Source organism: Hoplias malabaricus, chromosome Y, assembly GCF_029633855.1.
Source record: "Hoplias malabaricus isolate fHopMal1 chromosome Y, fHopMal1.hap1, whole genome shotgun sequence".
NCBI classification, from domain to species: Eukaryota; Metazoa; Chordata; class Actinopteri; order Characiformes; family Erythrinidae; genus Hoplias; species Hoplias malabaricus.
Genome location: NC_089820.1, coordinates 51,960,170 through 52,104,348, shown reverse-complemented (window position 1 = coordinate 52,104,348; position 144,179 = coordinate 51,960,170). Strand labels below are relative to the sequence as shown.

Here is a 144,179-nt window from a genome sequence, read left to right as displayed (position 1 = left end):
TGACTGCAGCACCATTTTCCCCATTGTAATTCATAATTGATATTTTGCATAGGTGAACATTAAAAGCCGTCCGCCTGGATTGAGCGCCATTGTGCCGACAAACATCTCCGTATTCTTTAAGATAAATAAAGGGATGCCTCATTGACTTGTCTAAAGATTTTTTCTCCCTTTTCTCTTTCTCTTGCACTGAAGGATAAATTCGCCATTACCTCCCTTTAGCCATGGTGGGATTGCACAGGAAGCCAGACGGCAAAAGAAAAGGACTGAGAATTATTTACAACTGAAGGAAAAACTTACATGTTTACAGCCAAGCAGCTCTCTCACCGTGAATCATTACTGAGTGATAAGAACGAAACAAGTGATCAAAAAATAAAAAAAAGTATAATATTTCAGCTGAGACATCGACGGTGGAGATACCAGAGATTCTAAATGTCTTTGCCCCATATAGTGCTCTTTTTATACACACACACATGCTAGCAGGCTCCCCAAAATGAAGGATTCCTTAATGTATTCTAGTATATTACTCTAAATGGTTTCATCAGTCTTTGAAAAGTGAGAATATGTGCCATTTTATCATGTCTCCATAATGGAGGCTGGGTCTTTGCCAAAGGCCTCCAAAGCCATACAGGGGAAAGGGGTGGGTGGGTGAGTGGTTGTGGGGTGAGGTGGGGAGTAGGGGATGGGGGGGTTGGCTCATTGGAGGGAGTCAATCAGTGCCAATGAAGGAGAGAGGGAAAACGGAGGGGAGAGAGATAGAGAGAGAGAGAGGGAGAGAGGGAAGAGAGTGAGCAACCTTTCCCCCCCAACCAGCCTGCCATTTTCCCCAAGTTATTTGTTCGAATGCACTGCATCACTCTTTAAAACTCCTCATTAATCAATCCAGTCTTCTTATTATTTCTGTAAATGCAGCTGAGATTGCTAAATAAAAAGAGATTTCTCGTTCAGGGGGAGAAAAAAAGAAAAAGGAAAAAAAAACGAACACTGAAATGAAACCGCATTCATTGGACCTTAAAATGTTTTGATGGCTTTTCAGAGGCACATTATATTTACATAGGAATGTGTCATTAACGTCAACGGCGAACCAGAAACTATTAAACTAATACAATGCTAAACTGAACAACCTTGAGAATTTGATTAGAGCCATTGTGAGTTTTAAAAATGCTCCATTCTTGGGTTAAAACAAAAGACTGATGCTTTCAGCTATGCTAATAATTCAGCTGTCAACTTTCATTGATGTATCTGACTGCTGCAGCTAGCATTTACATACTTTATATATAGCAAAGGGGAGGAGGGAGGGAGGGAAAATGTGTGGGGGGGTGCGATCTATGCACAGAATCATAATAGAGGTTTGAAACAAACACGCAACTGTTTGTGTTTCATTTCAAATTAGCCGCTGTAATTTTCAAGAAGACTGCAGGCATTGTTTGCTTGGCAAAGTCATGTGTTTTGGAGCATTTTTAATTCTCCTATTATTGCGCTTCCTGGAGACGCAGCATTTCTCTGTGCCGTTTTTTCAGCCATGCCAAGTGCTCTTAAACGACAGCGAATAATCTTTGCTCTGAGCTCATCTCTGAATATCAAACTCTCAATGATCTTCTTACACTGTTTATAAACCATGTGTGTGTGTGTGTGTGTGTGTGTTTGTGTGAATAAGCCTGTGCTAGAACACGGAATCTTAGCAGTATATCATTACTGTCAGATCAGACACACTTTGCCTACCCTTTTGGAGATACGTTTTTATAGTGCATGTGGTTGTCTAGGACAGTTTTAGTTGAGGAAATCTGTTTATTAAAATATTTGAGAAGATGGGGATATTCCCTTTTTGCTTGTTTTGCTTCTTTTATGTTTCTGGAGCTAAACTGGTATTTTTACTTAATGTTTCAACATAATATGTTTTCCTAGGAGTCAGTTTTCTGTGGTTAATCAACAATAAAAGAACTTATTATTTTGACACTGCCAAAGATGCAGAATAATGCAGTGTAAACAGCACATAGCAAAGGTGGACTTTTATTCTATGGTGTGTATGTGAAATCAAATTGGAAGTTATGTCATACTTAAAATTCGAATATTACTTTCTTCATTTAGCATTTTGCCTCATAGCGTCATGTAATGCAATGCAGAGCTTTAGACTAGCAAAGCAAAATGCTAGAGGTATGTAAACAAAACAATACATGAATAATATAAATAATGTGAAAAATCTGAATAAATGCATATATGTAAACATTTATATTCAAAGCAAAAAGAAAATATCTCATAGTTAGCATTTTAATATGTTCTCCCAAGATGCACTTATAAAAACGGCTGTGGAATCCAATAAGTACAAAGAGCGACGATTCAGGGGAAGAAAAAAGTCAATGATGAAATAAAAATCTATTTGTGTCATTATCTGTTTGAACATATATTACATCCATTGTGAAATATTTAACATTGTTTTATCATACCCTGGAGATATTTTACAGAGTGATCTAATTAAAGTCATCATTTTGCCTACTATCCTAGTTAAAGAAAAAAAATCTATATATTCTATATAATTACGAAACGCTGCATTATTCAATATATAAACCCCAAAGCCCCACGCGAGTGGCTATAATTTTAATCAAAAAGAAAATGAATAGACTTCCATTTCTTTGGTCCTGTTTAGAGGCTTAATTGTAGAAAGAAGTAAATCTCGATTGTTCTCCAAGTGCATGCATCTAAAATGGAAAAAAATGAGAATGAATTAGTATGAAAGCATGCATGAAATCTAGTTTTAAATCATTTACGAACCGTGTAACAAAGTGACTGTGATTATGCCAACTAAGGCCATCACTTAACAACAAACTGAAGGATGTGTGTTGTGTGTGTGCATGACTGTTTGGGAGTGTGTTTATGTGTATAAAAGAAGCAAAAATAGCTATGAGGAGCTGCTACTCTGAGCATGCTGGCCTGCAAAAGATTCTGGATCATCATTTTGCACAGAATATTACACGGGATCATATTGTTGTCTGCCGCATTGTTGCTAAAGTAGCCCATTAAAATGCAAGCATGTATATTAAAAAGCAGCGCTGCTTTTTGATAGATAGTCGTCAGTTTATGAATAAGCGTGCATATTGATTGGCAAAAGGTGAAAAGCAGTTTGACACAATTATTTCTGAAAGGGGCCCCACTCTCCGGCGTGATTTAAAAGCCATTTTAAATGCCCATCACTTACATTTCCTTATACAAGACCCCAGTGACTCTCCTGGAAATAATAATTATGAAAATGTGAAAATGGTTATAGTGTATATTGCATCCCAAACAGACGCTATATGAGGTGTCGCTGTAGATACTGATAGGCATCGGAGAGGATAGTGATGGAAGTGAAGCAGAATACTGGTCAACAGGCCTAGTGCTCTTTTTTCTACTTCTATCTAGTTTTTTCTCTTTTTTACACACTACTCTTCTTCACTCGATCCATCTTTTTTCCCCTTCTCTTAGAGAATCTAATAGCTGTCCAGAGACTTTCTCTAGATGCAGATATGAATGCGGAATTTGATTAACCTGAGGCTGCTCTTTGTTGTTCTCACCAAAGAGAAAGTGGAGAACAAGTCAATGTATTGTGCCCTGGACGACATATGGCAGATATGTGTGTTCAGGACTATTGACCCGGGGAGTTATTGCAATACCTGGACCAAATATATATTGGACATTAACTGTATGTGTGGCCACACTCTTCAGAGAGTGGGTGGACTTGTTTAGCTGCCATGTTAAACTGTTTTCTGAAACCTCCACTTAAAGGGCAGTGTCTTTCTCCTAAACACATTCATCGAAAATTAAATGCACAATATTTTCTGATTTATTCACAATGCCCTAATCTGTATCTGCCTCTGTACCTGCATCTTTTGTGTGCTCAATACATCTGCTTACTAAGTTAGATTAGATTTTTTTAAAAGAAGAGTGGGCATGATTATAGCAGGGGGTAGGTGTGGCCAATATTAAGCTGTAGTCAATAAATAAATAAATAAATAAATAAATATAAAGCCCTTTTCCAGAACTATTGGGATATTTTGAAAAAATAATAAAACTAATAATACAAGAATTTTTTAATGTTTAACTGATCCCTTATTTAACTGCCAAACATAAAAAGAAAAGACCACAGGTTTTCAGTGACCAACTTCCTGGTTTTATAAATATACTTATACTCTTTTTTTTGCCTAAAACCCATTCAAACAAATGCAGGGAAATGACAAAAAATATGAGTGAAAAATGTATTTAAAATTTTAAAAATTCACATCACATTGTACGGCGGCACGGTGGGGCAGCAGGTAGTGTCGCAGTCACGCAGCTCCAGGGGCATGGAGGTTGTAGGTTCGACTCCCACAGTCCAAAAACACACGTTGGTAGGTGGATTGGCGACTCAAAAGTGTCCGTAGGTGTGTGTGTGTATGTGTCTGTGTTGCCCTGTGAAGGACTGGCGCCCCCTCCAGGGTGTATTCCCGCCTTGCGCCCAATGATTCCAGGTAGGCTCTGGACTCACCGTGACCCTGAACTGGATAAGCGCTTACAGATAATGAATGAACATCACATTGTTTTATAGGCATTACACTATAAGCAGGTGAATATATAATAAGCGTACAATGTACATTGCTTAGTACAAATAATTTTGACTTTTTATCACTTACTGTACTTGAAATCGTGAAATGATTCAGGACGTCTGGAGAAATACCGGTCCATGTAGGGTACGGCTGGACACCGATGTTAAAAGAGGTGGACCCTTGAGCCCTCAGACGCGTTTCATAAGAAATATAACCAAGTCCATGTGATAAATACAGGAAGTGCTGAGTCTGCCACTGAATTAAAAAAAATGCAATGTGCAACTCAATTATGTGAGGAGAAAGCCATAATCAAGTCTATGCAGAACAGGTAACAAGCGACGTGTGCCAATTCCAAACTCTTCAACATCTCTCGTGGTATGGGGGCTGCGTATGTGAGATGTTTTTATAAACGTGGAGGCAAACATTGAATTTTTAGAAAGACAAATGTTTCCTCTATAAAAGAATGGACTAGCCACACAGAAACCCAGAATTCAACATCACAACATGGGTTTGGAAGTAACTATGATCTCTGGGTGTCTGAAAATACTTCCTGTGTATCTTTAAAAAACTGAGCCATATGAAGAAAGGACAACATAAATACTACACATTTTGTAATATATCTAGACTTCAGTTAAGACTTAAGTGTTGTAAGGAGGCTGGAGCTGAAAATGTTGACTGTAAATCATATGATATATATTTCAGCCTATCTTTTCAAGTGTAGAGGATGCTTCCAGTGTCTGTGTGTGTGTGTGTGTACAGATGTGTCCTCATTTCATCAACTAATTCACTTTTGCGTGCACTGTGTGCCATGCATACAGTGCAGCTTATTAGATCCTCTATTGTGCATGGATGTGTGGTTTTATTCTTATGATCATCTCACACCTTTCACTACGCTCTGTGCTCTCAACTACAGAGACGGACATTCACCCCTGCCTGCACCTGTCAGTCAGACCATCAAAAAGTAACACACACACACACACACCAACACCATCCCCGCCGCCCCAAAACTCACAGCTGGGTGCTCTTCCTGACATGGTTGAAGCATTTACCTGTTATTATTTAAAGGCAGAGGGCCATGGTGGGCTGGAGCGCCCTCCTGCACTCTCACACATAGTAAAAAGCACTGACTCTTTTCTTCTGGGGAGTAAATTTGTTCCGAGAATAGCGTGCATGGCTAACAGGAAGTGCATTTTGTGTTTTTAATGTGGTTTCCACTGGCATCAATCATTCCGTACAATTAGGCCAATTTCTGCTCAATTTTCTGCTTTCTGAGGAGCACAGCCATGCTGACTGCACAGGCGGCTGTCCTGGACACACGCAAAAACTTGCGTACACACACACACATATTCAAAACACACAAATGAATGTACACTCTCACAGGGGAAAGACAGGGCAGGTGTCTTCAAGTCATAAGTGAACATGCAGTGCAGCTTGTTCCTTTCCTTTTTTCATCAAGTCAGGTTTTTTTAAAGCGCGGGGGCACACCCACGGCACGCTCCTGTATTTTTTTTCTCCCACCTACTCTTTAGACCTCAAGTGGCATTTGTTTTCCATGGCAACCAGATTAAATTAGGTGAGTGATTATAGCTTATTAACACCAAATGCTGTTAGTGTATTCTTACCATTTTGTATGTAAACACTTTCCCCTTGTAGCGCTCTTTACTGGAAATTGCTTTGTACAGAGTAAGAAGGCCTGGAGCTTGGTTATAATAAAAATATAATTATGAATTAGACAATAGCCACTCAGCTCCCCTCCCTCCTTCTCTCCTTCCTTGGCTTCCTGCAACAGAAAAAAAAATCCTGCAAGTCACCAGGTACGGCCAACCCCGGTAATGAACAATGAAAATGCGCGTTCTATATTTCCCTCCCTACTCTCTCTTCCTCTCTCTAATTCTAACTAATAAACCCACTAGAATTAACATTCACAATTGGCGTAATGAGGTGTGGGGGTTTGGACTCTGGTACTTCATATTGACTGCTCTTGCCCTTAGCTCCACTTCGCATTTAATACAGTACTCCAGGCCAAAGTGATTGTCACATTATTTGCGTGTTGCATTGAGCTACATGTAATTAGTATTAAAATGAAGCTTTTCGTTGATGCTTAGTGGCTTATTATTACAAGCATTGCTTTCAGATTACAGGACCCTGCACACACTGGCAGTTCACACATGCCTTACACATAGCATCTCTCACAACCTCTCTTCTTCTTTTCTCTTTTACTCTCGCTCTCTGTCTCTCCCTTTCTTTCTCTCTCTCCCTTTCCAAATCCAAATCCCTCCTATTCCTTTTAGACTCAGAGAGAATGAAAGAGAGACAGAGAGAGAGAGAGAGAGAGAGAGAGAGAGAGAGAGATTATATAATATATATTTATAGAGAAATGCAGGCATTACTTCAATTACATATTATTTATTAATTTATATGTTTATTTTCAAGTCTAGTTCACACCTCTGCCTCTTGTCATTTCAGGTTCGACATCGGTGGCCAGAAAACATCGAACGGAGTGATGCAAGGGAAAGAATGCAAAGGAAGAGAGAAAAGGAGTGTCAGCTTCAGGCCAGGAGGAAGCGAGCAGGTGCGGAGGGGGAAAATTACTGCTATAAACAAGACCCGTCCTCATAATTTATCATTAATCTGCCTGCCTGCACTCCCCGTTTTCAGCTTATCCTGCATGCTGATATCCATGTCATATTTCTTATCAGAGATTTGTTTATGCTTTTATCCTTGTCCTCAGTGTATGCACTTATAGCAATGGCATCTGAGAGACAGTGTGTGTTCGTGTGTGTGTGTGAGAGAGTGAGAGAGAGGTCCAAACACATCAGAAAACACATACCTGATTAAAGAGAGGGAAGCAGAAAGAGGGAGGCAGATAGAGAGAAAAAAAGACAAAATCAGAAACTCAGTGAGAGTAAGGACACAGAGAGAGAGAGAGAGAGAGAGAGAGAGAGAGAGAGAGAGAGTCAGTCTATTAACACATCATACTCATACATGATTATGGGTTTTATTTCTAAATAAATCTGTACAACCCACATCAAAGCTCAGGAGACTACACTGTTTAACTCCCAGAATTCCACTGCATTCACACTGAGAGTGAACTTTGAGCCCCACCACACACACACACACACACACACACAGAAAGAAAAAAACACCTCTATATGACCATGTTGATGTCATATCTGCATGTATGGTGTACTAACACTTGGCATAATAAAGAGGACTGTATTTGTGTGGCTAGAAAACATTTGGGAAGTTTCATTCAGAAGAAAACTTTCTTTTTTAACAGCACTGTAATTGCTATTACATGTAACCAGATGCAGTATGACCGCAAAAACGAAACTTCAAACTGATGTTTACAAACAAGCACAAACAGAAATACTCCAAACATTATAGACTGTGGTCTACTTCTAGCTAATTGAAGAGAAATATAACTTTTTGAAAGAGCATTTTTAATGCTTTTCATATTTTAGAAATAAATTAAATGGATATGGTTTCTTTTTTCCCCCTCTTTTCAAATTAGACTTGGTAATTCTCTGTCCTTGTTTATTTGCTGCAAGTTACAAATGAAAAAATATGTGCGGAAGTTATTGATTCATGACCGTAATTGTTTAATTATTAATCAGTTTAGTGTTATATTAGCATTTGTAATATTGCAGATGAGCACACGCAGAGGTTCAGCTGCAATAATGCAGGTTGTGGTTAGCTGCTCTGTGACATTTGAGATCACCACAGCATCTATGATTCTCTCTCTCTCTCTCTCTCTCATTCTCTTATACATGCACACATACATACTCTCTTTCCACACAGTAATTTATTACCCTTTTCACACCCTTCAATCAATATAGCAGTGGGCAGGCACTGGGACTGGTTCAATACTCAGATTCTCTGATTATCTGATAAAATTCACACACTGCTGATTTAGGGTTTAGCCCCCAACGCAGGAGAATGACCAAAGCCATGGTCATGCACATCCATCACTTCAGGTGCATACCTCAGATATGTGTGAATTTCTCTGTGTGTGAATCCATTGCTCCTAATAATACAACACACCAGCTTTTAAGTAAAAATCTCAACACTAATTATATTCATTCATTCATTATCTGTAACCCTTATCCAGTTCAGGGTCACGGTGGGACCAGAGCCTACCTGGAATCATGGGCACAAGGCGGGAACACACCCTGGAGGGGGCGCCAGTCCTTCACAGGGCGACACAGACACACACACACATTCACTCACACACTCACACCTATGGACACTTTTGTGTCGCCAATCCACCTACCAACGTGTGTTTTTGGACTGTGGGAGGAAACCCACGCAGACACGGGGAGAACACACCAACCCCTTACAGACAGTCACCCAGAGGAAACCCACACGGACACAGGGAGAACACACCAACTCCTCACAGACAGTCACCCGGAGTGGGAATCGAACCCACAACCTCCAGGTCCCTGGAGCTGTGTGACAACACTAATTATAATATTCAAATATTCAGTATTTACTACGGTTTGTGTTTTTACAGCTTTTTCTTATGATCAGATGCACAGTTTTTTGTTGTTGTTGCACAGGGTCAAACATGGGCACGCAAAACACTCAGTAAACAAACAGGAAAGGATAAGGGTAAAAGTGAATACAAAATACAGAAAGAAAGGTCAGATCAAAGAATCGCTCAGTAGGCTCACACATGTCAAGGGTGATACTCGCAATAAAACAAACTAACAAATTTTAAAAAACGGTTAAATAAACATGGGCACAGGTGGCTCTGAGTCAATAATAAGGAGAGCCAGTACTCTGAAGTGTGTTCTGATTGGTTCACTATGGACTGGGCACTGCAGAAGCATTCTGGGAACTGTAGTTCTGAGCATTCTGTCTTTTAGAGGACAGACAGGAACAGGAAGTGAGACAGGTAAAATTTGTCACTTTTAAAATATAGCTATAATATTAACATTAAATAAACCGGGATACATCCTCAAAGGGTGAGTCAGCCATATGTACATGTGTTGTTGGATTTTGTGACATTACAAAATGCAAAACATGCCATATTTTCTTCTTAGTTTTCCCTATGTGGACTGTATGGAATTATATGAAACAAGTGTTTACATAAAAAAAGAGAAACTGTAAATAATCTTGGCCCCTGAAACCATTGTGCACTGATATAAGGGGACCCCTACTGGTCCGAACATAAAACCTCACACACCTTCCCTGTCCATGCGTCTGCAGTGTCCAATAGCATGAAATGCTAAGATTTAGTCTCAAATTGCATAGAGTAACTTACCACCTACAGCAATATCATTCTTTATGTCTCTCTCTCTCTCTCTCTCATTCTCTCTCCCTTTTTGACAGTGGCCAAAAATAAGAGGCCCTGCTAAGTTTCCCTGTCCCAGTTTCTCTATTTTTCCCTTTCCCTCTGTCTCACACAGCCCTCCTCCCTTTCCTTCAATCTGTGTGAAGGACAGGATTGATTAGCATGCTGCATATTCATTTGCATACTTTTGCACGCAGATCACTCTGAATGAACAGCAGTGAGTTTTCCCCCCCTACCTTTTTTTCATAAAGGTGGGGGAGGAAAGGGTAGAGGGTGGCATGATGATGGTGCCGGTGGTGGAGGGGTTGGAAGGGGGTGGGGGGGTTTTGTCTTTTCAAGGAACACCCCCAGAATTAATGTTCCACACCTGTGCACAGTGCTGCAGTCTTTATCAAGCATCACAGGTGTGCCACATTAATTGTGGGAGAGACCATTTTGCTTTCCACAGGGGTGTCCCACTTGGCAGTCAGCATACACTCACCAAGCTAACACACTTTAAGTGGTTTACCAAGTGCTTTTTTTTAACTCACCGTTCATTTTTCTCTCGTCTTTTCTCTGAGGATCTGCACATAGCGCACAAAGCATAATATATAAATAGCCTCCCTATTTGAAAGTAGTGATTAGAGTAATGCTTGTTTGGCACATTTACCTCTCTCTCTCTCTCTCTCTCTCTCTCTGTGTGTGTGTGTGTGTATGTGTACATGTGTATACATGTGTTGGTGTCATTAGATTTGTAGTCTTCCCAGTATGCTTGTGTACATGTATGTGTGTCTGTGTTTGTACATTTTGAAAACAAATATTCGCCAACCTTTAAGAAACACTGGTGAAAAACTGTAAATATACATTTTTAAATTAAAGAAGTAAACCCATTTTTATTTGGTTACAGAGGTTGATATTAAGGTAAGCTTTAAATTATTAATTCATTTATTGTCTGTAACCGCTTATCCAGTTCGGGGTCACTGTGGATCCGGAGCCTACCTGGAATCACTGGGTGCAAGAGGGGAACACAGCCTAAAGGTGGCGCCGATCCTTTGCAGTGTGACACACACTCCCACATTCATTCACACACTCAAACCTATAGACACACTTGAGTAGCCAATCCACCTACCAATGAGTGACCGTGAGAGGAAACCTGAGAACCTGAAGAGTCTCACAGAGAGTCACCTCACAAAGAGTCACCTTCAGTGGGGTTTGAACCCACAACTCCAGGTCCCGGGTATGTGACAGTGACACTACCTGTCGGCCACCGTGCCACACAGCTTTAAATTGGGAATAAAAAAAGAATAAACCAGTCTAACAAGAACAATTTAAATCTCAACACAACTAATATAACATGTATTTTCTTCAAATTCAACACAAAATACCACTGTAATTACTACTACCATCTCAGAATTATTGGTATCACTTTCTATGAAGCCCTATAGGTGCAGTTATAACTCTTTGTAATTTGGTACTAATGTTTTGTAAGCATACTTATAAACTCCAATAATGCCTTTTAAATAGATAATGACTTGTGCATAATTATAAACCACCTATGATACATATTAAATATTTTAAACATATTATAAATGCTTAAAATGCCATCAATGAGTGCTTCAAGTGAAGTTATTCTTCATTATTATTTATAATAATTAATAATGTAAACCATCAATCACTTAAAGCACCTTGTACATTAAAAATATTTTATTAAAGATTCTTATGAGTCATTATTTCAGTTTATAAGGATGCTCACAAAGCATTATTACCAAGTTATAACTACATATATAAAGACTTATATAGATTCTTAGAAAGTGTTGCCGAATTGTTTAACCCCATGAATAAATTTGGTGGCAGCAGACTTGGTTCCTGGAAGATTCTTGAGTGGCCGACATAGTTGCCTGACTTGAACCCCATAGAAAATCTTTGGTTGGATTTGAAGAAGGACATTGCAGCACAGTGGCAAACCCAAGAATATTAGTGAACTGGAGGCCATTGCTCATGAGGAGTGGGCTATGATTCATCAGGAACTCTGCCAGAAGCTGGTGTCTGGCTATGCATCATGTTTGCAGCAGGTCATAACAGCAAAATGAGCTCTACTAAATACTAAAGAGGCTTGGCATAAAGAGGTTGAATAATTCTGAGACTGCAGTAGTCATTATAGGTGGCATTTCTGTGTTGAATTTACAGAAACCACTTGTTATGTTATTTCTGTTGAGCTTGTTTGATTGGTTTATTGCATATAGTTGAAAATTTGTAAATTTTCTTAATAAATCTAATTTGCAAAGGGGTTGAATAAGTTTGACTTCAGCTGTTGCTAAGTAAATTAATGTGTGCTGGTAGTGAATTTAACAAAAACTAAGCAATTGCTTAGGGGTTAGAGAAGTCCAGAATCATACCTCTGGCCATCTAACAAGCTTACAAAGCTTTAACTTTATACAAAATCTATTACAATTGTTTTTATTCCTAACTGGGACATACATGGCAGGTACACATAAGGTACAACAGAAACTCTGTGTTTGTGTGCTTGTGTGTGTGCACACTGAGGCTGACAGTTTACTAGCTAAAATGTAGCCAAGTGGACAGTACTGCACACCTGCAGGCCAAAGGGACAAATGCAGCAAAAGGCCCCCCTGTGACTACGCTGACCACCACTGGACCCCAAAGAAATGGCCACACACCCACTGGCCATCCTTATCTATAGCACATATCAAATTCAACCATACTGTTTTTTTCTCAGAGCCACGAAGAACAATGCTCACAGAAATCAAAAAAAGCTTACGGTCACTGAGCACACTGACTCAAGATTCCCTAAAGATTTGGGAGGCTTTTTTTCCCTTTTTTCTGGATGTCCAATAATGAGCAGGAAAAGGTCAGTGGAGCATTTCTTGCTCATTCACTCGTGCTTTATTCACACTCCTCATGCATGATTACTTCCCAAATGGTTAAAGGTAAAGCATGTTAAAAAATGACTTGGCAAGGAGTGGAAAAAAGCAAGACGTGGAGATTTATTTTGACTCTGCCAGTCAAAATGACAAGCACTGACGGGATTTGTTTCTAAATAAACACTGCGGTGAGTCTGAACAAGGGAAGCGCGAGGCATTACTTCTGCGACCCCCCACCCCCTCCATTAACAGCCATTTTGAACTCTGCAATTGACCTTCTGTGGCATCATTTACAATGACTCATATCATAGCCCCGAAGTGTTAAAGCTATAGCATCCCCTCAGACACACACACAGACAGCCACACAGGCTCACACACTCATGGGATAATAGCTTTAACTACACTAAATTGTCTCCTTCATTTGTATGACTATGGCGACCTGCGGTCTCCTCAACTCACCCTTTGACAAAGGAGGTCATTGCTGAGCGGGGGGAAAATGAAGCCCACTAGATATTGTTTGATTGGATTTGCCTTTGCAAGGTTTTTGGAATCATTGCAGAAATTCATTTGAAGTGTGGCAGAAAATGAAACTCGCCCATTTAATTATTTTCTTTTGCCCTTTTTCTCCTAGTTGCTTTCAAATCAGTCATATATTGAACCCCCCCTCAACACACACACACACACACAAACACACACTATACTTAAAATATATCTTTCCACGTGCCAATATACCCCCTGTTGTCAGAGGGGAATAAAAAATCTATTCATCACTCTCATTATTTTCAGTCTTAAATACATACACACACACATACATATATATATATATATATATATATATATAAAATTTCACCCCTCTCTGTAGCTTCTTTCCATCCATTCTCTACCCCTCCTTTCTCTCACTTTTCCAGTCTGTCTATCTCTCTTGTCCTCCCCCTCTCTCTGTGAAAGAGAAGCGGTCTTTGGTTCCGAACCAAATGCGCTCATTCCAACATTTCAATAAATTGAGAGGGAAAAGCATTAAAGTTAATCAGACCAACCACATTGTGGTTAAGACACGTTGGCTGGATTATGGATTACTATTAGCTGGATGAAAACCGATTCTTTCATTTAAATTCCGGGTTCCTCAGCCTGCTAAAATTAAAAAGGAACTAATACTTCTTGGAAGTAGTTCTTTATTCTTCTTGCAAACACTTCCTTCCTCTTTAATCTCACATGGAGACAGACCACATGACGAACACACAGTGACAGCCGGAAGATTGAGCTCAGAGTTAAAAGATGACATTAAATAAAGTTACACTCGATTACATGGAGAAACGCCTCTCTACAACTGAAATAAAGGAAATGGCAAGGTCATCCTATAGAGAACTGCTAAGGTCATCCTCCAAGAAAATGGTAAAGTCATCATATAAGGACAAACTACTCTTCGTAACACATTTTATTTTAAACTACTAATAGGCCTAATGCATAGTTTTAAATAGTATACTGTACTTCTTTTAAAACTATTCATGCAAACATTTTTTACTGCAGTGTCTGCTTATGTTATATATTGGCAGGGGCTGAGCTATCACTGTCTATTTGCTCAGGGACAATTGCTACTACTCTGAAGCTTCTAATACATCACCGTCCATGCGACACAGCCCTTGAAGGCATGAATGTTGTCACTATTATAAGATTCAATGGCTGTATCCATGGACAGCAACAGAATATTGGGCCTTCAACCACTTGTAACCAGACTTCAAGTTATCAAAGGTAATTATAGTGGAGTGCTTATATGTTTCCAATAAAGTTTTAGCTCCCCTTAGGCTGCATTTTGTTCAGGACAAAGATTTTTTAAAGGGGACATATTATATCCCTTTTAGACAAATTAACACAGTTCCCTGGGGTCTTACTGAAACGTCTGTGGTCAAAATACCACAATGATTAAACAACAAAGCTCCTTGCTCACCTGGTCCCACCAGCCTGGGTCAGCATCTGCTCCTTTAAACGAGAATGAGCCTCAGCTCACTGGTACGTGAGCACCCAGGAGTGAGAAGCAGAGGATCTGATGTTTTTAGCTATTTGTTTGGAGATACTAGGGGGATGGACAACTCTATATTCTCTGCACTATAAGTAAGAAGCAGCATTAATTAGAATAACTCACTTATGAGGTCTACAAAAAACTGACTGGTCATCTAATTTCACAGTGTGTGAGTTGATAGGCTCCAAAATTACAAAATATTAAATTATTTCAAAATACACCCCCTTTAAATTCGATGCTCACTACAGTAAGCATAAAACACTTTTTATAAAATTCAGATTGTCCCTCACTATTTGCTAGCTCTCCTTTCGGTCTGCATGCTGGAAACCGGCCTAACGTCTTTACAAAGCCCCAGTGTCAGACATGCTAGGCTTCCTCTTTCTCTGCTCACAACAGAAAAACAGCAAAGTACCCTCCAAACATGGAAAATCTTGAAAAGAGATGAGGATATTGTTTTATTTCTGCTCCACAGGTTGGTAATATTGACATATTTTTGCTGTTTTAATTTATTTAAATGGTCGGCACAGTGGCGCAGCAGGTAGTGTCGCAGTCACACAGCTCCAGGGTCCTGGAGGTTGTGGGTTCGATTCCCGCTCCAGGTGACTGTCTGTGAGGAGTTGGTGTGTTCTCCCTGTGTCCGTGTGGGTTTCCTCCGGGTGCTCTGGTTTCCTCCCACAGTCCAAAAACACATGTTGGTAGGTGGATTGGCGACTCAAAAGTGTCTATAGGTGTGAGTAAATGTGTGTCTGTGTTGCCCTGTGAAGGACTGGAGCCCCCTCCAGGGTGTATTCCTGCCTTGCGCCCAATGATTCCAGGTAGGCTCTGGACCCACCGCGACCCTGAATTGGATAAGGGTTACAGATAATGAACGAACGAATAAATGAATGTATTTAGGTAGGAACTCACTCTAAATGCACTAGACTGCTAACAGTATGAAAGAAAACACGTACAAAATTGCTACAAATCTCGAGTTAGAAACAAGTTTCTGTTGTAATTCAAACAGAGAATAAAAACTTAGAGAAGTTCAACAGACATTTTTCTCTTCTCAAAAATACAGCCCCACCTTAAAAGACGTGGAGCTTCAGAACGTAAATAAACCAGAGAGAACTTAAGTTCCCCATAATTATAAACATTCACTTTAATTATTGGTGGATAGATATGATATATGTATTTAATACACTGAATGTTCTTTTGCTCATTATGCATCTGATGAGATGAGGAATTTGATTTGTTAAAAACTGTGTGCATATGTGTTTTAAGCGTGGCATTTTGATCGGCCTGAGTGTGTATGTATGTGTATGTGTGTGTGTGGCTGCTGCTGTCAGCGCTGGATGGTATATGTCAGCCTTGACTAGGCTCTGGCTCCAGTATATCACCAGCAGCAGGCAGCTTGCTGCAGATGCAACTAAACTGTTTCACTCCCAATAAACCAGTGTCTCCATTAGAGCATCTGTCTCTTAGACCCCACTGTAGACATACATCCAAACACCCATGTACATTTGTATGGTCATATATATGTCATTATGTATGATTTCTGTGTGCACAAGATAAGCATAATGCTATGTTTGAAGATTAAACAATTTTGACTAGGAAAAACGAAGAAACTGTCAAGAAATTAACAGTGCTGTACATTCAAATGACACCAGTATTCATAAATCCACTGCCTAAACCATACAGTTCAGTTGATGAAAAACAAGAATGCTAGTTCACTGTAAAAAATGTCTGTGAATTTTACGGTGGAAAACTGTAAAACCATGACAGTAAATGACTGTAAACTCTAAAACGATTGAAAACAGTTTCTGTAACAGTGAAATACCGTAAATACTTTTATCAGCCAAAATACATTTTTTTACATCTCTTTACTGTAAAATATACATTATTCCACTGTTAAACACACAAACCATTAGGGACGGTAGAAGTGTCCAAGTACTGGGAGGAGCTGAGACTCATTAGGGAGCTCCCAGCATGCTTTGCTTCTCCATATTTTCTGTGATTTTCAAAGTTTCTTTTTTCAAAGTTTTTTCTGTCTTTGAGACTTACTGATTTTGGGTTGCATTGGGGTGATCACTGTGTGTGTTTGTGTTTGTGTGCATATTATGTCGAGACGTGTGTTGGTCAGGAAAGATCACCATCAGCCTGTGTTCCGCGTGTGGCACCCAGATACCGAACATTTCTTTAGTCCTTTCAGCAATATCTCCTTTAAGGGCTGAATACAGGATGCAGTTTGGCTATATCTAAATATGGCTATATCTCAGTCTCCTTTCTCTAGTTTGCCACACAATTTACATGTTAATTTTAGAGCAAAACAAAGTTTCTTTGTTATTTTTAAGTAAATACCATGTTTTTTACAGTGTATATCTGTTTTTTTTAACAGAAATGTACTGTAAACAAAACAGTACTTAAATGTAAAATTTATGATTGCCAAAAACGTGACAGAATTTTACGGATTTTTTTTACCGTGTAGGTTTCGCTCTATGCTCATGGCAGAGTAAAGATAACTGGAGTTTCTTAAACAATGAAGAGAACTCCAAATGATTAAGCGCATTAACTGAGATGAGGATATTGCTCTATTCCTGCTCCAAAGGTGGTTAATATCGACTTATTTTAGCTGTTTTGAGTAAATAAAGGTGGAATTATCTCCAAACTCATGACTGCATGAAAGTAAACACAAATGAGGTTCTGTTAAACTAGCAACGGACGTATTCTTTCCTCAAACATATCATTCCACCTTAAAGCTTCTGAATATAAACCAACAAGAGAGAACAGCGTTTCCCCACAGATGAGTTAAAAAATTCCAATTTCTACTGTCTAATTCAAGTCCAGACATATTACTAAGAATTACTCAGGAACTAATTTAAAACAAATGTAAGTTTTTAACACGGATGTCTGGATTGCTGATGCGGATTAAGCCACTATACCCTGTATAGCTAAGGCAGGTCTGGACCTTTAGGCAACTGAGACTCAGGACTCCAGCTTTCCATCTCTTTCTACTCCCTCTCTCTCACTCGCTCTCTATTGCTATCTCTCTCTCTCTTGCTCTCTCTCTGGGCAAGGTCAGACCTCTGTAATGTGTTCACCTCCACGCCTTGCTCATTATCCTCAGTAGCAAGTGATGGATCTGCTGAAGGAGCCAGAGAGAGAAGCGAGAGAGAGAGCATCACTGACATTTATCTCTACTTGTAGCCACCCAAGCTTAAATCAACCTATCACTCCAACCCAGAACACTTAGTGCAGGGGCACAAACCTCAGACTGCTGCCTCTGCTAGCAGCCCAATCTGTCCGGCTGGATTTTTATTGATCATTGTATTAAGGGGGAGCTGGATAGATGCCTCAGCGTTCACAAACACACACCGGCATGGACATAAACGATACTTAAACATTTCACTTCACTGCTTTGCTGGCATCCTTGCTAACTCCCTCATACACACACAGTCTCACACACATATTCACACAAACGTCATGGTCTCCACTAAATTATTCAGATGGCACAGTATTTGATTTAGCATGCTGCCTGTCTGCTGAGCCCCTCATCCCCACCCCCTCTCTTTTTTAGACATTTCATTATGTTGTATGACTTTAGGCCCACTGGCTGGAAAATGACAATTATTTTGCTCCAGCAGCTTGCTATTAAGAGACCCAAAGAATACGTCGAGTGGCGTGCGGAGGGGCCACTTTGGTGCACGGTGAGGACTGCACACACACACACACACACAGAAACACACACACACACACACACAAGCCAGAACAACAAATGCGCTGGACTGTGGCCGGGGCACGTGACAAATGGTCCTTTGGAAAGAGCTCAGAAAAATATCAGTCAGAGCAAACTAATGCCTTTTAAATGTACCCAGCTACCTTTAGCAGTCGGGCTTAGTGAATTAAGGCAATATCTAATGGTGGTTTGTTTGGCCTTTCCATAAATTCCACATAAATATATATGAGAAAAAAAAGAGAAACATACAACAGGCTAATAGAAACGAATGAACTACTCAACCATAAATTTGCTGTGAGAGATATGCTTTTTCTGATTGGAAAGGGCATCCGCTATCTGCAATATTGATAATAGTTTTCAAATTTCATCTGCTTTTGTTTGCATTCTGGGCTGCCTGTTTAAACACACAGGGAATTATAATGAGACCAAATATTATCTCCCAGTTGTTCAAGGCTGAACATATAACTTTATCAGAGGAACGATTCCCGCTCTTTGGCTGGGTTGTATCTTTTCCATTAAAGCCTGGCTATCAGCCGGTGACAATGAGGCAGCCAATCGGCACTGGGCTGTCCACATCCACTGGCCAAGCGGTGCAGAGGGTTCCATTTTTTGTTTTACTGAGTAGTTTTGTGTATGAGAATGTTCATGTGAGAGACAGAGGGAGAGAAAGAGAGAAAGATGAATGAAGGACATTGATAACTGCAGCTATGTCTTTTTGACATTTTTAATTCTTCACAAAGCGACACATGATCAGAATCAAAATCAAGAATCAGTATCTCAGTCTGCTCACAAAATCTGATGTGAAGAATGTACAAATGTCGGAATCCAACATGATCACCTGTGCACACACAATATATGGACATGGTATAAGAACCAAGATTTATATCAGATACTGAGTATGGTATTACTTATGGTATTTCAAATGTGCAGACATACACCCCAGCCACATCACTGGCACTTTAAGGAAGAGAGCCATGAGCAGGAACACATGCTCGTTCTCTACACTACACACGTCACAGTGCACAAAGAAATCAAGAAAAAAGAAAAGTACAAATGCACTCATATACCAACACAATAAGAAGGCTGTCCATTCAAGATTAGCCCCAGTGCAGTGCCTCTCAGTCTCCAACAGACTCTCAGATCTCTATTTTCCTCCAGAAATAAGGAACAGGTTCATGCAGAGAATGTGTGTGGAGTGCCCTATGATGTACTGGCACCCTCTCCAGGGTGTGTTCCTGCCTTGTGCCCAGTGATTCCGGGTAGGCTCCGGACACATCACGATCCTGAACTGGATAAGCGGTTAAATGAAGTTCATGCAGAGCAGCATGAGTAGAGCTACTGTATCCTCCGTTCCACACATTCATTCATTGTCTGCAACTATTTATACCGTTCTGGGTCGCAGTGGGTCCGGAGCCTACCGGGAATTATTGGGCGCATGGCAGGAACACACCCTGGAGGGGGCATCAGTCCTTCAAAGTGCAACACACGCACACATACACATTCACTCCCACACTTATGCATATGGACACTTTTTTGAGTCGGCAATCCACTTACCAACGTGTGTTTTTGGACCGTGGGAGGAAAATGGAGCACCTGGAGGAAACCCACGTGGTTGAGCTTGACGTACATGGTAAATTCATTCATTCATTCATTATCTGTAAACGCTTATCCAGTTCAAATTTCCTATCTTTAAGGAAACTGTAGTGCTTTTGTTTGGTCGGTTGGTTTTCACCATTAGTCATAGATCCATGTGATCACACAAAATTAGTGAAGCTGAGTTCTTTACTTAAGAGAAATTGATTTTTAGACCTGAAGCAAGTGTAAAAAGGCATGTTTCAGTGATACAACAACTCCCATAGACCACCAAAACTCTGGATTAGATATAGATAATAAATACTTAGACCAGTCCCATTTTCCCTATATATTTCATTAGCTTTAAACTTCAGCTTTGGAAACTCCAGATTTTTCCACTTATTTTCCCTTGAGTTTTTAACTTCAATTTTTTAGGTAATATTTTTGATAAATGAAAAACTCACACTAAATTGTAGTTATGACTGAACTTTTAAATGAAAGGTGGTCTCTGATATTTGCACAGTACCATATCAGCCAGCCTGCTTCGAAACAGCCTAATAAAGGAAACAGATAACAGTCACATTAAAATGAATTACAACTGTGGTACTGCACAAATGTTATAAGTGAAGTTCAGGGAGAAAATACAAGAAAATTCAGAGCATTGGCCTTTTAAGTAAAGCCAGAGAGACTGTGGCACACTCAGACGCTGAGTCTCCAGCCCAGCCCTGCCGTAGGCCCATTAGATCAGGCCCACGGCGGAGCCCCTGGAGGTCGGGTTATCTTCAGCTGTCGGCGCCTAAGTGGATGCCACACAGCCCGGGGCGATAGCAGCTCCTCTCAGGCTAAACTGTACATGTAGCAGGCTCTTAAGAAAGCAAAAGGATCAGTCGTGCCTCAGTGGCTTTCCCAGTGGCGGGGCTGGATGAGTTAGTATAGCAGGGTTAAAGTGCGCAGAAATCACACAGCTGATATCACTGCAAAAGGCTCGCCATGCGTATCCGCAATGACAGCAGTATCATGAGGCTCCACCGAGACAGAGGCTTCACTGCCTTTAATGTTCATACGCTTACTGTTACAGAGTTGGCCTACTCCAGGGGCTGTACTTCACAAACAAAAGCCACTATTCTTACAATAAATAAAAGCCACTTTTATTACATTTAACCTTTCAAATGTGCAGTTGTTACAAATTAAAACAACATTGTGGTAAAATTATCATAATTCAAATGGAACTTTTCTCACTCAGCTAAGTGAAAAAGGGAAAGTGGGAGGAAACCAGTGCATGCGACATTAACTGTTGTGCCACTTTGGGTAATAACTATCAAAATTTTAGAAACTCATATAATACTAATTTCTACTACTGGAATTTCTAAATTCATTCATTCATTCATTCATTCATTCATTCATTCATCATCTGTAACCGCTTATCCAATTCAGGGTCACGGTGGGTCCAGAGCCTACCTGGAATAATTGGGCGCAAGGCGGGAATACACCCTGGAGGGGGCGCCAGTCCTTCACAGGGCAACACAGACACACACACACATTCACTCACACACTCACACCTACGGACACTTTTGAGTCGCCAATCCACCTACCAACGTGTGTTTTTGGACTGTGGGAGGAAACCGGAGCACCCGGAGGAAACCAACGCAGACACGGGGAGAACACACCAACTCCTCACAGACAGTCACCCGGAGTGGGAATCGAACATCTGTTTCAGCACAGTTTGTGTTGGTCAGTTTCTAGGCCTTCTCAAGTGGTCACACAAATTTTGCCCACATGAGGCTGTTGGCTCATTTTCATATGCCCAATTTAATCTCCACAACATATGTTCTTTATTTTACACAGTTCTGTAATTCATTCATTAATTCATTCATTCATTATCTGTAACCTTTATCCAGTGCAGGGTCGCGGTGGGTCCAGAGCCTAGCGGGAATCATTGGGCGCAAGGTGGGACTACACCCTACGGACACTTTTGAGTAGCCAATCCACTTACCAACGTGTGTTTTGGGACTGTGGGAGGAAACCTGTGCTCACGGAGGAAACCCATGCGGACACAGGGAGAACACACCAACTCCTCACAGACAGTTACCCGGAGCGGGAATCGAACCCACAACCTCCAGGCCCCTGGAGCTGTGAGACTGCAACCAGTTCTGTAATGAAATATTACAAATACTGACCTCTGCTTCTGAAGAAAGTAATGTAATGTAACTTAAGAGAACACAACTGGACTTTAACACCACCTTTTTTACCTTTAGTGATCTATAATGCACCTCTAATGTACCAAAAGGTAACACCACAGTTACAGTTTTGTGACAGTGTACATTAGCAACAGATAAAACAAAGTCATTTTATTAAAATGCATTTTCTAAAATGTACACAAACTTATCTTGGTGGCACTGACAAAACTATGGTTTGCACTCTTCGAAATGGAATAAAAAACCCGATGCAAAACAACAAAAGAATTGCAAACAGCAAAGATTTTTTTTTTTCAATTCACATAACCACTTTTTTTTTTTTTTAACTGAGCATTACTCTATTCTGGCCACAGACTTTGATGCGGGAGATTCGGAGGCAAACTTTGCTGAGCTTAGTGCAAACACACGTGGCTACAGCTCTGGATACGTAGCAGCAGCTTCTTTTGATTCCAGCAGCTTTATCCCAGCTCTGGCAAACAGGGCAATGCCCACGGCCAGAAGAACCCAGCCAGGATCTTCTCTGTTTACCCATGACTCTCACAAGAGTCCTCCTGCCGTAGCCATCACCATCTCAACCAGCTGGGGCTTCAGATGATAGACCGTAACACCACTGTGTGTGTGTGTGAGTGTGTGCGCATGTGTGTGTGTGCGCGCATATTCAAAGTTGATTTCAACAGTAAATTGGTTAATGATTTCTGGGAAAACTATAAATTGGGGTCCCAAATAAAGGCCATTATAGCGATATGATTACGGCTCAATTGAATTAGGGTGTAATCACTGTTCCTATATATCATTATACTGAAATATTATCCTGAAGTAGTTCATGCTCTTGGCTATAAGCATAAAATGACACTGCCTGAAAAAGGTATAACAGGAAATCTTTAGTTTCCCAACCTTTAGTTCCTTATCAATGTGTAGGAACTAAGGCAAAGCTTTAATGAGGCTGGTAAAAAAATAACTTTCAACATGAAAAACTCTTCATTGCTTTTTAACAATTGAGGAGTTACCCAAATCTCACCCTTCATTTGAGGAAGTAAATTATCTGAAACCTGTTCTAAGACATTTTGTTAAAATGTGGTGATTTCAACATAATAATACTGCATCATTTAAGTCTGCAATCAAAGTGATTACATCTGAAGTCTGTTCTTGCTGCATAGGTCTGATACCAAGAACCAGCAACTGCATTTTCATTGGGAAATTTATAGGGGCAATAAGGCCTATAACTCGTTGGCCATTTATTTAGCCATACAACATATTCTGAAGTGCATGACAAAATGGTTTCTGAAATAACCACTGAGCTATAAGTTTATATTAGATTTTTTCAGGACACCGGATATACATTTTTACCCTTTCAGCCAGGGAAAAAAGTAAAACTTAGGTACATCACTATGTTGCTTACTCTAGCTTTGAGAGACATGTCTTACATTTGTCTATTTCTCTCAGTTTTAATAATGATTTGAATGTACCACAGTTATATGGCTGCTTTAAGGTATGTAGCATCCTTAAAGATACACAATCTACCCTCATTCTTCAGCCACCAAATAGAAAAAGTCTTGACAAGGCACTTCAGTACAGCCCACCCTCAAAAATTCATCACAGAATTTTGCAAATGTTCTCCCAAACTTCAACATTTGTCAGTGGAAAAAAGCTTTTTCTAGTATTTAAGTAGAAAAACCTTACTCCAAGCCTACTGCTTCACTGCTTATGCACACTTACGTACAATGGATGTAACCACCCATTTTACATTTGGCTTAATAAGTGTGTCTTATTAAGACAAGGGGAAGCAGCAGAAGAATCAGATACCTACTGAAAGTTTAAAACTTAAGGATCAGGTATAAGGATTTGTTATTTTGGAAAATGTGCTACTATTTCACTCTTGTAACATTACTGACCAATGAAAGTTATCCATAGTGCCAAGTGAAGGAACCCAAACATTGCATTCTCTATGATAAGACAGCAAAGATTAAAACATTCAAAGCAGCATGATTTACAGCATGACTGTTGGTAAGGATACTTCCATTTCACTATTAACCTGAAGTGATGCTGCTACTTCATGCACATCGATGCTTACCTAACATTGAAGCTCACGCAAGAGTGACTTCCCTTTCCCTTCCTGCTGATGCCCCATGGGATATGTCAGCTATCACCGACCGTGACGTCCATGACAATCGTCCAGATGTCTTTGTCGTGTGACGATGGGAGATGAAGTCTAGAGTGTCCATCCCTAGTGATGTGTGTCATGTGGGATTGTGAAGTAAGTATTCTGACAAGTGGTGCTTGAATGAGGGGTTGAGAGTCGGTTTGGTGGGTAGAGAGGTGGACTTGGGTCTTCTGTTAGTATCATAACAGGGAATAGTATAACAACCGGGACAAAAAATGCAGATTTACCCAAGCAAAGGCAATTCAATTGAAGATTATTGAATGGCATAAACAAAGGAAGTGTACCACATGTGTTGTAGCTGAAGACACCAAATATGAATACTGAAGTTCAGTAATTATAATTATACACAAGATAAGATGTAAAATATCATATGCCAATCCATTAGAGCTTCACATAGGGCCCACCCCACTCTCTTCCTATAGGCAGCCACATAATTTCTATTGTTCCAATCCTACAGCTACACCCTAAGGTTGCTGTGGCCGTTTATGATCCGATCAGCAACCAACTACCCTTAACATCTAGGGTTACTCATTGAGCCCATCACATGAGTACCCAAACCACCCACCACATCACTAGCTCTTCACAGGGGTCATCAGGTAGGCACCTCCCCTCGTCAGTGTTTCACTGAATTAAGCCAACGACACCTCCAGAAGGCTCAGCAGTGAAGTCTGGCATCCCAGACCCACCCCCTACAAGCTGGCTTTACAGTCCTACCTTACCCTTAAGTATCACAATCGTAAATCCACATTGGCCTCCCTAGTGACTAAGGCTGTACCAACCCCACTGGCACCATTAATGCATGTTAGTGCCACCAGTTCCATGTGATCTTTCTGTGTTACATCACCAACCACCCCAACAGCACCTCTACAGTGCATTTCCCCAACTAGTCTGTGTTCTCCTTATCCACAACCTCTGACTAGACCTTTCAGCTGTTTCTGATAACTCCTTCAGTGCTGCTCTTAGTTTCCGGTCCCTGATACCGAACTGCACAATCAGGGATGTGGCAGACTTGGCTACAAATTTCCTATCACCTATTTCCACCAGTCTAACATGCGCCTGCCACCCACGTTCCCTCACCTCTGCCGCCAAGTCAGCATACTTCAGCTTCTTCCTTTTGAATTCTTCATCTACTGCATCCACAAATGGAACTGTTAACTCTATGAAATAAACTATCTGTTTACTTTAAGAGTACAGCACCATATCAAGCCTCAGTGTAGTTAAGGCAATGCACTCTGGGACCTGCACTTTTTTACCTACGTCCACCAGCAATTTCCAATCTCAAGCTTCACCCCATCTACCAATATTTATAGCCTGTGCACACTCTCGAATACATTCACCCTCACGCACAAACCTAATCATTTTATTACTGCAACCATTAGTTAATGCATTTACCTCTAAGCGTTTGCTGTCCAACAAACATGCTAAAACCCTTGCCACCTGATTATGTCTCCATGTATACCTCCCCCTGTGACAAACTAACCTTACAAGCTGATAGAATATGCTTCAGTGTGCCAACCCCTGTACATAGTCTACAACTAGGGTCTTCACCTACCCACTGTCCAAGATATGAATTGCCTTCATCACCCACAATTCTTGCCAAGTGATCTTCCACTTCTCCACATTCTCCCAGCCACTGGCCTTGTTTTGCCTGTGACGCTGCTGTTGCATACCATGCCTCCTCTTCCTTATCGCTAATAAATTTAGTCATCAGTTGCCTTCTCTTGTGTGAGGTGGCCTTTCTAAAAGCTTTCCAGAAATCACCTGACCCATGGCCCACTCTTCTGCATTGCACTTGGTCAATCACATCCCTTAGCTGTAATGAGCTCCTGGCTACTTGTACTGCCACTAATGGGATCCACTTCCATCCTGCTTTTGTGACTGGTGCTGCTGCTTTATCCACTGCATACTTCGATCCTGACAAAATCATCTTGAGACTCACCTTTGCACATTTAAATTCCTCAACTAAACTTGTGAGTGGTAGCTCCAATACCTTCTCTACCATACCATGCCACACTACTTAAACACTGTGGCACCCCTAGCCACTTCCTTATAGCCTTGTTCATAAGGCTTGTCCCTTTCCATCCTCTCTACTTCTGTGATCGCAATGTCATATACTGTCAACAGCCATCATAAATACTAATGGTGAAATCACACACCTAGCTATTAAACCAATTTCAAACCACTGCCATAACGTAATATCTTCCCCTGTACAAAAGCAAAACTAAATTTAACAAGCCTAGTAACCTTATCTGGCACCTGGAAAAATTAAAAGGCTTTCCACATAAATTTATGTGGCGCTGAGCCAAATGCATTCACTAAATCTAGGAAAACGACATGTAGATATCTACCCTCTTCCTTTGCTGTCTGAATCTGATGCCAGATCATGCTGCTATGTTCCAAACATCCTGCAAAGCCAGAAACCCCTGCCTTTTGTACTGATGTATCAATTAATTTGTTTGCTTTCAAATAAGCAGCAGGTCTCCACACTATCACACTAAAGAAAATCTTACCCTCCACATTAAGAAAACTTATAGGCCGAAACTGTTCTCTACCCACAGCATCTCCTTAGGGATAAGGACACCTTCTTCTCCACTCTTTTGGAATGATCCCTTTCTTCCAAACTATGACCATCAACCTCCACTTCAAGACCTCAGGTGCTTACTTGTACACCTGATACAGCACACCATTAGGCTCTGGAGCAGAACCTGCCTTTGCATGATGCACCACATCTTGGTGGGCTAACCTTCTTTTGCCGCTCTATTTCACCTATTGGTGGAATATCTTGTGGCAACACTAGCTCCTTTGCTCTGTCCTTATCCAAGTATACATGTCACTGAAAATTTATTGCTAAATTTTAGGGACCTAATGATGGGTTCAGATATTAATTTCAAAAGAGATTAATGCATATATAAACTGAAGATCTGAATTTTCAATTTCATCCATTACAAACAACCAACCAGAATTAGAATCACTTTATTGGCCACTGTGCTTGCGCACAGAGGAATTTGTTCTCCACATTTAACCCAATCCGTGCAATGAAACACACACACTAGTGAACATACACTAGGGAACAATGAACACACATGCCGAGGGTGGTGGGCAGCCATGGCACAGTTTAGCTGGGGAACAGTTTGGGGTTAGGTGCCACTTCAGTCTGGCCATCGAACTGGCAACCTTCCGGTTACAAGTCCTGTTCCCTAACTGATTGTGGAGCTAGACTGTACCAGTGGAGAAGTAACTCACTCTCCGTAAATCCACTGGTCCTTAAAAAAAAAAAATGAGCATAACAACACCCTTAAAAAAACTAAAAAAAAAACTATGGGAAGTACGACTGTTCCAATATCATTGCTATCTCATTTCTCTCTCAATACTTTAAAAAGAATTCATATTTGTAGCAGTAATTCATAGGAATTATGAGATAATAAACCTTAAAGGTAATAACTGAACTATAAAACAAATGTTTAAAGATTTAAAATAAAATCAGGCATTACACTCAGCATGCCTACCACGTAAATAACACCTGTAGGAAATGCCATTGTTAAGATGTTTCCCGAACTAAATCAAGGCACCACTTTGACCTTATTTCCATTAATCTACACTATATTCAGTGTAGGGCACCGATCTTGAAACGCCCCAATCCTGCTAGTGCTCTAAGTATGTGGTGGTTTGCTTAAGCACACAGGTCCAATCAAGCCTCTGATTACCTCAATGGGCTAATTAAGGCTCATTAGGCCCTAAGCCCCAACACCTGCATGCCCTCCACAACCTAAACACAAGGCCAGTGCCTCCCTTTCTCCTTCTCTCTCGTGCACTTCCAGGCTCCTGGAGTCAGCTCTGGCTCCAGCCTTAAAGGAAAAAACAGACAAAACCATCCATCTGCTTTTGTTTCCTGCCCTTCACACTCCAACATAAGAATCTCTTCAATTACACACAAGACTAAGGACTGTTGGAGTGGCCGGCAAAAATGGATGTGTAAAACTAAACAGGCTTTATGAGGGCTTAAGATTGTAGAAACGGTGCTGCTGATGCCACCAGCAGCACAGAGAGCAAAGACTTTAGAAACATAACTGACTTGCTACTCATGAATCCATCTGTACTTTATAAGTGAAAGCCATAGCTTCCAGAGATTATTTATTTATTTATTTTATATATATATATATATATATATATATATATATATATATTTTTTTTTTTTTTTTTTTTTGGAAGCAGGATCCAAGTGTAAGTTTGAAATATATATTTACCTCACTGCATAAGCAACTCGTGCACATGTGTATCAGAAAAAGTACAACATTTTACTGTACTACTTAAATACAGCAGATTGTTGTAAATGATGACACATTGTGGTAGATACAGATCAAGATACTTGTCAAAGAATTAAAATGTTGGATTACAGCAATTAGCTGTTATTTGCAAAGCATACTTGGAAAGTGACTAGCAGTTTAAGCAGCCTGTCACAGTGGTGACACCTCCCAGAATTCCTTTCAGATTTGTTTGTTATTGTTAATTAGCTTTTACAACCATCTATAGCTCACTTCACTGAAGTTTTTGTAATAGTGTGTTTTACCATAAAAATGTAATCCGTTTAATTTTATAATTAATATATTTTTGGTGTATGATGATAGTTTTAATAAATGGTGATTTTCAAATTGTGGTGTGATCAATAAACATTACTATGCTGTTGGGGAAATATACCATGATTATTCCATTGAATGCTTAACAATATGAATAAAAATTCAAGAATTTGCTACTGGAAGGCAGAGAGACAGATCTGTTATGTTTGCTTGAGTCTTTACATGCTGGTCATATAATAACAAAACTGAGAACCAAATCTGAAACTACAATGATGCACATGAATACTAAGTACTGTAAACAAACCAGTGAAATTCATTCATTCATTCGTTGTCTGTAACTGCTATATATATATATATATATATACATTTAAAATGTTGAAATTTAAAAAATATATATTTTTATTTTATTATTATTATTTTTATATTTGTCCATGGCGGCACGGTGGCGCAGCAGGTAGTGTCGCAGTCACACAGCTCCAGGGGCCTGGAGGTTGTGGGTTCGATTCCAGCTCCGGGTGACTGTCTGTGAGGAGTTGGTGTGTTCTCCCCGTGTCCGCGTGGGTTTCCTCCGGGTGCTCCGGTTTCCTCCCACAGTCCAAAAACACACGTTGCAGGTGGACTGGCGACTCAAAAGTGTCCGTAGGTGTGAGTGTGTGAGTGAATGTGTCTGTGTTGCCCTGTGAAGGACTGGCGTCCCCTCCAGGGTGTATTCCCGCCTTGCGCCCGATGATTCCACATAGGCTCTGGACCCCCCGTGACCCTAAATTGGATAAGTGGTTACAGATAATGGATGGATATTTGTCCATTTTAAATTTGATGCCAGCAACACAAATTTGGGACAGTTAAAAAAAAATGCAAGAAAAAGTTAACTGTTTTCTTGCTTTTTATAGAATTTCAGCTGCTCAGCTCTTCAGTTCTCTGTTGTTTGTATTATTATATTTATTTATTATATAGTTTTTTTGTTTCACAATTCACCAGTTATTTTCAGTGAGTGACAGGTCTTGACTAGCTAAACACCTGGCCTCTTTTACTAAACAGCCATGCTGTTGTAATCCATGCAGACTTTGGAATGGCCTTGTCTTACTGAAATAAACAAAGCCTTCACTGAAAAAGAAACATGTTGCTCTAAAACCTGTAAATATCATTCAGTATTAATGATACAGATGTGAATGTCACCCATGCCATGTGTACAATTATTTGTCATTGTACAACATACAACGAAAGGTGTCTTTTCCACATGTGGTGTGAACGGAGTGTTTGGGGGTTCAGTGCCTTGCTCAAGGGCACTTCAGCTATGAATGTTCCTGCCGGGAATTGAACCGACAACCTTCTGGTACCTTCTGGTCCTCTAACCATTAGGCCAAGGCTGCCCCCAATAATAGCCCAGAGGATGCAGCATCCACAATTTCCAAAAAGAATTTCCAATATGGATTTGTTAGACCACAGGACACTATTCTAGCAGCATTTCTGAACCCTGTTTGTATGTAGTTTCTTTTTTGCATTAGGGTTATAACTTGCGTTTGTGGATGCAGCCACAAACTGTGTTCACAAACAGTGGATTTGGGAAGTGTTTCTGAGCCCATGAAGCAATTTCCACAATTTCAATGCAAGCTAATCCTGATTCGGGGCCTTGTCCCCTGCATATAGAGATTTCTCCGGATTCTCTGAGATTTTTATTAATATTATATGCCACATATGATGATCCCCAAGTTCTTTACTATTTTAAGTTGAGACACACTATCATTTAAATATTTCACTGTTTGCTGTTTTTTACAGTGTAATGAAACATTCCTCATATTTACTTCTGAAAGACTCTCTTTTTTAAAACCCAATCATGTTACTGACCTATTTAATTTAATTTAATTAATTCATGCTTTTGTTAGTTCATCAGTTTGTTCATTCATTTTTGTAGCCTTACATAACTTTACACAATGTCTTTTGTCCACATTCCCAATTTGTTTGGAACGTGTTGTACCCATTAAATTAAAATGGGCATATATTCAAACAACAATGACTTGTTTCAATATCTGAAATATTGTCTTACATTTATTTTCCATTAACAATAGGGTTTAAATGATTGATTACATCACTGCATTCTGTCATTCTGTTTGTTTACATGGGGTTTTACATGTGTCAGTCATCAAATAGTGATACTGCAATATTATACTCTATATTATGTATATAACTACAGTTCATGTTACAGTGTCTGAAACAGCACTGACAGTGAAACACATTTTAGTCAGTCTACAAGCAGAGAAATGCCTACAGTCGTTAAATCTGAAATAAGAGGACCTCATTTGAGTCTGCCACAAAAAATGACCGGCCCCTCATAAATCTATTCCATTCCACCCCGCAGCCACTGGCATACCATCCACACAGGGCTGCTTTTCTAAAAATATTTTTCAACAGGGGGAAAACAAATAAAATATGAAATCTAAACCTCCTGCAATGAGGATAAGGCCCCCAAAAATGTTTATGAAAAATAATCACCAGGACAACACATGCATGCAGTGTTTACACTGACGCCAATGTCGGCGCTAGCCCTCTCTCTGACAAACACACAGAAGGGAGGGGGAGGGGGGGCAGCATAAACAGGAAATATCTTTTGCATATTATTTTAAGTAACTGTTCAAATTTCATTTCAGAATGGTAATCCACAAAACAAATATGTAGCGGCACATTTTAAAAAAAGAGAGAGAGAGAGGCTCTGCTTCAATTTCCTATTGTGGGGTGCGACGTGTGTTTATTCTTTGTGTCTGTTTGAATTGATTTGCACAGCTCGGCAGACAGGGGCTGAATGCTGCAACCAAGAATCCATCATCTCATATGATCTGATAGTTCTGCAGTATTAGATTGATTTTTCTCTCTCCTCTCCTCTTTCTTTCTCTGCCCCCCTTCCTCCAATTGTTAACAAACAAGGCTAGTTACCTGCTTCCATGTCTCTTGAAAAAGACTATAACCCGAATCTGTTAGCAATTAACATGATTGTAATACTTTTTTCTAAAGGAGAGGTCATATATTTGGCCCCATTGGTTCTTTTTTTGGTCCAGCCTCATGGTCCCAAAGCTGCTCTTAGTAATAGAATTGCATGCACAATGAATCCCACAGTGTGTGGCCACTCTCAACATGTCTTTTACATTTCTGATCATGTGAATTTTATCATCACTTTACATCTTTACAAGGTTACATCAAAACCTTGTGATATTTGTCAGGTTTAATTACCGTGTGAATTTTACATGAGAAATGGATCAACAGAAATAAGAAACGACCCAAAATGATTTGGGGACAAAAACAGAATTAATGCTATTAATGTAATGTAATGACATTACAGCATTAATGTCAGGCGCCACATGATTCATTGTGAATCTAATTAACAATGCAGTAAAGAATGAAATTATACTTTATAGGTTTTGATTTTTGATGCATCTTCAGTGGACAGCATTATGACTTTATCGCAAATTTGTTTAACTTCAAATTTGTTGGCATTAATTTAGCTGAATCTGAATGGAACAAAAAGCTAAAAAAAAATTAATTGATTGTTTAGGATAGAAAACACTGGCTTACAATTCATCCATAAACGTATGTAGAAAATATATGTGCTTTAGTATGTACATATATTTAGATGTATACAATAGGACAAATTCTTCTCTAAGTGTTATGTAATATTCTCTCATAGGTTTGTAATAAAACCAGAAAATAATTTACTTTCAATATAGATTTACAAAAAAAAATTCATTGTTTAGAATTAATTCATTCATTATCTGTAACCCTTATCCAGTTCAGGGTTGCGGTGGGTCCAGAGCCTACCTGGAATCATTGGGCACAAGGCAGGAATACACCCTGGAGGGGGCGCCAGTCCTTCACAGGGCAACACACACCTACGGACACTTTTGAGTCGCCAATCCAGCTACCAACATGTTTTTTTTTGGACTGTGGGAGGAAACCGGAGCACCCGGAGGAAACCCACGAAGGGAGAACACACCAACTCCTCACAGACAGTCACCGGAAATCGAACCCACAACCTCCAGGCCCCTGGAGCTGTGTGACTGCTATACTATCTGCTGCACCACCGTGCAGCACCCTTCTTTAGAATTGTACTTTGTAAAAGAATTTCCCACAACATTTATTTGTAAATATTAGGTATCAGCTATAATTATTCTGTCTTTCTGGATTTAACTAAAATCAGAACACTTTGAACTTACCAAATTGGCCAAGAATACGCTGCAGCCTTTTTTTTTTTTTTTTTTTTTTTTGAGAGGAAAATTCATGGAGCACCGATGGAGTTTAGTTACTCTTGTGCCAGTGTGCCAAATAAACGTGCTTGCTCAGATTTGCACTGTATACACTCAAACCTTTACTGCTCACACTCACTGGAATTGTAATGCTCCTGCTCAGATCTGCGCTGTCCATGCTCAGATTTTTGATGTTCATGCTTAAGTTTATCCTATGTACTCAAGAATCATTTGTACGTATGCTCAGATACTCAGCACAGTGAATATTTATCTCTACTTCCACACCTCCTAACCTGAGGGTGCTGAAGCTGTCAATGCTTAAACAGGCTGGAGACAGGTGTATGCCAGTCAAAATGCCTGGTAGCGTTGTCTGGTCTCTCAACCTCAAGAAAAAAAGGCTTTCAAAACCATTGTGTGCTAAATTGTATTAGATGCTTCTTTGATTATTCAGCAAACATTTATAATACGAGCTAGAATTTTAACTCTTTTATTCTCTTTGAAATGTTTTGCTATTAAAAAGAGTTCTATAAAACATATCATTCAGGAATTAATTGAGATATCAGTATTGTAATTGGCACTGAAAATTTATGAAAGACACTTATATCCTTAAGTACAACGGTAGCAATATGGATTTATATCACTGAATCCATCACCTAAGATAAGTCCAATGGTGGCATCTGGTGTGCAAACAGAAAGGGAAAGCACTGAGCAATCGTTAAAGTTTCTTTGCTAATTAGAAATGTCTTCTACTTAACGGGAAGCAAATGGCCCGCTTGGAATGACTGCACTTAATACATCCAGTTCATCTGCATATTCCTGCTGGATTTGGTGTGATGAGAGTTTGAACTGCAGAGAGAATGGAGATGAGAGGAGGCTTAAGTTTACAGAGAGTCATCCTAAGACTCTTCATCACCTCCTCAGAGCAAGAGTGCGATCTCCATCTCTCTCTCTCTCTGTCTCTGTCTCTCTCTCGCTCTCTCTCTCTCTCTCTCTTTCTCTCCAAAGCAAACTTTAAAAACACCTGTCATGGATTCAAAGCAGATACTTAGTCAGTAGCCAGGCAGACGATCGCTCCTTTGGCAGGACTATAGGGAGAGGAACGAGAAAAGAGGAGATTTTTTAAAGCTCAAAAAGATCCTCTCATCGTTCTTCCTTAACCGTCTGTGAGAAGGCGGCAGAGTCGAAACGCAGGTATAAGCCCCATTCCCACGTACCTGGGGCTTCTATTTTAAGCCCTCCCTTCCACGCGGCGTGTCAGACAAGCCTGAAATCCCTGCTAATACTAGTTACCTCTGAAACATAGATCTTACTGTTTGGCTTTTAGCTCAGACAAGTTATTTCCTACTCCCTTTGAAATAAAAAAGTGGAGTGTTCTGACACCGACTTTACGTTTTGAGCTCATTAAAGCCGGGGATCTGTCTCAATGCTACCTGGATTTTTTATTTTTTTTTCTTATACCAGCGATAAGCCAAATTAATATGAACTCGCTAGGGCCAGTTTAAATGCTTCTTGTTATCCAAAGCCCTGAGCTCTCACAACTTATCAAGCAGCCACTGATAGCCTTTAAACTACCAAGGTGCAGTCCTTTAATTAAAACTAGTAACATTCCCTTGGAAGAATGAAGGAAGGAAGCAGAGAGGGACGGACTACATAATTTATCATACGCGCATTAGATGGAGAAGGAGTTGAGGAGGCGGAGGGGGGCTTTACTAACTAAAGCAGTGGCTGATAAACTTTAATGTTCTGATATGTGAGTATTTTGAGAACAGTTCTTTCATACAATTTTCCTGACAAATAATATTTCACAAAAAGTCGTTAAATTGGGCAAAAGTTCATGCATTATGCTACATTATTTTTACAGTGGGACTGATATGGTACACTGCACTGGCTCAGTGTTTAAATAGTATGTTTCTGTAATCCATGCTAGATGTCTTAAGAGAACGGTAACAGCCAAAAACACAAAAATGATTAAAAAAAATAATAAAAAATCATCAGCTCTGTCAGAACAAGAAGGCTGAAGAAGTAATGCTATTACAGTGTATTTAATGACATATTAAATGCAGATTTTGGGCCAAAATATTTCACCCTGACGTTTCTCAGCTAAATAAAATGGTTCTGTTGGAAAGCTCCTTTGGGCGTCAAAAATAGTTCTCCAATGGCATCACTCCAAAGGACACTTTTTGGCACCTTAGTTTTTAAGACTGTATATCCTGTATTTTATTTATCAAAGTTTATTTTCCAATGCATCCGAGCTTCCTCTTAAAATGCGACACCAAATTAAAATGGATGTGTACACTTCTTTTGTGCTATTGAAAGGAGAGATATATCTTTATAATATCCTCCATATTTTATTGATAATAAAAAGCAGAGCCCACATTCGCACTGGAACACTTAGCTAACACGCCAAACAGGCTGCCCCAGCAAGCCAAGTAAATCAATCTGAGTTATATTGCTTTAAACTTAATGCAATGTACTCGCTGCCTCCATAGCTATTCTAATGTTCATTTGCATACTGGGGACACAGACACACACTTGCAAATGCATAAGTACATATCCCTAGACGTACACACATCTATAAACCCACAGCCGCACTTAAACACGCAGACATAAAGACACACACCCACCCACGCCCCCCCTCCCCCCCCCCCCCCACACACACACACATATGTGTATATATATATATATATATATATATATATATACAAACACACAGCAAAGTCTATTGAGTATTTTTCCTTGCCAAGGCACTTTTTTTCTTCAGTCGGAGGATAATACAATTCCTTTTTTTTCTTATTTCCTTACAATACATCATTCAGTTCTGCCTTTTGCCTGCATGAAATTCATTTTCTAATGGAAATATTTGTTTTGTAAATCAAATATGTATTATGCACAGAATGCAAAGCACAAATTAAATTATGTTAATGAAATGAAAGAGATATGAAATGCATATTTCATGGACAAAACATAACCCCAGCGAACAGCCATTTCTTGATAAAATCTTTAAACACAATCTCATTCGGAGAAAGACATATTGCTAAGGCAGATAGCACCTCATTAAAATGGTCTCCTTTAATATCAGTGCTTAGTATATATAGGATTGTAAATAACCACTGGGGACGAGGAACCAATAATGAAATACTGTCTTTAATAGCTTGCCATTGATGTCAGCATAAAAAGTGTGGTAGAGGAATATTGAAAATTGGGTGCGCACACACATATAGTCAAAAGCTGTAAATGATTGCATATTTAAATAGAGCTGACTAAGCCAAAGATGATATAGATATTAGTAATAGGCAGAAAATTATGCTGACCTTACATAATTTGACCAAAAAAAAAACACAGTTTTAAATTTTATATTGGTTACACTTAATGAATAATAGATTCCGTGGCTGTTGTTGTGCAGACCATGATGTTAATAAAAGCGTAAGAGAAGCCGGCCTTTCTGCCCAGCTGACTAGCAAATGAACTAGACTGGCTTTTCAGCAGAAATAAATATAGCAATAAATACAAAAGCAGCGAGACAGAGAGAGGGAATGAGAGAGAGAGAAATGGCAGCCAGGCTGATTTGATGGCAATGGAAGAGAGGGCAAGAGTGCTTGACCTGGCTTATTCTCGTTGATGCTAAATATCTTAATTGTTCCATAATACGCAATTACCAGCTGCTCCAAATAAAGCATGGATTTAAACCCAAATAGTATCCAGCTGAGGTCTGGGATTTTTTTTTTTCCTCTCTACCCTCAGTGAAAATGACTGACAGTGTGTGAATGGGCACCAGCTTGCTGGTTTGACAATAAAAATCAGTTGGGTCTTTTACTATGTAACTTATGAAGGTAACAATTGAGAGCAAAATCAGAGAACCCTGACGGCCCAATAACAAGGCGTATTATTACTGATAATAATTAAAAAATAAACATAGTCAAAGAGTGTTCAGGGTGGTACTACAGTAAGCTGACTACTGCCAATTAGACGAGGTCCCTGAAGGTCCAATGCTAAGTACTTTTAGACATTCTTTCCTAAGTGAACTGTGTTTTCCTTAAAAAAACAAACAACAAAATCTCTTGATTCATACTGGAACGTAAAGCATTAGCATAACCATATATCATATTCAACATATTTTTAATCTTTGCAGAGACAAGGGCATGGGGGAAAAAGCTTTCAATGTCATCCTAAAGGCTTTATCCAGTCCAAATAATCTGATTAACAGATTTTAATTGTGTTTTCAATAATTGTCATTCTGCATCTCTTTAGCCAGAGGGGCAGGCAGGCTTGTGGGGAGCTGAGACAGATTGAGATTGGAACAATGTGTGCATGTGTGTGGACGAGTGTGTGTGTTGTGTGTGTGTGCGAGAGAGAGAGAGAGAGAGAGAGAGAGAGAGAGAGAGAGAGAGAGAGAGAGAGAGAGAGAAAGAGAGCAATAATGGCTGGATAAACCAACTTCACAGGTTTGGGTCACTGGAAAAAGAGAGACCTGTATAAGGGGTTCATCACATAATCTCATCACATCAACCCTACACTACACACCTAATTTCCCCCAGTAGTCTCCTACCTTCACCTCAAGCCAATTTCCCAATCCCTATGCCTGCTGGAATGTCCAAGAGACAGGTCAGAGTAGGCATCTGGAAACAACATGGCTGAAGTCTGGACAACAACAATCAATAGTGCTATTAGACCCCAGATCCATCTCACTATAGCATTAGGTATATTGCTTTTCAATCTAGATATCTGACATGGGCTGATGCCTTAAAAAAGCACAACCTTTCTGATGCAAATCAAATCATCTCGGAAATTGTGCATAAAGTCAAATGCATGTCCCCAAGCATAGAGATGTGGCTCTCAGTAGGTCAATGGAAAGGTCATGTTTATCAGGGCCATACAGTGAATTCTGGTAGACTTTACAAAGGGATTACAGAAACCTCATGTTACATCTTGCAACATAATGAAACATCATGCAACATAACAAGGCTTCCAAAGCCTGTCAGTGTAGTTAATAATTTAATAATAATATAAAGTCAACTTTTGAAAATTATTGTTTCTGCTAAAATTACAGGAAAACTTAACACTTTTCACGCTTCGAACATGTCTTTTACTACTCAGAGCTGGTAATTACCTAGCTGTTAAGAACGTGTTGCTAAATGTAACATTTTATGTGAAAGTAAATGTAACTGGTTAGATAGTTAACTTATGGATAACACCTGTCGTTAAGACAGACACACCTCAGATTATAACTGGAAAAATAACATCACACAGTCCACCCACATGTATACAGAATGTCACCCATTTACCCTTACTGACCACAACTTTTAACATACTTTTACAGTGGAACCTCTATCTACGAACTTGATCCATTCCGTGACCCAATTCATGCGTTCCAGCCCACCCTGAAAGTCCCCCTTTTTGAACTGATATATGTTTACAAAACTCTCAAATTAGTAAAAAAAAATACATGTAACATTACTCCATCCATCCATTATCTATAACCACTTATCCAATTCAGGGTCACGGTGGGTCCAGAGCCTACCTGGAATCATTGGGCGCAAGGGACACAGCGAGAACATACCACACTCCTCACAGACACTCACCCTGAGCGGGAATCAAACCAACAACCTCCAGGTCCCAGGAGGTGTGTGACTGCGACACTACCTGCTGTGCCACCATGCCGCCTGTAGCATTGCTAAAAATAAAAAAAAGAAATACAGTGGAAACAGTAATAAAAAAGAAATAAAAAAGTTTTAAGTGGTTACATATCGCTACCTTGAAGACGTGGCGACTGGCTGGAGCAGTAACACAGGCACTGGCTGTATGACGGGAGGTGGGGGGTGGGTGGAATAACGGAGAGTAGGTGGTGAATGTGGGGAGACGAAGCGTAGATACGGTTTAACTTAGCAGGAATTTTGATGTCTGCTATTTACACTAATGCTAAATTGCTAAAACTACAATTTGCTAATCTTAAAAGCTCACTCAAGTCTGGGCGCGCTGGGAGACTCGCATATTGGGGTCAGTGGCCATTTCCAGCCGCCGGCTCAGCTGAGCCTCGTGTTAGTTTCTAGAGTAGTGGTTCGTTGGTGAAAGCAAAAAATGTTCAAATGCCATTTTCGTATCTTGGAAAGTTTGTTAGTATAGGTGTTCGTCAGTAGAGGTTCCACTATATTTTGATTGGCAGTATAGGCTTTTATTGTCACAATTAATATAAGAAAAACCCTTTTTCAAACAGTTTCTAGTTTCAGTCATTGGTCTGAAGTTATCTTTGAAGCATTTTCTAGCTGTAAAACCCAGCTTTCATTCTGAAAGTTTGAGCAGCCGTGTTAATTAGACATCATACAATGAACCTGGAGTTGACAAGTCTTTGTTTTGTTTTTCTAGTCAGTGTTTGGAAATTCAGTTACGAGCTTCCGTCAAATGTGGTAGAAAGCAAACTTTTATGGTTTTGTGACCAACAACATGCTAACATTTAAATTTACCATATTTACCTTATGTGATATTTGATAGCAGGAAAAGCTTAATTACTACTCTTCACTGCTTTTCTCCAGCAAGCAAATGTGGTCCTGATGTGTAAACACTGTTGTTATGACATCTCCGCGTTTCTTTTAATTACAGTGCCTTCAGTAATGTTAGCGTGTCAGCTGCTATATAGTTCCCTTCCCTGTCAAAAAGGTACCATCACTATAGACTTCCTTACAATCTCCCTCCCTCTCACTCTCTCTTCACAAAGGCCATTTTGTGATGACTGGACATGTGTGAGACAGAAGAGTTGAGAATAGCAAAACGGCACACTAATCTCTCTTTATAACAGTTAAATATAGAACTTGAAGAATAAGACGCTAAAGTTAAAATGGGACAGTGGATAGGCAATTAACACTGCTCTTCAACTTTGATTTAGAGTGTGAAAACGAGGGGAGAAAACAGTACAGGAAAGCAATAGTAAATTTGGTGATAGAAAGAGGTGACCTTGTTAGGTAATTAACATTTTTCTTCCAAGTTTAATTAGAAAAGTTACATCAATTCAAAATAAGCATAAAAGGAGGATGGCGATCAAAAAGGGAGAAGGCAAAACGTCTCTGTGTGAAGGTAAAAATCTGCTGTAATTGTATGAAAGCATTAAAAAATGCACCTGTTCATGAGTAAATTGCCTCGCTCGCAGATAGTCCTCAGGGAACAACCGCTTTTCAAAATAGCATCAAGTGTTAAGATAGCTATTTATGTACTTAGTTACATAGAATTCAAAAAAGAAGGGGGAAAAAAACAAGCTAAATTATTTTCCATGTCTCAGTCCCCTTGTTAAGCTTCAAAACAATGCTTCAGAAACTTTTCTTATTTGGAGCTGCATGTCTCTGTTGGCCTCTTCTTTCTCTGCCAATCCCTGCTTTAAACCCCTTCGGTGCCGAGCAAACATCTTCTTCCAGCTCATAATCACTGCAAAGGAAGATGTTTTGCTTTAAGTCCCAGAGCCGTCATTTGCATCCAGTCCAAAAATAAAAGCGGTTTCTTGTCAGAAATTGACTGACGTCTGGGTGGCATTCGGTACCTCAGAATAATACACACATCAGAGATTTGAAAAGGGGTGCAGAGGTCACAGAGGTAACTTAGCTTTTAGGCCATTTAAATGTAGAAATATACTGTATAATATAATAAAAATATATGATTACAAATTATAATGTACATTTCACAATACAGTAAAAAAACTTCATGTAAATATATATTTTTTAATTTAGTTGTACTACCAGAATCTGTCGTACACATATCTGCTGATTGCTGTCTGACCTTTAAGATGTAATTTCACTGCTAAAACGGTATATTGAAAACCTGTTTAGCTCAAATGTGGCTTAAAGTTCTGATAGGACCTAAATTTCACAACAAGGCATACAAATATGTGTATTTTTCCACTGTGGTAAATGTCAGCGGTCCCTTTGATTCTGCAATATTCAACAGTTTTTAAAATGTTTTGAAAAGCTCAGTTCTACCAAATTATTTGTGTGTAACATGTAGAGTACCCTGGGAGAGAATTCAAATTTAAACATCCACACCAACATGGAAAAGAGAAGGTAAATGTGAGGTTTTAGGTACAATATTTTCACTTTCACGTTTATTCAAAATATTTGGAAAAGTTTGGTGCCCCCAAACTACTGATGGTGGCACAAAGAGTAAGGCAAATCGAAAAATTCAAGCTTTCTAATGGTGGTTAGTAAGAAATATATAGAAAATTGACCTGAAGTAAAGTAGATTCATTGTAGTGGTTTCAGATACATGCAGCAACATGCTGAAAATGAACTAACCACACAGTGTTCATGACCATGGCAGAACTGTACATGTCTTTGTAGAAATCAAGACAACTGGAATTAAAACTGATGTATCAGGGAGCCAGCAGGATTTATAATGATGATTGATGACAGTGTGTGACGTGGTGACAGTGGCAGTCTGGTGATGGGTCCAGCAGAGCGGTCCGACAAGGCAAACACCCACAATAATGTCCAAGGTCGCTCCTGTCCACCCATCGCTCCATTTCTAGTGCCTGACAGGAGAGGTTTAACCTCTGAATCAGCTCTGACATACAACCGTCCATGTTTCATCAGAGCCAGGAAACACGCGAGGCCACAAAGGCTGGGCTGCCTGGAGAGAGATCTCATGGAGAACTGTGACGTTTCACAAGTCCTACACAATCATTTATGAGTGGCGCTAGTGTAAATACCTGGAGTGTGATGATGATGATGATGATGTTGATGAGGAGGAGATGAAGAAGTAAGAGAACTCAGAGAGGGCCACAAGGGGGAGGGTTTTGATGAAACTAAACAAACAAACAAATTCAAAATGTCAAAAAAAAAATAAAAACCACACCAAATCACAGTGGCGGAGAAAAAAGGCTCAGTCATGCCGGCACTTGTCCCTCATAAAGTGAAGCATGCAGCAGGTAGAGGGACATGGAGGGGTTTGTAATTGTCTACAAGTGATGCTCTAATAACGCGCAAGTAACCTCCAGACCTCTCGAGAGGACCCTTTTCTCTGGATCTCAAAAAAACGGAGGAAAAAAATGAAAGACTGAAAGGGCGGGAATGAGACACACTGAGAGGACGGAAAAGATGAGGTGGAACGAGACACGGAGGAGAAAACACTGAGGCTGTCGATGAAAAGAGGGGGAGAGAACAAAACCACTCCACCTTGCATGAGCTCGGGTCCGATTGGCGGCGCTTCATCCTGCGGCAATTATATCGACTAATTAGAGTTGGACAATTTCTTGTTTGAAGTATAAAGAAATGACAATGGAGGGCATGTGAAAAGCTATAATTCAGAGTGAAGCAGCGTTAAAAATCCAGGCTAATCCCACACTAGCATGTGCTCCTATGATAACATACAGCACAGGCTATGTCCTCGATTCTTTCCCTCTCTCTCTCTCTCTTTTTTTTTGCCTTTTTTTTTTATTTTATACCATCTGGCCCTCTCATCTCCTACATAAAAAAAGAAAACTAATTCATGTTCCGAGTCATCCGCATGATGAATAGTGTAGGTCCAGGTGCTATGAGTGTGAAAAAGGAGAGAGAGAGGGAGAGAGAGAGCCAAAGTGTGTGTGAAACAGGGAGAGAGAGAGAGAGAGGGAGTGAGAGAGAGAGAGAGAATAATATATGTATATCATCTCCCATTGTAAACAAGCTGCTTTTAAACTCTGGTTGGTGATTAATGCAGGGGCTTATTCAACAATTCTTCCCTCTCTGTTCAGTGTTAATAATTAGAGATTTAATTCGTTATTCAAAAAGCGCCTGTGATGCAAAAATTGACAAAAAAAAGGGTTGGAGATGAAGGGGAGGGTCAGGAAATGATGGAGGGAGAGTGGGAGGGAAGGAGGGAAGGTGAAAAAAGGAAAAAGACAGGGTCTTTTTTTTATATACAGCCTCCTCTTTTTTGTATCATATGAAGGTCACAATGTGATGCGATTGTTTGCCTCAGTGGCTGTGAATTATGTCACCCAGACAAGCTTTTAACCCATACTGCCTTCAGTCTCAAACAAACAGGGCTCTCTGTCTCTCTCTCTCTCTCTCTCTCTCTCTCTCTTTAAACAGTTTTCTATTGAAGAGGATTCAATCACCATAATGAATCTGAGGCCAGGCAGCAATCTTCTCCAAAGAAAGAAATTCTAAAAGGTTATAGAATTTGTAAAATGAACAGCTCAGAGAAAGTAAATGGTATTGCATTCCCATGTGTGCATGTATATGTGTTTATATATATATATATATATATATATATATATATATATATATATATATGTGTGTGTGTGTGTGTGTGTGTGTGTGTGTGTAAGGGGAATCAATTATCCCAGGACACAGGTAAGTCATAATATTTAGTGCACATCAGTTACTGTCCTCCTCAGGTAGGCTCCTACTGAGTGGCAGTTAGTGAGAAGGTGCTGTTTATTTTTAGGAGATATGTGTGTGAGTGTGTGTGTGTATGTGTGTGTGTGTGTGTGTGTGTGTGTGTGTGTGTGTGTGTGCCACGCCCGGCAGGCAGAGAGAGGCTAGCGCTGAGGCGTGTGAGGGAGGCGCCCCTGACTGAGTCTCATAATCATATGCTAGATTAGGTTAAGTGGTGCACAAACGCGTCAGTAATGCAGCCTACTATCTCCTAGGGAAACTGATTCACTCCTCCCCCAACTCCATCAGCCATGAGACCCACAACACAAACACACACACACACACACACACACACACACACACACATAAACACAAAATATATACCAAGCACTCAAATACACAGCTGGAACACTTAAGACTGATATCCTAAAATGCATGCAGGGGCTTAACGATGTCAAATGTTTACGGTCGATATCAATACCAATTAGGGCCCAGAAGGAAATGGTCAGTTCATTTTCAAAGTTCACTGATTTTCTGAGTTAAAAAGTGTTTTACTGACTGATATGATATGCCAACCCTCAGTCACATATAACCTCAACCAAACAACACTGTAAGCCTGGGGGCAGAACTAACACAAATGCTTAGCACCTAGGGTTTGTGTTAATCATGTCACGCCATTTTTCTTATTTTCCATTGGTTGTCTTTATGAAAAAAGTCAACTTTGCCAGCTCATATTGACAATACCCTGGGTCGCTAATATCGGCTGATATATTAGTCATACTCACATAAACATACAGATACACACACACATGCATGCATGTCCCCATATGGGATCAATGTGTCTGCCGCTCTTCAGTCTGACATATTCACATCAGACCTGCTCATGTGTGAAATCCTTCCATCTTAGCGTTCCACACACACACAGTTTTGATTGATTTTTGTGATCCTGAGTGGCATGTTAGAGTCGTACCATTTTCACCCAACAGCACAATACATCCATTCAGCCTCTCAAGACCTCCAAGTCCCCCGACATACACACGTAAGCACATCCTCATCCTCCAATGACATACTGCCATCTGTCAAAATCACACCCATATGAAAGCAACGAGACCAATAGCAACCCAATGTCAATCACAAATATCAGATCAAGGCTTCATCAGATTCTGACTGATATTCATTAAAACACTAACGATGGGCCAATATTTGTTCACTGTATACAAATGTAATGTCACAAACACAAGATCAACATTACACCACTGCCAGACTCCAGGATCTGATTAAGGTCAAGGACATAGGCCAGTGTCAGCAACATCAAGTAGTTTTTGTTGTCATACTGCGATATAATTTACACTGGAACGTAATGTCATTCTTCATACCTATGCTGCAACACAAGAGACTACAATCAGCACGAAACCACAATCAGAACAACTCTGCTTTAGCATCAGGCCAATGATAAATCCCTGTAAAAAAGCCCATCACATTAAAATCAGCCCAACGACAGGCCAACATTATGTCAGTATCTTCAGATCTCGGCTGATTTTGCTGTCAATGCTAATGGCATAGAAATGGAACAGCAAATAGCCATTTAACTCATCGTGCGGGGATATTCCTCTACAAAGGGCAAGGGGTCTCTCCATGCCATAAGATACCCAGAACGTGGCCCTTACTGGTGGGGGATACTCTACACCTATCCTCCATTTTTCCCATAATGAACTCTTAAAAGCAGTGCTGAGTGCTCAGAGCGCCCGAGGAGCCTGTAGCTCATCAGTGCCAGTCCTGAAAAGGTTCCTGGATGAATGAGTGCGAGGAATCAAAGGGAGATTACACGTCTGACCATGTATCATCCTCGATATATTGAACGGCGCCTTTGTGCAGATAGAGCGCTTATAAAAAGTGGTATTGTGCGGCGCTGAAAGACCGTGTGGGCTCTCTGCATGACTAATCTGTCTCCTCGCATTATTTTATTCAATCTTCGCCGACTTTATGCCTTTGACATTTTTGCTACACTCAGTAAGTTTGAGTTGAATGGACAATTTTAAAGATTTTTAAAGGCGTTCCACAGCGGCCCGTGTGCAAGGAGAACAAAAAAAGAGACTATCTCTTTGTTTCAATGCATAATTTATTACTAAAAATGGTCTTTTGACTAATTCCAGCAGGCAGGGTGAGAGTTTGAACATGGCCCTTTCTCCACTCCATATTGAAAAGAGTGTTGGATTTGTGGAAGAGAAACATTTGATAATGCCTGGAAAAGAACTGTTTCTTCCCATTTCCTCTTTCACCCATGGCCACACACACACAGGCATACATTCTTGCAGCCCAAATGAATAGCAATTGGGCCCTGCTATGGATGTGGCAGTATTTATATTGCTTACCAGACTGCTATGAAAACAATTCAGGGGCAGAGATCTTTACTGTATTTGCATTTATAAGCATAACTGGCCTTCTATAAGAGAATAATATCAAGTATATAATTTACGCATGCACATACATTACTGTGCAAAAGCAAGAGACACATCGTTTGTATCCTTTCCAAACATTCAAAACAACCATTAACTACCAATTATGCATTTTTCTGTAGGGGATATTTTTTTAGGACAATTTATGTAAGGAAATCTGAAATGAAAACAACTAAATTTGACTTTTAACCGCTGGAATTCAAACATAAAAATGACACCTAACAATCATGCAAGACCTACTTTACCACAGAATCTGTCAGACGGTTCACCTAACACCTCAGTGGCTGACCAATGCTGAAAAATGAATTAATTTATATCTGTTTTCATTGCAGTTGTGGTCTCTGAATTTTACATTGTACCTTGCACACTCGATGAAGAAAAGGTACAATTAGTAAATGAAATCAACATGTCCACCACTGCCAATGCAATCGTGCACACAGCAGCCCCACAGAAGAGCTGCTAAAATATGATTACCCCAACAGCATGAGGAGGTCACTGGCATTAAGAGATTAGCTTAAATCCATAAGCAATCATCATTTGAATATTTGATTATTAATCTATCCTGTTAAATTGATTATGGTAGTGCTGGGAACAGGTGGGGTCAGGAACAGCACCTGGCCACATATGGAGAGGTGTAAGCTCTCGCACACACACACACACACATACACAACACGCACACACCTGTTCTTACCATCTTCCCAATCAAATCAAATCAAATCAAATTTATTTATATAGCGCTTTTCACAACTGATGTTGTCACAAAGCAGCTTCACAGAATTCCAGTAAGACAAGATTTGACATGAAATGTAAAGACAAATGTAAAACCCTCAAGTGAGCAAGCCAGGGGCGACAGTGGCAAGGAAAAACTCCCCCAGCTGAGGAAGAAACCTTGGGAGGAACCAAGGCTCACAAGGGGTGACCCATCCTCCTCTGGTCAATCTACTGGTGATGATAGTTAGTAGTCCATGAGAACTTCAGTGTAGGGACAGCTTCAAGGCACTTGGTGGTTGCTGGAGCGTGGGCAGCTGGTCTGAAGCGTGGAGGAGGATCTCGACAGTCATCCATCAGTGTCCAGACAGACAGGTGGGCAGTCGTTTACTCGGAAAGATGTAAAGGGATGGAATTAGTTTTGAACTGTTTTGTGTTTGTAAAGTAGAAAATATGAAAATTTCCAGAGTGTGGCTAATGACTCCGGCAGATCTGACTATGACAGCATTAACTAAAAGGAGAGAACCAGGAGGACACACAGACACGGGAGCATCCTGAAACACTGGCATCCCTCCGCTCCACCGTCAACAAACCTGAGTGATCGCGAGAAACGGCGGGACGACAGCACCAGCATCTCAGTTTACTATAATTCCCTGTGTCCATGGACCCCCCGGATCTGCCGCCTTTATCTATGGGGGAGCATTAGCTACCAAATGATAAACTAAACAAATGAGTTTTTAGCCTACATTTGAAGATTGCGACTGTGTCTGAGTCCCGAACATTTTCTGGAAGATCATTCCAGAGTTGGGGGGCTTTATAAGAAAAGGCTCTTCCCCCAGCTGAGGCCTTCTGAATTCTGGGAACATTTAAAAATCCAGTATTCTGTGATCTGAGTGAACGTGGGGGCTCATAATAGGAAATTGTATCTTGAAGATATTCAGGAGCAAGCCCATGTAGAGCTTTATATGTTAATAACAAAATTTTGTAGTCAATGCGGAATTTAACAGGCAGCCAATGAAGTGATGATAAAACTGGGCTGATATGTTCAAATTTTCTAGTTTTAGTGAGGACCCTAGCTGCAGCATTTTGAACTAGTTGAAGTTTTCTTAAATTGCTGCTGGTGCATCCTGACAGTAGTGCGTTACAGTAGTCAAGCCTTGAAGTAATAAAGGCATGTACTAATGTTTCTGCGTCCTGGAGGGATAAGGCATTTCTAATCTTAGCAATATTGCGAAGATGTAAAAAAGCTGTCCTAGTGATACTACCTATGTGTTGATCAAATGATAAATCCGGGTCAATTATGACACCAAGATTTTTTGCTGCTGAACCAGGTTTAACTGGAAAGTTAGCTAGATTTAAAATTAAGTCTGATAATTTATTTCTTGTCACTTTTGGACCCAAAAGCAGGACCTCTGTTTTGTTGCTGTTTAGGAGGAGGAAATTACGCAACATCCAGCCTTTCACGTCTTTTACACAGTCCTCTATTTTCTTTAATCTGTGTTTGTCATCGGGCTTGGCTGAAATATACAATTGTGTGTCGTCTGCGTAACAGTGAAAGTTAATGTCATGGTTTCTTATAACTGTGCCTAGCGGTAACATGTATAATGTAAATAATAATGGTCCTAAAATAGAGCCTTGTGGAATTCCAAATCTTACTTTAGAATAATTTGAATTTAGATTGTTTACTTTTACGAATTGATAACGTTCCGTTAAGTAAGATTTAAACCATAATAGGGCTGTCCCTGTGATTCCAACCATGTTTTCTAACCTTTCTATGAGAATATTGTGGTCTATTGTATCGAAGGCTGCGCTTAGGTCAAGAAGCACCAACAGGGATACGTGGCCTTGATCAGAGGCAAGAAGAAGATCATTTGTTATCTTGACTAGAGCTGTCTCTGTACTATGATGTTGCCTGAATCCAGATTGGAATTTTTCATATATATGATTCTTATGTAGATATGAACTAAGTTGTTGGGCCACAGCTTTTTCTAAGATCTTAGACAGAAATGGCAAATTAGAAATAGGCCTGTAATTAGACAGTGTACTAGCATCAAGATTTGGTTTCTTGATCATAGGTTTAATAACTGCTAGTTTAAAAGCTTTGGGTACATGGCCCAGACTAAGCGATGAGTTTACTATAGTTAAAAGAGGATCAATAATAGCTGGTAGTACTTCTTTGAGCAACTTTGTGGGAATTGCATCAAGTGTGCAAGTTGTACAGTTTGCGGAGGTGATAATCTTCTCTAGTTCTAATTGTGGGAGTGGGCAAAAGGTTTCAAGTCTTTCTTTTACAGTTATATTATGTTTTATTTCATTCACATCAGGTGGCAGCCAGGATGGATTTGATCCTGTGGCTAGAGTTTGTTGTCTAATATTCTCAATTTTATTATTAAAAAAGTCCATAAAATCTTTACTGGTGAGAGTTGCTGGAATTAGTTGTTCAGAACCTGCTTGATTTTTTGTAATTCTAGAAAACACACTAAACAGTGCTCTCGGATTATTTTTATTATGGGAGATCAGCGAGGCCAGATATGCTGAGCGAGCTTTAGTGAGGGCATTTCTATACTCTATAAGGCTGTCCTTCCAGGCAGAATGGAACACTTCAAGCTTGGTTGATCGCCATTTCCGCTCTAGTTTTCGTAATGTTTGTTTTAAAGTACGGGTCTTATCGTTATACCATGGTGCGAGCTTTTTCTGTGTTATACTTTTATGTTTAAGTGGTGCTACCTTTTCTAAAGTAGATCGACAGGTATTTTCTAGGTAATCAGTTAGTACATCTAGGTCCATTTGGTCTGATGGAGTTGGAACTGGGGTCGATAGTTCTGGTAGGTTTTCTATAAATTGTAGGGCGGTAGATGGTTTTATTATACGCCTTGTAGAATAGCGAGGGTTCTTACATATATTATGGATAAAACGTAGCTCATATGAAATTAAGTAATGATCGGAGATTGCTGAGGATTGCGGTAAGATATTAATTTTGTCAATGTTAAGACCTAGTGTCAGAACTAAGTCTAAAGTGTGGCTGCAGTAGTGTGTAGGCCCTGTTACATTTTGAGTAATACCAATAGAGTCTAAGATTGAGGTAAATGCCTTTTTTAGTGGGTCACTTTCCTTCTCAAAATGGATATTGAAATCTCCTACAATTATAACTTTATGATTGCACACCGCTAGGTTTGTAGCAAAATCGCTGAATTCTTTCAGAAATTCTAAGTAAGGCCCTGGTGGTCTGTAAATGTTGCATAATAAAAATGCGTCCTTTTTTGTGACCGGATTTGTAATAATAGTGGAGAGAACCTCAAAAGAAGAGAAGGTGTCACATTGTTTAAGACTAATTTCTAGGGTATTTTGGTAAATTACACATACTCCACCTCCTTTGCCTGATATTCTTGGGCTATGTGCATAATTATAGCCTAGGGGGGTGGCTTCATTTAGTGCTAAATATTCATTTGGTTTAACCCACGTTTCCGTGAGACAGAAAACATTGAATTTATGATCACTTATAATATCATTTACGATGAGTGCTTTTGAGTTTAGTGATCTTATGTTGAGTAACCCAAATTTTAGTTCTGAGGTGTTGCTGCTAGGTGTTGTGTATGATTTAATATTGATTAGGTTGCTGAAACAGGCTGATTTTGTTTTTCTACTTTTACATTTAGTTCGGGGGAAAGACACAGTCTCAATACAGTTGAACCTGGGTGACGCCTCAAGACAGTTCGCAGACGGTCGGTTTAGCCTGTCTGTCTGCGGCCTGGTCCCGGCTCTGGATTGTCAGCAGCTATCTACACTACTCTGCCGACTAACTAAAAGACTATGTGCTATACTGCAAGAAAGTAAGGCAGCACCCTCCCGCGTGGGGTGGATACCATCCCTACCTATAAGACCAGGCTTGCCCTCAAAACGTAACCAATTGTCTATAAAGCCCACTTGATTTTCGGAACACCACTTGGACATCCAGCAGTTTAACGCCCAAAGTCTGCTGTAAGCTTCGTCGCCACGCCGCATTGGTATGGGACCAGAGCAGATTACGGCATCGGACATAGTCTGGGCCAGTTTAATCACCTCTGTAATATTACCCTTAGTTACCTCAGACTGCCGCAGACGAATATCATTGGCCCCTACATGAATGACTACCCTCGAATATCTCCTATTAGCTAACAGTCTAAGGTTGCCACTAATATCCGGCGCTCTGGCTCCCGATAAACAGCTAACTGTTACTGCCGGCGCCCCTAAAGGAGTAGCTAATTTCACATGCCGAACAATAGAGTCTCCTATAACCAGAACACTCTTAACAGGCTCCTCAGCGGGTGCTTCGCTGAGCGGGGCAAACCTGTTTGACACGCGAATCGGAGGAGCGTGGTGTCCCGGTGGGCTAGCTTTGGCCTCAGCGTTAGCATCAACCTTAGCTTTCCGGCTATGACGCCGAGACGTCACCCATTCACCCCGCTGTGAGGGCTCTAACGCCGGAGTCGTGGGGGTGCTAACTCTCCCTAAGGCACCCGGAGTTGCTAACACTGAATCTCGCTGTTTATCCCTCAACAATAATAAGCTCCGGATGCGCACTTCTAGCTGGTCCACTTTATCCACCAGAGAGCTAACTAGCTGACACTTACTACAAATACAACCACTATATTTATCGCTAGAGGTGGAAAAGGGCGTTAAACTAAACATGCCACACTCTGAGCAGGCAAAACAGCCAGTAGTAGCCATGGAATTGCAGGTACTTACCGCTTTTAGTGAATTTTAGTAACTTACACCAAGAACGTTACTCCAGGGTCCGGTGGCAGTTTTAGTGCCTCTGTAATGAATATTCCTGCGGAGACAATCTAAAAGATAGATCTATGGATGGTTAGTAGGTTATAAAAACAGATATAAATATAGAAATAACAATGGAAACGAGTAAACAGGAAAACCCGAGCGATCAAAACAGCTTCCAAACGGGTACAGAAACAGCCAAACGGGTTGCCAGATCTCCACTCCGATTCACCAGTCACAGACTGGTCACAGACAATCAATATGTAGGCTCACTATCTCTTTTTCTCTCTCTGTCTCTTGCTCTTTTTCCTCTCTCTCCATGTGTTAGCTCCCTCCAGGCCTCAGCGTCCAGTACCCGCAGCCGTGAAATCAAGTTACAGACAGTGAATGAGCAATATGCGTAACCATCAAACAAGTTCAAACATACACTAATACATAAACTCTTATGAATAGCGCATAGAGCTGATGTTGAATAGAGTGAACAGAGTTGAAGGTGAAAAGACAAATCATGGCAGTCTTGAAAACACTACTTTGACAGACTTTTTTTTTTTTTTTGCTCAAATCACAAATAACTTTTCATTTCCTATATTCTCACATATAATGGTGTTGTCTCTCAAAAAGACCTAGTCTCGCTACCATACACATTCGTTTTCTCAAGGACGTCTGGTGACAAGAAATTTGAACTATGGAGCTGAACAGAGTCAATCTGACTGGGTCAGATGGGTCCCACCGCTTCCAATAATCACACCACTTTGAAGAGTAGCTGTAGACTTATACAAACCTCCAGACAATCTATCCCACAATCAGTTTCTCAAATTCAACCGGATGACTTGTTGAGACAGAACCAACACTTTCGGTTAAACTTTACTGATCTTACATTTCGTTTGGTTAAAAATCATATCACATGGATAATATATGTCCTGGAATTTGAAGCTAGCAGGGCTGCAGGTCCACATGTACAAATCATCCACCAAAGGAATCCTACTGGACCCAACATGAAATCATTCTTTTCACTTATTTAGCCAAAGAGACAAAATCATATTTTAATAGATGTTTTTCTTTACATTTTGTTCTGAGTTTTCTTGTTACTCAATCAGTCATTCTCTCCCACATTTAGCAATTGGAAGATTTTCCACATGGGAGGCACAGTGGTGCAGCAGGTAGTGTTGCAGTCACACAGCTCCAGGGGCCTGGAGGTTGTGGGTTCGATTCACGTTCCGGGTGACTGTCTGCGAGGAGTGTGGTGTGTTCTCCCAAAAGTCCAAAAACACACGTTAGTAGGTGGATTGGTGACTCAGAAGTGTCTGTGTGTGTGTGTGTGTTGCCCTGTGAAGGACTGGTGCCCCCTCCAGGGTGCATTCCCGCCTTGCGCCCAATGATTCCAGGTAGGCTCTGGACCCAACGCGACCCTGAATCTTCCACATGAGGTGCTACCAGAACTATTACATTTTAGTGCTTAACCATAATGAGGGTGTGACTGTTTTTTAAGGTTGCATTTCGGAATCCTTTCAGTAACAGAAAATAGTGCCATTTTAATCAGTCAAAGCCTGGACAAATATTTCAGGTGAGAATATCACATAACCTTTAACTTTTAGTGTGTACAAATCCACAGCTGAGGTGAGTTTAAAAGAAGTGCCTAGGCCTATATATCTGAAATGGCAGAAATACAGCCAGGGAATCCAGCCCACAAATCAAGCCATCTTTCTTATTTTCTTTTTTTTTTTTTTTTAATTTGTTGTCTGCTGCTATAAGTTAAAAAATCCAGATGTCAGCAGCAGAAGTGTCTGGAGGTGATTTAATGAAGTTCCTGACATCTGTGTACTCACAAACTCAACTCCTCTTCGAAGCTCTCTGTGTAATCTGTATATAATCTATATCTCCACCCCTCACATGTGGAGACTGATGGCCTATCCACGTGCACCTTTGTGTGTATTTGTATGTGTATGTGTGCTCGCGCGCCTGAGTGTGTGTGTGTGTGTGGGTGTGTGTGTGAGTGTGTGTGTGAGCGGCAGGTGGAACACAGAGTTGATGAGCTTGTCATACCTGATTATGTCACTGCAGAGCTAGCCTTCAAACTGGACAAGGGAAGTAAAGGAGCCCATAAAATTCTGTCAATACAATGGGAAAACACACAGACACACACACACACACACACACACACACAAACACACACAAACACTGGGTATATTTGTAAGTGTGGTAATAAACCCAAACTTAACATTAACATTTCTGCCCCTTTCCTTTTTTTCCCCCAGTAAGTGAATTTCTCCAAAATAAAATATAATTTGTGCAATAAATGTACATATTTACAATATTTAACACTCAGAAAAGTTGACAAATTTATGTTCTTAACTTTCACTAAACAAATAAACAAAACAGCCATATTTTACAAAATTATAATTTTGTTGAACCTGTTATTAGCCTGTTTTTATTGAGATGGAAATCCTAGAAAATTTGCTCTGAACACACACACACACACACACTCACACACAGACACACACACACACACACACACAGCTGTAGCTCAGGGGAGAAGGCAGTGTCTCCCTGGGAGGCTGTAGGTAGTGGTCCGCTCTACTGCAGGATTTGAGGGATGAACACAGGGGCTGCTTAAACGGACCGAGTGAGTGCGGCGCAGAAGCTAATCGTCCTGTGATCTCTTAACCACGCTACGCTATGTTCAACGGCAGCTTGAGAACTCATTTAAGGCCTCTGAGGAGAGTACAGGGGGGTGGGGGGGTTAGGGGGGTGCAGAAATTAGCCTGCCGCTAAACTGCTAAAGTCAGGCTAAAGCACTGATTTATTCAACAGAGACAAAAGACCAGAGGAAGCTTTTAAGAGATTCATATCACTGCTCAAGTCTTCTCTAAGGAGCTGTGTGCGCAAAGTATGTGTGTATGTGTGTGTGTGTGTGTGTGTGTTAAAGCTGATATGTGTGAGGTTAGTTTCAAATCTGTGCGTGTGTGTTTTTCTGTGTCTATTGGTCATAAGGGAAGTACATTTAGCATATGTATTACTAAATGTATTGTGTATATTACTGTTCGAAGACCATCTTTCAATTATTTAAAAAGAAATAAATTAATTACATACAAAATCTTTTTTAAAATGTGTTCAGGAGACTTGCAGAAACTTTGCAAGAACATGTTTCCCTCCTACATATAGCCATAAGTTTGTTCTATGTTCTGCTACAAACAAAGTGAGGTTTAGGTCAGCGGCCAGTCTTTTGTTCTAAAAAACACCAAAAACTCTTCTTTTTCCTTCCTTTTCTCACAGATTCTATAAAGCTTTACATCCTCTCCGACCCAACAGCATTCATCTGTTTACTGCACAGTGTAAGGACAGACTTTCAGACCTCCTTTAAAAATATCTCCTGAAAAATGAACAAACCTTTTTTACTGGAAATTACATAAAGGAGGGTGGTCGCTGGCTTCTGCACAGAACTGTACATACAGTATTTTTGTGTTATTAAGTTTTATAGCCACTCATATTTTTCAACTGATATAAACATGCATTGTTATTTTAAGCATCCTCTCGGAGGGCCTGTTCCTTCACTAAACACAGCATTATCCACCCACACACAATCTCCCTATCTCCCTCCACTCAAGCTACTTTTCCCTCAGCCCTGTGTGCCCCCAACCTCTCTGAGGCCTCTCCTCAACATTATTATTATTATTATTATTATATTTTATTATTATTATTATTATTATTATTATTATTATTATTTAGGAAAAGCAGCACTGAGAGCACAGTGCGTCTGGGCCCCCGTAAACAAATCTATTATTGGTGATGAATTGCATAATAACACCGGCATAATGCGTTTTCTCGCACTGCAGTGTTTTGAGGTGCTGAACTGGAAAAAGTCCCCCGTCTGTAAAATTTGAATAAACACGAGCAGAAGACAGGAGAATAGCATCAGCTTCAGTCAGGTTTGTTGTGGCAGAAATGCAGAGATGGTGGCTTTTTTTCCTTTGCCGGTTGTTAATGAAATACTTCACTGATTCATCAGTGTTTTTCTCCAGCATCTTCTTTAATGTTTTAGTCTGAAACACACTTAGGAAGAGCTCTGGACTAGAACATAGCACCAAGCTTTCCATTCTTCAAATGAATCAAGAACCAGGGATTAGGCTACACAGCCATCTTATAGTGGCATACCTGAAAAAAACCAAAACAAAACAAAACACAGGCTTGAAAAAAGATGGCAAACAGATCCCCATCAAATCACTATAGTGTCCTGCTACTTCTCACTAATGGAATGTTTTATAAGGTTATGTGGATCAGAGCATATCCACCCATGATATTCCTCTACCTACTTGCTTTTTTGACTGTGATACTTCTCTCTTATTAGCAGCACAACAAAGACTATGCCCTAAAGACAAACCTTGAGTTCTAAAGGAAAGTGGCAAGACAACATGAAATGGTTTATTGATCTACAGATCACATATTAAATTTCAAAGTATGCTAGCTATATCGGGTATTAATGCAAACATGTAAATTTTAAATCCTTAACTTGCTAAAACTAAACCAAATTCAAATAAATTAGCTAGGTAGAAAGATTTGTAATAAAAATGACATCAATCTGAAGTTGTTTTGCTCCTTTCCTTAAACATTCAAGGTTTGTCTCTGAAGAAAACCTTGTTTTTTCAAGTCATATTGAACATGCAACTATTGTGAGCTTTAGCAGAATAGTATTTCAATAATGACTGAATATTACAATAGCACAACTGACTGACGAAGTCACACAAAAGATTCATTGTGTCATTATGTACTGCATTCATTTACCACATTAAGGCTTATCAGGTTAGTTTTTCTCTGGCTGAATGTTCACAAATTTTAAAGAGGTGTACAATACCCCTTATTCCACAAGGTAACACAATTCCCTGGGATTTGAATGAATTGTGGGCCAAAACACAACAAGGATTATACAACACAGCAAAGTTCTCCCCCTGTCTCTAATAGCCGTGTTCAGAATGACTGGTTTCACCTGTTCCTTTAAATGAGAACAGGCCAAAAGTGTGTGAGCAGAATGAGCAGAAAGTCAGGTTTTAGCCATGTTCTTACTGAACACGCTGGGATCTCTTTATTTTCAGAAAGTACACTTATTTGTCCGTGCTTGTTGTGTTTGTTTTACTCCCTTTAACTTCATATTTAAGCACTTGGGACCACTCTAAAGTCTACACTTTACATAAAAATAAATCACAAGAATCATTAATTATCTGTAACTGCTTATCCCGTTCAGGGTCGCGGTGGGTCCGGAGCCTACCTGGAATAATTGGGCGCAAGGCGGGAATACACCCTGGAGGGGGCGCCAGTCCTTCACAGGGCAACACAGACACACACACACATTCACACCTATGGACACTTTTTGAGTCACCAATCCACCTACCAACGTGTGTTTTTCGACTGTGGGAGGAAACAGGAGCACCCGGAGAAAACCCACACGGACACGGGTAGAACACACCAGCTCCTCACAGACAGTCACCCGGAGCAGGAATCGAACCCACAACCTTCAGGCCCCTGGAGATGTGTGACTGCGACACTACCTGCTGCGCCACCGTGCCGCCCCATCACCGGATATCACCCAAATTAATTTGCAAATGCACTAAAAAACTGATTGTTTCATATGCCCCCTATGTTTCAATGCTGAGACAATTGTGAGTTAAGAATGAGCCCAAGTCGAGTTCAGACTCTTTCGTCATGCCCAGGACACTCAAATCACCTGCTCTGGTGAATATGAATTCAACTGCAAACTTTTATACCGTCATGAACTCTAATATACAATCATTTCTATCAAATAAAAAAAATGTTTACTAAATTGTTATTATGAATGGCATGCAAATGATATTTGCACATTGTAAACACACGTCTGGCCAGCTTCTGTCCACACGCCCCCATGGCCACACACAGTTACGTATATCACACCATATTACAGACGTTGACTCAGAATTTCAAATGCATTTGCATACACACACTCTCTCTCACACACACACACACACTCACGCACAGAGTGAGGTGGCAGTGCACCCACGCAACCTGGCAGCTGAGCTGAGTGTTAAATGTGGGAAGTCCTGATGGCAGAAGACCTCTAGCAGAAGAAGAGGAACCTCCAAAGCTGCAGCCAAAGCGACAGCAACATCCACCATCTCTTCACCAACCCTCAGCAACCAGCATGGCTGCCACTGGCTGCTGGCGGCTGGCGGGCAGGGACAACATGCCCCTAACCATCTGCTGCAGATCCCATTAATATTTCTAATGATACTGCCATATGCATGACATAGCAGCTTATAACAATTAGCATTAGAGCTGTGCTATTCGACATGCTAGCTTGTAAATCCCTACAGGGTGTATGTTAAAGTGCTGCGGCACTGTACTTAGCAAGTCTTAAAAACAATGGTTCCTAAATGGTTTCCAACATTGATCTACACAAATTCTCATACACTTTATATTATATACCCATAACTTTATACTTTAAACGTTGTTCATTGGAAATATCATATAACACAAAAGGCTAATCACAAAGACATCTATTGAAAGGCTATTGGTGGAATAAATACAATAACATATTTGATAGGTGTACACATTCTTATGCCGTGGCCTATATAGTGTAACTGACATGCTGCTTAGGTCCTATATCTCACTTATAAATGTGTCAGAAATGTATATGTATAAGGGTTTCTATTGTGATCATATAATCCACACAGTACCCGAACACATTTACACCAATTGTTAGCATTATTGCTTTAATTTGCTAACACTCTCTTGAATATAAATGCTCCTACATAAATTTCATGTGCTGTTTAAAGAAAAGAACTAGTACAGTACGTCTATATCATGTGTTAAATAAAAAAAAATATTCTTTATATAAGCATACAGTGAATACCATAACTCTGGCGTCACAGTGCTGCTGCAGGTAGTGTCGCTGTCACAGAGATCCAGGGTCTTGTGGTTGTGGGTTTGAGCCCGCTCCGAGTGACAGTCTGTGTTTGGTGTGATCTCGCAAGTGTGCGCATGGGTTTCCTCCAGGTGCTTCGGTTTCCTCCCACAGTCCAAAAAAACACGATGGTAGGTGGATTGGTGACTCAAAAGTGTCCGTATGTGTGAGTGTGTGAGTGTGTGTCACCCTTCATAGGACTGACGCCCCCTTCAGGTGGACAGGCCGTGACCGGATAGGCTCCGGACAGGCAATGACCCTGGATAAGCGGTTACAGACAATTCATGAATGAATACATTTATTCGATAACATGACTTCAAAGAAGCTTTTTTGTCTCCTTTATTTTTAAGAGTACATGCACTGGTCCATACAATGAATGAACACAATGTTATGCTTATTAGAGCGAAATGTATTCTTTATAGCAGGCAATTCAGATGATGTGTAAAGCACAAGGTCACTCATCATTCTGGCTTTAAAAGTGCTGTTGGAAAGTTGAAGCTGTTGTACCTTTCATCTGTGTGGCCTGTCAGCTCAGATAGCTTGGATGGACCTACATAAATGTCAACAGCTGAGTGCACCTTTAAATCAGTCACTGGCCTTTTCTGGCTCTGACTATATTCTTGTGTACACTCTGGCTCTGTTGCAAGCACACACACAAACACATTCACATACACGCAGGGAGAGGGTGGAGCAGATGCTGTTTAGTTGCGGTAATTTGAATATATTTTTGGGTCAATCGCGTGCTCACGAGAGACACTTCCACGCCTTCCATGTGCCGAACAATTTAAATTTTTCATACTCCATTTAAATATATGGGCCACCTTGGAGGCAATCTCACAATGCCAAAAGCCTGTCTGATTTATGGAAGCGAAACAAAGGCCTGGCACCCGGCGCTCATATCTGCTCTTACCGCCCTGGCTATTGTTATCTTTAAACCATTTCACCTTAAGAAAGAATCAATAAAAACAATTATGAGAGCCAGAGGAGCCCACTGACTGCGCACAGCTCTCTCTCTCTCTCTCTCTGCTATTCTCTCTTTTTTTTGCCCTCTGTCTCCATCTCTTCTCTGCACATCTACCTTTCTCTCCCTCGTTCTCTCATTCTCCTTGGCGACTCATGGGGTATAGCGTAATATTTAATTACGCTTTATAATTTATGCAGGTTATCAAAACCGTGAGAGCATCATTTTATGTACATTGTGCAAATTGCTTTTTTCCTCTCCTTTTCTAGTGGGGGTTGGTGGGGTGGTGGGGAGAGGGGGGGGGGGTGCCTGATTCTTTGCAGGCATAGACAAAGATATTGAAGCCGGGTGCAAATGTGAAATGAATAAACAGGTTGGATCTCTTCTTCAAGGACCTAAATGAGATCTGTAGGAAATAATTTAAACCAGCGATAGGACCATTCATCATGAAGAAGAAAAAGAAAGAGAGAGAAAGAGAGTGGTGCCCCTGGCCCTGGCGGCTGCAGCCAGCATCCTGCCACCATGAAAGAGCCATTACTACACACACACACACACACACACCCACACACACACACATACCGAAATCTGTCTGTGGATCCAGTCGTCCCCTCCCAGATCTGTGTATTTTATATGTGCACATGATTGCAGTGTTGCGCCGAATGTACTTCAGCATTGTAATCTTTGAACTGCACATCTTGAGAAAGAAGGAAAAAGTCTTTACACAAAAAATTAGACAGAACTTAGACAGAACACACAACTTTGAAGGTTTTCCGATGACTGGACACAGGCCAACAGCTGCCCAACAAAGTCAAAAGAAAAATATATTTCAAACAAAATAACGTCACGACAGAGCGGACAAAAACAAAAAATCACATTTTTAGAGTCTTTGATTAAAACACACATATACCTCAATATGCTTGTCAAACTGCCACTGGTGCCCATGTGAATGGTGCACCTGCGTCCATGTTTCATAGCAACCACAGCTGTTTCTGTCCAGACCAGGTGTGTCTGATTCAGGAGGCACTATCATTAGCAATGCTAATGATCCACATCTCCATACCTCACTATATAATTAGCGATAAAGTTGACGTGCAGTAGGCAGAATCCGTTTGCACTTTACTATAGTGGCTGCGTAGCATTGCCACCACAAGAAAACAACCTTGTAGCTCCCAAAACAACAACTTTTCTCCTAAGGTGAAAAAAACTCTTAGCAAAAAAGGGTTTTGCTAATTGCTTGTCCGAAAGTAACCCAAGTATAAAGGTCTTTAGGAAACAAAAAATACAATTGCTTCATCTCATGCCTATACTAGGGAAAATACTGCATATTTTGATACGTAAAACAATTAACAGCTTTATTTAATCAGTAGGACATTAAGACAGTTATTCAGAGTGGTTTGATGTGAAATGCTCCATTCTAGAGAAACTTAAAAAGAAACTTATCAAAGTATTTTTCACAGTGGCAGTGATAGGAATCAGACATCTGAGGAGTTAAATGCCTCCAAACTATTTTACATCAAACCGCTCTGAATGCTTTTGTTTACTTTACAGCAACTGAAGCATGTATAACATCTGAAAAAAAACTGATCAAATTTTCTATGTCGAGTAAGATCAGATGAGTAATAACAGACTATTCTATGGGTCAACGTATCATGCAGTTTTCACAAAGTGTAAAGGGCATGTGGCATTTTGAGTAACAAAACTAATAAATAAAGAAAAGACTAAACAAACGGAGTAGGCTTTGCTATGACAGTGAATATACGTTAATGAAATGGTGGCTAAGGAATCTATTTCTTTGTATGTCTACAGTAGAAAACAAATCACAAGCCGGTGCTTGTCCATCCGAGTGGCCTTGGAGAGTGAAATACGTTCTTTTTCTTTTTAAATTAAGTTGTAAATGTTGCTTGAGTTGTCAAAAGCAGTAAAAAAACATAAAAATATGGCTTGCTGCTGTACATTGTGTATAACTGCCATTTATAAAAGAGCATATCCTCTGAGCAATTGCTTGTGTGTGTGTGTGTGTGTGTGTGTGTGTGTGTATTCTCAGTGAGTGTGGCTCTGACTCTAGGGCAGCCTGGTCTCTGGGGTTTTTAAATGTCAACGACCTGAGGGCCCAGCTCTCGCTCTGGCATCTCAAACACACACACACACACACACACACACACACATCAGTCAGCCTTTCTGATACTGCTCACTGCCTGATAACACTATGCCATTCATCACCCTAATGAATCGCACCAAATTCATCATCTATCTCGTTCCACTTTCAGCACTGGATGTACAGCTTCCCTCTTTCAAGACAAACGCCTCCTGCCTCTTTGTGCATCTGGCTTTTGCTCCTCTGCTCTGCTACATGTCAGAGAGTATGTGTGAGTCTGTGTGTGTGTGTGGTACATGTAATATGTTATAGTAATCATAGTACAATATCACATTACAGTCACCTGTCTCTAAGCAAATATCACTGATTTAAAACACATACATTTCCTCTATATAGATTATCTGTGCTTTTGTGTATGAATGTGTGTGTGTGTGTGCAACCTGCAACAGCTGACTATGCAACTACAACCAGTGCAGCATGACTGTAGGAGGTGCATAATTTGTCAAAGCATCTAATCATGCTACTGAGAAATGAATGAATAAAGAACCCCATGCTAAAGATGTGAGACCCACCTTCAACCTGATCTTCATTCAGGAACAGCTCCGTAAGCTTCTAAATGTTTTATTTTTTTAGACAGTTGGAGGGGCATTTCTAAGCTAGTTTCTAGTTTTTAAACAGTTTTAACCGTTCAAATCAGACTCGTGGCTGTGTCTTATTCAAAGTCAGGAAGAGTGGTCTTTTTCATGATGTTTACTGTAACTAGGTATTACTTTGAAAATGGCTAAAAAAATAGCATCTGGCAAACCCTGTCCTTTGCAGTTTGTATAATGTGTTTTAGAGAATTGGACTTCTAGAACATGACTAATTTCAGTGTGCATTAGGTAGTAATTCCCCTACAGCTACACAGAACAGATTAGTATATTGCAATATATTTATTAATTTCAGAACAGGTTCCTTGTCCACCTATGTGCCAGATTCTCAAAGGACATTCTACAAGCTGATACCCGTCATTCCTGTTAGTTACAAACACTGAAATGTCTGCACTAACCATGCTGCTAGGCCTGAATAACATAAATATGCAATCAAAGTGTGTGTCTGAGTGTGGGCAAGCTAGAATTATCATCCTTAAAGACCAATAAGCCCTCGCTCCTTCACCGCCTTGGCTAACAGTCTTGTGTCAAGTGAGAAGGGAGTGGTGTGTGTTTCAGCAGCAGCATTAGCAGCATTAGCAGCAGCGGTATCAGTATCAGGGGCAATAAAGTAGCACAGTGACGAGGCCCCGCAAATGAGGCGGAGGCAGAGGCGTAAAACAGCGTGAACACACGGCTGGTGACGACATCCTAGCAGGGGTTAAACAGGCCCCCTTTACCTTGATTTATAATCCTCCTCCTGCACTCACTGAGAGAGAGAGAGAGAGAGAGCAAGAAAAGGAAAGGAAGTGAAACAGTTAAAGAAAGATGGAAAAATAATTTGTAGAGAACAATATTTTAAAGAACAAATAACATGGAAAGGGAAGAAAATGACAGGAAGAAAGAGAAAAGAAGGGAGAGTGTGAGGGATTTACAAAAAGAGCATGAACGAGTAGGATAAAAAAAGAGATGCTTACAGCAAAGAATGAAGGGAAAAGCAGAAAGACATCGGGATAAAGAAAAAATAAGGAATGTATTTGGTGCAGAAAATGGAAAAGAATTCAAAATGAAAAATGCAAGAAAAAAAAGAGAAAAGCACAGAGAAAAATTAATGGGGAGAAAAAAAGGCAAATGATAAAGACAACCAAAAATTGAGAGAATAGAGAAAGACAAACAGAGTGGAAAAGAGAGAGAGAGCTGAAGAAAGTGAGAAAGAGAAAGACATTACCAAAAAACTGTCAATTGAATAAAGTGACAAAGTGACAAGTCAAGACAGGAAGTCTGACACAGAAAGAAAGAGAGGGAGGACACGATGAGCGAGATACAGAGCAGAGAAGACACAGAGGACGAGTGTGAGAGTAGTTCAATGAGTCAGAGAGCAGAGGAGTGGAGAAGGGGTCACAGAGGCAGAGAGTGAGTGTGATAGAGAGCGAGAGAGGGATAGCGAAAGAGACATGAAGACAGATAGAGAACGAGAGGTTTATGCCAGTTTCTGTTCTGGGAGAGTATAGCAGTACTCCAAAGAGCCTGAGGGGCTTCTGGGCCTTCTCTCTCTCTCTCTCTCTCTCTCAGACTGAGGCCCAAATTCCACACGTCAATGGGAGACAGAGAAAAAGAGGGGGATAAAGAGAGGGAAAGAGAAGGAAAGAGAGAGAAGCTCAGCATTCCTTCATCCGCCCAGCGCCGCGCTGCCGCTGCAACAAAGGAGCCATTGAGGGGGGCCCTGCTTTAAAAGTTGAAGAGTATGTCTAATTTTGGTCAAAGTTCATTAGGGAGCACAAAAGCGGCAGCTCGCTCGGAACATGAGGACAGTGACAGAGGCAAGTGCTCCATGCCAGGCCTGATAAGAAGGGACGGCAGGACTACAAAGCACTCCTTAAGAAGGCTGCGAAAAAAGAGAAGGAGAGAAAGGAGAAGAGGACGAAAAGAGGAGGGGGGCTAAAAAAAAAAGAGAGAGACGACAAGTGGGTCCAAGTTCTCAAATTGGAATGCGGCATGGCTTCAACGCAGCCGTGTCAATGTTTATTAATGTGACCGCCTAACCTTGCAGACAGCAATATTTGAATTTAATATCAAGCAGCAAAGGAGCTAATAGTGAGGGGGAAAAAAGAGTGAAATGAGATAATTGGACATTTATTTCACTTTTTTTTTTTTTTGAAAAGGGGGGTCTTATATAAGACTTTTAATCTTGTATTCGTGATATTACTGAGTTTAAATTAAAGGCAGAATGCGCTGCACATCGATGCGCTGATTTTGCAATGTCTAATTTTATTAATGAAAAAAAAGTGTTTCTGTATTGAATGTGTTTTTAAAGGCATTTGTACAGCGCTCCAGAGGAGAGGCTGCCAGCAGAGATGGCCTGTAATTGCTAAAGCCAGTCCTAGTGTTGTAAATGGATATTGGAGATTAGATCTCCCAACTGGAGAGGCATGTCATTTTCCTATTTTTCCTCCTATTGATTTTGCTTGCTTTTATTCTGTTATGGCCCTTGGACTTAACCCGTTCCGTCCTGGGCAAAGACCGCAGCTCCAAATGAGGCAGTTTATCGTGCCTTGTATACACCAATTAACCAACAGTTAACACTCTCCTACTGTCGCCTGAACGGTTAACACACACAGATCACCTAGTCTGCACCAACCAATTAGCTTTTTCTAGCACAGAGCAATACCCAACTCAGTCAAGCACTTCAGATCAGGTGCCCTGTATACTTAACTGTGCTCTAGTATGGTCAAAGCACAGCACTTCCATTATGTCTAACTACACACACCCACACACACACATACACAAGTACACACATATGGCACTCTCCAGCACCCTTTTCCCCCTGCTGTGTGTGTGCTCTGACATGGAAGCCATGTGTGCTCATGTCTAATCTCCTAATCAATAGCAAAGGCTCCCAATTAGCCAGAGCCTGGAAGCCTCACATGGCCCCCGTAGCACCTCTCAACACAGCTTTGGTTTGGCCTTCCGTACATGTATAACCCCACCCATTTTAAGGTAGCATCATTCTTAAATCTGAGATGGTGAAAAAGAGGACTCGTCTCTGGGGGGGTGGATGAGCTCTCGCCCCTCGCTGCCTTTACATCTTTATTTGCTACACAAAACATGGGAATTCATCCGAGAACTTACATTTACGTTTCGGCATAGCTGCTCTAGATGAGGGTGGGTACATGAGCTTTGCCTGACGTAAACAAGGACTACTGACGTGCAGACTGACCAATTAAATGTCTACAGAGAAGGTTATCGACCAATAACGGTAGCTCTACAGTCAGACCGTCCAATCAGAAGATTTTAGGCTACTTTACCACGCCCCCTTCTCACTCAAGCGAACCAATCGGAGTAGGGGAGGGCGGGACTAGTTTGTGAACGAAATGCTTCTCGAAATTCTATGTAAGCTCTAGAAAAACAAAATCCGACGTTTGTGAAATTCCGCCCGGACATTTTTTAAGTCTAAAAAAGAGGACATGTCCGGGTAAAAGAGGACGTCTGGTCACCCTAATCATTCTAATTCACCTTCAAGGAGAAAGAGTTAAGACATGTCATGTGGTTCTCTCTGGTTTGTTTTTACGTTCAGAAGCTCTGTGTCTTTTAAGGTGGAACTGTATGTTTGATGGAAAAAAACATCTGTTGGTTATATGCGGCTGAAGTTCTTATTCACTTTGAATTGCCACTAACACTCATTTTTTAAATCAAGTTGTTTAGCTTTTTAGCACTTTTGGTAATGCAGTTAGCCCTTTTCCAAATTTGGAGACATTCATTCATTCATTCATTATCTGTAAGCGCTTATCCAATTCAGGGTCGCAGTGGGTCCAGAGCCTACCTGGAATCATTGGGCGCAAGGCGGGTATACACCCTGGAGGGGGCGCCAGTCAATTCACAGGGCAACACAGACACACACACTCACTTTTTTGAGTCGTCAATCCACCTACCAACGTGTGTTTTTGGACTGTGGGAGGAAACCGGAGCACTCGAAGGAAACCCACGCAGACACGAGGAGAACACATCAACTCCTCACAGACAGTCACCCGGAGCGGGAATCGAACCCACAACCTCCAGGTCCCTGGAGCTGTGTGACTGCGACACTACCTGCTGCACCACCGTGCTGCCCAATTTGGAGACAATAGACATCATATACTCATTCATTCATTATCTGTAGCCGCTTATCCAGTTTAGGGTCGCGGTACATTAAATACTCCAAAACACAAAAGTCAATATTACCCACATATGGCGCGGTAATAGACCAATATCCTCATCTCATTTTGGAGTTCTATCTGCTGTCAAAAAAGAAACTGCAGATGCCTTTGCTCAGCCACGAGCGAAAACCTAGCACACTGGACCCACTTTTTTTCTTCTTCTAACAAATTTATACTCGCAAACTGACTGTAGAGTGAGCAAATGGTGAGGAAGCATCTTTAGAATTTTATAAACACCTTTAAAACTGTTTATTGTTTAAGTTAATGGGCTGGATTCAGCATGGCACATTGTGGCTGCAACTGGACTAAGCAAGTACGTAGATCTCCAGGACTAGTGTCAGTCTGGTTTCCCCTTAAAATGGGTTTGTGTTGAGTGTATCCTCCTCGGGATTATTTCCTCTTACTGCACTGTGCTGGTGTGGAAAAAAGCTGCATATGTAAGTGCCTGGTTTGTATTGTGTGTGAGTTAACTTCAGGCTCCATGCAGACAAGGACTGGGGCTTTTCCGATTTTCAGAGCTGCATGTACATCTCACACCACTTTACCAATACACACACACACACACACACAAACACGCACATGCACACTCACACATGAACACAAGCACTCTGCTCTAAAACACACTCGAGTGCCACCTGCAAGCTTATTAACCCAGCATGCCCAGCAACAGCGCAGATGCCTTATTGTCTAACGTACAAAACTCTCCATTAGATTCATGTGGCATTTGCATTCAAAACCTGCCATGTGAAAAAATAGTCGCTCCAGCCACAAGACCAAGATGCAGGCATCATTAATAACACTCTTTACTGGTGAGGACAAGTTTGAGATCAGTTGTGATCCAAACTAGTGTGTAATTAAGGCCTAAAACCACTCTAAAGTGGCAGGCTGTCCCAAAGCACAAGGTTTTGCCAACTGTACTGACCACCACTGAAAAGAATCAAAGCACAGCTTTTGTAAGGTGAACCTCTCATGTCCCAGCTTATCTCACCCTGCCTGCCCTCTCTCCATCCTTTGCTTTATTTTTACGTCTCCTCGGTGCCTGGAGATAACACGTCGTCAATATTTAATGGACATGCTCCAACGAGAGCGCAGTGGCGACAGCGAGTGAATGATATTTTGCTGTCAGCAGACTATCTGATCAGAGGCTGGCCACAGGGACGAGGACTTAGAAGAGCTGGTAATTCTTTTAAAAGGAGGAGGAGGAGGACCTACAGAGGCCTTCCACTCCAACCAAGGGACCTTCATGCTCCCCACAACCCCCCACCACCCAATCAGCCTGTCTTAAGCTAGCATTGGGTTAATGAAAACAAATGGCTTATCAAGCTGCAGACAAACCAATTTTAGACATTCATCATGGTCCTCATAGGTTTGTGCAATCCCATCAAGTGCGTCCCTCTCGTCCCTGCTCCCACGCAACGGACGCCATGCTCCTCAGTGGCCCTCAGCTCCTCCATTTCAGCCTTATAAAACTTTGCTCATCTGATAGACAGGCCTCGACGCTGATGAGACCGTCAGCCAATGCAATACTGGGTGGATGCAATTTAACAGCAATATGGTCACAAAGTTTGCCCAAACATGGAGGACGCATTACTTTGCAGGATGACAGGATGGTAAATGTTGCAGCCTTGAGATCAGCTTTGAGACTGTATTAAGAAGAGTCTCTGTTGTGGTGTTTAATGGTTTATGGTGTGCTGAGGACTTTAACTTCTGTGTTGCAGTAATGGAGAACAGAGTTGCCGTTTACTGTAGCTACCTTCTGTGGCTGGGAGAGCTCATAAGCAAGCCAGCAAGCAACAGACGTGCAGGGAACATGATTGACAGACAAGTGACAGGTTGAGTTGGAGAGGTGAGAATGAATGATGGACCACTGCCAGATTAAAGGGGAGGGGGGGAGAAAGAGAAAGAATTCAAACAAGAGAGTGAATGGAAGGATTTAAAGAGAGAGAAAGAGAGAGCATGGATAAGTCAAATAATATTCAGGCAAAAATTTGATAGAGAAGCTCCTTTAAAACCTCACTTCCATCATTACACATCGTTACAAACCCACTTCAACAGGCATCAAGTACGGCTGGGCAATTAATCAAAACCTAATCGAAAACAACATGCAGTACTGTAGTCATGTGATTCTGCCAAATGGAAGCAACCTAAACGGCAAGGCCGACCGAGCATCTCAACCTGCTCGTACCAAAGAAAATCACAGTGTCTGTGTTTGACCGACCAAAGCACAATCACAAACCAAATATGAACAGTGCTCAAAAAACAAGAGAGGCAACATTAGAAAAAATATCCCAGTTTTAATACTGGAGTACAAGCTTCGTCACTATGAGGGTCACAATCATTCATTAATCACAATCATGGTAAAATTTACAATTAATCGTGATATTGATTTGTGCTCATATCGTCCAGTCCTAGCATCAAGTCATAAATGGGCACTCCACCCAAAACAAATATTTTACCATTGCTTTATTTGTTGTTAACATATTTACCTGCTTTTTCCAGTAGTGACCACAATCTTGCTCATGTGGTTTCTAATACTATGTAGCATGGAGTTACTATCACAACAGACAAACTATGGACACAGTTCAGGCTCCAAGTTAGCTGCAACATCTGTTTTTAGCAGTATGACATAGTTTTGTCGATTTTTATACAGAATGTCACAATGTATTCATAGATAAACAAACACAGGGTTGGACACTCATACAGAGATGACTTTAATGTATATCCCCATGTCCCAAACACAGAAACACTCCGAAATATAAACATCTATGAAAACTAAAACAAAATACTGCAAGGGAAACTAAGGAAAGCCAATTTAAAACACAAAGCTGGACCTGAGAATTATGACATTGCAATTGTAAAAAAAGGCACAAAAGACAAGGAACACCTGGACAGTAATTAAACACACATGACCTGCCGTAGCACAAGAAACACAAGGACAAGGTGATGTAAATGGCTATGCAAACAAACCCAGAACCTTTATAAACACACATTACATAAGAGTAGGGCTGGCCCCGAATATTTGGAGATTCACTCTTTTGATAGGAATTCGGCTTATAATTTTGAGATCTGGATACTATTTTTTTTGGATGAATGTGGCTATCGGTAAAGGCAACTCCACATATATTCAGCCCTGTCAACATAAATGTCTTGATGAAGTCTAAAACAGCCTAACACGCTACAGCAACCTACTTACAACGAAGCATGGCAAAGCTACAGCTCATATTGTCAGCTTTACACCTCAAATTAGAACACCTCCACGAAGCTCTGGTTTATTAGTGGACACCCTGTGCCCTTAGTGGCACAGTATAGGCACAAGTCAGCAAGCGGATCCATGCTGGGAACCGCAGTGTAGCTTTAATTTTAAAGTGGGCGCTGAGCGCTGATTTTCTTAACAATAGGCCTAGCCAAAAGTATTCAGAATTCAGATATTTGCTCGTTGGGTAGGTATTCAGTTCTCAGTTTTGAGATTCGGATGTTCAGTTTTTTGGATAAATCGTTAAGGCAATGCTCCTCTCAATCCACATTCAGGTTCTCCAGCAGTAAAAACAGTGTTCACCCCACTCCATCCATATTCAGGCTCATAAACATAAAAGGCTTTGTGCAAATGAAGCTTAAAACACAGTCATATAAAACAGCCTAACATGCTAAAACAACACACAACAAAATGAGATGATGCCACTTTGTGCCTGCAATTAGAGCACTTCCACTCAAACTGGTTAAATTGTGCCCCTAGTTAGTGAGCTAGTTAACAGGTTAGCAAGCATAGGTAGCAAGCGAACGGGAAAGAGGGATTTTAAAGCAGGGGTCGGAAGTGGATTTTGATATCAATACACACCACTCCACTCCACGAATATTTGAATATTCGCCGAATATCCTGTCTGAAGCTCTGAAGCCTTGTAGCTCCAGGATAAAAAAAGAAGCATTTTAGACCAGCAATGTGCCTTGAATGATCAACTTCAATTAAGGAAAGGGATAAAATCTGCCTTTTCACATAACTTCTGTTTTATCATTGTATCACACACACACTGTACACACACGTTGATGTTGAAACTGAAGTTGTGCTACAGCTCTTTCTAGGTCATCTGGACCCAGAACTTATGTCTAACTCTGTGGCCCCAGAGAGAGGAAGCAGACGTTTGGGTGCTCTCATCCATCATCATTAAGCTGGACTGACTGCCACTGCTGCCTCTGGATCATACGGACCCACCACAGAGATTTCCCCCATAGATCTCACATAGAAAAGCTCAGCAAGACCCTGAAAACAGTTTCTGACAGACCAACCCACTTAGGAGGCAGTGAGGGTTTGTATCAAAACTCTCAATCAGAAGGCGTTTTAACAACCAAAAACGCTGCATTGTTTTAAGTAACAGAGATACCAGGTTGTGGGAGGGGTTTGTTGCTGAGTTGGAGCAGCTGTTTGTGTGGAGAGTTGGGGAGAGCAGAGGTGTGCTACTGCGTGACCTGTGAGCCAGTAGTGGGCTTGGGAGCCATGTTCTTTAATAGGTTTCCCCCACTCCCCCTCCTGTCTGGTCGGAGTGTTAAGAGGAAACAATGGCTAATTACAGAATAAGGTTAGTGAGAATGGGACAAGAGGGACCCCCCCTCCTTCCCTATTCTTAATGAGCTCTGGGTCTGACCTTGTACAGCCGACGCTCCCTGGCACAACCCTGAGCTCCCCATGTATCAGTGCAACACACACACTTTCACTCATACTCACCCACACAGATTTATACATACACACAAGGAAATTAACAAAAAACTATTACAATAATTTGACAATGTGTCATTATAACAAATGAAATGAGACCAGATCTTTCAGCCCCTCCATCTGCTCTCAAGTATTATTAATAATTGTATTATAAATAGTATAACCCATTATCTGGAAAACTTAGGACATTTTGTAAAATACTATTAAAGCAAGTAGTGTCTGTAATTAGTTGATTCTCTTGAACTTGTATTTAATAAATATGCATAGAAGAGTTTTCAGTGTTTACACTGACCAACATGATTGTATTTTGTAAATATAATTTTAATTTAAATTTGAACAAAAATAATTTAAAAAAGTAAAATGCCAAACAATTTTTCTCAGAGCAAGAGTGCTAAATATGCAGGTCTTTCATCATCTACCAAACATTCATTCATTATCTGTAACCCTTATCCACTTCAGGGTCGCAGTGGGTCCAGAGCCTGGAATCATTGGGCGCAAGGCGGGAATACACCCTGGAGGGGGCGTCAGTCCACAGAAGGGCAATACACACACTGACTACGGACACTTTTGAGTCGCCAGTCTACCTACCAACGTGTGTTTTTGGACTGTGGGAGGAAACCAGAGCACCCGGAGAAACCCACGCAGACACGGGGAGAACACAGAGCACCCGGAGAGACCCACGCAGACACGGGGAGAACACACCAACTCCTCACAGACAGTCACCCGGAGCGGGAATCGAACCCACAACCTCCAGGCCCCTGGAGCTGTGTGACTGCGACACTACCTGCTGCGCCACCGTGCCACCCTCTACCAAACATGATACTGTAAAAGTAATTCTAGAGATATCTCTGTCTGTGAAAGGCAAGGCCAGAACCGACTTGAATGTGCATGACTTTTGATACTGCAAGAGAAACCATCATGACATTGTGATAAATACAGGAATGTGGTTTTGGAAATTATTCTGAAAATCATTGTCACTTAACACCATCCACCATTGCATCAAAAAAGTCCTGGTTCCCGCCCCTCCCACCCTCATCGGGGGACAATTAAACTTTGTTATTTATTTCATTGTTCACAATAAAGCATTGTGCCCTGTGAGAGGGGGTAATACATATCATATACAGGTAAGGGTACAAAGCATGAAAGAAAGATGAAACATAGATATAAAAAAGTCTTGCTGAAGCAAAAGGAAAACTCAAAAAAAGAACATCTAGATAAAAGGGACCAACGATAGGTGAAAGAGCCAACATCTGTCATGGTACAGCGGTGCATCCCTGTCTACAGCATGAGTGACAGCATTTATGTGAAGGAGCCATTTATGTGGAGGCAAATATGAGGTTTGAGGGAGACATATGCTACCATTAAGTTGATAGATATTTCCGGATAAGTCTATGGTTATTTCAACAGGACAGTGCATTCTGCTTGTGTTAAAACAACAGTTTCACAGACCTGGAATGCATTTACTTGATTCACCTGTTTGCAGTCCAGATCTGTCACCTTTGTCACATTATGAAGAATGGAATCAGACAACAGTGACCACAATCTGTTGAGTTGCTGAAGTGTTATAAAGTAAAATTCCACTTTCAAAACTGTAAACATTTTTATCATCAGTTCTCAAATGATTAAAAAAAAAAATAATTCAAGGGACAGGTTTAACATTGTTAACACACAGTGTTAAAAACAAATTTGTCCCAACTTTTTGGAGTGTGTTACAAGCATCAAATTCTAAATTTGTTTATTCATTCATTCATTATCTGTCACCCTTATCCAGTTCAGGGTCGCGGTGGGTCCAGAGCCCCCCTGGAATCATTGGGCGCAAGGCAGGAATACACCCTGGAGGGGGCGGCAATCTTTCACAGGGCAACACACACGTTCACTCACACACACACACACACACACCCCCGGACACTTTTGAGTCGCCAATCCACCTACCATCGTGTGTTTTGGACTGTGGAAGGAAACCGGAGAACCTGGAGGAAACCCACACGGACACAGGGAGAACACACCACACTCCTCACAGACAGTCACCCGGAGCGGGAATCGAACCCACAACCTCCTGGTCCCTGGAGCTGTGATTGCAACACTACCACTTTTGTTTATATTTACAAAATACAATCATGTTGGTTCAATGAAAACAAAGATCTTTTTTTTATGATTAAATAAAAATTCAAGCGAATAAACAGCTCACATATTTTTGTTATTACATTTTACCAAATTTTCTTGGAATATGGTTGTAAAAGCAGTAGAAGAAATATTCATTCATTCATTCATTGTCTGTACCTGCTTAACCAGTTCAGAGTCGCGGTGGGTCCGGAGCCAGTCCTTCAGTAGCAGTAATAACATAAACGTATACTTTTGAATTGTACTGAAATTCAGCCATTCCCATTATGTAAATATAATCAAGATTCCTTAGGCTTACATCTTTTAGATTTGCATTACATATAGAAAGCCATAAATAGAACAAACTTATGATAAATAGCCCATAACCATTTGCATATATGCTGCTTATATGTTAGTTTTAGAACTTATTTTCTCACAGTACAGTACACAAGGAACCAGATTTTAAAAATCTTTATTACAATAATGAAACAAGGTGTCATTATCACAACCATAGACACACCTGTCCTCAGGGGGGTGCATGCAAATACTGAGAGCTAAAAAGCAGCCTATTAAGCAACTTACAGGTTTCTTGGTCAATACCGGTGTGAACTACAAAATAAAGAAATTAAATTATTTACTTATTATTTATATAGCAATTAAACATCTGCTAAATTTCGTAAAACCCGCAGGCCTACCATAAAAACGAAAACAGTTTAATGGCTTATGATACACTGCCTAACCAAACTTATCCTCTTATTATACGGTGCATGATGAACTGAATTAAACTTCACACATCTAAAGTAAACCTGATGCCTGCTCTAATATGTTACTGTTGTTTTATTACAACAAGAACTGAAGGATATATGTCCCAATATGTGTGTACTACTAATAAACCAAGGATTCATTTGAGAACTAGTACTGAATGGTAATCAGCCTAATGCAAGTCAAAAACAAATCTACAAAGAATTGGAAAGTGGATTTTTGAAGTGATGATCAATTCAAAATTATAAACACAGAAAGTCTTTAATTGCTTTAAAAGATTTCCTGTTAAAAGCATGACGTGAATGCCAAACTGATGCAGATCAATAAAACTATTTTTTCAGTGTGTTATGCTTTTCATAGTAAAAATCATACAGCAAAATATCTGCATTATTCATATATTCATATATAAAACCTGCCCTATTTTGTAGGGAATGTACAAGTATCCCCCGCTGTATATATGGGAATTAAGAGTGGATCAGTGAAATACCACAGGCCTCTACACAGAGGATTCATTCACATTTATTTGCAAAAAATGCAGCAGAAATATAACATCAAAATAGCAATTTTACACTTAAATTAATCTGTTTTCTCTGTACCAGGCCTGCAATGTGTTCAATTTGCAGCTCACACGTTTCCCCTGGTCTCTCTGTGCCTGGATGTGTATGTGTGGAGGTAAAGGGAGGAGGAAAAAAATACGAGCAGAACTGCCGAACAGTTAATAGTAGCACTGCAATAACAATAAAATGTCATCAATCTGCGGTGCCTCCTGCTTCTGTCACACCAAGTTTGTACAGATTAATGACATTAGGCCCGAGTAGCAGGCAGCGCTCTTAAAGGCACAGTGTCCCTCACAAACAAACAATGCCAATGGGGAGGGAGAGAGCGAGAGAGAGAGAGAGAGAGAGAGAGAGAGAGAGAGAGAGAGAGAGAGACAGAGAGAGCGCTGGATGAAAGAAGGGAGGGAAAGAGAGAAAGCAGGAGGGAGGGAGGGAGGGATGGCACAGCTCTCGCCAGTCGCTGGGCTAGAAGCAGATGGCATGATGGAGGAAGGAGAGAGAGAGAGAGACAGAAAGACAGAGAGAAAAAGAGAGGGCTGGAGCCATCTGATGGACTGATATCAGGGAGGGGTGGCGGCTAGAGAAGAAAACAGCCGACAGATGACTGTTCAATTAAAGAGGGCACTTCAGGGTGGAGAGAGGCGAAAGAAAAGAAAGCGTAGGAGAGTAAAACAGAGAGAGCACAAGGGACAGAGGATGGGAAGACACTTGAGGATTGCATGTAAAAGATTACAGTAACAGTAGTAAGTGTGGAACAAACACCATAAAGGACTACATGAGGTTGTAGTGTTACCACAACATGCACAAGATACAGTCACAAGTGAAAAGGTGCCTATGTGAAGGTGCTTCATGGCTACGTTTGTGCTTTCATCCATCTGTGTGCCTGGTGCTGACATATCAGCCAAGCACCTCAATCAATGACAGACTCTGGGGCACAGAAAGCCCGCCCCAGCAGCTTTTTAACCCTGCGCGATTCGCCCCGATCCCATTTCTAATTCAGTCCCAGCGGCGCTAATGCCAGCCACCACCACCACCACACAATCTGCTCTGGGACACGGCAGAGCCCAAAGGCCTCCCTGCTGCCACTGCTGCCCTCTCCAATGCTCTTAGTGCTGCTCGTTCAGGCACCTACATCCCTGCGACAGAAGGGGCAAGACAGAGCAACAGGGTCCCTCTTTTCACACCATTCATTTACTCATTAACAGACTTGTGCAGAAAAAAAAACCTTCATCATGGAAAAACTAATGTCCCAAACTTTATTTTTTTTTTAAATAAAATAGTTTGATGTAGTATGTAAACACTGTTAATGTTTCAAAATGTGAATCCTTGTAATGGTGTTAAAGTGATGGCTATGGAACAAATACTCAAGGACAATGTTTCTTTGAATGGTAAAATATTTCTATTTTTAACATGGATCTCATATTTGTTTTTTTACATTAACATTTTGACCTTTTGAAAATAGATCTAAATACACCAAAGAATGACTCTGGTTGTTGTAAGTATCACAGCCTTTACTATAGAGACTATATGGAACCACACTCAGCAGCCAATTCAGTCAAAACATTAGAAATATAGTTTAATTTTAAGGCATAGAAGTTATACAGTGTAATTTGGTTGAATTTTAAAAACACTCAATAAATACATCAATAAAATCAAACAGACCTTCAAGTGTACAAAATACAAAACAAGAAAAACGTAGGATAATTTGCCGCTCCCTTAAAGACCCTCATGTAGAGTGAGCGCTCCTCTTTTTTAATTTTAGTTTTCATTGAATAACTTTAATTGAAATTAAGCAAACCTATTCACTGGTGCTTGCCTGGCGATGCTAACTTGTGATGCCTTCATTGTTTCGCTGGTGGTAAGTACTCACAATAGGTCTCCTGTGGGAGCAGTGTTAGTTTAGAGGCATCCTTCCAAATATCTCTGTCTCTGTAGGATCACTGAGAAAAATAGATCTCCTGTTGTCTCGCTGTTCTGTTTAACCAAAGTTGTGGTTATGGCTGTAACAGGTCTCCACAGTGCTCATAATCAGCAGTGAAAATAAAATCACAAGTTCATGTGGAAGGTGACTAAGTTTCACACTCTCTGTATCTCTCTCTCTCTCTCTCTCTCTCTCTCTCAACTCCCCCACTCTCTCTCTCTCTCCTGCTAGTAGCACCATAGGGTGGAAGCCCAGAGTGGCCGAATTAAAGAAAAGCATCAGCGTTAGCATGAAGGATTTAATGGTACAGACCAGAGTGCAATCTCCCCACTGGTTGGCCTCAACACACCTATTTCTCCAACATTAGATTTTTATGATAAGGAATTAGGGCCATCCTGTAATTGCACAAGGGGGTTTATGTAGGACCCGGGAGGACGTGCTAGATGAGGTGAAAAGGCGGCTTACGCTCCTGCTACTGCCAATTCACAACACACAAAAAAAACATGACAGTACTTCACACCCTCTCCAGTCACACAGCCTATAGAAACATGTGACAAACATGGCAACACACCGGTTTAATAGGTATATACAGTAGAGCTTGATGTTATTTTTAAGTAGAAATGAATCCGCGGAGGGCCCTATAAGAATGCACTTTGTGAGGACGTAGTGACAGGTAGGAGATGGAGCTGGAACTTGCTACTTGACCGGACAACCTGAATTATTAAAGTAACAAGGCTACATCAAGTATGCAAAGTGGTAAAAGTGAGTGAGAAGTATAGAGATTCAAATGAATGTTGCCAAAATGTGGGGAAACAATTCTAAAACGAATAAATATGCCACTGTATAAGAGTCAGCACATGGTCTGTTGTGTATGTCCTGTACTTTATGTAGCCATGGCTAAGCTAGGCTTAGATATGCTGCAACACAAGGCCATGGCTCCCCTCTCCCAGCCATGTCATGCAACACAGGCGCTCTCTCTCCCCTCTGCACCCGCATGAATGGAGGGAAAAAAGGCCCCTGTTGCCAAGGAAACACTTCAGTCCTGATAATTATTACTGTAACTATCTCCGCACACCCCACCTATAATAGAAATGGATCATAAATTATAATCACTGGCTGGCAGAGCTGCATGGAGGAGGCTGCTCTCTGCTGCCACCCTCTGGTGGAGGAACAAGTGTCCTCTCCCGGAATCCTCTTCTAGTGTCTTATACTAATCTGTTCCCTGCTCTGTATGGGAATTCAAATATTTATCTATTTGATGCTTTTTAGACTGTTTTCAGAGAATGATAATTATTGAGGGAGAGAGGAAAAAAATTATTCCATGGTAAATGGAAATACGGTTTCATTCCGGATTGCATGTCTTTAAATATTTAAGACTCAGTATTCCCATGGTCATATCCTAAGTAATCAAAAAACAATTAAATATTCTTCCAGTTGAGAGATGTTTTTTTTTTGTGTTTGTTTATTTTTAAAATAATTCTGTGTCTTTAAGGGGAGGAAAAAAGGCAAATAAACAAAACAAAAAAGTAGTTTGGGGCTGTGCAATAATTGCTAAGTGAGCGCCCTACTTTTCCTTCTCAAGAACTAGGAGGCAAATAACAAATAAATAGATAAATAAAAATGTAAACTAAAAAAAGGCCTCCAACAGCACCATCATTAAGAACGCAGAACTAGCAGCCAAAGGAAATAAGATAATTATCAGCATGTGGATAGTTTGCACATTTTTTTTAAATGAAGAACTTCTTCCAGGAACTCCATTTTCGGTCCAATTCTGATAGACAGTGAGACAGCTCTTCTTCTGGCGAGGGGTGGTTTTAAAACAGTTCAGTCTTTTAAAATGATTTAGTGGATGGGACTTGGACAGCAGCACAGGGACTGGCAGGCAGACACTCGCTGGTGAGGCTACAGGCGCCTTATATGTGGTTCCATGAAACAGAAAAAGTGCCTTAAATCAACCAAATACAGCTGATTTCAATTCCGCTGCTCTTTTGTGTGGTGGAAAAGTGGTTTTGATGCGAGGCGAGTGTGCAACAAAAGGTCTTCGCCTCTGTGCCAGCTTACCCAATTACTGGCAAACTGCTGGGTCTTAAACCAGCTATCACATGTAAACATTTCCTGCGGCCGCCTCCCCCTCAGTTTTTTAGCAGGGCATGTGGAGTTCAGAGGTGGCAAGGCTTGGCTTGCTTACACGACACCATGCCTGCTGCCACTTAAATGCACACAAACATATGCAAAAGTATGGACACCCCAAGTCAATTAAAGGTCTTGTTGATTCAAAATGAGTTGACACATTCTCTAGGTAAGTGTGGTATCAGAAAACTATCACAATACCTTTCCCAATACACAGTATGTATCACAACATTATGACACACAGGCACAGTGCATGAGTCACACCACGTTTAAATACTGTACTGCACCAAACCCAAGGAAACAAGACTAATTTAGATCTATTTTTAATGAAATATTTAGTAATTCACTATTAAAAGCATGCTGTTAAAGAATACATTTATTGTCATTCATAATTCATGTAAATTCAAAATTTCCGCTGCATTTGATAAAAATGACCTCCTATAAATATTCCTGGTGGCTCTTGGCATCAAATATCATCTGCCTGTTCAAACGGTGAGTTAAGAGGTTGTAATATATCCTCTACAAGCTTCAGTGCATTTTTTTTGTTTATGAACCTTATACAAACCTTTCATATATCTTTGACTTCTGCCTGCCACCTTACTACCCATTTTCACTGTCCTCGTAAGCTTTCCTTTACTCTTGCAGCTAATATTCCCAAATATGCTAGCGCTACGATATCCTGACCGACCTCAAATTCAGTTTTCCAATGAGATAAAGATGCTTTAGCGCTTTATGATAAATACTATATATATTAACTCTCAATCCTCCTCAAAACCTTGTATTATTTTTTTCATGTGAAATAAGCTGAAGAAAATGGATTATTTTATATTAAATTTGACTAACTGAAGTAAACTTTAATTAGAATAATGCAATGTTAAGTCTGAAACTCCACCAGTCAGTGTGTCTGACGTCACTGTTGCTACTACATAGTCAATGATCACACTGTTATAACTGACAAGGACATTGTTTCAGTGTTAGTTCTTCAGACTCTGAAGCTATTGCTGGACCACTTATGGGGCCAGACTAGAACAGGCATTTTCACTTACTGACTTAAAAGTAAGTGCTGACCAAAAGTAAAGCTTTGTTGAAATGCACATGAACAAGATTCTAGCCACAAAGCTGTAGAGGGATTTATCATGACTAAGGTCATGTTGTTTCATGTCAGTTTGTCTTTATGATTCAAATATTATTGTAAAGAGAAGTAGTGCAAAGATATACAGTGTGTGCATGTGTTTGTCAAACAATGCTGTCTTGACGCAAAATCCCAGACTCAACAGCATTTCAGATCCGCTAAAATATAGCTTTGTTAGTTTGGTGCTACCTTAAATACCACAGTTTAGATTCACAGCTTGGTCAAAAAAAGACTTTGCTTGAATAAATAAGCCATTCCACCTTAAATGATCCTGCCATTACATTATGGAGCTGGCACACAATTGAAGGATTCATGACTGTCAAGACTTACATGCCCCGATATGATGTACCTGTCTAATACCACACTGAGGTACCATATTAACCAGACCAAACACTTTATTTATTATTAAAAATAATCAAAACACATTTATTGGTAGGCTGCCATTTTGGCTCTGGTTATTCAATTTTTGTATTTATGTTCTTATGAAAACAATTAAATACAAAAGTAGGCTGTTATATTTAAAAAGAAAAGTGTGATTGTTTATGTTAAAAATTGTGATTGTTTATGTCAAACTAAAATTGCGATTGTTTATGTCAAACTAAAATTGCGATTTTTTTATGTCAAACTAAAATTGCGATTGTTTGTCAAACTAAAACTGCGATTGTTTATGTCAAACTAAAATTGTGATTGTTTATGTCAAACTAAAACTGCGATTGTTTATGTCAAACTAAAACTGTGATTGTTTATGTCAAACTAAAATTGCGATTGTTTGTCAAACTAAAACTGCGATTGTTTATGTCAAACTAAAATTGTGATTGTTTATGTCAAACTAAAACTGCGATTGTTTATGTCAAACTAAAATTGTGATTGTCAAACTAAAATTGCGATTGTTTATGTCAAACAAAAATTGGTTTTCTTGATCTTAGAAACATCTAGAACAATTTTTTAAATAAAATAAACAAATAACACACTGATGCTCCAAAACAGGCTTATTCTGACTATACTATGTCTTAGATGCTGCATTTGGCTCTGAGAGTCATGCCAATAACACGTAACCAAGGCTTTTGCTAAAGTACCTTCACTTTTAAAAGACAAAATAAACACAATTTAAAAAAATGGTGAAAACAAAAACTTAATATGTTATCACTGTCTAACAACTGATATGTTATCACTGAATTAAAAATGGAAACTCAGCATTTCTTTACTGACAAAACCAATCTTCAGAGTGGAGACATCAGACAAAGAAAAACATCTGCCTTATTTACTCAGTTTGTTTTTAGAATGTTTTCAAACTAAATATAATTATGAGTTATTAAATCAAATATTGTTTTTTGATGACATTTACATATTAGCTGCTGCTTAGCCTCAAAATGACATTATTTAAATTCATCAGGGTTACAATTAAATGTTGTAATGTTGCCTGCATTTAATATCTTCTACTCTCAATTGTTTTTTTTATTTTTTTAAGACTTAGAAACAAAACATTTAATTCCATCTGGGGCACCTAAACTTATGCATACGATTGTACGATGTCAAGGACTGGTACCCTCTCCACACATAAGGGTAAAGTTAACCTAATCCAGGCAGCAGAGTTGATGATAAACACCTCATGTTAAGTGATCAGACTTTCCAGGGAGCAGTGGGCAAAAGCAGCTTTGTGTCATACACAACCGCGAGCACATATTTAATCAATTATATGTTTTGTGTCATGTTTGCCCATTATCTTGTGAGAATCATGGAGTTTCCTCTTGTTTTTGCCACAGCCTCTGCGCTCTTCTATACTGCTGAATGGAGTCCTCTGCAGTAAAGGAACATCATTTCAATTCGCACAATCGCAAGGTCATCAGGTAGTGCTTCTCAGGCTGATTGCTCATCGACCACCTCATGCACAATGAGCACTAGAACTTTAACACGAAAGGAAAAAGTTTCAGATCTCAGACAACAGAAGTGCTGTTTCACAAGCCGAACAAAGTTTCAGAAAATATATATATAAAAACAAAAAAATTCAGAAAAAAAGAGAAAATTTTACCACAGGTTTGACAACAACCCCCGAGAAGCCCGAACTCCAGCGCTTTCAAGAGGTGCTGCTTAGAGAACTTTACAGCATGTTCGCAATACGTTGGGGCTCATACTACACAATGCAAATCACAGCGAAGATTCTCATTAGTAGGTATTGACAAGCCACATAAAACGAGCCTCCTTGTGCACTCTCTTCTCCACGCCAGCATCTCATCTCATCTCTCCTCCTCCTTCGCCTTCTCCTCGTCTCGTCTCGCCTCCTGAGCTGTAGCCGTGCATATTTCAAATCAGCATGACAGACAGTGGAAATTATTTATCTCGGGTTCGGAGCTCGTGGCGGGCTGTTTAAGCATTCACACTAACAAAGGGCAGCGGAGTCACGACAAGGCTGACAAGGCCTCTCTAACAGACACAAACATGCACACACACACTAATGTACCAACACACTGAAGCACTTTTCAAAAAGCCTTCTTTTTTTTATTTATTTATTTATTTTTTTATTTTTTTTTGAATCCCTGACCTTTGAAGCAGCTTAGGTTCACAAAACACTTCCAAACAGTTCTCTCTAATGGCCCCCTACTCAAACAATCGGCAGAATGCTTGGACCAAGATGATTGATCTCCGACAAGCGGCTCGATGCAGCTCCATGAATCATTAGATCAGCTCAGATACAGAAAGAGAAAGGGGGGGCAGAGACGGTAAGCAAAGGTAAGTAAGCATAGCAGGGGGAGAGAAAAGGACAGCTTTTAGACAACGCATACAAATGTGCTTTTAGAGAGGTTAAGTCAGATGGTAAAATGTTTGTTAATAGTACTTGACTACAGAAACGATAATCAAATAAGCACATGTGAAAGGCAAAATGGCATAATATTTTTGGCCCACATCTTCATGAATGTTAAAAAAAGGGGCTACAAAATGGCACACTAAAACACAACCAACAGAGCCTGTGAAAAGTTTGGAGATATCTGATCGAGTGTTTTATTCTGTTTCTTGATCTTAAAGAGGTACTGCTTACACTCATCTCTAAATGTTTTATTTCCCCTCTCTACAACAAATCAAAACAGTGAATTTGATAACAATATATTAAATCAATTCTCAATTAGAGACAGTAAGCCTGTGTATTAGGCCATAGCTTGCCATAGAGCACACTCTTATTGTGTGATGTGATGTTGTTAGCTGTGTATTTCTTTTAGGTGATGATCTTAAGTGAAGTGTTTCAATAAAAATAGAGCTCTGAATAAAAAAGTCTTATTGTGACATATCTGCTAAAAAGTAGTTTTCATAGAGCTGTTTGAGAGTTTAAACCTCTCATTAAGCTACTAGAAACATAATATATATGATTGTCATGGTTTATGTAAGACAAGAATACAACTATATGTATTCATTTTTATAATTTTGTTTTTATTTCCTTAAATATAAATAAATTATAAAATATTTAGAAAGTAGGGCGGCACGGTGGTGCAGCAGGTAGTGTCGCAGTCACACAGCTCCAGGGACCTGTAGGTTGTGGGTTCGATTCCCGCTCCGGGTGACTGTCTATGAGGAGTTTGGTGTGTTCTCCCCGTGTCTGCGTGGGTTTCTGCCGGGTGCTCCGGTTTCCTCCCACAGTCCAAAAACACACGTTGGTAGGTGTATTCCCACCTTGCGCCCAATGATTCCAGGTAGGCTCTGGACCCACTGCGACCCTGAACTGGATAAGCGCTTACAGATAATGAATGAATGAATATTTAGAAAGTATTAATGTGTAAATTTTTTCGCACGTTTTGCGCAATGACATGCTCATGACTACCGCCCAGCTTGGGGTGGTAGAGGTTCTTTGAGAGTAGGGGAGTTTTTGGGTTAGTTTAATTTTTTTTTTTATTTAATTTACAGAGTTATATACGGTGTCTATGTAATGCTTAATAAGTCAAGTGTCTAGTATTCTCCTCAAAGCACATTAATAATCTGAGGCTTGTGTCATTGGTGGTTTGGAAAGATGCAGTGGCAGACATCACATGCCTCAGAAGAAGTGTGTCCAGCCTTCACTCTTTCACTGGTGGCACAGCCATAACGCACAGAGACAGAATTACAAGACTGGGAATTGGAGGCAGTTAAACTGGGTCAACAAGCAAAATACATATTTTAAAAAATGTTAAAAAATAAATATGGACAATATGTAAGCTAACTCTCAGCAGGCCTCTCTGGACCCATAAGCAGGGTATGTGTATGTGTGTGTGTGTGGTTGTGTGTGTGCTGGTGGGGGGTAAGAAGAAAGCAGTACACTAAGAGTGCAAAAAAAAAGAGTGGTGTACTGAGAAATGCTAACATGTTTTTAAACATGTCATAACACACAGGCAAAACAGTGGCATAGAATAGTGGCATAATGACAAAGACCAATACGAATTAAAGGAGAAAATAAAATGAAAAATAAGGAATAAATACTATTAAATAAAAGTATGATTACAGACAAAATGTAAGGAAAAATACAAGGAAATAGACTAGATCAAATGCAAAAGAAGAACAAATTCCAACATGACAAGCAAAAAAGGAGGATTCTTGTTATACACTGTCTTGGGCATAAGTGGTGATGGACTTTGTGGCTGTGTTGCAGGCTGATAACACACTTGGCATGTTGTCTCTCTCTCTCTCTCTCTCTCTCTCTCTCTCTCTCTCTCTCTGCTCTGTAGAGTTATCACCCAGTATCACACAGTCAGGCCAAGCTTTAACACGGCTCTGCAAAGGGCTTCTGAGAGGCTCCAGCAGAATTGAGAATATAGTAAAGTTGTCAAAGGTCAGCACGGTGGAGAGACCGCACAGTGAGCTGAGCACAGAGAGCTGAAACCGAGATGTCACTACATTACCCACATTTCCCACAGAGCAGATCACAACATTTTACACCATGCATGTACCGTTATGCACATTTCTGCAAAGAGCAGTGCAAGGAGGCAGGAGGAAAATGACACCATTGGACATACTTTCACTACGCACGTGAGATCTCATGAATAGCACTTCACAGCAGTGTATAAAATCTTTGAAAAGAATATAAAAGATGGTAAGAAGAAGGCTTTACTATTGAATCTTATCCAGAGAGCAGTACCTTCACTTTAACTTCAATGGACACACTTTTCAACAGCAGCATGTGAACAGCCACAGCTGTCTTGTGCCAACTTTAGTACGTGACCCTTTCCCATACCCTGCTTGTCTGGGCTTAACTGGATCTGAGAACCATATTAAAGCCAGCAGATGACAACACAGTAAAGGTCTTGTCTGTTGCAAGCAGATGAAGGCAAGCGGAAAATGAACAAAAGCCACTCTTGTCCCCTCCAGTGTCAGTGTTTGAGGAAAAGGGACAAGGCCTGACAGGCACCTCTGTAACATTTCATGCCGCTGAAACTATAGTGGGTACAGACAGTCTACATTTAGAAACCCTACAAGGCGCTGGTTACTCAGACGAGTTTATACTTTTTTTTACAATAAACTACATATATATCTTTTCTTTTTTATATATATTTTGTATTGAGCTCAACCAATGTTGAGCAGTACATGACCAAACTAGGTACTGAATACTAACTTAAATTACTGCTGAGCTAATTTATGAACACAATGTAGAATCAGTTTGTTTTGTTTATTTCTATTTATTCTACAAAATGTATTCTACACAAATTCTCTTTTGGCTACATTGGCACTAATACAAACTGACACATAAGTAATGTTTCGGAATTTTAGATGTTTAAGATGTATTTAAAACCTATATATGCAGTTAAAAATGTTTAAATATTCTGTTCTCTTAAATATCCTCAAATACAGTTGTTTCTAGTGCTTCCACAGTAAAGATCAGTAAAACACTAGTCACCTGAGTATTTTCCACACCTGCAAATGTGTGTTCAAATCTCACTATGATATTCTTGTGATTACTGTAAGATTATTCCGGTAGCAGAGGTCTTTTTACTTGTTTAGATGTTTACCGATAAATACTGATGTATTTAGTAGGTGGCACAGCGGCGCAGCAGGTAGCAAACAGAAAAAAACTTTGGTTTGCTTATTAAAAAATAATGCCCAGTCACACAGCTCCAGGGACCTGGAGGTTGTGGGTTCGATTCCCACTCTGGGTGTCTGTGTTCTCCCTGTGTCCGCGTGGGTTTCCTACGAGTGCTCCGTTTTCCCACAGTCCAAAAACACACGTTGGTAGGTGGATTGGCGACTCAAAAGTGTCTGTAGGTGTGAGTGAATGTGTGAGTGTGTGTGTTGCCCTGTGAAGGACTGGAGCCCCCTCCAGGGTGTATTCCTGCCTTGTGCCCAATGATTCCAGGTAGGCTCTGGACCCACCGTGACCCTGAAATGGATAAGTGGTTACAGATGGATGGATGGATGTATTTACTAAATTAAACATGCTTTAAATTCCAATGACATTATTGTTTCCAAAAAGTGGCACTAGAATTAGAATCACTTTATTGACCACTGTGCAGAGGAACAGAGGAATTTATTTTCCACATTTAACCCCATCCGTGCTATGAAACACACATTTACACACACTAGTGAACACTAGGGTGCAGTGAGCACACATGCCCAGAGTGGTAGGCGGCCCTAGCCACAGCACCTGGGGAGTAGTTGGGGGTTAGGTGCCTTGCTCAAGGGCACTTCAGTCATGACCTGCCAGCTCTAAGGATTGAACCGTCAACCTTCCGGTTTCAAACCCAGTTCCCTAACCACCAAGCCATGTCTGCCTCCCAAGTAGAACATGTGGCACACAACTTCAGGGTCCTGAGTTCTGGGTTAAAACCTTGTCTCAGGACACTGTGAGGAGTTCTCCACCTGTCGAGTTCTCCACCTCCGGCTGCTCCAGTTTCCCTCCCACAGTCCAAAACAACAAACTGTCAATTGACCATGCAAAAATTGTCTACAGGCGAGAGTGTATGAGTGAATGTATGACTGTGTGGTGCCCAGTGATTCTGATTAGGCTCTGAACCCACCACAACTCTGAACAGTATGAATTTTACAGAAAAAATGAATAAATAGTTCCCTATACGTTACAGGTTACACCATTTTTAATTGTTCATCACTTCAAGCTGAATTCAGGCTGTGGAATACATGTCAAGCACATAGAAATACCCTGAATGTTACAGCATACATTTCCTCCACCAAGAGGTCAGAGGTCACATGACCTGACAGCTCCTGAATGTGTGCACACACCAGCCTTGTTCAAACACCTCCGACACTCTCCATGCCAAAAGAGCAATAACCTCCTGTCTCAGTTCACTTGGGGCAGAGGTGTGTGTCGTATTCTCCTATGTTCGCACTCCTGGGCGTCAGATGTCACTCAGTGAAAGTGCGACACGAAGGAGCTGCTCAGAACAGAACCTGAGGCTCTAGGCAGTTCACAACACCACGTCCTCAGCTCTGGCAACACAAAGAAACAAGGAGAAGTGTGCAGATCTCCCCAAATGGGAAGTATCCTGAGAGAGAGGAATCAAATAAAGAATGCACAGAACAGGCATCTATAGGACACAAACCCCTGCTGTGGATTATGGCGTGTGGGGAAAGAAAGGTGAACAGAAAAAAACGTTGGTTTGCTTATCAAAAAATAAAATCTACTGAAAAGAGAATGGCCCAGTGAAGGAAAGGAAGCAAGGAAGAAAGGTAAAATCAATCCTGAGGACACCGTTCCGCTGCTCTACGGGCTTGTTATAGTAGGGTTACAACAGCTCTAGCTGACACTGAGCTTTTAGGACCTTAGGCTCATCTACGAGTGCTTCAGAGCATCCCACTTCATTTCATGCTTTTCTATGGAGATTACACAAGTGTGTTCACAACTGCATGTGTGTCTGCAATGGGTATACCTTAAAGAAGCTTTACTCACTCATCATTAGGGATATCCATGTTTTTGATATATATATATATATACAGTATAGACTATAAATAGAAATCAATAAAGTTAACTTGCTTGTATAAAACAATATTCTTTACAGATCCCTAAGTGGTAGAAGGGACATTGTGTACCTCTGAGTTTATCCCCAAGATTGTACTTTAAAACAGATTGCTGGTCTCCTAAGAACTAAATTTAGAAATGCTACGCCCTGCAACTGAGCTGTTTGCTCTGTTTAACTGGATGTCTAACTAGAACTCCAGACAGTATATACCAAAACAGCAAACAACAGTCCAGTTACAGAGAGTGGATGTGTATAGGTGCGTCTGTTCTAGCCGTTCGGTTTCAACAGTGATGGCAGTGGGTGGGTCCCCTTTAAGACCTGACGTGTGGGCCCCCCAACCTTCCCCCCACCCCCCTCCAGCTGAGAGCCAAGGCTGCACAGATGCAAACTCCCCCCTGACCGCGTGCTTGCCAAGACGCGCTTCCGAGCCCTCACCAGCTGGGAGCCCGCTGATGAGGCCAACACATCCATTTCCGTGGTAACCGTCCCCCCCAACACCACACACACACACACACACACAAATACAAACACCCCCCCATACACACACACAGACACACACGCAACATCCAATCTAACCCCCACACCCCTCATCACACATTTGCCAGCCACATTATCACACTACAGGGGGAGCACAGCAGCTAACGACTGCCAATCACACAGGTGAGTTCTGCACATAATTCTACATATAATTCTACATGACTAAGGTGGAGTTAACACTGCAGAGGTGATCAGATAACCTTTACACATCACAAGTACATTTCTATTATTCAAGATTTTCTATTTTTGTTTATTTTACAACGCACCCAACCACCCACTTAAATGACATTCCATTAGTACCATGACTCATTGGTACATTCTAACCGCTCTGACCCTTGCTCAGACCTAAAGAGATATAACATTATGCAAAGACAACTTGTGCCACTAAGCCAATTATTTTGTATATTCTACTATGGATATGTTCTTCTGTGTGTGTGTGTGTGTGTGTGTGTGTGTGTGTGTGTGTGTTAATGTGTAAGTGGGGTTACTTGTTATAAAGAAAAGAGAAAATGTCTGAGGAGGCTTTTTTGCAGGATTTTTTGCTCTTTACTTTTAGTCTATTTTTTTAATCAGCTCTAACACCAAACTGAAACAAAAAACACACAATCTTCATCACATATTTTTTCCCACAACCAAGTAGTCCACCACAGCCAACAGTTTCACCACAAACAGTTGGTTTGAGTGGGTGCCAAAACTTTCTTTGGCCAAAAACCTCATTGTGCACCAAATTAATCATCAATTTCACCACAGTGTATGCGCATACATTTAACATCAGCATCCCATCAAATATACGAGTGGCATCTGCTGAACCTGCCAGGGGATGCAAACAAACAAGCTCTCTAACCTGCACTTGTACCCACATAAACTCTCTCACACACAATACACAGAACGAGTGTGTGTTACTTAAAGCTATTAGCTGACTCCACTTCTGGCTTATCCACCCTCAGGGTAATCCAGTAGTAGAGAGAAAGCACGGTTTGGGAATAATGCAGCTTTGTTGTGGGAAAGTGAGTGATAGGGAAAGGGGAGACAAGACAGCGGTTATCAAGAGGGGCTGGTAAATATATAATCTCCACAAACAGTCAAGGTCAGGCAGACCGCACCTGGCAGACGTGGGGTTGTGAGGAGTGGAAAGGCATGAAAAAAGGAATTCAGCTTCTGGAACGCGATCAGTGACTGTTTCAGGTAACCTTGGGGTCTTTGTTTTCTGAGAGAGAAAGAGAGAGAGAGAAAGAGTGAGAGACAGAGAGTGAAAAGGGAGAGAGGGTACCAACACATGCACACATATACAGCTGGCCCAGTAAGTTAAAATGTAAGTTAAGCAACATTAATGTCAGCTCCATCTTGAAGCTGTTTGAAGTGGAAAGTCCTCTTTAAGCAGGCAAGAGAAAAAGCCAGGAGCGGGTGCGTTAGCTAGCTCAGGCTGTGCCAAGAACAACAAGCAAAGCAGGCAGCTGTGCGCGGGCGAGGCGGATCACCCGAGGAATCAAAGATGGCTGACGAAGAAAGGAAAACAACATATCAAAGAGGCAGCCTTCTTTACTCGAGTTGGTCAAAGTCTGGGTGCAGCGCAACAGGGAGAGAGAAGAAGAGAGAGGGAGACCAGTGACCATCTTCACTTTAGCAACAGCTCAGCCACTCGGTATTAGCTTAGTAGGGACGGCCCCCCTCATTCAGATGTGTTAATGAGCTTTGATCAGAGGAAGCAGATGAAAGGACAGGATGAGTTTGCAGAGAAGCAGACGGGGACCGGCCCTGCTGAGAACTGAACAAATAGTTCAGCAAACATTTGCAGCGGAAGAGGGACTTCGTAAGAGCAGAATTCCAGGCAAAGGAGGCAGAACCCTGCAAACGTTCAGTTCAAACTCGCTTTGGAGGCTCGCGGCTCATTGTGAACATCACTTACAAGCACTCGCGCAGTCAACGCAGCGTGCCAGCAGACCCAAAGAGACTGCTGTAAAAACTGAAGGCTCGTGCTACTTTCCACTTAGGCTACGTACTGTATGAGGAGGATTTGTTCACATGCCGAACACACATTATGATATCCAGTCTTTTTCATTCCATTACTGGAAGAGGAAAAAGGCCTCTTAAGCGTTTCAGACGTTTCCTAAGGCATAGCCCCTGGGGCTCCCGTTTTTCTATCGCTCTATGATCAAAACCACCCTTCCTCCCTCCCACAGCAATACTCTAGCTTTAATACCTAATGCTTCACAATCACATTTCCCTTCTCACTTTACACCTAGAAACCCTAAAAAGCTGCATTACCCTTTAAGTTTCGACTTTAAGAGAAATAAAAAGGGAAGAGTGGAGAAATATTGCCTTTAAGTGCCCAGTTTGCAGCGTTCTCGCCCAGGGAAAGGATAAGAGATCTTTAACTCCCCACTGTTTGCCCATGTGAGGATGGGGAAAGTGATAGGAACAGGTTGGAAATACTGTGGGAAAGGGATATAAGAGCTACAGAGAAAGCATTGCTGTGAAACACCTGAGATATGACAGATATCAAAAACACCTTTCTGTCTTTCTGTCTCTGTAAGAGAGAGTGGACTGAGAGACAGACAGAGGCTAACAGACAAAAAAGAGAGGGCACCCACGTGGCCCTGCACCCCTTTCTCTGATCAGCCGTGACAGGCCGTCGCCACAGGCCCAGCACCTCAGCTCTCATCTCCCATTACCAGCAGGACAAAAGCAGGGCCTGAACTCCCCTCCGCCCTGACCAATTACTGGCCCCCAGGGATGCGCTCCCGGCCGCTCCTCGCCATCCTGGCTCTTTTCATCTCTCCACTGTGCTACAACAGCACTGTATCAGAGTGCAGGCTCCTGCCAATGCTGCTGTTGCAACTCACATGCGTCATACTGAAACTGTGCTATCTGCTGTCACGATGGATTCATTCATAGATTGGACGTTATCATCATACCTTAGGAGTAAGCTGTGTTGACTTAATGTGTAAGTGGGTTAGGTTCAGAATGAAAGCATTAATAATACTTAAAAACTAACAACTTTATAGAGATGCAACATATTTTAATAGATTTCTAAGATTCTTACACCATTATAAGAAAACAAAATAAACATACTGATAACATTTAATGATTAATTTAACTGAACGGCTATTCAACTTAATTAGGGATGCAACAAAGTTTAGCATCGTCTGAAAGTTCACATCAGTGCATCCCTAAAGTTAATCTAATATTATTTCAAGCTAATGAAAATGTAACTAATAAGTAACATATTGTTATTATAATTGCATGAGTTGAGTATATATAAAAATATAATCTCATATGATTACGCTAATTTCAGAGTGACTAGTTTCTCAGAATCTGATGACTGAGTTCACTCAGGTCACGGGAGATAACGTGATTCACATGTGCTTTGTTTATTGGCCTGACAATCTTCCATAGTTTAACAATTTAGCATAACATTGACGAGAAAAGAAAAAGTTTCAGAAGTGATGCTTGGAAAACTCATTTTTGCTTATTGAGACAAAATAAAAATAAAGCAGACAGGCTGAGTGGTTTGCAGTGATGAATCGCATAAAATCCTCCAGATATCCTGTACAAAGGCTCCACTGTACTGTGATTTATGCAGCTTCTGCAGGACGAGTATTCACAGACCCGGCTGGTCTGAGATCAGTGTTTATTCCTGCTGTGGCCTTCTCTGGTCCATCCCAGCTGAACAGGCTTCAGTGAGCTAAATCCCTTCATGAGAGATAGCTCGAAAATTCATCATTGGGCCATGCGTGCTGAAATAAGAGCTGACAGCACGGGCTACCATGTGACGCTTTCACGCACGGAAATCACATTTGAAATGAAATCTGTCCGTAGCTTGTCGAGAACGTGGCCGTTTTTTTGAAAGAGCTAAGCCCTACAAGGCTTTTCCGCCTAAAGGCTCCACTTAAAGCAAATTATCATTTACCTTTCGAGGGCTGCCAGATCATTAGGCAGGGACATTAAAACCAGCCACCACAGCACCAGAGGGGGCCTAAGTGAACTCGTGCCCGTACATGGCTGAGCGTGCATCCGTGCGAGAATCTGTGTGTTTGTGTGTGTGTGTGTTTGTGCTTCTTTGGTATGTGTGAGACCAAAAATGTGTCATTGTATGAGCATTTAAGAGAGGGTGAATGTATGTGTTCATTTGTTTGTGTTTGATTGAGAGAGAGAGAGAGAGAGAGAGAGTGAGAGAGAGAGGGAGAGAGAGAGAGAGAGATGACATCAAAGCTTCCAGCAGGCCAGGGTTTGCCATGTGTCCAGAATCATTTGACATGAGCAGATGCATCATTAAAACCCTGCCACACACGCTGGCATCGGGCGCAAGCCACCACAGCCGCTCTTGCTCGCCCCATTATTAGCCTTCCTCTTTATTCCACCACTCAAAAAAAAAAAAAAAACTCCTTACAAATTCTACGAATGCATGTTAATCCAACTAGGTGATAAATCCATGTCGCTCTCTCGGACTGGGCCTTCTAATAATAGTGGAATTTATCATACATATACGCAAGTTGGCCTGGCGGTACAATCACTGTTTTTCATTGCTTCTTCGTCCTCTTTGGCCAGGCCATGGCATCCCCAGTTTCTCTCATTAAATCAGTGGGGCTGAATGATGCACCATGGCCAGAGGATGCCTTCTGTAGTGTGGCCAGGGAAGACGTGGATGGACAGACCTTACCTTCTTCTGAGGATTGAGCAGATGGCCCGGGCACAGCTGCTTTTTTCCTCCTCCTCTTCTTCTTCCTCCCTCCCTCAAAAACTTCCCATCTTTCCTCCATCTCCTCCTCCTGGCCATGGAGACTTTCAACCTGCAACTCCAGACTGTAGATCCAGCACCCCTCCCCATAAACCCGCCACCACCTTTCACACACATATATAAAAAAGAAAAAAATACAGCTGCTAGAGTGGCCACATCCAGACAGCCTCCGGTCACCACCTTTCTTTTCCTCAGGGGAAGAGGATGTTGTGTCTTGACGGCTGTGTCTGCACCATGAAACGCTGCTTAGCGGGTTTAAAATAACAACAGCAACATTTCCGGGTGAAAGGACGTGGCTTAAATGTTCATTGTAGGAACATAAAAAAAGAAAAAACCAAAACAAGCTAAAAACAAAAGTCATCCATTGAACATTGGCTTATTTAGCGATGTGGTTAAAAAAACCTATCTTTGGAGGTCCACCTGAACAATACTAGAGGAAGGGCCAGGGTAAATAGTCCTGGGAAGACAGAGTCCTGGCATGTGCATCAAAGCTCTGGCCTCCCTGCAGCATTGTCTTTAAATTCTCTGCACTCTAAAAACAACAGGTTCTCTGTACATCGGAGATGATGATAGCGAATATTTTTAGATAATATTTTACCTTTGTTTAAGAGCTTGAGGTACAGAAAAGGGTGTACAGGAGGTGATTTCAGAGAATGCAATCCGTTTATTTTCTTTTCTTCTGTTTCTGACTAAGTCTTTTAAGTCTTTTCTCCTGGGATTTGAAAATAATCAAAGTCAAGGTACTACATGCCACCTGATGTATTCCAAAATGTTCTAAGAGCACACAGCTTGACAAGTGCATATGTATTTTTGTACCTCCATACCTTTCATTTAATAATAAGTAAACAATTTATTGCAATTATTTCCAATAAATTAAAGATCTGAGCTATTTTACAAGTAAAAACAACACAATCAAATCTGAATTCCAGACCTTTGTTGAAGAAGCACATTATAACTAAACTACAACTGCACTCATTGTAATTGTGATTTTAATATACAAATTGATCAGCCTTTTAGACACTAAACACACAGCCTCCCCATGAACCAGTTCCAAGCTCCCAAGAGCCCTAATCCTGATCACTGAATCTTCCAGAATTCAGCAGGCCCCAGATCAGTATACAAAGATGAGCATTCAGAGAGCAGAGCAACCAGAGAGTCAAGCTGAAGCAACAGCTCCATCCTGACCCCACTCTAGCAGTCAAGTGCTTCTTCCGTTGCCTCTCGCTTTGCCGACTCCTTTGCTGGAGAGACAAACTCCTGTGAGCAATTAAGAAGTGCACGCTGAGGCCTTTCCTGCCGTCCGGCTGTAAGCCCTGCCATGGAGAGCGATTTCCGACGGTAGCAGCTTTTGTCAGCCACACAGAAACACCATACTTAACATGAGTAAGGAGGCTCACTCCACACCGCTCAATCGCACTTGTAATAAAGCGCAGATTTATGAAAAATATTCCCACCATTTCACCTCTGTCAATGCCACAGTTTCAAATTAATTATTGATTAATCACTTTCCTTTTAAGCAAAAATGCAGAATAGCAATATCAAAGCATAGCAGGAAAAAAAGATTATAGCCCCAATTCAGGTTTGTCCCAATCATTCATTTCTATTGTATTGACAACTCCCAACTTGCTAATCACTGAGCCAGAGAAATAAAAATGGTCAGCATTTTCCTCTGGTCACACTAAAGCTGATATACATCATTTGTTGGTAACAAGCGAATCAAATGGAGGCAGAGTTAGAGGAAAATTAACTACTTGGCAATAGCACAGCAATGAATATACACCTAACAGCCATAACATTAAAGCTACCTCCTTGTTTCAACACTCACAGCCCACTGTCTCAGCTCGTTTTACCATATAGGTGCACTTTGTAGTTATACAACTACAAACAGTAGTCCATGTTGTCCACATATTAAGTTGACTGCCTTTCCCCCTGTTCCTAAATTGTCTGGAACCTAACAGAATCCACAGAGCAGATATTATTTGGGTGGTGAATCATACTCTGAACGGTAGTGACATTGTTGTGGATGAGTGGATCAGACACAGCAGTGCTGCTTGAGTTTTTAAACATAGTCACTACTCACTGGGCACACCTTTAGAACTCCTACTTTGTTGGTCAACCTTCCAGATGCAAACATATTGCCTGATTAGTTGTTAATACAGATGTATAACAAATTTTCTACACCTTGGTCAAATTATATTTTTTATTGGTTTTCTATACGAAAATAACACATCCTTCACAGCGAACACAGCTCTGCATATTTTAACGCAGAATTAAGTTAATTTTAGTTGTGTTGCTACATTCACCATATTGGAAAAATAAAGCTGAAAACATGACCGTAGCAAACATGTTTTATATTGTCTTCTACTATAGTGAGCTTGGTAAATAAATATAAAATTTGTAGAAATAAAAGTCATATTTAAGTTTGTTCCCTGTGGAGAACGCGCCAACTTATTTTCATATTGAAAATCAACATAGCATGTTATTTGACCAGAGCTGTCTAAAATTTTGCATCAGACTGTGTGTGTGTGTTCAAGTTTGGCAAACCCCAGAGTGCAACAGCGAGACACATGTAGATACACACTAGGCCACAGGGGAGAGGACCCCAGTGTTTCTCTAGTGTGGTCAGCCGGCCAGCTAAAGGTCAAGGCAAAGTTTAAAGCATGTGTGCGGCATGTGTGCGGAGCCTTAAGATATTCACGGTCAGCTTTTTAGCACATACGGCCACTCCAAACATAATGAGATGGAAGTGGTAAATATTTGCTGATGGCTTGTAAAATTCCCATGCGCTGGGGCCTATTTTGAATACAAAGGATGCTTGGGAGGCTGATGAAGGGGGCACCTGATAACTAATTAGTACATTTGCACAAATAATTAGAATGAACGCTCATGACTGATATTACACAGGGAGGCGTGGGAGACATGGCAATGAGGGAGGCGAGTGGTTGAGGCCAGCAAAGAGCAGCAGCGGTCCATCTGCTGCCGCCATTTTGAGTGGCCATGGTCTGGCAGCATTGAGTCAGAGGCTGAGGGCACAATAGTGTGTGTCTCTAACAAACCTAGCAAGAGATCGCTTAAAAGAGCTGTCATCTTAATAATGGCTGTACCCTCAAGGACTGCTTAATTTAATGACAGCTGAAAATAGGGGGGAAAAAAATAAAAATTCTGGAAAGACACAGATATGTATTAAATGCATCCAACCTCTTCCCTAAAAGAGACTGGGTTCTAAAAACAGCACAGACTGCTTCCAGTGTACTGGCATGTAGCGCTATGTTCCACAGGGAAGAAGCTGTAGATGAGGTCTACTATGCATCCAAGGCACACAAAAACTAAAAATACTACTCAAAAGCCAGAATTAACTATTTAAATCTCTTAAACATAGCCTAGTGACCAAAATTATATTAACTCATTCAACATATTTATTAAACATTTTACCTCGATTACAATTTATGAATGATTATTTTGTTTTGTTTTTTTGCCCTCATAGTTCACTGACGAAGCTTGTACTTTAAATATGCTCAAGTATTAAACATATTTTTCTAATGTTTCTGGAAGCTTCTCAGTCTCTTTTTTGAGCAATGCACTGTTGGTATTTGGTGACGTGAATGTGCTACAAGTGTTGAAACTGACTGCTGGTATTAACTTTGATCGCTGAAACTGTTTTTGTCAGTGTTTACATTTGACTTCTTTATGTTCAGTATCATCTTCAGTAAAGTCAAAACATATCCAAACAATAGACACAGCATTTGGTAGAAGCTACTCAAGTTGCCCAGTTAGTCTGTTAGTTGTTGTGGTTCTCCTCCATGTTGCTTCCATGTGGCAGATTGATGGGGCAGAATCATTTGACTACATGCACTGTAGTGTGGTTATAAAGGTGATGTTTTACAAAACGTTTCTTCACTATTGGCAGCTCTCCACTCTATTCGACGGCTGGAACAGGTTTAATGTGTTAACAAAGCCCTGGAGTCAGTTCAAAATGCCAAGTGTCTTGGTCCGATATGCTAGGCTTTGGCTCTCTCTGCCCATGGCAGAGAAAAGGAATCTGGAGTTTTTTTTTCAGACAATAGAGTTTGTAAAAAACATTTGAAAAGCACAAACAGAGATTAGGACATTGCTCTATTCCTTGCTCTACTAGTGGATACTATGATTAATTAAATTATTTATTTATTTATTTATTTATTTATTTTGCTGATTCGGATGACTTAAGACGGAAATGTCTCCAAATTCGAGAGACAGCTCATTTCATTACCGAAAGTGCTACAAAACTAAACATCTTGAGTTACAAATGCGTTTCTGTGGTAAGTCAAACAGTGAATAAAAAGAGAAGTAAACTTAGAGTACAGTAGTTTTTTTCCCCTCAATCATAGCATTCCATCTTAAAAGACACAGAGCTTCTGAACATAAACAAACCATAGTAAAATATTATATATTTTTATGTACTTGAAGACTTGAAGAATTAAAAGAAAAATCAATTTAAATTATGTAGCCAACATTATGTCGATTACCTAAAATTTAATACGCAAACATCAATATTTATTAGTCGACACGCTTTTACAATACCATTTTAGGTCCCTCCTGGAAACTGGACTTTAAAGGGAGACTATAGGCATCAGAATAATTCACAGTTTGTCCAAAACAGTTTAGACACCTCTTTTAATTAGTGGGCAAACTACCTATGAGAAATCGTTTGCAAATTTTGGCCAGAATTGATCTCAGCTTTTGGAAGCCGCAAGGCAGACAGTGATTTTACAGTCAATCTCATTGTAGAGAATTACGTAGTGAACAGTTGTACTACCATTCAATATTTAGAAGTATGCAATCAATAAGGAACATAAATATAGAAAATTATATTAATAAAGTAGTATTGTGTGCATTCAAAGATTTTATAGCAGATAAAAAGAGGCGACACTCTCAATATTAAATGTGTTTCAAATGACAAACCAAAAATGAGTGATATATAACAAACAAACCTTTAAGTTAATAAATGTTTTATACTCTTTCTATAAACTTACAGTTTTGGGGATATGAAGTTTTGCTCTAAAAAATATACAAAACTGAATAAATCTAATACAAATCCACCTTTGTTATAAAAAGTGTTGGCCTATGGAATGTATCTCTCATTTCTCTACTTTTCTCTCTCCAACTGCCCCCTGTCTGCAGGATTGTGTGTGTAGGTTGACACTCGCACACACTGAAGTCTCTCAGTGTCTATGGGAACACACACATTGCGCTGAGCAAATAGATATTCACTCTCATTATCCTGTCCTTTAAAGTAACGGAGAGGCCGGCTGTTTGTGGTGCCTACACATAATTTCCCCATTATGCAGAATTCAAATATGGACTGAAATAACGTGCAATGGAAAGAGAGCAGAAAAGTGTAATAGAGTGAGAGGGAGACAGAAACGGGGATGAGGGTCGATTGCTCTATCAGGCAGCCGAGAGGAGAAATTTCTTTCCCGTCTTTTAAGAGTCTTATTGAGTTACTGTAACTGACACCTGTGCGTTTTTCGAGGGCTTCTGTGAATCCAAAGAAATTCTTCAGCATGCTGTGTGAATCACAAAGTGGGATTTTATCTTCAGAGAAGAGAAGAGAAGAGAGAGGACAAGGCATAGTGAGGGTGAAGGGCTGAAGAGCACATAACTGAAATAGAAATGTGAATTCTGAAGGGTGGGGGGGACATGGAGGTATAATCCCTCTCATGTCAGGGCTATGCCAGAACACAACGAGATTGCATGATACCCACCATACTGTAACAATTAGTCTTAGCCTTGTCTTAGTGCTCACATTGAATGCCTTTCCAGAGGGGTCAAGGAAAAGATGATTTAAACATCTATATTTGTACACTGACTAAAAGAGTGGTGTGCAATTTGTCTCTGTCTCTCTGTATTTTAGTAACATCTGGCGGCAGGAGATTTAGGTTAGACAAGTAATTAGTGCCACGTATTTGTCCTAAAGACAGGTGTATTTTCATTTAAGAATCACTTTATCATTGCTTTGCAGAGGAGCTGGCACCACACACACACACACACACACACAAGCATGCACACATGGAATCTCACCTTGCAAGATGCACAATGACAAGTCAGCGTGAGCCAAGTTAGGCTACAGTTACTAAACCATCAAGGCCACAAACGTGTTCTTAAGCAATGCAACATGAGCACAGTTAAAGAATGTTATAGTCATAGGTTCCAGACCCCAAAAGCATATCAAGCCAAAAGTAAAGAAAAAAAAGAATGTGTGATTCCTAAAACTGCATGCCACATAGCTCATCCTGCCACAAAATTTCAGCAACGTGAATTAACCTTGCTGTTCTAATGGTCATATATCATAACAGATTCACAGCTGCGCTCCTAAAACAGAAACTTCCGACATATTTCTTTGATCTGAACCTTCACATTATGTGGAGATTAATTAAACTCTAAAAAAAACTCATACCACATCTTTTAACACTTTTTTTTTCAGCAAAGTATACTTTTGATTTTTGATTCCAATATATATTTTAGATTTTTAATCCTCTATGATTTAACGTTACAGTGTCTTTATGATAACTGTACAACAATCAGACACCACTTCATTTAGTTTCTAGTCAAAGTGGCCATTATAGACATTCACTGAATTTTTATTTAAATATTTCATAAAATAATATATTTTTTATATTTTTATTCTCAGTATTTAGTGCAGGGGTACTCATATATGTTTACTAGATGCTTTACTAGATTTCCACAGAGCTGAATGTCCAGAATAATAATATTATATTAATAATAAATAATAATAATAAACGTAAGTCAGTCCATTCTTAAATAAGTGGTTATCAAAGTTGATTTTCTATTTTCTTGGACTTGAGATTGCCATTAATCAATTTGCTAAGCAGCTTTTGACAAACGTTTCCACAAACTGATAGGAGAGATATTGTTTTTATTTTTTTTTATTCTTCTATGATGTTCTGATGTAGGTTCGTAACGAACCCAGACAAGATCTGGTTTGTCCACATGTGAATATTTAATTCTTTTTGGGATATTTCAAAAGTTCATTGCATTTTCTGTTTTTCACAATCCTCTTAATCGTTAAGACATTCAGCGATGGTAAGGTCTGAGTTAAAGAATGTTATAAAGAATTGATTAAATCTTCTTATTTTTGGGTCAGTTTCTTTTTCAGATACAGCTTCTTGAGAGCCAAGCATCCTTTCAGAACAATGGCACTGAATTGTTTCCTCACAGGGGAAGGATGGACAGAAACACCTCATAGTCGAAAACCTTAAGTATCATCCAGGTCTTGTTCTATTTTCTGAACTTTTCCTTTAACTTTTCCTAATGCAATTAGATAGTGTTAAATTTAATGTCCTCAGAAATATCTCCTAAAATGAATAACTTATATTTAATGACCACTTTGACTGGAAAATAAATGAAGGGTTGTCTCTGAAATGACCTCTGTGTTGATTATGTGCTACGTATTATGCCTCATTCAAAAAGCACACCAGCCTGATACACTCCTCATAAAATCAACATAAATGGGCTGGCGTCTAAATCTTCTAAGTCAGAAAAGCAATGATATGGGGCCATTTAAAAAACCAAAAATGGTTCGTTCTTTAAAAAGATTTCTGGAAATCGTAATGTTTATGCTCTGGTATCTTAGGCCTATTCAGGTCTTCTGAGAAAATGTCTTTAAGAGTTTGCACAAAAGAATAAATTATCATTGGTATGAGTAGTGTAAGTTTAAGAGTGTCCAACTATTTTATCTTAACATAAACATTCGGATCACATGTGTTTTCCTGAAGTTGATAAAGATGTGTAAGGCATGCAAGCTTCCTGTCATATTGCAGCATTTGCATGTGGTAGCTTTGCTCATGTCCACACATCATACATCTTTTTATCATTATTAAATCCTTGCATGAGGCCTGAACAGGCTTAAGATACTTTCTCAGCTTAAATCTCTGGACTTACACATTATGCTTCTGACAGGAAATGCACCCCAGATTAAATATTAAACATGACAACCCTTCTCAAAAACATACAAAGCAATGCTCTCTCTCTCCCGCTCTCTCTCTCTCAAATCTCATTTCAATATAGTGCCCCTCTCTCCTTTGCTATTCATGCTGTTTTTCCCTCTTAACTTTTCCAGATTGAGCACTGAAGTCTTTTAAAATGGAAATGCACTTCATCATGGTCATTTGGCACAGAGCACTAATAAATCAAGGTCTGGCCGCTGCTCCCGCGACTTGAAGCAAAACAAACAGTGCTGGACCACTCTTCTTTACTGGACCTAATGGGGGTCACATTCACACCCTCATTTAACACACACACCCACACACACACACAAGCAATTTAATATCCCCCACACAGGAGAAAAGAACAAAACTGCTCTCTCTTTGTAGTGCCTCGTGTGCTAGAAAGTATTATGTTCCATAACTAATAAATATCTAACAGGGTTGCTGTTGTCTCTGTTAAAACCAACATTTCACATTGATGTATGACACTCATTGGAAAGATATTAAGAGGCCAAGAGTGAATTTTCTGGAACAATCCAAGGTATTTCTATGAATAACATATACCAGCTGTTACAGGGGCATCCTGTAAAATGTTTCATATGGGAACTTGGCCTCCATCAAGTTAAGATGTGCCTGCGTGGGCTATGCAGATATGCTGTTTTATATATTATGAAAGATGGAAAGGAGTAAAAAAAATAAAAGAAAAAAGAAAAAGAAAACAATGAGATCAATTGTGATTCTGCTCATTCCTCTGAATGGAATTATCTGCACACAAAAAGAAAATTCAGAATGTCTTTGGCTGCACGGGCTCAATCAAAATATTCTGATCCTTGTTACTGAAACTGAATATGTATGACCATCTCAAATATGCTGAATTTATTTTGAATATTTAATGAGATATAAAATATAAGTCTATTTCAGCAACTAATAAAATCAGTATGGATGTGCCATAGGAAAGAATAAGAAGAGAGATGGGGAGAGGCAGAGAGAGAGAGAGAGAGAGAGAGAGAGAAAGGGGGGGGCGACATCTGTCAGACATTCATCAGCATTCTGTGTTGTCGAACCTAGTATAGCATGTTCATATTTTTCTGCATAGGAACAGTCAAAATATCAGCAAATCTGAACATCTCCACCCACTCTCCCTATCCTTCTCTCAGTCCAATCACACCCCAGTTCCCCTCGATAAAACAAATTAACTGATTAGATATTTTAATCTCAGTTGTGTTTGACCTTGCAGAATATATTACTGATGTCTATGTGGGAGAAACATTTTTATAAAGAAAAAACTGCACTTTCACCTTTTGCTTCATTACACAAGGGCAGCAAACAGGTTGAAACTACTAAAAACCACACACAATCAGTGTGAATAGCCCCCTCCCACACACACACACACACACACACACACACACATACATACACAAATTCCACCCCCACCCCTTGCTCCAGGCAGCTGGGAGGGAAGGAGTTAAGCCGGGAATGCATTAACAAAAGAAAATTATAGCGTAAACAGTTCATAAAATCTCACAGCCCCTGATGTCGCGCTAGATCATTAAATTTCTGCAACAATTAGACCTTTTCTCACGGCGGCAAATTGGACCCGTTGCCATGGCAAATCTGAGCCCTTAAGTCATATATCTTTGATTGCGGAAAGGTCAGCCGTAGACAGCCTAATAACTCAGGGAGCTGTTTGACAGATTTCATCCAAGCATGATCACAGAACAGGGCAAAACTATGTCGGCAGTTGTTAAAAGCAGGGAGGGGTCAGGGAGAAGGCTGAGGTTAAGGAATGTTTGCGCTTGACTGAGCACAGCCCGATAATGTGCCCGACCGCATTTAAATCCACAGAATCACTCTCTCACCGACTGTGTGTGTGCGTGTGTATTTCTGTGTGTTCTAATAGAGGATATACTGTATTTTTAGCCCTGATCAATGGACGGGTTTAATTGCTTTGAAGGTTAAGACAGCACTACTTTAAAGGCTGTGACTTATAAACATGGGCAAGCTCTGCAAAAAAAAGAGAAGAAATGCTGGCAAGCGGTGGCAGCCTGTTGAGAATACAATGATTTAGCATGATTTATTTAGATGATGTTGTGCACCCCCGATCACACACACACATATATATTTGGGAAATTGTGAAGTGTAGCTTAGAGTAGGGTGGCATCAAGCAAAAAAATCTATGAGCATGACAAACTAATGACCTTGACATGTAAACTTCGGGAGAACAATAAGCTCTCTTTACTCAGCTAACGGCATTTGTGTGTGATTTTAGGAGTAATCCCTCACCCTCCTCTGTAGACTGTGTTGGCATTTCAGAAGCCTTTCCCACAGGTGCCACGCTAAGCAGTGACGACAGCACCATCTGCTGGAGAGACAAAGGAAAAAAAATGTTAGCAAGCCACTTTCCTGATGATGATATAAGTATATATATAAAAAAATTAAAAATAGTGTGCGCTTTAAAAGTGCATTCCTTCTGCATGTGTCCATGTCCTCCACTCTCCTGTTGGTACATGTGACTGAAACACACTCCCCATTTTCCCCAGGACCTGGGCAGCAAGGACCCTTGGGAGTGTATGACAATGAGAGTGTGTTCTTGAGTGGGTTAATGCGAGCAGGCTCAGCTGGACAGCAGATGTCTCCCTCCCAGTCTCCCTCCATCTCTGCCTCTCTGTTTCCTCCTCCTCCATCCGCCCTCTCGCTAACTCCTTTCATCATACTCCCTCTCTGTCTATATCCATCTCTCACTTTACCCCACTGCAGCCCACCCTCTTCTGGACTTTATGTCTAATTGTCCCTTAATTCCATAATTCCGCATGTGTGGTTCTGCTTCTGTTTCCTCAACCAATTAGCATTAATATAATCCCTTAAACATCTGTAAGTCAGCTACCTACTGTGTTCCCATAGACCTTTTTTTTTTTTTTTGCTATGAAATACATATGCTAATGGGGAATAGTATCCGCTATGCCATAAGCAAGTGGTGTGCCTCGTACACCTTCGCTTTGAAACTAATTTTCTTGTAAGACTCTCTTTTGGCCCTTATAGGCCACTCCAAATCACCTTTAAGCTTCCCTTCAAACAGTCAAAATTAAATGTTATCATCCAAAGGTCACATATTAATTCCTGTTTCTTAGTACATTTTTATTCATGACACCAGGGGTCTGCTGGATCACGGTCTCCTTGTAATCAGATACGGACCTCTCATTAAAAATAAAAGGGCCCCAAGTCTGCCACCAGATGCTAAGGCTACATCTTGTTTCTTTCTAAAGGACATTTCACTAAACCACAGCGACTGCAGCATAGCCACACCCCGCAGTTGTGACTTTCAGGCATTTAAGCAAATAATCAAATATACCTCAGGTCCTCGTCCATTTTATCAGGCACCTGTTATATATATTTAGTGGAATGATAACACCTTTGGACCACTAACCAAGTATTATTTAGTTTAGAGGAACTGATTTCAGTGTGAGGCTTCATTACAAACCTTTATCTGTCTTTAAACACTACATGGACATCAGACTTCTGACTAGTAAATATTAAACGAGTATCAACGGGGCTAAATTTAATTAATCAGGACCAAAATAAGAGTAAAACCTTCCACTCTCATCTTTGCTACAGACAAGTGTAGTAATAACCGCAACAGCATTCTCCCACAGGTCACATTCAAGTTCAATGTAGCTTCAAATAACCAGCAGTCCATTAGAAGTATCTACAGTGTGATGGACACAATAAAGCGCTATATGCAGTAATTTAAACTATTGGGAAACATGTAGCTATAGTTTTTTTAATTATTCAAACATCTCAACTCACATAGCTATTACTTACTGCACAATTAACCTACATTCCCCATGGTTTCATGATATTTGCCTTCTTTTTAAAAGCTTTCTACATGTGGGCCTTCACTTCTGTCCTTCTGATTAAACAATTCTACAAAACTATTATTATTATTATTATTAGGATCCTAATAAGATTGACTGCTTAGGTACCAAGTATTAGTGGTGTTCAGTAGTGAACAATACAGAATTGTTCAATACTTAGCACTGACCAATTCAGTTGATTCATTTGAGTATCTCAATTTTTTATATCATTATCATCATTACAGAACAAATCCCTAAATAAGAACTGCATGGATTTCAGCCACCCGGGGCCCATGGGAAATCTTTCTACCACTGTGTTTTTTTTCTATTAATAAACAGGGCAAACTCTTTTGAGAATTATGAGTACAGCAAGTTCTGAGACCAGACAACTCCCCTAGCATGCTTCCACTTCTCAGAAGAGTAATAATTTATCAATCTACCAGCAGAAGCACAGGCAGCAAAGCAGCATGGCCATTATAGTGGACAGAAACCATCCGAGCCAAATGTCCCCTAACTTCTATTCTCTCACTAAGAACAATAAGAGTAGTGGAAGCATGTAGAAGAGGGGAGCAAGGGGTAGGGGGTTAATTAATACAAAGCATTTTAAAAAGAGAGCCCAACGCCTCCCCACTCAGAAGCAGCGGGGCTCCGTGATAAGCGGCTCATCAAACACGCGAGTAGAGGGGCTCCTCAGCTGCTCACGCTCAGATTAATAGCGCCTCAGGTTGGGAGGCCTCCCGCTGCCGCGCCGGCGCTCCGCACCGTTCCGAAGGCAGATCATTCACTGACACAGTGTCACGGCGGATAATTGGGGCGCGTCGCCGAGCCGCGCTCACCTGTCTGCACACAGGTGCTGGAGTATCAATGCTGCAGGGCTGAGAGAGAGAGAGAAACAGAGAGAGTGACTACCCCAGCCTTTCTCCTTTTCTATCCTTAACATACAGTTAGATTGATATACAGAGTTGACATACAGAGTTGATTTGAGGCTGAAACCAGATGCAGGATGAGTGAGAAGGGAGATAGCTCCAGAGCTAAAGATGTATACACTGTATTTAGGTTTCACCAAAAATTAAGACTTTATTTAGAATGAATGAAACCGTACTGAAAAGTAATTTGTCGTTTATTTTAATGCAGTGTGAACAAATTGATCTTAGGCTTTGGCCTTGTATGATATCCCTGGCTTTTAGATGTTGACAATTCACTGCAACTTAACAGTAGCAATTTTAAAAACTTACAAAGCCTAAAAACTCACTATTAATGTTTATGTGGTTTGAGTTGTTGTTTCACTGTGATTTAAAAAGGCACATGAATGAAACGAGTACACTGAATACTAATGAAAAAAGAGCATCAATTAAAACACATTTAGAGAATATGGACTCTGGTCTTCTCACTTTAATTCGAAACATTCACAGCTCTTATTTTGACTGGAGAAAACTCTCTATCCCCTGCTTGGTCATTGGTCTTACCTCAGATTATTGTACCTCAGTACAGCACTGATTAAGGCACACACCAGATAAAGTATCTGACTGATCTAAAACTTAGCTGAGCTCAAGCAAGAGACACAAAGGAACCACCACTGCAAAGGGACCACACAGCAGAACGTTCCATTTAAGGCCTAGTTGAGTGCATACAACAAAACAGAAACAACAAAGGCAATCGCTATCAACTGAGAAAAAGGTGTGGGACGTAATGAAAGAAAGCTTGGCATTAATTGTTCAGAAGCCAGAATAGTTCCAGTGTGGCTGAAGCTTAGCAAGGGCTGAGGGTCTCACTTGTTGTTGGGGTTGAGGTCAGGAGCGGGTCGTTTCTAATGGTGTCGCCCAGCGCGCCCGCGATTCCACACTCATTACACCATTCACAATTACGGCTACCTATTTCCCCGTGAGGGCTGGGCCAACCATTATCACGGCGACTCAAATGAAGTGGATAATTGTGTCTCTCTGCGGCACATCAGGAAACGGCAGAGAAAGGGAGAGAGTTAGTGTGCATACAAGGGTGTGAGACAGAGTGTGACAGACAGAGAAACAGACCAAAAGGCAAGGGATAATAAACATTAAAAAACACGCAAAGGGCCCAGGTACACCTGATAAAATGCAAAGGCAACAGAACGATACTGCAAAAAGGAAACAGAACGAGTGTACAACAGTAGACCGGACAGAATATCTTCCCAAAACGTGCTGTCACTTAACACCACTTCAAACAGCAGCAAGCCTTGTCACAATTGGTGCAACTACCACTGTACTACCAGCACCGATCAAAGAATCAAAATGTGGAATAACTTAATTTTAAGAATTCATTCCTCAAATCCTTCAGGAACCATGACCTCATTCAAGCCTTTAGAGTACATTATTCCCAATCCAGAGCTGAATATATGTGAGCACAGGAAATACGTTGTGCCGCTAATGCTTAAGAAGTCAGAAAGCTAATGCATTCAGGGGAAATGACCAAAAATAGAGGCGTGGGTTGTCATGTCATATTTATGAGAAATGGAGGCTACTGATAAAGCTCCAACTCCTCTGACTGCGATCCTACACAGACTTGTCAAACTATGTGCCATTACTATCCTTTGTCTTAGCACGCTTGTCATGTAAGGCTTGTACTCGAATGAAATATTAATTCTGCATAATAACTTTCAAAGGGGAATAAAGTATGGAATTAATTATTAATCATATGTATATTCAAAGCTTCTTTCTGCTTTTCTTTTTTGGGAGCACAAGATATTCCCAGACAGTTTCAATCTGATGAGAGAGGCCCCGATTAATTCTCTGGGAAAAAAAGAAAGGAAAAAAACCAAATGTGGCAAAGAAGTAGAAGAACAAAGAAGCACAGCATCTGATCTATTGAATGGAGTAGTGTACAGGTGTCAGAAGTAGGATCATTTGTAATATAGATTACTTGCCTCATTTAATGGTTAGTATCTTGTCCAGTGGAACAAAGCAACATTTGTTTGTGGGGGGAGGGGAGGTAGAGGGGAGGCTGAAGAAGTCAAGGTCATGTCATTAGCAGACGTCATAAACGCCCATCAACGGGAGTGAGGAAATAAAGCACGCTGATGAGAGGAAATGCGATCCGAGACAATAGATATCTCATTTACTGCATTCTGTCCCATTTCGACACAATTTGCCGTGAGCCAGTTAATATGCAAGTTATCCGTTGGAGAGGGTGCGAGACGGACCATTTCAGTGTCGATTTACAGCAAAAAGAGAGGACGGGAGTACTCTTCGTTCTTCAGAGCTCTTTAGTCTAATTCAATTGTACCTTTCAATACCTTATAATATGCAGGAAGTGGTTGGATCGCTATATCACATTATGGAGGGATAAAATAGTAAAACTGATTTTTTTAAAGGCTGTAAGTATTCACAAGGAGAAAAGCAGATAAAAAGTGAAGCTTACTTTTGCTGTGTCTGAGGGCTGAGAAGTGGGAAGTAAGTGCTTTAGACTCTGCTTTTCAGTAAATGTAAGATATCCATCATCGACCTAGTCCAAACAGTAATGGAACAAGTTACTTCATATTGACTGTTCTTGACTCACACCTACCACACTATTCATAGCCTTAAAAGCGTCTCTGGCCACTGGTTACAACATCGGCTGGATACACTATAGCAGTGGTCAAACCGGGCAAACCGAAATGTCATGGTTCTCTGACACTTCACCGTATGGAAATGTGTGCAGACATGTCAAAGAAGTGGTTCTAGTTATGGAAAAAATATATATAAATGATATATGAATATAAATTAATCAAATACTCATGAAATAACCATTATGTGTTCTCTGTGATACGTTAGGTAAGGTTTTGCATAGACAATGGGGTAAAAATTGAATCCGGTGTCTAGTGTTACAATGAATTAAAAAAAGAAGTGGGAATGGGAGATTTATTCCCTGATTTTCTCAAATTAGGCCTCTTGGACCTTTACAGATGTCCCCAGCAGTGCAGACAGAGGGAGGAATGCATTCAGACCTAAGGAGAAACAGCAGCACCTTCTAAAATAAAAATTTCAACCCAACTTTAAATAATTCTTACATAAGCTGCTGGCAGGCATATATCAGACCATTAATATTTACAGCACATCATGCTGTAGTTGAAAGAATACAATTTGAAGATGCATGCCTGGATAGATTTAAAATGCATGCATAAATAAAGGCGGAAGTTATGAAATCAGGTGGCCTGCCCTACAGAATTGCATTCAGAGATGGAAAATAAAAATAAATAAGTAAATAAATATATAAATAAGTAATGGATGGATGGATGGATGGATGGATGGATGGATAGATGGATAGATGGATAGATGGATAGATAGATAGATAGATAGATAGATAGATAGATAGATAGATGGTACTTCATTAGGGCATCTCTGGATGGGATGCTTTTTGCACGACAGAATTGTATCATTTCGAACATTTCCAAAATATACATTGGGTCATTTTAGAGCAACATCAGCATTGTTTACATAAAAGCATCTATCAAGGCAGAACAATAATGGCCACATTAGGCTGTAAGTAAACATTTTAAAAGCAGCTAGGCTAATCAAACACATTAAGCTGTGTCCAATTAAAACTATCTGTTTGAAGCCTAGAATAAAATATAGCAAAGAAGTCAGTCTCTCTCTCTCTCTCTCTCTCTCTCGTTGGTATGGGTCACTGGACATGACGAGCCTTTCAAGTAACTGAAAATAGCAACTGCAGCAGCAACCCAATTATGATCCGAATCCTTTCCATTTTATTTGTTTTCTTCTTTTACCTTGTGAACAATAGGTCAGATGTAATCGACCGGACCGTGGCGCTCAAAACAGACAGCTCAGCCTCTATTTGAGGATCAATAGCAGCAGCTAACGTCTGATCCGCTTCTGTCCATATTCAAATAAAACGTGCAGCCGCTGTAGCACGCATCATCTCCTCAAAGTCATGTACGATTAGGCACGCCCGCTTCACTGAGAGCAGAGAGGAGACAGAGAGGGAAATATATTAAACTAATTAACAGGGGCCTTGCCATTGCTCTGTGTTACAATATTAAACACTTTAACCACATACATCCAAATGAAATGGGTACATATACTACAACAAAAAGGTACATGAGACTGGCCTTCTGAAGCTGTACATTTAAAAAAAATGGAATAAAATAAAATGAAAGTGTCAACAAACAAATTTCCTTGCTTGGTACATCATGATGTAGCTCCAGGCGCTACCTTTGTCTCCGTCGTGGCACAGACTTAAACTGTGTATTGTAGCACGACACCCCTGATTTCATGCAATATGGAGGATTACGGAATTGAATTGAACGCTCAGCGTTTTTGTTCAGATTTCTAAATTAGGATTTTCTGTCTCCATAATGACAGAGAAGTCTCTTTTTTGCCAAATCAATGGCAGCTATTTATACGAGACATAATCCCTCACCCAGCACTGAACTGCCAGCAAAGTGATGATTTAAAGTAATGACTAAAAAAAACAAAAAACATCCTAAATGAATGCAAATTGGTTTCTTTCCATTTAAGCTAAGACTGCGCTTCATCCTGGGAGACTTCTCCAATGCAAGAGAGTAAAAAAAAAAAGAATACACAGAGCTTGATATGTGAAATCAAGGGGAAAAGCAGCTCTGCCATTGTGGAAAGTAAAGTGTGGACGGATGGGCCGAAATGCAGCAGTTTATGATACAGGATACAAATATCCTCCCTGCTTCTCGTCAGAACGAGTGAGGCTGACAAGTAGGCTATCAGCCAAGAGATCATTAAGCAAGGGTTGAAGTGCCATTGCCAGTGTGTGGGGGATGCCATGGCAACAAGGGTTCGCCCTGCTTGAGAGACAAGATAAAAAACAATGAGAGGCAGGGTGCAGGGCCGCTGAACGATCGCTACTGATCGATGGATCTCTCTCTCTCACTCTCTCTGTTCTTCTCTCTTTGGAGATGGAGGGAGGAGAGAAAGGGCAGCAGCTTTTAGGCTTTGTGGCCAGTGGTGCTTGAGGGGGTGGTCTTCAAATATAGTGAACAAAGAGGGGTAAAAGGAAACCACTGGGGAAAGGAAACCACCATCAAAACAACATATGCTCAGGCTACTGTAAAAGGGTCAGATATTATGATATAATTGATGACCCTCTCAAAAAGTTTTGCGAAAGAATTTCCCAGGCTTGCAGAGTGGTTTACTACCAATGAATACCCTGTGAATATAAAAAGTGCCTTGGTGGAATCCAAGGAGGAAAAGTCAGTCAGTAATACCTGAGAACCTTGGTTTGTCACAGCATCTTAAAGCCAAAAGAGGATGACAGACACAACACAAACAGACCGCAGGTGACTGGCACAGAGTTGCATTTGCAGCTGCATTTGTTTGTGCCTTTTTTTTTTTCCAATGCGTTTTTCATGGACGCTTCTCACGACGAGTGATAAGCAGACACTCACTGAAGAACTCTGAAAACCCCTTGTCTCTTTACTCGCATGCACTCACACACACACACACACACAGGAAAGTTCTCTTACCAACAACATGTGCTAATCAATGCAGTGAAAGCAATCTGTCAGGAAATCTTTAGCATTAAGACTCTCTCCCTCAATGGGGATCAGGCCCATTCACAGGGGTGGGGTATGGCTGGGTCTTAGGAATCTGTCTTTACGCATCCCCCTGTGTCAATACGGATTATGAGCCCAGCTTTTATCTTTTCAACCACACAGACCAGTTACTCATTTAAATGGATTGAATAGATGGAAGGGTTTTTTTGGGGGGCTTTTTTAATAAATAAAAATATACTCAGACGAATACATTCAAATCCTGTCCCAATTCAAATTCTGCTGCCATATGCAAGCTACGAGATCTAATCATACTTTTTAATCCACACAATTCACTGAAGGCAAATTTTGAACTTACTTTCTTAAGACCTGAAAGGATAAACACAGTCTACCTTTTGTTGATGGCAAAGCACCTTTCTTTGCAACTTAAGACCAACAATATGCCTCAGGATTGACTGCTTGGCAGCTGACGGTACCTGCATGCCAAGTAGCTGGGTTATATTTAGGGAATGATATTAGAGAAATGAGTGCAACTTGCGACCTCGCAAAGTGTAGCTCAATTACAAAGAACTGTATTTACTGATAACACAATGGGTGCAAAAAATAAGCCTTTTTTGTATCACCGCCATCAAATATAAAAGGAGCGAATAAAACCGGTAAAGAAGAAGAGAGATGATGAACAAATAAAAGCAAATTTTGACATTTCGCATACAGCGCTTCTCTTTATAGGTCAGAGGCAACCCTGGCCGACCCCTGCATTGTTTCTAAATGCCATTTTGTAAAAGAGGATTGCAGGAATTAATTAATGCATGGGTAGCAGCCACCGTCAAGAGGCGCGCATTAAAATCAATGATTAATAAATTCAAAACACACAACAAACTCAGAGGGGAGATGAAACTAGTATTGTGCTCCCCAGGAAGCAGCCCCAGTGCGGGTCCTCCCACCAGTGAGGCGGCCACTCAGATGCTTAATGGAAAGTCGCTGGTGCCAGCTGTGTGCCTGTGAATAAAATCACTTTAATTAAAGGCATTACAATGGGAAGGGAATGGAGCAGAATCGACAGGAAACGGCCCTCATACTTGACACACGCATACTGACAAGGAGACATAATGACTCAAAAGGAACAGGGGTCTCCAATGATCCTATCACAAATGATCCAAATCCCTCCAACACCTTCTGCTAAGAAATATTTAGCTCTTACGTCAATCACAGCGTTAAATGTGAGCATATCATGTGCCTATCTTAATGTTCTTTGCGGACAAGATAATGCCATCTTATTCCACCATCTGTAAAACGCTTGGCACATCAAACTGAAAAACCTTATCCATGTCTAGACATCCTGTTATTCTCAATTATCACACAAGACATTGCCAGATTTCAAAAATACAACCAAATCACTTCCTCCTTTAAAGATAATTTGAACGTATTTAGGCATGAATGCTGGATCTCATGTTTCTCTGCTCAAAACTGCAAACCAGTGGATAGGCAATTGTTCTAGGCTTCTAAATATTGTGCTGCTTTGCTGGCAAAAAAACAGTAAAAGAACCGTCCACCCACATAGAAGGGAGGAAGGGGCCCTCATAATCTGATTCTCAACAAAGATGAGCCCTGATTACATTCACCCCTTCCTCCTGTTTTAAATAGACTGGGAGCAGTGCCCAGAGCCAGCTGGGGTAAGCACAGCACAAGTGATAAAACAAGAACAGTGTAGTTTACCTGATCGATCACAAGGGGGCAGTCGAGTCACTCCCAAATACATATACATGTTTAAGTGGAGCATAACTATTGTTAGGATGTATTAGCGACAGTCAGAGATAGTAAGAATTAAAAGTTAAAACCCTCTACAGGATTTCAGAACATTTGAAAATTGTAAAACTGAAAAGGTTTATTTTTTTTTCTATTTTTCTTATTCTGTACCTGAAATTAACACCTCTGGCCAAAGTAACACTGATTTACTTTTTGCGCTGATTTCTGAGACAACAGTAAACCACATGTATAACAAAATAACACATATGTGGGTCCAAAACTTACAGAAAGTAAGTATAAATTTCAGAAGGTTTTTCTGTAAAAGCTAATCATTCATTTATTCATTCATTGTCTGAAACCACCTACCCAGTTCAGGGTTGTGGTGGGTCCGGAGCCCACCCGGAATCACTGGGCATAAAGCGGGAACACAACCTGGAAAGGGCAAAAGCGAAACAGCAGAGCCAAATTAACAGACCATTATTACAAGTGTTTGTAATTATGAGGTGTTTTAAGGTATTAATACTTATGGTACAAAAACTAATACTATGTATTTGTACATAGTTTGTATAATAATCTGTATTTGTGGGCGGCACAGTGGTGCAGTCACACAGCTCCAGGGACCTGGAGCTTGTGGGTTCGATTCCCGCTCCGGGTGACTGTCTGTGAGGAGTGTGGTGTGTTCTCCCTGTGTCTGCGTGGGTTTCCTACTGGTGCTCGGGTTTCCTCCAACAGTCCAAAAAACATTTGGTGAATTGGCAACTCAAAAGTGCCCATAGGTGTGAGTGAATGTGTGTGTTGCCCTGTGAAGGACTGGCACCCCCTCCAGGGTGTATTCCTGCCTTGCGCCCAATGATTCCAGGTAGGCTCTGGACCCACTGCGACCCTGAACTGGATAAGCGCTTACAGATAATGAATGAATATGTATTTGTGCCAGTTCATGATGATACATAACTGACAGTATCTGCACTGTTACGACATGTGCTCATTGAACTATTTTTCCTTTAAACAACAAAGCATTAAAAAGCAGTGTAAAATGAATTTTGAAATGTATATATATATATAACTTAAAAGTGCAATATCACTAATAAAAATATGAGTCTCTCAGTAACAATAGTAGCTGTAATTAAAGTCCAATTATGGTCATCAATTAAAACCTTTGATCCTTAAAATCTCAGAAAAACATATTTATTTCCAAAAATGTTATTTTCAGTAAAAATAAAAAATTAATAATAATGCCCTAAAACAGCTTATATATAACTCTACACCTTCATCTTCATTAATATGCACGATTAAATAAAGATCTAGGAATATGCAATTAGCCCGCTCCACTTACATTCCCACCTTACATGTGTTAGGTTTATGATGTAAGAAGCCCTGGCTGTTGGAATTTACACATTTGATACATTTACACATTCAATCCACTTTGCTTGTCATTTTTTTCTTTTTCTCTTTAGACTAATTTTTCTCTGCTTTTGTCTTTTTGTTGTACTGCAAAGTGCTGTAAAATATCTTTGTATGAAAGTCATCTATACATTTATTACTTTTTCAATTACATTTTCCTAATTTTACTATCATTAGTTACATTTAATTAAATGTATTATTATTATTATTATTATTATTATTATTATTATTATTATTATTGCTGTGATAAGTTGTTTTAGTACAATATTGTGTTTAGGGCAACTGAAGTAGACCAAAGTCCTTATAAGCTCTGATGTCTATATAGTAAGGATGTATATCTTCACCACTAATGTCGATTCGATACGCATCTCGATACACTGCCACCGATACGATATAATTGCGATACACTGAAAACCCTTGTCGATACGATGCGATACAAATCAACCCTGTTCAGGATACAATGCGATTCAAAAATGATTTGATAACGATATGACTTAATTATAAGAGGATTTGGTTTTATAAGTAATCATTCGATACAGTTAGTTGAGGTTTGAGGATGTATTAGTCTAACCCATCAGTTTTCTTAACTCAATAGCACAATTCTGCTTTACTCTCTGTAACAATCTGAGGGATGTATGCATCTGGTTGTTTTCAATGGAGTAAAACCAATACATAATATAAAAAATCCATAATTCAATACATTCAGACAGAGAATTACATTTTATTCAGTTTAATTACTCAGTTATATTCTCCGTCTATATTTATACAAAATGTATAAAACATATAAGATGAACAGTTTTCAAAAGTGCAGTATTAAAAATATGCATAGAGAAAATTATGATTTGCAACACATACTATTGTCTGCTAGACTTATCTGCTACTCCACACCGTGCCGTCGTGCCGTCACCAGGTTTGTCGTGCTACTAACGTATTTTATAGCCCCACGGCATTGCTTGCAGATTGAGTGCATCTTGTTAAGTTGACCACCTCGCTTAAAAAAACCCAAAATATGGTCACACGTTTGATTTGTGTGTCTTTTTTGGTGCATTAAATATCTCTTTGTCGTTGCTAATGCTCTCGTTTCCTTCCATTTTTGTTGTGTACGTCTGCGTGCTTGAGTCCGTGCCTGAGGACACGATGGTGCATTTATGTTGCCTCAGAAAAAAAAGAAATCAATAAAAAAATACGTTGACTCAGAAAATACATTACAATAAGGAACTAATACTGCAAAACAAAACACCCGATTTAACCATGGTATTTGCCGATGCAAAAAGGCTAGAGGCGATGCACCGTAAATTCGCCCGCAAATTAAACCCGATGCAACTTGAATCTACCGGTGCAGTCGCATCGCAGACATGTGTGCCGAACCACCGATGTGAATCGGTGAATCTCCCCATCCCTACTATATAGGGTTTAGATGGCTATGCAGACTAGCTTGCTATGCTAGGTAGAATACTAGTTTGCTACATAAGCCTAAAGCCCTTTACCTAAACCCTCCTGTATTTAGTTAATTATTATGAAATAGTTAAACAGCTAAATTTGTATAACAGACTCGATGAACACATACATACAATACACCCTGTAATAAATAGTGATAGATAGCTGCTCTGAAGTAACATTTTGAGAAAACGCATCTATTTTAAGAACACAATTTCAAACAACAATAAAATAAGTAAATAAAGAATGATTGGTTGTTGTGTCTCTAGTCATTAATGGTTCATACGACAATTTAACCGCTTTAAAGTGGGGACCTTTTACCTCTATTTTCACGAGACCTTTCCATTTTTCTGAACACGTCAAGTGTCCGATAACGGCTTCCTCCGTAACCGCTACCTGGAATCATTGGGCGCGAGCGGGGAATACACCCTGGAGGGGGCGCCAGTCCTTCACAGAGAGAAAACACACACAAACGTGTGTTTTTGGACCGTGGGAGGAAATCGGAGCACCCGGAGGAAACCCACGCGGACACGGGGAGAACACACCACACTCCTCACAGACAGTCACCCGGAGCGGGAATCGAACCCACAACCTCCAGGCCCCTGGAGCTGTGTGACTGCGCCACCGTGCCGCCCCCTCCGTATTCACTTTATTCACTAAATAACAAAATCCTAATGGCAGGTAATAAACTTTACCTACCTTAAAAATAGTTCTTAAAATGTCTTAATAAGAACACATATACGTTTTTGACATTAATTACGTAATAAAAAAAACGCTTAAATAGGGTGACCAGATCTGAGATGCAGAAAAAGAGGACACGTCTCAGGGGGTTAGCTGAACCTATGTGTGCTTTTAGGTCCTTGACACCTTTATTTGCTGCACAAAACATGGGAATTTCTTTTTTAATTCATCCGAGAACTTACATTTACGTTTCGGCATAGCTGCTCGAGGTGAGGGTGGGTACATGAGCTTTGCCTGAGGTAAACAAGGACTACTGACGTGCAGACTGACCAATTAAATGTTTACAGAGAACATTCTATACCAATAACGGTAGCTCTACAGTCAGACCGTCCAATCAGAAGATTTTAGGCTACTTCACCACGCCCCCTTCTCACTCAAGCGAACCAAACGGAGTAGGGGAGGGCGGGACTAGTTTGTGAACGAAACGCTTCTCGAAGTTCTATGTAAGCTCTAGAAAAACAAAATCCCGGAAGTTTGTAAAATTTTCCCGGAGGTTTTTTAAGTCTAAAAAGAGGACATGTCCGGGTAAAAGAGGACCCTAGCTCCATTAAACAAATGAAACAGACCCTCCAGCCCGCAGGTAGCAGACTCTAACCAGATAATGACTGTAATAGCACGGTCCAATTCACTGCAGCAGTGACTATATTTTTTCCTCAAATATAAGGACATCATGATTTTATATAAGGATATCATGATTCCAAAATGTACTAGTAGGAATGTAAACAACTTTTATTAAAACTAATTATTATAAAAAAAATATATCAGTGACCACAGGATGGCTGACTTTCACATGTTTGAATGTACCATTGATGTTTAGGTGTATACAGGGAATTTATTAGAGACAATGCTTGTCTGGGTATGTCTATGGTTATTTCAGCAAGGCAATGCATGTGCTACAACAACTTGGCTTCATAGACATTGACTGCTTGGCTGGCCTGCCTACAGTGCAGATCTGTCTCCCACAGAACAAGAAGAGAACAATGAGGCAATGGCCACCAAAGACTGTTGAGCAGGCCAGGTCTTGTATCAAGCAAAAATGGAAAGAAAAAAAAATCCACTTCCAAAAATATACAACAACTTATAACTAAATTATAATATTTGTTTTACTGAAGTCAGTGAAATCACTGGAAATCTTTGACTTTTTTTTCTTTGTACAATTACAAGAATACTTTTTTAAATATCTGTTTTTTATTTTATTTTTTGTCTGAGAATGAAAAATCAAATCAAAGATTCTAGATTTTAATGCAATTGACAATTCTGTGCTTGACAGATAAGTTAAAGAATGATCAAAATAATTAATAAAATGTACTGTGGAAGTTATACGTGATTCATTTATTTATTACTTTAGTGACGTGTCCAAAATCACAACACTACTAAAATAAAAAAATACCCTCTGTAAACATTTGTGTATTCTTTACATTGTCCACAGGGTGGCGGTAGAGCTCTGTGTTTTCGGCACACATACAAGTAGTTGTAAGCTTGTTCAGTGTTTTAATGAATTATATAAAAATAATCTCTGATTTAAAAACTCGGTCCAATCTCTCAACTCCACTGACCATACAAGAACACTTTGTAGCCCTACAATTTGAGACCGTCTGTTGTCCATCTGTTGCTCTGCATACTTTGTTTGCCTCTTTGTTCTTCAGCAATCAGGTCCCTTTGAAAATCACAACAGAGCAGGTATTTTTTGAGGTGGTGGATCATTCTCAGCAGTGACACTAATGTAGCGTTGGTACGAGTGGATCAGACACAGACGCTACAACAAATTAATGCAATTTATTTAAGATTTAAAATAAACATAACATTATTCGTTTTATTATTTTTGATCATTTTAGTTTCTTTAGAATATTATTTTTAATATGTATAAAATTATTTTTATACATATATTTAAATATATTTAAATGTTTATATTTTATAACTAACCTCTTAAGACATTTATTTTGGAAGATAATCTGGCGTTGTTCCGATTCAATTCCGACACTGCTACACCTGCTACCGTGCTGGATGCGCTGCCGTTGGCGGCTCTGGTAGTGTACTATATTAGCCGTACTATAAAGTGCGCTAGTGTGTGCTTTGGAACGCAGCCCGTGGCTCTTTTTTCGGTTGTCCATCTTGTACAGTAAGCTGCCTTGTTGTTGGAGAACTTGGTGTCGTTAGAGGCTCCAGAGAGCTTCGCCAGCGCCTTCAAATCCAGGTAAATTGCTGGAACGGCTGAAGACATCTGTAATATTTCGTTTGCGGCAACTGAACTGTGTCACGTTTAAGGGCAAAACATTATTAAGTGTGGCAAAAGTGGGCTTGTTCCGTTTAGCATTGCTTTCTTTTATTTATTTTCCTTTTACTTAGCTAGCAAATTGCTAACTATATCTGCTAACTACATTTAATGCGGATTTGTTCGTGGTGACCGGTTGAGTTTACATAAGCGTGTATGTTAGCTCTGTTTAATAGATGTTAACTTAGCATAATTTAGCTTTGGCTTAGCTAGCCAGTCTTGTTCTGACAGTCCCGGCAGATAAAAGTTGGGTTCTTTTTCGCGCAGTTTAAGGTGGAATTGTGAATTCGAATAGAAACCAAATTCAGCTGCGTGTTTAAAGTTTCAGTGTAGTTGTTTTTAGTCTTCCCCTGTTAGACTAATTATCAGTATAGGCTTAAATAGCAAGAATAGCGCAATGATTAACAAATTCTGAAGTTGTTTACCGTTAAATAGATGCCTCCTTGTTGGGTATATGGCTATTTGACCTAGGTTTACCAATACCACATTAGAAGCCAGTTCTTTCTTTGACATTAAGACTTCACTAAAGTGATAGGCACACACAGAGGCCGTGGTTTTAATATATAGATACCCGATGGTTTCCTTTAACAACCGTGGGCTAGACCTGCAGTCCCAGTATAACATGTCTATTATATTTTTGAGGTGGTTATCAACATAGACTCGTTGCCCTTCCACATGATTGTTCCTTCACCTGTGGGTTGTTCCACAAAGCACTATTTAATAGTTAGCCAGGTAACTTGGGCCCAGAGATGAGGACTGTAAAAAAAAGGAATGTCTCTCAGCTCTTTTCCTATTTGACACACTTAACCTGAAGCATGCGTTTATCTGGTTAAAGTTCTGATAGTTCTGGTTTGTGGACTACATGTTTGCTGGGTCACTTACACCATTGGGAATAGAAACCTGGGAGTTTATTTTCCAAAAGGGAAACTATTTAACTGTTACCATTAGAAATCAACAGTTTTATGTTTTATGTCAAATTAGAATCAAAGCAGAAGCACAAAGAATTAATAAAAGATCACAAAAATCCAACGTGAATAATACATTGTGATAATAATCCTTTAGGAAGACCTAAAACATATCACCTGAACAATCACCTATTAAAGACCGTTTACAAGTTCACCAGAACATAGTGTATCAGGTTATTTTTTTCAGCAGTGAACATTACTTTATGCAGGTGCCTTCCTGCAGTTGACACTGGAATATGCATCTTCAGACGCACACTAATTGTACACAATGAAACTGGCTATTGTAGGAAAAAGTAGCCCCGTCTCCTCCTTAAATCACTCCAGAGTGGATAATTCTTTAGAAATAGGGAATTGTCTACTGTACAGGTAGTAAAGGTGAGATTGGTGCGATTCTCCATTGTTTGTTAAGGCTGATCAGACCATCATGATACATGATACCGAACTGAATTTAGTTTGTTTTTGATTTGCTGATTTGTTTAGTTAATAAAGTTATATCTTAATATTGTTTGTGTGTGTCTGACCCTAGCCAGCATTTCAAAATTTCTTTATTTGGCATGTTTTATGACACCTCTGATGATACTGTTTGCCTATAGCTAATCATAAGCTAACATATTGCAAATTCATGAATTGGCAGGAAATAAAGCAGCAACAAGCAGCAGCTAATACAGAACAAATGGAGGAAAATCAAGTGTTAATTCCAAGATACATTAGCAGGATTGTGCTGAATGGCAGCAATGCTCTTGTAGCATAGCTCTGCTGTCTTAACTATTCTTTCATTAATGTGTTTTTTTTTTTCTGTGCGAAACATTTACTGAGAGTGTGTTTGATGTGTAAAATGCTGTTTTTTTGAAGCCAAGTATGATAAACTAAATGCTGATTAACTGGTTACTCAGGCTTTTTCTGTGTCCCAAATCTTTCCTGCTCCCTACATAGTGCACTATGTGAGTTACATAAATTTGTTTATTCACCTAAATACATCAGTGTATGTCCAGTGTGCTGTTGTGTACACATGGCTGATTCCCATGTCTCATTCTTAAACAAATTATCTAGTTTGGTGCAGCAGCCAGTGTTTTCTAACTAGAATGGTGCACAGTCTGAAGATTTTGACAGTCATTGTTACAGTTTAACAGAGGAGCTCTGCCTTAATGACTGGGCAGTTACAATTGTAATCATACACAAGATAAGACGTAAAAGATCCTATGCCAATCCATTAGAGCTTCACACAGGGCCAACCACACTCTCTTCCTACCTGCAGCCACCAAAACTCCTGTTGAATCCTATACCCCAACACTAAGGTTGCTGTACCACTAGCTAATTACATATGACATAGGGGCTGCCAATCTGTTTGCTGGCATCGAAGCCCACATACTAGAATCGTAAATGTAGACCACAAGCACTGTTGTCTCCTCCATTAAATACAAATCTCATAAGCAAAAGAGGGCGCTATAACTAAAATGACTCCCAACTGTGTTCATTCTTTAACATTAATGCAGTCAATCACTCAGCAGTTTTTAGCATTCAAGTCCACCCACTGCACTTTGTGAGGTAGTGACACTTCAGCTACATAGCGGTCTTTTAAAGCTTCTGGGTAAGAATTAATTTAATATAGTTTCTTTAATTTTACTTTGTGTTGGTTATGGTTTCTACTTCTGTTTTACTCCTGTGGCGTCCGGTGTATCAAGCAGCATGTAGTGCTTTTAAGGTCCTATTGAATGGGAAATGGTGTTTTTTTTTTTTGTATCGAGCGAGATATGGGCTTATATGTATGATTAATTTACATGCAATTTTTGGTTTATTTTAACCGTTCCTCATTTTCCTGTTGTTGGAAAACTGGGTTTTTGAAAATATCTCTTTCATTGGACAGCAAATGTATATGATTGGATTCCTACATGCCCCTCATAGTTGTAGCTGTTTACTTTGACATGGTCGTTTTTGACTTGTTGCAATATAAGGGCTAATTATAGGGTTGTAAATGGGTGTTTGAATCCTTATTTGGGGATTATTCACACTGATCAAAGTCAAATGCCTATATAGACATATGAGAACTGTTTAAAATACTGAACACGTGTACTTTATGGCACTTTTTTAAAGTGGATTGTGGCGATAGGGAGTTAAATTTTGTGTTAAAACCGGCACAGATGGGTGCTTTTCTTGAGCCCTCTTTCCACTTCCAGCCTGGTCATAAGGTTATTGAGCTGCGTTTCTAGGGGAAATGATGAAAACCATTGGTCTTGAGTGAGTCATATAGTCACATGGAACTGGGCTGCATTCTTAGCTTTGAATCATACATTGCCTACAGTAATATGCTGTAAGTCTGTATGTAGTGAAAACCTCTTCCTGTGAATACTCATGATAGAACCACTAGATGTGGGTACAGAATAGGAAGAGACCACTTCCTAAAACATCCTGCAGTTTAACTTTCACCTATTTTCTTTGTGCCTGTACTTTGTGCTCATTGTTTGTGGCTCAGTGTGGTATGGGATTTTCATGGAAGATTTTTTATACTTTTCGAGTATGCAAGATCATGATGTAATTACTTATGGCCCAGGTATGTGAATTTGACTAATGGAAGTGCTGCTAATAATAATGATAATAATAATAATAATAATAATAATAATAATAATAAAACTCTAACTAGCAGAACTTTTAAACTTCAAGGTTATATATAATACAGACCCCTGTAATAGTAGTAATCACACATTGCAAGTAGCCATATAACTTTCCATATGAGAGAACAGACCCCAGTTTTTAATAAGTTTTTTGAATAAATAGGATATTTGGTCATATTTTGCCATGAGACTATCTTTCATAACTGATAAATAAAAATTTCCTCTTCATTGATTTTACTGGATCTGTGAGCTCCTGACCTCACTTGAGTGATAAAATGATTAGCATGTGAAGCCATATGCTAATGCAAGATGCATTCCATTAGTTATACACATCCAAACATATGTCATACTGTTGCTGAAAAGATGTTTACTTTCAGTGCTCTATGCATGCTTAACTATATATTGATGAAAATATGCAGTTGCATATCAATTTACCTATTGATATACAGTACCCATCAAAAGTTTGGAAACAGACATTCAGGTTTCTTTTGTTTTGGGCCATTTTCCACTTATTGTGAATATGCAGTACCATTCAAAATTTGGACATTTTTTCATTCAATGTTTATTATTCTCTACATTGTAAAGGAACGTTGGAACTATGATGGAACACATGGAATTATGTAGTAAACAAAAAAATGTAAAACAAGCTAGAATATGTTTTATACTTTAGATTCTTCAAAGTAGCCACCTTTTGCTTCGATGACAGCTTCTTGGTGTTCTCTTAGTCAGCGTCATGAGGTCGTCACCTGGAATGGTTTTCAGTGAACAGTTGTGGCCTCGTCAAGAGTTAATTTGTAGAACTCCTCGCTGCCTTTGTGTTTGAGACCATAACTTGTGTTGTGCAGAGGTAGGGGCTGGTACACAGTTCTATACAGTGAATAGCCCAATTCCACCAATGACTAATGTAATGATGTGTCCAAACTTTTGATGGGTACTGTATGGAACAGATAACGTTCACATTTTATGGACATTGATTACCCCAAAATTGCAGTTTGAAAGAGGGAAATTTGTAAATTGCGAAAGCTGTGATTTTATCATAGCCTATTTTTATTCTCAGCAATTCTCTGTAAATCTGCAAAATTGTAGCTTTTTGAAGGAAAATTATCTTTTATGGATACAGTTGCTGCTTTGCTGTTGCTTTAGAATTTTAAAGAAATAAATGAAAATGGGAACTCATGTCACAGTAGACACTGTAAATTTGTAACCTTGCCATTGAGTTGTAATGTGTGCAGGTGTCTTGACAGAGGCAGTTTGCAACCAAACGTATTTGCTCAAATACAACATTCACATACCTTTTATTGGAACTGATTTTGAGAGGTGTAGGTGGTGAACCTGTCATGTCACATCAAAAGACTTTAATAACTTTTTTTAATTCAGCTGGAAGTTATGTTGCTTCCAGCTGCAGTGTGTGGTAAGAGATGACCTGTCTTTTGATCTGTCATATGTAGTTTATTGACCAAAGGTAACAATCCACTGATAAGTTGTACAGAACATTGGACTTAGAAGGTTTAGGTGAGGTTATTTTAGGTTGGTTTCAGTGTGCGTTTGACGAAGCAGCAGTTCTGATGGTCAGGTTGTCTTTCTTTCTGTTTTCATGTTTTTGGGGTTTGTTTTCCCTGATGTTTAACTAAAAAGCAATAGGATCCTTATTTTGATACTGATTTTGGGTATTAAGACAAAATTTAATGGTTTAAATTATCCAAATTATAATATGACAAACTTAAATATAATCACTTGCCAATTTACTGTACTTTGGCAAAACTAAATGGAGACTTTTGAGCTCTGAAATTGCTCTTTCAGTTTTTCACTAGAGCTGTGGAATAAATGTAGCTAACCAATGATGGATGCTTACTGCTATTATCAGTGACACATAAGTTTCACTTACATGTTACATGTAGGTACAACCTTGTAGCTCCAGAGTCAATCAATAAGCAAACTTCAGACACCAAATTAATCTTAGTTAATTTACAATATTTGGAGAACTTTTTCTTTTTTTTTTTTTTTAATGAGATTAAGTCTAGATAAGCGTTCTTATGTTGGAGCATTAAGCTCCAAAGAGGATGTCGTGTCATCTGCTGTGTTGAATTACAGCTTGTGGCAACTTCAGACAGTGACATAACCTGGACTTCGACCTGTTTGTGGCTGGTTGTGAAGGCATTCAAAGTGTGATGCAACACCAGGCACAGCTGGGAGAAGGAGCAAACTGAGAAAGAGAACAGAACTAATAGAAAGCAAAGGCATAGCCCTTGCATGTGTGGTTATCCCAAAGGGTCAGATACAGACCCTTTCTTTCACAGCTGCCTCTTTTAGACAGTTTAGTATTTTGTTCAGTTCAGGAGCCGTATGTGAACGTACTGAAGTTTTATACTTTTTAATTCATTGCTGAAAACAGACATTTTACTAATTGTGTCACATCTCTGACAAATCAATTTGTTTTATAAGTAAAATTAAACAAATAAATGATTTATGTTGTACGATGAATACTGTCAAATCTGTTTAATGTTATTTGAAGATGTACACCTTTTAACCATAATGTTATGACTACCTCTTTGTTTCTACACCTCACTTGATTATTCTCTCAACTCCATTGTCCACACAGGAGCACTGTGATTTTTACAGTTACAAACTGTAGTCCATCGGTTGCAGTGATTGATGTGGTGCTGGTGTGTTAATATGTGTTGTGCTGGTACAAGTGGATCAAACATATTGCTGCAAGAGGTGTTCCACTGATGGAAAAACTAGACAACGACCAATACAAACTGTGCAGCAGCAGATGAGCTACTCTCTCTACATCTACAAGGTGGACCAGGCAGGGTTTAAAAATTTCAGTAGCGGTACTGTGTCTGATCCACTCACATAAGAGCACAACACACTTTCACATATCACCACCATATCAGTGTCACCACAGCGCTGAGAATGACCCACCCACCAAATTATACCTGCTCTGTGGTGGATGTCTGAGTGTCCTGACCATTGAAGAACAGGGTGAACGTGAGCAAACAACGTATGCAGGGCAACAGGTGGACTACAGTTTGTAATTATAGAACTGCAAAGTGCTCCTGTCTGGTCAATGGACCAGGGTTTTTTTAGTACAGGAATAGGTGATTTATTGGGGAAAATGGCCTGAAAGTGATAATAAATAAATAAATAAATAAAGAAGCGCCTTGTGCATAGAATTCTACAGGGATTTCACAGCCATGTTAACGACCGATAGTAACCTCTGTGTCTATTTCTCTCCCTCCCTTTCTCGTTCTGTTCCCTTTACTTTTTCTCACTCCCTTTGTTTTACTTTCACCCTGCTAAGATCCTGCTGAAGCTCTGCTTTGTTGTTAGACCCATACGTCTTTAAAACTTAGACCTATTTTTTATTCCTTTGCTTCTGTCTTTCTTTCTTTCTCTCATTCTCTCTCTTATTCTCTTCCTGTTTCTGGGCCTTTCTGTCTTTTTAAAGCTGGGACAAGAAAACGTTCTCAGGAGTGGAGTTTGCCCTGACAGAGTCCAGAGCGTTGAAGAGGATAAACAGCATCACCTGCTAGCAACATGCAGAGCACGATGGACAGGCAATAACAAAGAGTTACAGCAGGGGTATGTGTCACTCTTAATCATAACTGCATTAATCACTGAGGCACCCAAACTGAAATTCACTTCATTTTTATTGCTCGCTGCCGCCAGTGCAGTTTATGCTTGTTTGGTGAATACACAGAAATTGCAATGATTTGGCCGAAATCACAATTTCATTACCCCAAATGCAGTGTGGTTAGTCAAGATGTGCTGTCTTTGTTTTCGCATAAAACTGTTGTAGTTTAGAAACAAAGGAAAATGAATGCTAACAGGTTAGCGCTGGGCAAAATGACTCATCTCAATCTTATCACACATTATGTTTAATTGTTACGTTATAAAAGTCACACATTGTTAGAAATGACTAGGAATATTTATATTGACTTAATTAAAGAAGGATTCAGTTTTCTGGAAAATTCTTTTGTTGAGGAGTCCTTCAGGGATGTTAAATATTAATGGAGTAATCTTATGGTGGTTTTTCCACTGCATGGTAGCTCGGCTTGGCTAGACTTCTTTGTTTTCCCCTGTTCACGCCTGCTCCCAAGCAAGCAAAATGGTGACCACACACAATGTCTAAACCTTACAGAATGCTGATTGACCAAAGAGACATGTCCACACAGTGAAATGCATGCCTGCAGGCTAGCTGCTTATAAGATTTTCAAGCAACAGCAGCTCATAAAAGTGCAGAGTGTGGTTTTGAAGAGGTTCAAATGCTCCTTGGATTGGTGGCCGACAAAAGAATCCAGCAAGAGCTAGATGGAGCAACAAGGAATTGAAAAAACTACACTGATCTGTCTGAACTTGGGAGCGAAGCTGTTTTCAATGTACAATAGTGTGCATGCACAGTGAGTAAACAATGCTTAACTTGGCCCAATGAAATCGACTACATTTCAGGGCAGAGGGCCTCTATTGGGGAAAAACCAACCAGGTACCAAGTGAGTAGAGTCAAGTAGAGCAGGTACCATGTAATGGAAAGTGCCATTACTGACTTTAATTTCTCTACGTTGGGGTTAAGGGAATCTGGGATTTATGTTTAAAAAACAGATGGCACACTTTTATTTGCTATACAGAATGAGCAGGGAATTGACCCCTTTTAAAGCCCCTCAAAATACATTTTTAAATTATTTTTTTCTGTTATGATTCTAAACTTGGGTGTTATGTGAAAGGTACAGCAAAGTTTAAATAAATTTAAAAAAATATATGATGAATCTCTCCTCAAAAATGACCAGTAGTGCTCTCCTCTGGCAGTCAATGGGCAGTCCTAAAAGTGGGTAATGCTGATGTCAGTATTACCCTGACCAATCACAGAGTAGCAGCAGGGAAGGCAGACCCAATTGATCGGCGTGTTTAACGGCGTATCACAGGAGATAACAGATTTACTTGGCTGGGGCACAGAGCAGAGTAGCAGTGGGAAAGGAAGACCCACTCGATTGGCAGTACAGCGGTGATAGTCACCACACTGGGCCGGTGGGTACAGCAAAGTAGCAGCGGGGATAAAAGCCTCAGACACACACAAAATAAAAGACATCCATAGGTTCACACATGAAGGGCTGTATAATGCGGGTTCTACCCGCCTGTGCCATTTTATTGTGTATCTTGTGAAAAATGACAACTGCAGTTCAGAGTAAACCCCAGGAAAAAATAGTGACTGCTCTGTCTCGAGGCTGTGTAGCCAAGGTAACGCATTCTGTTCTCCAGTGAAAGAGAGCTGTCAGTCACGCAAGGTCATTAGTATTGGACCATGCCCACACCGTTCTCAGAGAGGATCTTGGTAGTTTTTGAGGAGAGATTTATCATATTTCTGTTTTGTGTTGTTTTTCATTTAAACTTTGCTGGACACTTCACGTAACACACAAGTTTAGAATTAGACGAAAAAACACGATTTCAAAATGGGTTCCCAGGGGCTTTACGTTTTTTTCAAATTGTTTTGCAAGTGGTGCCAAAATGAGTCTTCATGCAACACTCGGACTTAAAATATATTTTATCAAGCCCTATATCAACATAGTTAAAAACCAATGCTTTAGAAATCAGACAGAATATCTGATTCATGTCATGACAATTGTTTTGCTTTGGGGGGTTTTCGCCCCCAAGGTGTTACTTTTGAAAATAAAATATTAGAATCCTAGGAAGACGTTAGACCACATGTTAAAATATTTCTGGCTAATACTTGAGGTTTTACGCTCCATTTGCTGGAAGTTTGTTGAGCATGGAGATGCTTCAGAGCCTTTCTTTTTTTATATGGGGTACATATTATTTATACATAAAAATTTACATTGTACCCAAGGATTCCGAGTATGCTCCGGACACACCGCGACCCTGAATTGGATAAACAGTTACAGACAATAAATAAATATATAAAAACATGTGCACCAAAAACAGACAAATATGGAGATACATGCACATGCATTCATTTGTTCTGTTTTTGTTTTGTATCAGAATATGTGTGAGAGTTTTGGTCACCATTTAAAGATGGTGATTTTTATTTTAGAGATTGTGAACTTAGCATATTAATACTTATTTTTTTGGAGTGGGTGTTTGTCACTCATTTTTAGTACTATGCAAAATTTACCAGAAAAATAACCAAAGAGTGGGAAAATGTTTGAATTTTTTGTTACAAGAACTTGTTACACAATAACACTTTATGAAATATTTGTACACCTAATATATTTGTGAAAATGATACATTTACATTTCACAAAACCATCTTGTGTGACACATATTTATTGTCATGTCTTATATCTGACACCTTCCTTACATCTCTATTTTTAGCTGCAACCATTTGGGATTTACTTTCTACCTTCCTCTTTTTAGTTTGCTGATAATACTCTCTTCATTCTTTCTAATGTATTTCCATTCAATGAATTTCTTAATGTGCTTGCTGTAATGAATTTACTCTCTTGTAAAAGGAATAGTAATTACACACTCAGCAAAAAGTTTAGAAATTACTTCAGTTTGAGGCAGTTTCTAACTTTCATTTCCCATTTGTCAACAAGGTGTTGATGCAGCAGACTGAGTTAGTTTGAAAATGTGCTGGTTCATTGACATATAGAGGGTGTGTGCTTGGGGGATGGCTTACAACTGTGTGCACAGCAACAGATTCCCACGCTACTGAAAGAATGACTCTGCAGCATAGGTCCAGCTTTCGATAAAAGTTACTCATGTTTATTGAACCATTGTCTCATTGGTCAAGTTGTGCTTACTTATGACAATGCTCTTCAGTTCATTGCAGTGTTCAGTGGAGAGGTCAGCTGGGTTTATTGGTTTGTACCACAAAACCTTGGGTGTCTTTTGAGGTTGTATTTTGCAACCAAGGAGCCTGTGATCATGTTCCATTATTTTGATGTTGTTGGCAATGTATGGCATTTTAATTTCACAAATATTTAGTGTCATATAGTTCCCATGATATTTTGCAGTAGAGAGGGGCAATATTTCTGTGTGTGTGTGTATGTGTATAGGTATGAAACCTTTAGGAAATTCTAAACTACTCAGTGTCAACAAGCACTTGTCAAGCTTTCAGCTGAAATATAAACAATAACTAAGAATATGTTAGTAATAGATTGTGCAAACTATTCATTTATACAGAGCACAATAGCACATACTTGTGGAGCAGTGCTTAAAAATACTTTGTGATTTCAGTGTTATGTTTTGGTTTTTTTCCCCCTCTCCCCTCCTCTTTCTCCCATTTTACTGAATGCTTCCTCATGGTTTGCAAGCTCTTCTGTCTGTTTTCATGCTGGAAATAAGTTTCACACCCAACCCCAGCTCTGCCCGTAGAAAACAAAGTGGTTTGGCCCAAGAAATGCAAATCAAAACAGCTTCTGAAGGAGCAATGAAGGGAGGGCCACATTTGCCCTGCTGCTGAGTTTCCAACTTCAGCCGATCACACACCTTTTTTAAATGTGATTTTGTGAGGAATAGCACCCCTTGTGGTGCAGTTCCTTACCATGAGGGGGACTATGTGAGTGAATTGCAAGCTAGACCCATGAAGTGCTTTGTGTGATACACTGAACCTCACAACTCTCTTGAAAACTGTGTTCACGTTGTCATTATGCATTCTTGTTGTTTAACAGGCTACTCCACATTTTCAGTGTTCATTTTCTAAGACTTTCACAAGCCTGTGAATGTTCTCTTAATAAACACTGCAGTAATGAGAGGGAGAATAATGTATCTGCAATGTCAATATGTAATTTTTTATTTTTATGTAAAAACACTTTTTACACTATTTACAGGTATTGCCTTTGTTACATTCTGTCAAAGCTGCCCAAAAAACAACGAGGGCCCTTAATGCAAGTTAATGCAGCCAATGGCTGCCGTTCTTTTATTTAGTTTTTAGGTAAATCAGTTGATACATTTATATTCAACTTTATTACCAACAAGCAATAATGTGATATAAAATATTTGCAGTTTTAAATGTAAGTCAAGAGAATTCTGGGGGTTCCTTTGGTACAGAATTTTATCTCTTATTAGCTCATTTGTTGATCATTTTTCCTGTGTTTTTTAGGCACAGTCTTGGTCCGTTATGACAAGCTGCTGTGCAGAAGATGACCACCCTTTCTGCGGCTGATATCAGTGATGTTGGTCATGGTAAGAGCCATTTTACATTCAACCAGTTCATTTGTTGTAGGTCTTCAGAAAGTTCCCATTTGTATCATACTGCCATTATTGATCGTCTTTTTAATTTTTTTTATACTTTTAATTGTGGCCTTCCTTGCCTTCCTTGTCCTTGCCTTCTTTCCCTGTAGAAGATAAAACTTTGTGCTGAATAAGTGTGTGTGTGTGTGTGTGTGGCTGTGTTCCCCAGCAGGGGAGAGTCTGGGCTATGTCAGTAAGGAAGGTTCTTCAGTAGCAGAAGTGAAACATGAGGTTTACTCTTCTCCAAGTCAGTCCGCTTCATTCTCCAGTTCTCCTAACGAGCTGAGTGACACACTGCCCATGGAACCCAGTGACATTAAACTGGATCACTCCACTGACCCACCAGCGCCAGGTATGTTGGGTTTGTGTATGTTCATAGGTTTGGTAGAAGCTTGTGTATTTGTATATTTATGACACATATAAATTAATGATATCTGCATTAATGCATACTGTTACCTGTTTACTTTTTCTTAGAGGCAATGTAGCATATTTTAGCATAGCTAGTTTTATCTTGAAATTTTAAAAAGCTAAGCAATGTAACAAGGTTTTTGTGGGCACATTATGTTTGTAGGAGTGTATGTTTAGGAGATGGTGGATAGGGGTAGGTATGTGAGTCATAATGGGAAGAAAGATCTAATAGCAAAGGTGAACTTGCTTCGCAGGTGCTGCTTTAAGTATGTGACCCTCAACACCTATGATAAGTGTTGAGGGTCTGATAAGTGACATAATACAAATAACCAGATCCTGGAATTAAAACCACCCTGAACGTGTATTACATGTCCCATAATTTTATTGTACATTTACACCTTACTTGTGATTAATAGGACTTTCTTTTTTATTTCAAACTTCAACTTGGTGTAGTTTGACCTCAAGTTGGGTTTTTACAAAAATACAGATCAGCAGTTCTCAAAAATTCCTACAGCATATTTTTTTTTCCCAGAGAAGGTACGTGTTAAATATGATTGTTCTTAATCTTTCCTCTAAATAATAAACATTATCAACAATAGTCATCAATACATTTCAACCATTTTCCTGCGTCCCAGCTTCATTCTTCAAATGCCATGAGGGTACTGAAAGTGCACTAGACATTCATAGATTTGAGTTTTGTGGGCATCTGATGCAGGTATTTTATATTTTTATGGACAAAAGATGATACCTATGCATAAACATGATGATAAATTGTTCATATATGATATCTGTGGATCAGTATTAAATGTAGTAAAGGAATTATATTTTGGAGGCTTGCAATAGCAGTAAAATGAATAAAATACATCATTAATGTCTCTTTGAAATGACAAAAATCCAAAATCCATTATTTTAGTTATTGAAAGGAAAATGGATCCTTTATATACACAAAGTAGAACAACATTGCGTTTTTAATTGCAGTAATCACTACATAAGCCCCTTTGTCCTTACTAGGTAAAGTGATCGGCCTCATTTTACACAGTGATGTTTAGACAAATCCTGGAATTTGTCTTTAAAAAAGATTAATTTAAAACGAAAACAGTAATAAAAAGTAATATTATAATTAAATTTGTATAATTAATCAAGTACATATCTTCCAATAACAAGGAGCTATTGGAGATTCCCAGTGCAGCAAGAGTCTTCCAAGAACTAATTGTGATATGAATGCCATAATATTTCATTGTTTTAAATAAATAAGCATTGTGCGGTCCAATACTTTTCCAAAGCTTTATCTCCATGTCTGTAATAATTAATCTAATATTTTACAGGAATTTCAAGAGGTATATCCATAAATCAGTTAGTTTTTAATAGGTCCAAAATGTGTCAAATAAACTGGAGACTCACATATATCAAAAGCCTCTGAGCAAAAAAAAAAAATGTATGTCATAATAGAGTAATGTAAATTCACATTACTACTTTAAACTGTATTACTCTTAAGTGGCCACAAAAAGTGGAGGTTACAGTGAGATAAACTTGACTCCTACCATTCCTTAGAAAATTCAGTTTTCAGCTCTATCTCCTAAATTACATTCAGAATTTCTTAAGCCAAAAACAGTCTAGTATCATGAATTGCACAGTTTATTGACTGTTTCAGTACAAATTATTAGTTTGTTTTGCTGTCTGGCAACATTAGTTATTTTATAAAATGTATCTGTCTATGCAGAGGGCCAACCGGTGAAGAGGAAGAAGGGCCCTGCTCCCAAAATGCTGGGCAACGAGGTGTGTAGTGTGTGTGGGGATAAGGCCTCCGGCTTCCACTATAATGTGCTAAGCTGTGAGGGCTGTAAGGGTTTCTTTAGACGTAGCGTGATTAAAGGAGCACAGTACGTCTGCAAGAACTCAGGCCGCTGTGAGATGGACATGTACATGCGCCGCAAGTGCCAGCAATGCCGGTTGCGCAAGTGCAGGGAGGCTGGCATGCTGGAGCAATGTGAGTGATTTCTCTTCTTATCCTAAATTGAAATCAGTAATGGAGCTTTTCCGCTGCATGGCATCAGCACGGCTCAGCACGCTTTTTCACTACCACTACACATTTATTTATTGGATTGCACAGGGACTAAATAGTGCCCATTACTAGAGAGCGTCTACCAGATTTGGCTAGTGGAAAAGCTAAAGCGCTGAGCCAAGTTGAGATGAATTTCCATGCAGTGGAAAAGTGCCATTTCTTAGTAGATCATGCACTTTGTGTTGAAACTGTTTTTCCCCTTTAAATTGTACTTTTAATAAATAATCATTACATTTTTAGCATTCCCATTTCTCTGATTTTCTGAATTCTCTGTATAGTTAACCTGCTGAATATTTTTTCATAACTTCACAGAAACAATCAGTTTAAAAACTGCCTGCTCTGTCTCCATAAATGGACTGTATTGATTGGAGGATGAAGAGAACATTTAAAAATTATATGAAAAAAAAAAAAAGAATTATTGAAAAGCAATTAAACATTTTTCTGTGACTGCCATAGAAATACCTTGAAAACCAGTAACAAATCTTTAGACATGTATTTACATTTACCAATTTTGGAATATGGTCTGCATGCACGCCCACAAATGACCTGATTACCCATAGGTGTATGGTTATCTCTTCATTTCCTCAGGTGTGCTCTCTGAGGAGCAGATTCGTCTGAAGAAGATGAAGAAGCAGCATGAGGAAGAAGCAGCTCGGAGTTCGGCAGTGGCTACGCCCAGCCCTGCACCCGATGTGGTCCCATTGGCTCCTGAACAACAGGAAATGATTGAGAAGCTTGTGGCCATGCAGAAACAGTGCAACAAACGCTCCTTCATTGACCGGCTCAAAGTCACTGTAAGTGGCTCCTGTTCTTTACTTTAGATCATTCAAACCGACCAAAATTAATATCATATGCGATGTGGATCGTAATACGTGTTTCAAAATAGTCATTAAAAGCATGCTTTAAGTCTGATTTTTGGCAAGCGTCAAATACGTTATTTTCTTGATGTAAATTGTCAATACAGTGGTAGATTTTACTGTACTTTACTGTAACTATCTATCCTTTTCTTGTGCTCCATCTCTTTCAAAATTCACTCACTAACACACAAACACAGCATCTTTCTTCTCTTACCTCACTTATCTGTTACAAATGAGTTGAAACTGGAATATGAAGTTGTTTTTGAGCCATGAGCTGTGCTGAATTAACATTAATTTATTTCATTAACGTTTTTGTGTCTTAGCTTCGTGTTCAAATCTAAAACTCACCCTAAAACAAACTTTTACTCTGCATATGAAGATGATCTAATTCAAAAATCATCAAAACTCCTCTAAGATACTGTAATAAAGTTTAAAAAACCTGTTTATTCAACTTAACCAGTTTGTCATGCATACCACACTACATTTTTTTTCTCTCCCAAGTGTACAAGGATGTAGTAGCATTTTAACTTGTGATTAATTATAATTAATCACAGAATATTGTTCTGATTAACATGATGAACCTTTCTTAGTTGATTAAAGCCAATAATATATTTATGGATTCTTTCCATTCACTTTGCAAAGATTTGCTTTTTTAATTGCTAGGGTTTCCTAATTTAACAGAATTTTTATCAGCAGACGTATGGAAACGTTTATGTACTCCTGATAACATGGCACAGTAGTTGATTTTCTAAATGAGAATTAGTACTATTAAGAATATATTAGTGCATATTTTATGCACAGTTACTGTTTATTAGCTGAATTTATCATGCTGGTGAAAACAAACTAAATCAACATCCATGGTGGCCTCGGCAAAGTTATGGCAAATTTTATCAATGTGTGAATGTTTGCAAATAAATAGAAATTATACAATGAAATCTGTAGATATAAAAATAAATAAATAGATAAGAGAATGTCTTTTTAATTATTTTTATTTATTTATTTATTTTAGTAAGATTATATAATCAACTCCACACTTTAATTCAAATGTTAATATTTTGGGGACAAGGAATAACGGAATAATGGATTTCTTTTTCTTCCCCCCCCCCCCCCCACATCCTAGCCGTGGCCACAGAGTCAAGACCCACAGAACCGGGAAGTGCGACAGCAGCGCTTTGCTCATTTCACTGAGCTGGCAATCATGTCAGTGCAGGAGATCGTAGACTTTGCTAAACAACTGCCTGGCTTCCTGGAGCTCACACGCGAGGACCAGATTGCCCTGCTCAAGACCTCCACCATAGAGGTCTGTGTTCAGTATTCTTAAATAACCTTATCACCTTTACATGCACCTGTGGCCTAAAAGATTGTTTGGTCTGTGTCTGACAATTTTTTAATTAATGTTTTATGCCCCCTAGTGGTGCCAACGGTTCACTGCAATATCACTTTCTGACGAAGCTGCCTGCATTTCTTACAGCTTTTATAATATTCTTATTTAGATCATGCTGCTAGAGACATCACGGCGCTACAACCCAGCAATAGAGAGCATCACTTTCCTCTCTCCGGACTTCAGCTACAACAAGGATGACTTTGCCAAAGCAGGTGCAGATACTAATGAATACACTGTCCAAAGTATAATAGTTCTGGATAAAGACTGAATTTGCTTTTATAAGTCACTGATCTAAATATGTATCACTAATAATGTAACATTTAATCCAGATTTTCATCATGAAAATGATTTGGTTGATATGCTGATTATGCCTGTGACCTGAAGTCTTAAAATGAACGCTGGCTTTGCCAACAGGGCTGCAGATCGAGTTCATCAACCCCATCTTTGAGTTCTCTAAAGGCATGAATGACCTGCACCTGGACGAGGCAGAATATGCACTGCTTATTGCCATCAACATCTTCTCAGCAGGTCAGCGTCCCATGCAGAGAATGGTCCACACAAATCTTGAAAACAAAATTAAACACCTGGCTTCAGCTTATTTAATAAAATTTAATACATTTTTCACAGCTTTGTGGTACTTTCTGATTAAAATACTATTTAACAACAAATGCATCTAAAATGTTATTAAAAAGAAAACAATGTTTAAATCTGTCATTAATTTCTCTTAACCATAGCCATATACGCTAGCCCTAAGAGTGTGAGTTTCTTCTATGTATTTCAGCAACAGTGTGAACTAAGTCACCTCAGCCTGCGACAGACTGCTGTGTTTTTATTTCCACTTAAAATGCAGCTGAGAAGACAACAACCCCATTCAGCTACACAGACAAACCTTAGGGGGGTTTGCATTGTACTGTAACATTGTACTGTACATTAACCAAACAGTTTTTTGCATGGTTAAATATTAAAGAAAAAATTATTGAAATTCTCTGTAATATACAAATGTGTATTCTTTATAAACAAGTACATGACCCAGTTCGCTCACTGTGTAATAATATCTTAGATATTTTATTTTAGTTTCCTTACGAACATTTGATTGTATGATGCCTGTCAGTAGGGTGTTTTCTGCTGACACTGCATTTCATTAAGCCATGTTTTCTCTTCAGAACACGTTTAAAAAAACGCATGTCCAACAACAGTACCGTGCAGTTTTATAGATCTGAGAAACTTGAGTCTGTTTTACTGCTAGCTTGAGGTTTCCCTTGCTAGTGATATACTGCCGAACATCTGCTCTGTGCCTCACTGTCCTTCCTCTTAGACACTACTGTACTCTTGTAATAAATATATATATGCTGTTAGTGTCAGACACTCTGGATTTCTAACTTCCCCCTCACAGTTTTTGTGTGTATGTGTGCGGACACTTGTGTTTTCAGACCGACCCAATGTGCAGGATCATGATTTAGTGGAGAAGCTCCAGCAACCGTATGTGGATGCACTGCATTCATACATCAGGATAAAGAGACCCAATGTAAGTCAGCTTTAAGGAAAGGAGCTAAATGTATTCATGTATTAAATGCATGACTCTGTCTTTTTTTTTCTTTATTAGAGCTCCACTTGCCTTTTTACAACATTCATAATATCAGCTTCATCCTCATGTAACAGCGAAATGTGATATCCATCCATCCATCCGTCCCTCCCCCATTTTGATACTGCTTTTTATTTCCTATAATCTGTAAGTTTACTTACTTGGAAAAAAGGTAATTTAGTGAAGTTAGATGTAGTAATAAACAGGTTATAGGCAATATAAATGTTTGCGAACCACATTTTTATTTCTTTTGAAGCTTTGCGCATATATAACATCACTTATTTTCTCTGTCACTTCAGTATTCAGCTTTGGATTTCTTCTCAATTATCACCAGTTATCCGTTTATATACCCATTATACCTATTGGTCAGCCCTACTTTAGTCTAGTGTTGGTATAAGAAACCTTATGAATGATCATGTCTTGTCTTGTCCCATCTGCTCTACAGGATCACCTGATGTTCCCGCGCATGCTTATGAAACTGGTGAGCCTGCGCACTCTCAGCAGTGTGCATTCTGAGCAGGTCTTTGCCCTCCGCCTGCAGGACAAAAAACTTCCGCCTCTTCTCTCTGAAATCTGGGATGTCCATGAGTAAAGCACTGACCACACCCCCAGGACAGAGTCATGCAGAATCAGGGCTATAATGACAGAGGGGTTGTGGTGAGCAATGCCTCACAATGTCCCTCAGGCCCAAGATGACACTTGCTCTGTAAGTGATTCAACCTTGAGTAGCCTGGTTTTATCTTCCTATTTACTTACATTTGTACTCTCCTGTGCAGGATACAGTGGTCAGTGGGTCTGCCTTTTCAGAATGAGCTCTCTCTTCACTGTGTGGCCAGGTGAGGCTTTGGGAGTGCTTAGGCCAAGCCTCTGTAAATTACTTTGATGATACTGGGTTTCCCAGCAGCGACGCTCTAGGATATAGAGGTTATGAACCCAGAAATATGCTCACTGGAATAAATGGCTACAAAGGACTTGATATAAGGTGGTTGTCTCTGTTTTTATTTCATGTTTTGATTACCAAAAGCTCTAAGCAGGTCTTGGCAATGGTTCCTGGTCTTCACTGAAATAATTCTCTGGTTTTTTGTTGTTGGTTTTTAGCATTTGCCATGGCCACATTTCCACTGTCAGAACTTGGAGCCTAAATGTTGTATACCAACAAGTCCATAGCTGCTTTGCTTGATCTGTCATTTGATCCAAATTAAAGCAGATCCAGGTATTAACTTTGTTAGCAAGGATTTAACAAAGTTAATGGATAGTCACAATAAAGGACATGTCTGTACTCCAAAACTATCTTTCTTTTTTGCACTTTGGAGAGAAAATACTGTTTTAATATTTCTAGGGAGCAGTGCTCCGAAACCTTTTTGTTTTTCCCTTTTTTTTTTATTTTTTTTTTTATTTTTTTTTTTATTTTTTTTCCTTTTCTTCTTCTTCTCTCTTCCATTATGCCCCTTCTACACTGTGGGTTTTGCTTTAATGCAAATTCTATGAGCTCTTTATACTTTAGGGGTGTTCTGAATTAGTAAAGAATTATGGTGGAGGTGTCCTTGGAGGTGTTTATATATGTTTTCAAGGTATGTATTGTAGCCAAATGTAATTCTTGAATGTCACCTCAGCTTGGTTATTGTGAAATGTATTGTGAGTGTAATAATCCTAGAATGTTGTATGTAAAAGGGGCAATATCGCATTTTTCAAACCTTCGTTCCAAGTTGTTGCAGTGAAAATGTGGCTAATGTGTCAGGATTCTGAACTGACTAAAAGGTTAGTATGCCAGAGGAGCTCACACTTGGTGTTCCTACTTGATGAAGTCACGCATTTAAAACTTTCGTACCTGCTTCTTTATTCATTTACTGATGTAAACATGACATTTTTGTAGAGGGCTTGGGCATACATATATTTTAATGACTGCTACATACAATCTCATGTTCACAGTTTACAGTGTGAAAGTGATTGTGAACAAAATGCAATCCATGGTTCATATTACAAGAAAAATAGGCCAGTGAGCCTCTTACAGGGATTGGCAGGAGTCACTGGACCTGTCATAATAAGTTTGCTGCTCAAATGTTTCTAAGGCTGGCAAGAAACTGTGTGAAATTATCTAACCATTTTAATTGAGCCTGGTTTTCAACTAGGTCCATTCACTGCTATTAACAGTTTATCATTATTCTTTGTAAGTTAGCTCGTAGGCATAGTGATCGCTCTATGGAAGAGGGGCATCTCCAGTTGTTTGCTGTCAACCTGTCTTCTAGAAAGGTTTATATTTTCTGTTTTTTAACTAAAACATGTTCTGTTATTGTTGCAACTCAGATCAGAATCATACAGTGTAATGGGTCTTCCAAACCAGGGGTTAAATTTGGTTTTTAGAGACATTTTCACATATTCTTTTATGCTTAATGCAGTCTTAGTTCTGAACCCAAACTCTGATAGCTTTGTATGTGATCTCTGTATTCTCACTGTTGTTAACCACTGCTATTTATACCAATCAAAAAAGTTTGCAGGGTAGTTTCTGTCAACCACTTCAGCTCATCCTGGCCACCAAAAGTCAGTTAGTGGTCCTTTCAAATTGAATTTGATATTTATAAACTTATTTGTAGTTGCATTATTATGCATTGCAGCTTGGTAGGGAATACCATACTCTACCCCCACAAAATACCAACAACATGGAAAGACAATAACCTCAAAGTAGCTAGTGTACAGTAGTCAGTGAGGTTATTAGTTATATCAGGCACCTTATTGTGGTGAACACGAGCTTGGAAATTGGCCTAGAACCAAATGAATGGCAGTTCTGTAAAATATTACCATATTAATCTTGTAATTACTATTCAGGATTTTTATTTGGCTTGTAGAGTTAACTCCAGATAATTGACATGCTTTTAACTCAAAGTAGTCACTTTTGTTCATTTTTAAACCTCAGTCTGGAGCTGATGACACCATGCTGTGTTATTAGTGAGCTTATATACTGTACATTAAAGGATGAGCTAGCCATCGTTGGACACTTTGTTGTCATATAGCAGCACTAAAATAGATTGCAGTTTGCATTGATTCCTGCTGGAATTATCACTGAATAAGGACATTTTGAAACAGCACTACTTTGTGGCTGAATAATGATTGATGCAGTTGATGTTGATAATGTAGTATTTGACAAAACCAAGAATATAATGTTTACATTATAGATTTATACTGTCAGATAATATAATTTACATAATTTCAGTAACAATATATTTAAGCCTCTCATTTTTACTTAAAATATGCCCTGAAGACCTGATGCTTTTATTTTCTGCTTGCTCTGAAATAGTATATGTTTTAAGGTTTTAAAATTTGTTGATGTCAGCAGTGCTTATTGACTTCCCATGGTTTAAACTAGATCCCTTTCGATTGACATGATAAACATTAGGCCTGCAACCATTCTTGTATGTTAAATATGACAGCAGTGGAAAGTTATTAGCAAAGAACAACAGTGTTTGCTCATCCTAATCGGATTTGGAGCATATTAGTACATACTTTAAGGTGGTGAATGCTTCTAAAGTGTACAAGTGGATTTGTATAATCGGATGATTTTTCATAAAACCATTCATTTGCCATTTATATTGTTTTTCTAGCCCATGACAGTGGAAACGTATTCAGGTATAACAGAAACGATCACCTTCCAGCTAAATCAAAGTGTGTTTGCAGCATCTGTTTGCATTTTACTTTCTTCCAATCCACATTAATAATCATGTTGGTTTTTAACAGATTGCTAATGTACCAGGCAAGCGTTAACTGCAGAATTGATTGTATTAATTTATTTTGTAATGCCCTGCTGGGTGGACGTTTTACTCTTAATTAATCTGACCTCCTTTGATGTGGCATCAAATGATGGTGACATAGGAATGCAAACATATGTTTTAACGCCTTAAGTCCTTGAATAAACTGCTTTATATGTATAAATTAAATTCTGAAAAAAATTGTATTGTTCTGCCAGAGTATATATATATATATGATATTTGTTGAAAAGCTGAAAAATATAGATAACTAAACACCTCAACTATTCTTTATACAGAAATATATTGACCTGAAACATGGAACATGGCTCATTGTCTGTCTTTTTATTCTTCTGCAGTTTTTAATATTGATTGAGTTTACCTTGTAAATAAATTTTCAATTCAAAACATTGCCTGCTTTTTGTTTTTTGACTCTGCTTACAATCACAATTTAATGCAAATCAATTTAGGTTAAATTCTAGCAAGAAAATACTATACAGGGGGTCCTCGACTTACAACGTTTATTCGTTCCTAGGTCGCGTTGTAAACCGATTTTCAGTGTAAGTCGGAACATACGTACACACTGTACGTAAATAACATACTGTAAGCACTTATCCTATCCTAACACCTATCCTCCTCGGTCCCGAGCCACGTAACCGTGTATTCTTCCGCCGCGCACACCAAACACGAAGTTCACGTTACGACGCAAAACCACTTAAGTCGAAACAAGGCTTTATACAGTAAATGGGAGATGTGTCGTAACCACGAAACATCGTAACTCGGGACTGACGTAACCCGAAGACCTCCTGTAGTTACATTGCATTTTTTTTTTTTTAATGGCACAAAATTGTGAATTGTGTATTGTATGGTGAAACTGCTTAAAGCAATTTCCATATGTGCAACATTTTGTATAATTATACAACAGGATGGTTCACATGAAAACTGAACACTGAACACACTGAATTTTTTATTTTATTTATTTATGCAGACATTTTTAAAATTCTGTACTGTAGGTTTAAACGGTAATATTAGGATTATTTTGCTATAGGCATATATACTGAATGTATCTTTTAGTCAAACTTTGGTGAAAAATATTAGCTATTCATCAGTGATTTAAAAATGTCCACAGTATGTTCATTGTGTATTTTTGCTCCAATTCTGTTAGTAGAATTTTCAAGATGAACGTGTTTGTTTTATTCTGTAATATCTTAAAATTCTTCTACCTTCAGCCGTTCCTGTCAGGGGTCGCCACAGCGGGTCATCCGATCTGCGTTATCGATTTGGTACAATTTTACGCCGGATGTTCTGACACAACCCTCATTTATTCGGACTTTGCGACCAGAACTACAACGCAATGCATTCCAGTTGCTAGGTACACACACTCACACCTATTTACAGTTTTCAGAGTCACAAATCCACCTACCAACGTGTTTTTGGACTGTGGGAGGAATCCCACACGGACATGGGGAGAACACACCAAACACCAATCACACACAGCTGGGCTCGAATCTGTAATATGTTACAATTGATGAGTCAAAATGACTTTAGTGAGACAAAACAAATGCTACTTACAACTACCAGTTAATATTGATAACAGCTTTTATTTTTCCTCTTCTCACGTTGGTCATTGGAGAAATTTCATAGAATAGTTACTGAAACTCATGATCCAAAAAAATGCTCATTTGCTATTAGATTTTCTTATAAATTGGCAAGATATTTATAATACCTTCACCATGAATTCCTGAACAATTGCTAGTGTTTACAGTAATAATTAAAACACTTAAATGGGATGTACTGTATTTCTGAATGCTTTTAAATATCAATATTTCACTTATAACAAAAAAACAACACTGCATAGGATTATTGGGTCACATTACTTTCCATCAAACCTTGAGGAAATGTTATTGGAACGGTGTGTCGCCTCTGATTTTGCATATTACCCTAAATCCTAAAGTTTCTACTGTCATCTCCAACTAACACTGGTACTTATGTTTTGCAACCTGGACTGTACTACTCTTATTTAAGTACCCATATATCATTAACCATGTAAATTATAAAAGCACTGCTCCAGGAAAAGTCTGGAATTTTATTACTGTAATAACCATAGAATTCCCAAGAATATACATTGCTTTGAGGGAAGCATAAAGCTTTAAAAAACCCCAAATCCATGTCAATGTTATCTGCACACATAAGCAAGTCACCAATGCCCTGATAGATTTTTACCTCTACAGACACACTGACCAATCACAAACACTCATTGTGACCCCTCTACAGCCACAATGACCAATCATCATGTTCACTACTACAACCACACCGACCAATCACAAAATATGCATTGTGTTCCTCCATAGCCACACTGACCTACAACAAACATGCATTCTGTTCACCACTTAGCCACAATGACTAAATCACAAACACTCTTCGTGTTCACGTCTAAAGCCACACTGTCCACAACCATACATCTGTATAGTGTATTTATCAATGCAGTCACACTGACCAATCACAAGCACTGTGTTCACCCACAGCCAAACCAACTCGTGCTATGACATTTATCAATACAGCTGCAATGACCAATCATAACCATGCACTTTGTTTATTAATCAGCCTAAACGAGCAATCAAAGACAACAGCTTTTTTTTTTAACAGTACAAAGATAGTGTTCACCTCTACTTCCACAGTGACCAATGTCCCTTCTGTTTGTCTTGAAAAGTAGACTTGCTCTGCTTTCCTGCAAGTGCACTACACAAAACAGTGACTTTCCACCATACAACAAATGACATTTAATTAATCTCTGGCTTACACACAGACATAGAGAAGCCCATTTACCCTCACAAACATGCACTGGGTTTAGCCCTACTCTGATGATTGCACAGTCTAAGGACTTTTTCCTTTCACTTCCACAACACACAAAAATGAAATATGAGAAAAGTGGAAGTGAATAATTTTACTGAAATTCCCACTGTGAAGGGAAAATTGTAAAATTGGAAATTCAATTAAAAACTATATACTTTTTATTAAAAAAATAAAATATCTATATGGTTTACAGCCCATTTCTAATTTCCTAGTTGAGCTGTTATTTATAGTTTGTTTATTTATTTAAATGCTCCTATGTTCCTACTGAGCCAATTCAGGAAGAAATTCGATTCATTTGACCGAACCGATTCAATGAAATTCATTTAAAAGAATCGGACATCTAATTCAACCAATTCGAATTATCGACAACCAATGGTAAGATTTAGAAATACTGTTTTAACGAGCTCATATAATAACTGAAGGAAACTATAAACTTGTAAATATTTTTTTCATCATATATTTTGCACAGGTTTATATTAAATAAAAATATGTATAATAACTGAACAGTGTGAGGAGAGCTTTCCAGTTTCCTCTATAAGCTTGTAATTTTTTTTTTTTTAGCATATATTATGCTGATTTCTTTCATGGTTGATTTTCTTAAAGTTACTGGTTTTGATTCAGCTTTAAAACAATGTGTAAAAATACGGGTGGTGTACTGTATGTAGACATTCATTCATTGTCTATAACCACTTATCTAATTCAGGGTTGCGGTGGGTCCGGAGCCTACCCAGGCAAGGCAGGGACACACCCTGAAGGGGGCGCCAGCCTTCACAGGGCGACACACACTCATACCTATGGACACTTTTGAGGCAAGGACAACCCAGGTCACCTGGAGCAGGACTTGAATCCACAATCTTCAGGTCCCTAGAGC

At 39.7% G+C, this 144,179-nt stretch overlaps 1 protein-coding gene and 1 long non-coding RNA gene across 6 annotated transcripts; one reads left to right on the top strand and one right to left on the bottom strand.

Moving 5' to 3' along the window:
- Positions 1 to 53,200: 53,200 nt before the first annotated feature.
- LOC136678707 (uncharacterized) lies at positions 53,201 to 116,182 on the bottom strand. Its single transcript, XR_010796490.1, has 3 exons — positions 115,971 to 116,182; positions 103,005 to 103,083; positions 53,201 to 53,531 (listed from the first exon to the last, which is right to left on the bottom strand). It is a non-coding gene; the product is annotated as an uncharacterized lncRNA (long non-coding RNA).
- A 2,277-nt stretch (positions 116,183 to 118,459) lies between these two features.
- On the top strand, positions 118,460 to 140,747 carry LOC136678706 (oxysterols receptor LXR-alpha-like). Of its 5 annotated transcripts, XR_010796489.1 has the most exons (12): positions 118,460 to 118,584; positions 125,541 to 125,821; positions 130,295 to 130,377; positions 130,595 to 130,777; positions 132,554 to 132,820; positions 133,484 to 133,689; positions 134,873 to 135,052; positions 135,246 to 135,348; positions 135,551 to 135,664; positions 136,567 to 136,661; positions 137,164 to 137,424; positions 137,495 to 140,747. XR_010796489.1 is itself a non-coding variant. In XM_066656813.1 (11 exons), the coding sequence occupies exons 3-11, from the start codon at positions 130,335 to 130,337 to the stop codon at positions 137,308 to 137,310; spliced, it is 1,335 nt and encodes a 444-aa protein (XP_066512910.1). In that variant the 5' UTR covers positions 118,460 to 118,584; positions 125,541 to 125,821; positions 130,295 to 130,334; the 3' UTR covers positions 137,311 to 140,747. The 5 variants fall into 5 exon arrangements, 4 of the variants coding, with proteins under 4 accessions (XP_066512910.1, XP_066512907.1, XP_066512911.1 ...); XM_066656813.1 differs by having other exon boundaries at positions 130,598 to 130,777; positions 137,164 to 140,747; XM_066656810.1 differs by having other exon boundaries at positions 137,164 to 140,747.
- The last annotated feature ends 3,432 nt before the right edge of the window (positions 140,748 to 144,179 follow it).

Coding starts and splice junctions, on each gene's coding strand:
- LOC136678706 (XM_066656810.1), top strand. CDS start 130,335: ATGACCACCCTTTCTGCGGCTGATATCAGTGATGTTGGTCATG. Junction 130,378..130,594: donor TATCAGTGATGTTGGTCATG/GTAAGAGCCATT, acceptor TGTGTTCCCCAG/CAGGGGAGAGTCTGGGCTAT. Junction 136,662..137,163: donor TCAGGATAAAGAGACCCAAT/GTAAGTCAGCTT, acceptor TCTGCTCTACAG/GATCACCTGATGTTCCCGCG.